The 144,179-nt window shown below is 43.1% G+C and overlaps 3 protein-coding genes and 1 non-coding gene across 10 annotated transcripts in view; 2 read left to right on the top strand and 2 right to left on the bottom strand.

Annotated features, from left to right (window-relative positions):
* The window catches only part of Clic5 (chloride intracellular channel 5), a 184,691-nt gene extending 144,493 nt beyond the window's left edge, over window positions 1–40,198 (bottom strand). Inside the window, exon 1 of the mRNA XM_004653044.2 lies at window positions 39,550–40,198. Coding sequence (XP_004653101.2) covers window positions 39,550–40,095 — 546 coding nt within the window. The 5' untranslated portion in view covers window positions 40,096–40,198. The remainder of the gene's footprint in view (window positions 1–39,549) is intronic.
* A 28,477-nt stretch (window positions 40,199–68,675) lies between these two features.
* On the top strand, window positions 68,676–86,907 carry Enpp4 (ectonucleotide pyrophosphatase/phosphodiesterase 4). Of its 7 annotated transcripts, none has more exons than XM_045157650.1 (5): window positions 68,726–68,756; window positions 75,030–75,142; window positions 75,309–76,166; window positions 77,118–77,288; window positions 79,712–83,091. In XM_045157650.1, the coding sequence occupies exons 2-5, from the start codon at window positions 75,127–75,129 to the stop codon at window positions 80,074–80,076; spliced, it is 1,410 nt and encodes a 469-aa protein (XP_045013585.1). In that variant the 5' UTR covers window positions 68,726–68,756; window positions 75,030–75,126; the 3' UTR covers window positions 80,077–83,091. The 7 variants fall into 7 exon arrangements, with proteins under 7 accessions (XP_045013586.1, XP_045013587.1, XP_045013585.1 ...); XM_004653043.2 differs by lacking the exons at window positions 68,726–68,756; window positions 75,030–75,142 and adding exons at window positions 72,003–72,057; window positions 86,576–86,907 and having other exon boundaries at window positions 79,712–80,087; XM_045157651.1 differs by lacking the exon at window positions 75,030–75,142 and having other exon boundaries at window positions 68,676–68,756.
* Window positions 86,908–92,192: 5,285 nt separating this feature from the next.
* Window positions 92,193–101,806, bottom strand: Enpp5 (ectonucleotide pyrophosphatase/phosphodiesterase family member 5). Its single transcript, XM_004653042.3, has 4 exons — window positions 101,686–101,806; window positions 98,090–98,953; window positions 96,153–96,329; window positions 92,193–93,500 (listed from the first exon to the last, which is right to left on the bottom strand). The coding sequence occupies exons 2-4, from the start codon at window positions 98,916–98,918 to the stop codon at window positions 93,076–93,078; spliced, it is 1,431 nt and encodes a 476-aa protein (XP_004653099.2). The 5' UTR covers window positions 98,919–98,953; window positions 101,686–101,806; the 3' UTR covers window positions 92,193–93,075.
* A 22,688-nt stretch (window positions 101,807–124,494) lies between these two features.
* On the top strand, window positions 124,495–124,601 carry LOC123463144. Its single transcript, XR_006638752.1, has one exon. It is a non-coding gene; the product is annotated as a U6 spliceosomal RNA (small nuclear RNA).
* The last annotated feature ends 19,578 nt before the right edge of the window (window positions 124,602–144,179 follow it).

Here is a 144,179-nt window from a genome sequence, read left to right as displayed (position 1 = left end):
TTTCTTTTCAGCAAGGAAGATGCCTAAATTGGAAGCAGTAAGCCAAATGACACTCTATTTGACACTAAAATTCAAGGCAATTTTATCTTTGTTTAGGAAATGGGAGCTGGAGAGATGGTTCTGAGGTTAAGAGCATTTCCTGCATAAGGATGAGGGCTGGGGAGAATAGTTCCATCCTCTGGAGCCACATGAGCAGCTGGGTGCGGCCACTCCTGTGCGTAGCCCAGTCCTGTAGGGGCATGGAGAATCCTTGAAGCTTGAGGGACAAAAAAAAAAAAAAAAAAAAAAGCAATCTTTCTGATCAGCAAGAGCCTCTGGCTCAAGTGAGAGGGGGCATTCCATGTTCCCCTCTGGCCAGCCACTGCCCGTGAGGTTATCATGTCACAGGCCAGAGCACAGGACACTACATGGACATTTATACTTGCATGCACCACACACACACACACACACACACACACACACAAATGCCATGCTGAGGAAATTACATAGTCTTTACTCACAAGTGGGCCTGAGATCCAACCCTGTACTCACATAGAAATCTCAGGCGTGGTCGCACACACCTGTGATCACAGCACTAGGAAGGCAGAGATGGGCAGATCCCTCTACCTCACTGGCTAGCTTATCTAGCCAAATCAGTGAGATATAGTTTCAATGCAAGATCCTGTCTCAGAAAAAAAAAAAAAAAAAAAAAGGTGGATAGCGGGCTGGAGAGATGTCTTAGCAGTTAAGGCTTTTGCCTGCAAAGCAAAAGGATCTTGGTTGGATTCTCCAAGACCCACATAAGCCAGATGCACAAGGGGTGCATGCATCTGGAGTTTGTTTGCAGTGGCTGGAGGCCCTGGAGCGCCTATTCCCTCTCTCTCCTCTCTGCCTCTTTCTCTCAGATAATATATGTATATAAACATATACATATATGTATGTATATATATTTATATTTATATAAATATATATAAATAATATAAATATAAATAAATAAATATATATATTTATATATATATTTAAAAAAGGAAGCCGGGTGTGGTGGTGCACTCCTTTAATCCCAGCACTCGGGAGGCAGAGGTAGGAAGATTGCCATGAGTTCGAGGCCACCCTGAGACTCCATAGTGAATTCCAGGTCATAGGTCAGCCTGGGCTGTAGTAAGATCCTACCTTGAAAAACCAAAAAAAAAAAAAAAAAAAGGTATTTCTAAGTGGTTAAAGGCACTTCCTTGCAAAGCCTGATGCCCGGGTTCATTTCCCCAAATGCACAAAGTGGCACATATGTCGAGGTTGTTCACAGTAGCCGGCTGGCCCACTACTATTCTCTGTCTTTCCCAAATAAACAAAAAATATTTGAAAAGTAAAACATAGCGTTCTACAAGGAAGATAAATAACAAACACCTGTAAGATACCTGTGAAAATAAACACCAGCTCAAAGCCAGAGCTCTTCCCCACCTATATATGATTTATACAGTGCTTGCTTTTTCTTGAACTATTTATCTTTTAAAAAAACACCAGCTCAAAGCCAGAGCTCTTCCCCACCTATATATGATTTATACAGTGCTTGCTTTTTCTTGAACTATTTATCTTTTAAAACACTCAAATTTATACTGTACTATCATTTGGGTTTTCTTTTTTAGCATGATAGCAACTATCTTATTCTTGTTGCCTATGAAATATTCATGAAAATATTTACCATGCCCCAGTCGCTGGAAGCAGCAGAGAAGGAATGCAGAGTTCAAGGGCCACTGTGTGAGGATGGGTATAGTCACCGCAGGGTGTGGGAGTCAGGGTAGGAAACCGGCACTGCAGAAAGGTCACCAGAATCGCCCTACATCTACCTAAAATGCAGCTTCTTATGCTAGGGGCCGGGACCCCATATGAAGTTGCATAACTGAATGTTGGGATTTTTTAAAATTATTTATTTATTTATTTGAGAGCGACAGACACAGAGAGAAAGACAGATAGAGGGAGAGAGAGAGAATGGGTGCACCAGGGCTTCCAGCCTCTGCAAACGAACTCCAGACGCGTGCGCCCCCTTGTGCATCTGGCTAACATGGGACCTGAGGAACCGAGCCTCGAACCGGGGTCCTTAGGCTTCACAGGCAAGCGCTTAACCGCTAAGCCATCTCTCCAGCCCGAATGTTGGGATTTTTAAAAAGTTGGCAACAGTAATAAGAGATTTCCAAACATTCAAGAACCAACATTAATTCAAAATCATACGCGTGAGGCTGGAGAGATTGTTCAGTGGTTAAGGTGCTTGCCTCCAAAGCCTGACGACCCAGGCTTGACTCCCCAGTACCCACAGAAAGCCAGATGAACAAAGTGATGCATGCGTCTTGAGTTTATTGACAGTGGCTAGAGGCCCTGGTGTGTCCATTCTCTCCTCCCCTCTACTTCTTGCTCTCTCTCTCTCCTCTTTCTCTCTCTCTCTCCCAGTCTCCCTCTGCTTGCAAATAAATAAAGTCGCATTTAAAGAAATCAAATGCATAATGAAACTGAGGTGTTGTTGGAAGCACTTACCCATACTCCATGTCAGCATTTCACTGTGGTCTTGGTTCCCAACATACGATTTGCTCCCTTTGCATGGTGCATTCCATCATGCCTCATAATTCCAACTGCCTCTGTCTGAAACTCGTGTTTGACTTGGTTTGAGATGTGAGACTACCGTATGCTACACATTGCATTGTTTATACTACACACACTTCTCTGCCCTTATAGAGATACGTCTAAATGGCAGGGGACAAAGACACAATCGCCTCCTGCTGTCACTCCTCAGCAGAGAAGTGCCAAGCTAGTATACGCCTTTAAGTTATAAGATGCTTAAATGCTTGATTTTTAAAATTGCTGTTTGAATTGCTGACTTGAGTTTCATTCAATTAAGTAAGATTTAGCTTGAGATTAGGATAGGATTCCCAAAAATTTCAGAAATAGCCTTAAACATACTCCTGCTACTTTATAATATGGATTTATGAGAAATGACATTTTCAGAATTAAAGACTATTACATCAAAATAACAATCAACTGGGAAACATTATAGATGCCCTACATCGTGCAGTGTCAAATTTTCAGCACAGATGTAATTCTGCACTGAACACCAAGAAGCAGTACAGGAGCTGGAAAGATGGCTCAGGGGTTAAGGCAATTGCCTGCAAAGCCTGACAACCTGAGTTTGATTCCCCATTACCACATAAAGCCAAATGCACAAAGAGGTGCATGCATCTGAAACATGCAGTGGCAGGAAGCCCTGGTGTGAGCATTCTCAATCTCTCTCTCTCTCTCCCTGAAAATAAATAAACATCTTTTTTTTTAGCAACCCATCATTTGCTTTAGACTCTAATAAATGCCAAACTTTTATGTATACCAAATAATTTTTCATGATTTATTATCAATGTGTTTTATTTGTATAGCTATTTTTATATATTTTATTTACTTATTTATTTGCAAGCAGAAGGGGGGAGAGAGAGAGAAAGAGGGAGAGAGAGAGAGAGAGAGAGAGAGAGAGAGAGAGAGAGAGAGAGAGAAGGAGAGAGAATGGGCATATCAGGGCCTTTACCCACTGTAAATGGATTCCAGATGCATGGGCCACTTTGTGAGTACTGAGGTATCAAACCTGGGATGAAAGGCATTGCAATCAAGTGCCTTAATTGCTAAGCCATCTCACTAGCTCCTGTATAGCTGTTTTATATGCATTCAAGATTGCATAAAAACCTGCCAGATGGACAAAGGGCTGTAAGACGAATGATTAATACTCCCTCATCTGAGCCATCCTCTGCTGAGACTGACACACATCAAAAGTAAAGAAGCAGGGCTAGAGTGATGACTCAGTGGTTAAGGTGCTTGCCTGTGAAGCCTAAGGACCCAGGTTCAATCCTCCAGTACTCAAGTAGTTCACATACACAAGGTGGCTCATGTGTCTGGAGTTTGTTTGCAGTGGCTAGTGGCAAAGGTGCACCCATTCTCTCTAGCTCTACCTGCCTCTTTCTCTCTCTCTCAAATAAATATGTTGACAAAAATAGTAGATTAGACTTCCAGAGATGATTTGTGCCACTTGCTCAGAGTACTAATTCCCTTATCTATTATATGTAACTTTTCTTTGAGGAGGATTTAGTGCCTTTTTCTGTGCAGGGAGACTGTGGTGGTTTGATCCAGGTGTCCCTCATAAACTCAGGTGTTCTGAATGTTAGGTTCCCAGCTGATGGAGATTTGGGAATTAGCACCTCCTGGAGGCAATGTATTGTTGGGGAGGTCTTATGGGTGTTATAGTCGGTTTCCCCTTACCAGTGTACCAGTGTTTGGCACATTCTCCTGTTGCTGTTGCCCACCTGATGTTGGTCAGGAGGTGATGTCCACCCTCATATCATGCCATTTGCTTTCCCCTGCCATCATGGAGCTTCCCCTTGAGGCTGTAAGCCAACATGAACTTTTTTCCCCCTACACGATGCTCTTGGTTGGGTGATTTCTGCCAGCAATGCAAACCTGACTGCAACATCTTCAAGGTTCCTGCCTCCTCCTCTCATAGCCTATATGGCCATCTCCCCACCTCATTGAAAAGAGCTTTCCAGCTTGACAAGCTCATGGTGACCCCTGGGTGGACACAGGAGAAGCAAAACTGAGTCAAGTTAGTTTCCCCAAAACAGTCAGGGTGTTGGCTACCAGAGCATAGAAAGGAAGGCAGCCAGAAGCATCCTTAGTATTTGACCAAAACTTCCTGCTCTGCAGTGGAATGCTTCCCTTAACCTATGTAGCCTATTATTCACTGTGGCCCTTCAAGAAACCCCAACACTCATTTGTAATTTATTCTTTTTTATGAGAGAGGGTACAAGAGAGAGAGGGAGGGAGGGAGATAATTGGCACTCCAGGGCTTCTAGCCACTGCAATAGAATTCCAGATGCATGTGCCACCTGTGTGCGTGCATCACCTTGTGTGTCTGGCAGTTTCTGAGGAGTCGAAATGGGTCCTTAGGCGTCACAGGAAAATACCTTAACTGCTATGCAATGTGTCTAGCCCTGAAACTCAGTCTTAACTTCCACCTGGGTCTACACACCATGCTGACTTTGATAAAGGCCATTTGATACACACTCCGTTTAGAGTGGCCCTTCTGTTCATAGCAGGCATTTTCTCATGTGAAAGCTTATGAGGTCATAACCCAACACACCAAAGATGTTTGCCCCTGTAAGACGTATACAGAGTGCAGGGTCCTTCCTATTTACCAGAGGAAGTGTGGAGGTCAGTGTGGTTCAACCCTCATTCATCTGATTGTTTCATAACCATGATAGAAGCCATCTGTGTTTATTTATCTAGTGAGTATAGGAAGAAGTTTAGAACCAACCCTCTGGCCAAACCCAAAAAGTACTGTGACACTCATGAAACTCAAAATCCAAGACTTCGAGATTGTACTGGTCCGTTCCGTGGTCCAGAAAGGGACTTATCGTAGTGTTAACATGGTCATTTGTTTTCACAAACTTTGCGATCACAAGATGGTTGAGAAGTACCTGCACTTTCAGTGGCTGAGACATCTCCCCAGCCCTCATCAGCAGTCTTAACCAATAGTGGACTGTCAGGCGAGAGGTACCCTAACTGTCATAGGAGCAAACAATTACTTTCTAATTGGATTGAGGCCCAGTCCATGGGGAGGAATTTATGCTTCATACTAACATCCCAACCAAAAGCCCATCACTAGGAAAGTCATTGGCACCTGGCCGGGAGGGAACAACTGCTATCGCTGCTTGACTAAATGGATATGTTGTGCCCATCCCATTGCCCTCTAAATATTTATGTCTATGCCCATTGGTGCTGCTCTCACCAACAGTCAGAGAAGCTTCTTTTGCAGATAGTGGTTACTACTGGGGAGACTCAAAACTCATCAGTGTGCTGAGGATAAGTGAGTGTTGAATCCTCGGCGCTAAATAAGACGTCTCTATCACACCCTCCAAGGCTCACGGAACATTGCACAAGAGGGGGCAGAAAGAATGTGAGAGCCAGAGGATACTGAGGAGCGCTTTGAACCACCGTCTTCTGGACCTTCAATGGCAGTTACAATTACGATCTCAGAGTGAAAGCCATGACCTGCACTAAACCTGCATAATATTGGGTTCATCAACCTTTCACCAGGGGTGACGGAAGAGCACAAAAAAAAAAAAAGCCGACATCAGAACAGAAGATGGAGGCTGGAGAAATGGCTCAGCATTTAAGGTGCTTCCCTGAAAAGCCTAACGATCCCGGTTTGACTCCCCAGGACCCATATAAAGCCAGATGCATGGGGTGGCACATGCATCAAGTTCCTTTGCAGTTCCTGGCATGCCTATCCTCTCTGTCTCTCTTCTGTCTCTCTCTACTTGCAAATAAATAAATAAGTTTTTTTTTTTTAATAAGTAGAAGATGGACTATGGAAAAATGAAGGCTTCAGTGGGAAGGAGAAGAGGGACGTGAGGCAAAAGAAAGAAATGAGGAGAAATTGCATTGTGATTAAAATATACTATGTGCCTATGGTGGTTTGAATGAAGTGTCTCCCATAGGCTCATGTGCTTTGGAAATTTGTTGCCCAGCGGCAACTTTGGAAGCTGGAGCCTTTTCCAGGAGGCAGAGCCTTACTAGAGGAGGGGTGTCACTGGGGACATTCCTTGAGGGGTTTTTAGTTCAGCCTACTGACTCTTTGCTCAGCTCACTCTCTCTCCTGCTCCCTGCTGACCTGTGACTGCCCTGGGGTGTGCCAGCTTCCTGTTCCTGCCAGGATGGCACTGCCCTCCCAAGTGTAAATGGAAATAAACCTTCTCCTCCCATAAGCTGCTTCCGGTTGGATGTTTCCCAGCAATGAGAAGGTAACGACAACAGTACATGAATGAAAACTGTCAACACAAAGGTTAAAAATCAGAGAGGAAAATAACATGTATTATAGGTGGGCATGGTGGGAGCACCCAGGAGGCAGAGGTAGGAGGATCTCTGTGAGTTCGAGGCCAGCCTGAGCCTACATAGTGAATTCCAGGTCAGCCTGGGCTAGAGTGAGACCCTTTCCCAAAAAAAAAAAAAAAAACCTGCTGGGTGTGGTGGCACACACCTTTAATCCCAGCACTTGGGAGGCAGAGGTAAAAGGATCACCATGAGTTCGAGGCCACCCTGAGACTACATAGTAAATTCCAAGTCAGCCTGAGCTAAAGGGAGACCATACCTTGAAAAACAAACAGAAAGGAAAACCAAAAATACTATTAAAAAGGAGGGGTGGCTAGAGATATGGCTTAGCAGTTAAGACACTTGCCTGCAAGGCCAAAGGCACAAATTCAATTCCCCAGGACCCACGTAAGCCAGATGCACAAGGTGGCTCAGACTCATGAGTCTGGAGTTTGTTTGTGGTGGCTAGAGGCCTGAGCACACTCATTCTCTGTCTCTCACAAATAAATAAAAATTTAAAAAAACTGAAAAAAAAACTAAATTTTATAGATAACATATGCTTCATAAAATGTTGCTACTTCTCAGGAAATATGTTGGGGCCCAGTATTGACTGCATCCTCCCAGTTTCACAAGCTCTGTGCCTGCTGCCCCCCGCCCCCAGCCCAGAATCTTGCCTGCAGTGATGAGCCTTCCATTCCAAATCTCATCAGGCTTCGGCCTGTTTCCCCCACTCCCACCCTGTGCCTTCATTTCTCAGATCTCTGCTCAATCCTTGCTCTGTTCCTCTGGTCCAGCACCTAACACCAAGCCCTTGGTAAGAGCTGTGAACTTCCTCCTGGCATAGGAGTAGAGTTCAGGCAAGTCAGGGGGACTGTACCAAGCAGATTTGCCAATGAGATATTGACAACTGGACCAGGTGCCCCCTTGTCTCCAGCATGAAGAATTTGGCCCTGAGGTGTTGGGTCATTCAAGTATGCCCTGGTGGTCCAGCCCTTGGGGCCAGGTGGGAAGATGGACTCTTTTTGGTAGGCAAGCAATGCTAATGGTCATACTCCAACTAATTTGAGAATTCAAATTTGAGAATTTGAAAACCAGAGTGGTCAGAGGCGAGAGGAAAACACAAAGGGGTTCTCTGTTCCGAAGTACTTTCCTAAAGGCATCCTGGCTTGAATTGCCTCGGGAATTTCCAGGACAAAATAGACTCAAAAAAGATAAGAGGCTGATTCCACTAATGCTGTTTTGCTTGGCAAATGAATATTGAGAAGAGCTGCTTAGGGAGCGCTCCATGGGAACTTGTTCAGGGTGGAATGTTAGACTTCCTTAGTCACAGGAATCCTTTCTCCAGCCTGGGATGGTGAGTGCCTTTCATCCTTTAGTAAATATTTTAATCTATGTCCAAACATATAACATCTCCCAGGCACTTGCGATAACAGAAGAATGAGCGATAAAGAGACACGTATTTCAAATGGTCAAAAGTACCCCTGGAGGTAAAGCTGACCCACGCTTCTGTGAAAACCTTAGTCCCTCCTTGCTCCTTCTCTCTGCCCTTTCCTTTGGCTGTCTTCTATTTTGTCCTTTCTAGCAAGCAGGGGGAGTAGGAGATATTTGATGAAAGTCCCCAACAACTGACATGTCTAGATGGCTCAGTGGTTAAGGCATTTGTCTACAAAGCCTAAGGATACAAGTTCGATTCCCTGGTACCTATGTAAAGCCAGGTGGTTCTTGTGTCTGAAGTTCATTTGCAGTGGCTGGAGGCCGTGGCACACACTCTCTTTCTGAATGCCTCTTTCTCACTCTCAGTCTGTCTCTCTTTCAAATGAATAAACACTCAAAGCAGAAGAAGAAGGAGAAGGAGAAGGAGAAGAAACAGAATAACCTAAATAAAAGTATGGACTGGGCCGGAGAGATGGCTTAGCCTCTAAGACACTTGCTTGTAAAACCCAAGGCCTCAGGTTCAACTCCCCAGTACGCATGTAACCAGATGCACAAGGTGGTACATATGTCTGGAGTTCATTTGCCATGGGCTAGAGGCACTGGCATGCCCATTCTATCTACCTGCCACTTTCTCTCTCTCTAAAATAAATAATGTTAATTTAATTTAAGAAATTGTAAAGTATGGGCCTTGCAGATTAACACACCCTCGGAAGAGTCCCAGTCTCTACACTGTCTTCAGATCTAGGCAACAGCCACAGCTGTGGGATCCACCCTGTAAGGCTCTGAGGAATTTATTTATTTATTTTTAAATATTTTGTGTATTTTTATTTATTTATGTGAGAGTGACAGAGAGAGAAAGAGGCAGATAGAGAGCGGGGAAGAATGGGCGCGCCAGGGTCTCCAGCCACTGCAAACAAACTCCAGACACGTGCGCCCCCTTGTGCATCTGGCTAACGTGGGTCCTGGGGAACTGAGCCTTGAACTAGGGTCCTTAGGCTTCACAGGCAAGTGCTTAACCGCTAAGCCATCTCTCCAGCCCAACTCAGGAATTTATTTTAACAAGTGACAAAACATCGGGTCACTTCAAACCCTGTCAGCTGCAAAGCACCGATTGAATATAAACTAAAATTTTGACTTCTTGTCTTAAGTATCAACAGACTGTGCTAACAGCCTTAAGCAGAAAGTTGGAGACCTGAATTGTATTATGTGGCCTGTTAGAGATGATGCTTCCAGAATGGGAAATACTGAGTTGAAGAAGATTCAAGGTTTGTTGAATGTTCTTTGCTCCTTTTGTAGGTTAATGTACACTGTGAGTCTAAGAAGAGACAAAGTAGATAATGTTTTCCAAATTTCTTTAGCCTTAGTATTCTCCCCCCTTGCTCTGTTGCCCCCCCCCCCCGATCAAATATGACCTATGCTCTACTCTAGCATAGATTTTCAAAATTAATCACTGAGCCAAGCACATGGGAGAACCCATCATATCTGTTGCTCATACATATCCTGAGTGGCCCGGCATTTTAGGGCCATCTGGGTGGCTTCCTCGGGCTGCCCATTAGAGAGCCATTAGTCTCTCTCCACCCTCTCCATGCCCCTATGGGCCCCTGCAGGCTTTTGGCGCCACATCACTATGCAAGTTACCAAAGTCAGGCTTCTCAACTGATGGTTATTCTTCCTACAGTTGTGGGCACCACTGCGTGGTGGCACTCTGGGCTTCTGTTCCGGTGATGCCCTCTGCTCTGATTCTGGCTATCTGGTTCAACTGGATTTTCCAACATAAATAAATTTTTAAAAAGTGTGGAGGCCTTTTAAAAGAAATGGAAACCCAGACAATATACCACTTGTCCAAACACAAACACAAACTTGGTCTCTCAAGATGGTCCTCCACGTCATTTCCTGACCACTACTAATAGGAGACCATGCCCATTAATTGCTGAAACTGAATCATCCCATGTTAGTACAGAGTTACTAACAGATGCCAAGCCAATTTGCTACTCTATAAACTGTAGAAATTAAAGCACTAATAGATGCCCTGGCCTTCCAAATGCACGGATATTATTCCAATGCTAAAGAAAAGTTGTCATCCTGGAAGCAGGTGTTTTCTCTAGAAGCAGACTTTGAGGTTTACAACAGATTGTTCAATTTGTGCATGATGTGTGCAGCATATACCTATCTCTAAGTATCCTGAGGAGAACAGAAAAAAGTAAGAAATAAGAAAAGACTAACAGCTCCACAAAGTTACTTAGTGTGTGTAAGTTTGTATCTCTTCCCTAAGACATCTTCAAGGTAAAAGGGCAGAATTTCTGAATGTGAAAAATACCAGGCACAACAAAAAATATATTTTGTGGGCTGGAGAGATGGCTCAGAGGTCTAGGCACTTGCCTGCAAACCCTCATGACCTGGGTTCAATTCCCCAGTATCCATGTAAAGGCAGATGCACAAAGTGATGCATACATCTGAAGTTCACTTTTAGCAGCTAGAGACCCTGGCACATCCATATTCTCTCTCTCTCTCTCCTTGCAAATAAATAAAGAAATATTTTTTAAAATTTTGTTTTGGGGTCTGAGGATTTAGCTCAGTTGGTAGAGTATTTGCCTATCACTGCATAAACTAGGTATGGTGGCACACATCTGTATTCACAGCCCTTAGTAGATGGAGGTAGGGAAAATCACATGTTCAAAGTCATTCTCAGTTACATAGGGAATTTGAGGTCAGCCCAAAGTACCTGAGACCCTGCTTCAAAAAAGGGGAGCTGGAGAGATTGCTGAGTTGTTAAGGCACTTGCTGGCAAAGCCCAACACCTGGGTTCAATTCCCTGGTGCCCATGTAAAGCCAGATGCACAAAGTAGTGCATGTGTCTAGAGTTAATTTGCAATGGCTAGAGGCCCCAGGCATGCCCAGTTTTTTGCTCTCTTCTTGTAAGTAAATGAACTATTATTTTTTTTAATCTCTAGGCTGGAGAGATGACTTAGTAGTTAAGACATTTACCTTTTGAAGCCAAAGGATCCAGGTTTGATTCCTTAGGACCCATGTAACCCAGATGCAGAAGGGGGCACTTGCATCTGGAATTTGTTTACAGTGGTTGAGAGCCCTGGCGTGTCCATTCTCTCTCTCTCTCCCTCCCTCCCTATCCCTTTCTATATCTTTCTCAAATAAATAAAATAGAAATAAAAAGTTCTGTCTTGGGCTGGAGCGTTTGTTTAGTGGTTAAGGCACTTGCCTACTAAGCCTTAGAACCGAAGTTCAATTCCCTAGTTCCCACATAAGCCAGACGCACTAGATGGTGCACACATCTGGAGTTCGTTTGCAGTGGCTAGAGACCATGGCACACCCATTCTCTCTCACTCTCTCTTTCTATCTTCAATTTTTCTCTCTTGCTCTCTAATAAATAAATAAAATATCTTAAAAAGTAGTTATCTATCCCTTTCTCTAACACTTAACTGAACTAGCTTGTCTTGAACCATCACCCATGCACACCACACACATATACACATACAAAGAATGTGAAAGGAAGGGCACATATTATCCCCATGTCACAGATCACAGGAATCATGGCACAACACTTCCATTAGCTGTGCTTGGCTTTGGCTCAGCCTGGACGTTCTGTGCACTGAGCTCACTGACTTGAGGAACCAGTGAGGTGAAGGAACCTTGTGATGTGGGCGGGGCGGTGCTCAGCCCCATTGGCTCAGCCTGTGCTCATGATGTGCTTAGCACACATTGGCAATACCTGCTGCATTCTAGTGCCAGGGCTTATGCAGCGCCAGTACATCAAGCTAACATTTCCACGTAGACTTTGAACACTACTAGGCTAAAATTTTCTCTGAAAAAAATTCTTTTTTTTTAAAGACAGAAATTCTTGTGGCTAGATAAATGGAAAATGCTTTCTATCACACCCTCTCTTTGAGATTTTGGCTGATTAAAGTTGTTGAATTGTTCTAAAGTCAAGAGCCCTGTTTAAACACTTCAAATGCACCAGCTACCAAACGGTTTAGGACCCTTTGCTCATGTATGTTGAAGGAGAAATGACCGTCTCCAGATTCCTCCGAGGTCCTGCTGAAGTAAAAGTAGAAAAGAATGAGAATGAGCCGGGCGTGGTGGCGCACGCCTTTAATCCCAGCACTCGGGAGGCAGAGGTGGTAGGTTCGCCAGGAGTTTGAGGCCACCCTGAGACTACATAGAGAATTCCAGGTCAGCCTGAGCTAAAGTGACACCCTACCTTGAAAAAAACATAGAAGAAGACTGAGAATGAGTTGCACAACAGTGAAGAAAACGTGACTGGGTCAGCAACCCTGGAGAGAATGGACACACTTCTGGAATGGAGAAGGTGGCTGGGAACATGTTGAGTGGTGACGTAGGACAGAAAACATTGTAAACCCAGAGCAAGTCACACTGGGACTATGGAGGAGAAGGGGTGGGGTTTTTCTTCCCCCCTGAAAAAACTATAGCCTGGAATTGGCCATCCCACAACAGGCAAGAGCTCAGTTGGACAGAGTCACTGGAAGACCATCTTAGAACCACCATGCCAAGCAGCAGCCAGTGCCACTTCTCCGTTCTGTGTAGACCACTGGCATTTACTCCAACACTCTAAATAGAAGCCTGATTCCTCAGAAAGCCCCAGAGTTTGGAAGAACTTAGCCTTTTCTTTCTTTCTTTTTTTCTTTCTTTCTTTCTTTCTTTCTTTCTTTCTTTCTTTCTTTCTTTCTTTCTTCTCTCTCTCTCTTTCTTTCTTTCTTTCTTTCTTCTCTCTCTTTCTTTCTTCTCTCTCTCTCTCTCTTTCTTTCTTTCTTTCTTTCTTTTCCTGTTTGTGTGTGCATGGTGTATGTGCATGTTGATATGTACGAGGGCAGAGCCATGTATGTCACAGTGCACATGTGGAGGCCAGAGGATGACCTCTCCTTCCACTTTGTGGTAGGCAGGGTTCACCAGGCCAGATGGCCTGCAAGTGTCCAGGAGTCTCTTGTCTGACTTCCCTCCTTGCCTTAGGCACGCTGGGACCACCGGAGCTCACACGACAGTGGTGTCTGGCTTGACATGGATCCTGCACATCTGAACTCAGGTGCTCATATTTTCACAGCAAGTGCTTTTATCCACTGATCCGTCCTCCCAGCCCAGAGCCCAGGCTTTGGTGTGGCATAGCGGTCCGTCCATTCCCCTACCTCTCCTTCTCTCCTTGTAATGTGGCGTAGGAAGTCACGGAGAAGGAACACACATAGAACAAGATCAGAATTATTAAAATGGAGACAAATGATAAATCGAATAGAAAAATAGTACAATACAAGGAAGTCTCTGAGACCATGGACGGAGATGACCAAAGAGCTAAGATCAAAGATATAAGGCTAAATATAAAACGTGAAAGACAGAGGTGAAATACAGAGTCAGCATGGAAGTAATAGGAAGAATAGAGTGGGCAGGAGGTAGGCGAAGCCTGACATGAAACACATGTGTTAGATCCCAGACCAACTGTGTCCCTAAACCTAAACCTGGAGCAAGAAAGACAGGGAGAATGAAGGGGACATCAGAAGGGAAGGGAGCCCCACATTCTCAAGTCTCATTGAAGTTTCATCAGCTGAGAATCAAGAATGTCAGCACAGGGCTGGAGGGATGGCTTAGTGGTTAAGGCAATTGCCTGCAAAGCCAAAGGACCCAGGTTCAATTCACCAGGACCCATGTAAGCCAGATGCACAAGGTGGCACATGCTTCTGGAGTTCATTTGCAGTGGCTGAAGGCCCTGGCACACCCATTCTCTCTCTTTCCACCTCTTTCTCTCTCTCAAGTAAATAAAATAAAATAAATTTTAAAAAAGTTTAAAAGAATACCAGCACAATTCACACAATTCAATATCTGGAGATTTCAACTAGGAATATTTGAGGAGCAATGCACCATGTTTGCAGCTGAGACCTATATAACTTTCAAGTGCGCCCTTTCTGCTTTCCCAGCTATTTTCTGGTAATCTTACAGACAAAGACTGTAAGCTTTTGTTTATAAAACGTCCTCACTTTCCCTGTAACCCTACGAACCGGGAGTTTTATTTTATCAGCTGTAATCTCATCCAATCACTCAAGGACTGCCTGATGATCTCATTTGCCAAAAAAGAAAAGGTTCCTTAGCAACCTTTGCAGATGTAACTTTAGAAGCCACTAGGGTCATAACATGTGGCTATGGTAAAGACGCTTAAGCCAAGTCTCTTGAGAAGACCCTGCCCACACTTACGTGTGCCGAAGCCTTTTCCTGGGCATCTCGCTTTCTACTAACTCCTTCGCTTACATATCTATGGAGACTTTCTTCCTAATAAACTCCAGCTTGGCGTCATACTGGCTCATACAAGTGAAGTCTCCCGGATTCACCAGAGTAGAGGTCTCTATACAGAACTCAGGCTTCTGCAGACAGCAGAGTGGGGCTGAAACTCCATGCAGCACCCTACTGCTGCTGGTAAGATGCCCTCCTAGTAGGCAGAAAGACAACCAGAAAAATGCAGCCTCCCCCACCATCCACAAACTGACTGAGGCCCTAATGACCCCACTGCGAACACCAATGGCCCACTGAGGAGGGCCCTCGGGGAAAAGGGGAATGTAAGAGGCTGTAAGACCTATGCAAATATTTTTTTAAAAAACGAATAAAAAATTTAAGAGTGCAATACAATAAAAATGCTACAAAGAAAATGGGAAAATAGGGCTGGAGAGATGACTAAGTGAATAAGGCACTTGCTGAATGAGCATGAGGGCCTGCTTTTGCACCCCCAGAACCCACACAAGATGCCAGGAGTGGCCGCTCTGGAGGTGAAGATGTGCCTTAAGGCACATTGCCTAGTTTGATTAGCCACATCAGTGAGGTCTTGGTTAAGTGAGAGAAGAGAGAAGCAGATTTATTAAGTCAGATGGAAATTGAAAGCAATTGAAGATGATAAGATGATCACCCAATATTGACCTCTGGCCTACACACACACACACACACACACACACACACACAAACACACATACATTACACACCTGCACACAAGTGTGTCCACATGCCTCATTCAACAAGCAAATAGAAATACAAGAAATGGAGGCTGGAGAGATGGTTTAGCGGTTAAGGTTAACTTGCCTGCCCTGCTGAACGACCCTGGCACAAACTCCCTCCCCCTGCCCCGCTGCTTGCAAATAAATGAATAAATAAATATTTTGTATGTGGGTACTGGGGAATTGAACCTGGGTTGTTAGGCTTGGCAGGCAAGTTCCTTAACCACTGATCCATCTCTCCAGCCCAATTAAAAAAAAAAAACAGGAGAAAAAAAGAGCAATTAGCAATTAGCAGTGCTCCGTGGATGTTGAGGACGTAACACTGGAGGAGACACAGTGAACAAAGGCAGGAATGGAGACAGGCTGGCCCAGGGGCAAGCCTGTGGGCGGAATCGTGATGCAGTACTAAGCAGAGAACAGCCTCACTGCCTCTCCATAAGGTAAGGGGTTCCCCAAAGATTCTGTCCGAGCTCTGCTGTAATCTGGGAAGTAGCCTTCTCTCCCGCCCAGGAAATCCACCCAGCCCCGTGACATGGTGAAAGTGCCAGGCCACGCGACCTGTGCTCCTTCTCCCGGCCAGCTATTTTCTCTTGCTTCTCTTGGAGCTGGGATTTTATACTGTGTCTATTTTTAGCAGTTACGCTCATTGGGTTCTGGGGCCAATAGTGTCCAGAGGCTGAGAAGAACTTTACCCTGGGAGAGGCCGTCCACTCTCTGACTTGGCTCTCAAGAGTATGATTTACAACCTCTGAGAACCAGATACCACTTCACTCAGTGACAGATCAGGTCACCTTGCCGTGTGCTTCGCAATAGCAGGAGGCCCTGGTACACCCAGTCTCTCTCTCTCTCTCTCTCTCTCTCTCCATGTAAGTAAATAAAATAAACACAAGAGTGTAGTTGTCATTTATTGAATGTGTCCTACATGTTACATGTATAAAAATGCTGCATCTATTCTGTTGGAATCCTCATACTCACCTTAAAAGAAGACAGTCATCAAATAGAAGACTATCATCAATTTTAAATGGTATAACTTAAGTATGATGTTCCTTACAAATGCCACCCAAAATGCAGGTTGAGCCTGCACCAGAAATGCATAAAGCTTCAACATAATAAAAGAACTTTTGTCATATTAAGGGCACAGGGATCACAGACCATGCCAATGGGATCAAGGCAATTCAAGCATACTCATTGCTACCGGACTGGACATCCAAAAGAGTAGGTGAAGATGTCAAGTTGAAGTTCAAGTGATTTTTGCTCTAATTTTGTCATTCTATAGTGGCTGCCCGAGACTTTCAGCTACTGCACTTATTTAAACTCCAGCACCAAATATCTACAACCTACTTGATTCTGCTGCAGGTGTGGTGTACATGTCTAATTGCTTGCCAATGATAGCCTTTTCTCCTTAGCCAGCAGATCAGAGCTTCACAGAACGGGCCAGGCCTTACATTGTTTTTCATTGCTTTTCTACCTCTCACACTGTGGGCACATGGAGTACAGAGTGCAGGCTCAATCAAGATTTATTGACCTGCTGATGTGAGATGTATAAAAGGGCACCTTGCAAAGAATAGGAAATTGACCAGACACTCCTGTAGTGTGTACAGCTATAAAACTTTTATTGTGGAATAAGAATTCATTGTACTCACAAGAGAATTGCTTGACTTCATTTTTATTTGTCCTGAGGATTTGTAACAATGCCTCCCGTCATTTGGAATAAACTTCCCTGCTTCACTTAGCAAGGGTGATTTTCTGTTTGCTGTTTATCAAGGCTTGTTTTTCAGTACTGGGCATTGAACTTCAGACCTGGCATATGCTAGACAAATGCTGTCCCACTGAACTACAATTCCAACCCTGTTTTTATATTTATTTACTTATTTTTGGTTTTTTCAGGTAGGGTTTCCCTCTGAGCCAGACTGACCTAGAATTGACTATGTAGTCTCCGGCTGTCCTCAAACTCACAGTGATCCTCCTACCTCTGCCTCCAGAGTGCTGAGATTAAAGACATGTGCCACCACACCTGGACCTTGTTTTATGTTTTGAGACATGATATCGCTAAGCTGCCCAGGGTGGCCTTGAATTTGCAATCCTCTTGCCTCTGTCTCCCAAGTAGGTGAGATGACAGGCTTGTGCTTCCACCTCTAGCTAGCTATTCATCATAACTACTTATTATCATTAAGGACCTAATATGTTGCTTAAACTGAAAAGAAGGAGGGTGAAAGCAGAACACTTTTCTTTCTTTTTCTTTTTTTTAGAGAGAGAGAATTGGTTGCCAGGGTCTCAGCCACTGCAATCAAACTCCAGATGATTGCGCCATCTAGTGGGCATGTATGACCTTGCGCCTGCCTCACCCTTGTGCATCTGGCTAACGTGGGATCTGGAGAGTCCTTAAGCTTTGCAGGCAAACTCCTTAACTGCTAAGCCATCTCTCCAGCCTGTGGGATCCTTTCATTTATGTCTGCATTTGGCCCTGGATACTGGAAGAGCAACATCTTCAACTCTCAGCTTCTGCATCTTTGCCTCAGAGAGGGATTCTGAAAGTCACTGGGAATTACAAAGGTTTTTTTAAAATTTTATTTTATTTTTTATCTTTTCACAATTTTTATTAACATTTTCCATGATTATAAAAAATATTCCATAGTAATACCCCACGCCCCGCACTTTCCCCTTTGAAATTCCATTCTCCATCATATTACCTCCCCATCTCAATCATTGTAATTACATATATACAATACCAACCTATTAAGTACCCTCCTCCCTTCCTTTCTCTTCCCTTTATATCTCCTTTTTAACTTATTGGCCTCTGATACTAATTATTTTCCTTCTCACGCAGAAGCCCAATCATCTGTAGCTAGGATCCACATATGAGGGAGAACATGTGGCGCTTGGCTTTCTGGGCCTGGGTTACTTCACTTAGTATAATCCTTTCCAGTCTATCCATTTTTCTGCAAATTTCATAACTTCATTTTTCTCTACTGCTGAGTAGAACTGCATTGTATAAGTGTGCCACATCTTCATTATCCACTCATCAGTTGAGGGACATCTAGGCTGGTTCCATTTTCCAGCTATTATAAATTGAGCAGCAATAAACATGGTTGAGCACGTACTTCTAAGGAAATGAGATGAATCCTTTGTATATATGCCTAGGAGTGCTATAGCTGGGTCATATGGTAGATCAATCTCTAGCTGTTTTAGGAACTTCCACATCCCCACCAACATTTATGATCCTTTGTTTTCATGATGGTAGCCAATCTGACAGGAGTGAGATAGAATCTCAATGTAGTTTTAATCTGCATTTCCCTGATGACTAGTGACATAGAACATTTTTAGATGTTTATATGCCATTCGTATTTCTTCCTTTGAGAATGCTCTATTTAGCTCCATAGCCCATATTTTGATTGGCTTGTTTGATTCCTTATTATTTAACTTTGTATATCCTAGCTATTAATCCTCTATCAGATATATAGCTGGCGAAGATTTTTTCCCATTCTGTAGGTTGCCTCTTTGCTTTTTTCACTGTGTCCTTTGCAGTGCTAGCTAAATCTTTGTTTTTTAATTACAGAGCTTTTGCCTAACACAGTTGTTATATAAAACGAGTGGATTCATGCAAACTTATACCACAGACACTGCTCAGCAAGGTGAACAGGTGAACAATTTTGACCGGGGGTTGGTTTATTTTGTGGACATGAGTACTCTTCTCACTAAATCCAGTCCACCCCACCTCTTCTTTTAGACAAGAACAAAGACCCGGGGGTGGGGGTGCGGGCTGTGATCACATATCTGACAGGTTTTCATGCCAGAACTGAACTTGGATTTTGGATTTGGTCACACACGGCAGCACTGTCCTGTGAACCATTCCACAATGACAGAGGGGCCCTGTCTGTACTTCCCGCAGGTCCTTAGCCACATTTGAAATATGGCTCATGAGACGCCAACCGAATCTTTATGTTGCTCCATTTGAATTGACTGACAGTGAGATAGTTACACAGGCTTTCATGGACATTGGTTTGAATAATCACATTCTAGAAGAACAAAACCAGTTTCTAGGGTTGTTACTGTAAATATTAAAAGGCGTCCCTCTACATTCTTTCCTTTCTTGTTGCCACAGAAGAATAGAATTAAAGAAAAAATATTTCTGCAGCCACAGGCCAATGAACAAGTAGGCACTCTGTGGCCAGTTACTTCTTACCATCTTATATATTTACCTTGTAGGTGCGATCAGTGAAACCTCAGAACATTACTTGTTTCCTAAACAATGCATTCTCTTTTTTGTTTCTGCTGTTGTCATGTGACTGTTGCCTGCCAAGCCCCGGTATGTGCTATTGACCTAAAGGCTTACTCAAGGAAGGGAGCAAGCTCTGCTGACAAAGGGTGAAAATGAGGCATGGCTTCCAGAGCTCTGCATTTTGTCCTTAACAAGAACGCACATATCACTTGGTTTCAAGTCAAAAGCACATGCTGCATTCACAGGGCAGTCTCACATTTTTTTAAATTATTTATTTATTTATTTATTTGAGAGCGACAGACACATAGAGAAAGACAGATAGAGGGAGAGAGAATGGGCGCGCCAGGGCTTCCAGCCTCTGCAAACGAACTCCAGACGCGTGCGCCCCCTTGTGCATCTCGCTAACATGGGACCTGGGGAACCGAGCCTCGAACCGGGGTCCTTAGGCTTCACAGGCAAGTGCTTAACCGCTACGCCATCTCTCTAGCCCCAGTCTCACATTTTTGAAGACGTGTCTTCCATGTAGGAGCAGAGCTGCCTGCCAGTTAGCGTGTTTCCTCCTGGACACATTATAGTCCAAACACAAGTGATTCTGGGGTGGGTGATGGGAATAAAGCTTGGCAATGGGATCCTATTTTGGCATAAATGAAGTCTATTTTTCTAAGGTCCGTCCATAGGAATTCATGAAAGCACCACCCGCAGAAAGGTTCAAGGTCACTCTCACAGGACTAGGTTACAAGAGTGGAGTTGGCACCCCTCACTCTCTTGCTTCCTTGTTCACACACAAGCCACTTCTGCACACAGCCAGCGCCCTTTCCACTCTGCCCTGTTGTGATGCAGCCAGATGCTGCACCATGCTGTTTGGTCCCCTTTCCATCACCAGAGTTGTGAGCCCAATTACCATGCTTTTTTTTATACACTACTCCATCCTGAGTGCTTTGTTATAGCCAATGGACTAAGACAACAGACTTCACCAAACTAAAAAAAAAGTTCTGGGCTAGAGGGATGGCTTAGTAGTTAAGGCGTTTGCCTACAAAGCCAAAGGACCCAGGTTCAATTCCCTAGAGCCCATGTTAGCCAGATGCACAAGGGGGCACACACGTCGGGAGTTCGTTTGCAGTGGCTGGAGGCCCTGATGCACCCATTCTCTCTCTCTCTCTCTCTTTCTCTGTCAAATAAATAAAAATAAAATGTTAAAAAAGTTAGTTCTTATTTTTAGAATATTTTATTTATTTTCAGGGAAAAGAAGAGAGACAGAGAGAGGGGGAAAGAGAGAGAGACAGAGGGAGAATGGGCCTTCCAGGGCCCTTGTCACTGCAAACAAGCTCCAGGCGCAGGGGTCACTTAGTGCATCTGGCTTTACATGGATGCTGGGAAATCAAACCTTGGCTGTAAGGCTTTACAAGCAAGTGTCTTTAACCACTTAGCTATCTCTCCAGACCCAAATGTCAGTTCATCACATGGTTATGGATAATGAAAATCAAGCCACATATTTGTAACTATTTGAAAAACATTTATCTGTGAGGGATATGTCTTGGAAAGTCTAAAGGACTTTTAAAGTTTATAGCTAAGAAGATAAGATACCAATGTGGTGTTGATGGGCAAAATATTTGAAGGGCTGCTTCACCCAGGAAGAATCATGGCAGAGCATCTGCAAGTGCATTGAGCAACACCAGTCACTAGAAAAAGGACCACTAAAGCCTCTCTGATGCCCTTGTACATTCACCAGTGTGCCCACGGTTTGAAAGAACGATTATGCCAAATGCCAAAAGGAAGCCAATGGAAGCCTCATAAAATTGTGGCAGTCACTTTGAAACAATCGGCAAGGATTTTCAATGTAAAGGTTAAGCACTCACTGCCCATGTAACCCAACAATTCCACTCCTAAGTGTTTACTCAAGAAAAATGAAAACATGACCAACACAAAGAGCTTACAATGTCGGTAGCAGCCTCAGTATAAACAGCCAAAGGCCGGAGAATCTTTCAGGCGCCCATTAAGTGCTGACCAAACAAGCAAACTGTAGTATATTCACAGAGCGCAATACTATGTTGCAATAGAAATGAACCAACTGCAGGTACGTGTGCCAACGCGGATGAACTCAAAGGTATTAGGACACACTACAGAAGGTAAAGAGGTTAGGCTAGTTTATATGATACATGTATTTTTTCTTTAATTTTACAGTGATGGAGATCAAATCAGAGGTTTGTACTTGCTGAGAAAGTGCTCTACCAATGAACTATATCCCAGCCCCAGTTATATGAGTGTGGGTGTGGTGGTTCTTGGGGAGGATCAAATATAAGAATCACTTTACTTACCATTGAGCCACACCTCCAGCCCTATATAATATGTATTTATTTATTTGAGAGAGAGAGAGAGGCAGATATAGAGAATGGGGCATGCCAGGGCCTCTAGCCACTGCAAACGAACTCCAGACACATGCCAATTTGTGCATCTGGCTTTATGAGGGTACTGGGAAATTGAGCCTGAGTCCTTAGACTTTTCAGGAAAATGCCTTAACCACTAAGCAATCTCTCCAGTCCCCCCACCCTTTTTAAAAATTATTTATTTATTTATTTGAGAGTGACAGACAGAGAGAAAGACAGATAGAGGGAGAGAGAGAGAATGGGCGAGCCAGGGCTTCCAGCCTCTGCAAGCGAACTCCAGACGCGTGCGCCCCCTTGTGCATCTGGCTAACGTGGGACCTGCGAAACCGAGCCTCGAACCGGCGTCCTTAGGCTTCACAGGCAAGCGCTTAACCGCTAAGCCATCTCTCCAGCCCCCCCACCCTTTTTTGAGAGAGGGTCTTTCACTATAGCCGGCACTCACTGATTCAAGCTGACAAGGTTGCCCACAAGCCCCACAAACCAGCAAGCCTTGCAGATTCTTCTGTCTCTTCCTCCCCAGATCTGGCATTACAGGTGTGTGCCACCAGACCTGGTGTTTGACACAAGTGTTGGGGATCAAAACTTGGGATCTCATGCCTGCACAGCAAGCATGTTACACACTGAGGAGCCATCTCCTTAGCCCCCTACCCATGTAATATTTAAGATTACAAAACTGCACGGATAGAATGAAGCTTGGCGGCTTTCAAGAAGGAGGAGGTGTCTTGGAGGGGACTTTCTGAGGTGATGGAGATGTCCCATATCAATACTCTGGCAGTACACACCTGTCGAAGCTCATTGAGTTAAACATTTCAACAGTGAATTTTGTAAAAATATTTTTTATTTGTTTATTTGCAAGGGAGAGAAAGGAAGAGACACAGAGAGAGAACTGGTATGCCAGGACCTCTAGCCACTGTAAACAAAATCCAGATGCATGTGCCACTTTACGTATCTGCCTTTATGTGGATACTGGGGAATCAAACCCAGGTTGTTAGGCTTTGCAGGCAAGTTCCTTAAATGCTAAGCCATCTCTCCAGCCCTTAAACAATGAATTTTAATGTATATAAATTGTATCTCAATAAATTTGGTGCCCCCAAATCCAGGCGCAAAATAGGGTATAAAGCATAATACTAAATAAAAGGAAAATCCTAGTGCCAGGGATGGGGTACCTCCCAGTGAGTTATTGGCCAGGGAGGCTCTGAACCTTGCCCAATACAAGGTATTGCCACAGCTCTTGGTTGCCCACCAAAACCACATAGTAAGACTTTATTGTTGAAGACTGGTGTCTTGTGCTTTGCTTGCAGAGCACTGAGAAATCAAGCTCACCCTGAGCTGGAAGCCTTCTGTCTGCTGGCCAGCTGTCATAATGCTGGAAAGTGCTATTCAGGCTACCTGGGGGAGAAAAATCATTACCAGTCTTAATCAGTTGTGGAGCCTGTGAATTACATGGTCAGCCAGTCAGGTAAGATGTGGAATGGCTACTATGGAAGGAACCAATTGCTCTCTGATTGTATTTGAGTTTTACCCAAGGAAGGAATTCATGTCTGGTACTGAAAACTTGCTCAAAAGCCTGTGGAGGGAAGGTTCCTAAAGCCTAGGGGGTAAGCTACTACTGATGTGTAGTTAAGAGGACATGTTGTGTCCATCACATTCCCTTCTAAATATTCAGCTTTATGCTCATACATCAGTGATGCTCTCACAGAGAAGATTCTTTGTGCACATGGTGGTGACTGCTGGGGAGACTCAAAAGTGCTGAGAATAAGTAACTGTTGAGTGTTGTGCACTAGGCGAGACATCTCTGTCACACACTCCAAGGGTCAAGGAACACTCAGATGAGAGGAAGGAAGTAATGGTGGAGGATGAGGAGGAACGCTTTGGCTTGCTCTCTTCCGGATGTGAAGTGTGACTGCTGCATTCATAAGCTTACAGCAGCTGTCATTCAAGAGCTACATAATATTGGGTTTGTCAGCATGTCATCATGGATGAGGGAGGAGGGTAAATGCTATGAGAAGAGAAGTGAGGACTGGAGAGATGGCTCAGCAGTTAAGGTGCTTGCCAGTAATGCCTAATGACCCAAGTTCGAACACCCAGTACCCAGTTGCACAAAGTGATGCATGCATCTGGAGTTCATTTGGAGTGGCTAGAGGCCTCTCTCTTTCCTTGCAAATAGATAAAATATTTTTAGAAATAGAAGTGAGACTACTTGGAATGGGAGGGAGTGGGAAAGGGGAACAAAAGAAGGTAATAGGAGAAAAAAAATCAAAAAGAGAGAGAATAAATTAAAAGCAGCCCCTATCACAAGCCAAGTGCCCCATAGTATGCAACCACAGATGCAAGCAAACCTGATTCCTTCCCTCAGGGACCTCACAGCCCCAACAGTTACCCTTCAGAAAACAGCCTGGAAAATGACCCTCCATCTTCAATTCTGATACTGAACACACCTGCTCTATAGTCTGGCTGGCAGCCACATCCCAGGTGGTTATTTTTCTCTCTCCCAGGGTTGACACTGCGCACTCACTCCTGGTCACTGTGTTTAGTTTGGCGCCTATGTCTGTTGACAGAACAGTGTTTCTTAAATCATACTGATGCTGAGACACAAAGGCAGGCATGGGAATAAGGATGTGTTGAATTAGTTATGGAGACTCTGTTTCCATGGGTAGATCCTTGCAAAGTTTAACCCCAACAGCTGCGCAAAGCCTCGAGTCCTCAAACCCCCGAATCCCTTCAGAGCTCAACCAATCAAAATTGTGTTCAGAATATTGGCTCTCTGCCCAATTTCAGGAGGTATCAAGAACATACCAGATAGTCTTGGGGATAGCTGAGTACTAAGGAGATGAAGGTACAAACTGTCCAGTGAATTCTCACAGAATTCTCACACATCGCATTGGCAGCAGGGTGGGGGGAATATGTATCCTGATGCTTGCTGGCCATTGCCCTGACCCAAGCTTGATCAACTCACTTTTTCCTGCAGGAGTACAGTAAGTGGAAGAATGGCCCTCCAGAATATTTGTCTGTCTGGCACTTGGAAATGTCACCATAGTTGGAGAAAGTGTGGGTGTGGGTGTAGGCACACCCCTACATACACTGAGATGAAACCATCTAGGACAAGGGTGGATTTGTCAACCCAACGACAAATCTGTATAAGGAAAGAGAAGAGTGAACAGATTCAAAACATGAGGGTGTGGGGGGGGAGACAGAGATTGGAGTAATGTGGTTGCAAGCCAAAGACGGGTCCACAGGAGATGAGGAAAGGCAAAGAATGCTTCCTCGGAGGGTTTGAGCCCGGCCAATATGCTAACTTCATGGCGCAGACCTCTTTGGCTGAGAGAGAATAAATGTCCACTGCTTTAGCTCGTCCGCACTGCCCTCCTGCAATGGCTACAGGCTCTGGCCACAAGGCTTCCTCCTCCCCATTGCCCAAAGATCCTTGGGAACAACTTATCCCCTCCCTCCCTCCTTCCTTCCAGAATTTAAGCATGCCATGGGCCAGGTACAGGAGGGTGGGTATAAAAGAGAGACCCTCCTACAAGAGCCCACCACTGAAGAAACACAAAGTCATAAACAAGAAATCATGAGACTGTTATGGGCCCATCCACCCTATCCAATCCATATGTTGAGATCTCTGTGTCCCACATCTCAGGATATCACCACATTTGGAGATGGAGTCTTTGAAGAGGAAGTTTAGTGAAAACGGTTTATTACGGTTGCCTTCATCCAAAATATCTGGTTTTCTTCTAAAAGGAAATTTGGACACAGACATGCACAGGGGTTTGATTCTGTGAAGACAGGAAGCAAGATAAACATTTACAAGCCAAGTGGAGAATTGTCTCGTAGGAAATTTACCCTGTTGACACGTTGACCCTGGACTTCTAACCTGCAGAATTGTGAGAGAACACACTTGTACTGCTGAAGGCAACCCAAGTTTCAGACTTGGTCATGGAGACCATAGAGCCAAGGAGTTCAGTGAGGTAAAAGCAAAGGGACACAGCAAGACACCCACTCAGGAGAGTCTTTCCTCAAGACATGACTTCTGAACAGACAGGCCATCCTTGGCAGGAAGTTCTTGCAAAGGAAGCAGCTTCACAAAGCCCCAGCATCAAGTAAAATAAGTGGAGGGGGCCTGGGTTCCCGGTCCCCTGGGCCCCTGGTACCCCTGCAGCTGCTGTGAGGCGGCTGGGACCATGTATATGTGTGGCAAGGAAGAGAACACGGGTGAGGAAAGATACATTAGTAAACAAGTAGAAAGAGCCGGCTGTTTCTAATGGGAAATGGGTTACCTCCACCTAATCTTCTCCGGCCCACAAGTTATTATAGGGGAAGTGGTAACATGAATACTGCTCTCATGGCTAGCCTGAAAACCAGTTCTAGGGAAATGATGACAGACACTGTGGTCTTTCAAACCTCTTCCAAACACAGATCCAGAGTCTGCAGAGAAAGCAACCCTAAATCAGAACTCTATCTTGCCCACCAAGGAGCATCGTGGAACACAGAGCAGAAAGACTATAAGAGGCTGAAGGTGGGAGGGTGAGTGAGCCTGAGACACCACGTTTCCCCGTCCCTGCAGAGGTTGACTGAGGGAGGCCCCTTGGTCCCCATAATGAATACCAATAACCATACTGAATAATTGGGGTGGGGAAAAGGGGATCTATGTGTACAACCTTGTTATAAAATCAAAATCAAGAAAATTTTAAAAAGAAAAGAAAGGGCTGGAGAGATGGCTTAGCGGTTAAGCGCTTGCCTGTGAAGCCTAAGGACCCCGGTTCGAGGCTCGGTTCCCCAGGTCCCACATTAGCCAGATGCACAAGGGGGGCGCACGCGTCTGGAGTTCGTTTGCAGAGGCTGGAAGCCCTGGTGTGCCCATTCTCTCTCTCTCCCTCTATCTGTCTTTCCCTCTGTGTCTGTCGCTCTCAAATAAATAAATAAAAATTTAAAAAAAAAAAAGAAAAAGAAAAATAAGAGATGTGCAGAAGTGTAGTGGAGGGGATGTTTTTAAGATAGAGTCAGGGAGAGGAGAATGGTTGGTGAGGATATCTGGGCTCACAGCTGAAGGATCAAGAGGACCTCCTCATGCCTTTGATCCCCCCAAGCTTCTGCCTGGGGATAGTGGCAGGGGACAGAAAGCACATATGGTACGTTCTCATGGCTGAGTTGGGACGAGTTTTGAGTCAGAGAGGCCAGCTGAATGGCTATGGTCAAGACGCCAGAGGCCAGTGGTGGTCAAGATGAAGACAACATTTTAGGAGGTGAAATTTTAGAAACCAAAACCTAACGTCTCTTAAAGGTTCATTTATACGATTATGGATAGCATCTACCAAGGTAGCAGGATTAGCTGCAGATGCATTAACATTTGTTGGAATTTCCAAGAAGAAAAACAGCTAAAAGGTTCCTCAGTACCCTCTTTATATAACAGCCATTTATATCTTGATCAGAAAAGCTGTGACTATCAAGCAAGAGGCCCTCAACAAGAGTGGGGCCGTCGATGCTTCCTCATGCAAGGCGGGCGGGGAGGTCATTAGACCTTCACCTGAGATCCCAGCCACTTCCTCTCTCCTAAGCTTCCCTTGCAGCTGTATGCAATTCTGCCTCAGCTGCACAAGGGCTGGGGAGAAGGTCGTGTATGGCGTGTGGGTGGAGTTACTGAGCAGATAGGGAACTCCACCTACGGGGAGGATATATCCACGCTGAGATAAGACTTTCTGACGATCCAGCTGTTTGGGGGTTACCCATACTCTCATAAGTAAGGCCACTAATTTCATTGCTTAGTCAAGCTAGACCTGGGTACAATTGTTAATTTGATCTGTCATTGGTGCCCTATGTGGGGTGATCACATCTCTCCAGGAAGAGTTCACTCAGCACTTGGAAATAATAAGGACGCTAGTGGGGGAGGGGAGGAATTGCTGCAGTTGTCTGGCTAAATGGATCTATTATGCCACCAAACTGCTCTCCAAATACTTATGTTTATGCCCTTATATTAATGCTACTATCACTTTTGGTTAGAGAAGCTTCTCTTTGCATGTGGTGGTGATCACTGGGGAGACGCATAACTCACCAAAGGGGTGAGACGAAGTAAGGATGGTATATTCAGCACAAAGCGTGACATCTTTTGCATACCCTCCAATGGTCGGGGACCATTTCAGAAGAAGTGGTGGAAAGAATGTAAGAGCAAAGGAAAGGGAGGAATACTTTAAATGCTGTCTTCCAGATACAAAATAGCCTTGAGGACTGAAGGGATGGCTTAGCAGTTAAGTCACTTGCTTGCAAAGCCAAAGGACCCAGATTTGATTCCCCAGGACCCACATAAGCCAGATGCACAAGGTATCATATGCTTCTAGAGTTGGTTTGCAGTGCCTGGATACCCTGATATGCTCTCCCCTCTTAAATAAATAAGCAAAATGTTTTATGAAATAGTCTTAGTATTCATGACTTCATAGTGGCTGAAGCTACCTACAGAAGACCTGCAAAATAGGAGGGAAAAATGATGACATCAAAACAGGAAATAAACTAATGGTAAAGAAGAAGGGATTCATTCAGTGGAGAGGGTGTGTGGAAAGGGGAAAGGGAAGGTGGTGGGGGGGGGATCATGACCATGGTATATTGTTTATGTTTAAGGAAGTTGTCAATAAAAAGTTTTTTTTTTTAATTAAACAAAAAAACCCAAAGAACAGAAAAAAAAGATGCTAGGATAGGAGTATTATTCCAGAGTATTTTATCATTTTCATTATGAGAGCTGGCATCGACCCCACATGCTGGTTTAGGTAAAATTTCTATTTCATTCTTTTGAGAGGACTTCCCAAGGTGCTGAGAAAGCTTAGAGCAGGCAGATGACTGTACAAGAAAGGAGTTTAGGGGCTACAGGGATAGCTTAGCAGTTAAGGTGCCTGCCTGAAAAGCCAAAGGACCCAGGTTTGGTTCCCCAGAACCCACGTAAGCCAGATGCATGAGGTAGTGCATGTGTCTGGTGTTTGTTTACAGTGGCTAGAGGCCCTGGCATGCCCATTCTCTCTCTCTTTCCCTCTTTTTTTTTTATCATTCTCTTTACCTCAAATAAATAAATAGATAATAAAATATTTTTTTAAAAAGGCAGGAGTTTGGTCATGTATACAGCATGGCCATCCAAGGTAGGAGTACCCAGGTGAGGAAAGAGGAACATGTCCCAGTAACAGTCAACATTGCTGAGAGTTCTAGACTCTTCTGAAGTCATCTGCCACAGGACATCTTGCATGGAGTCTTGGAATGTTCCTGAACTTTTCTGAAGCATATTGAAAGTCATCCAGTCTCTCAAGCCAGGCTGCCAATAGAAAGGAAAAAGTCCTGAGTTGAAAACCCAGAGTCCCAGCTTGCTGCTGATGGCAGACAGATCTGGGCAAGTTGTTTGAGATCCCTGGTTTGCAATGCTCTTGTCACAGTTCTGCCTTTCAGTGACTTCCTTCTTAGATTAGTGTCATTGAGTTGCAAAGCAAACCAGCCAGTGCACATGGGCACCTCCAAAATAGTTTGGAAGGAAATTGGATCTCACTGGAGTTGCAGCGCTGTAATTAAGAGGAAGTGACCAGAATGGAAATCTTGTTCACACCTGCTCATTGCTTCACCACTACATGCTTCATTGGTTCTGTGAAAGGACGAGTGGGTTCAGGAGACAGGTTTAGACTTGCATCTTCTTTTTTTTAAGATTTATTTTTATTTATTTATTACAGACAGAGGGAGAGAGAGAGAGAGAGAGAGAGAGAGCATGCTGGGGCCTCTAGCCACTGCAAACAAATTCCAGATACATGTGCCATCATGTGCATCTGGCTTACGTGGGACCTGAAGAATAAAACCCATGTCCTTAGGCTTCGCAGGCATGTGCCTTAACTGCTAAGCCATCTCTCCAGCCCAAGAGCTGAATATTCTTACAAACATTTCCAAAGACATATCTGAAACATCCTAATTACTAGCGTTAGAGCAGACTGTTTGCAGATCATGGGAGAGGAAGACCTTTCAGGTCCTAGTCCCACGCAGCTGTGAGTGATCCAGCCAGGGTATTACATATGCAATATATGCAATCAAACACACTTTTCCTGCTTTTTTGTTTTTTTTTTTGAAGTAGGGTCTTGATCTGTAGCCCGGGCTGACCTGGAATTCACTACATAGTCCTACATAGTCTCAGGGTGGCCTCAAACTCATGGCGATCCACCTATCTCTGCTGAGTGCCAGGATAAAGGGCAAGTGCCACCATGCCTGGCCAAACACATTTTTTTTCTATTTTACCAAAATAGCAGCAGCTGATACTCTATGCTGAATCCATATATTTCCTCTCACTGTGACAAAATGTACAGTGATAACCAACAGATAGAAATAATCTATAAATTAGCATTATACTGCCTAGCTTTTTCTACAAAATTTTGTCTGTGTAAAGCCACATATTTAAATACTTGGACATATCCAGATGATCAGTTTAAAAAAATAAGTCTTGTGCTGAAAAGATGGTTCAGTGGTTAAGGCACTTGACTGCAAAGCCTAATGACCTGGGTTCAATTCCCCTGTACCCATGTAAACCCAGATGCACAAAGTGGCACGTGTATCTAGAGTTTGTTTACAATGGCTAGAGGCCCTGGTGCACCCATTCTCTCTCTGCTTTCAAAAACAAAAAAGAATAAATAAAAATATATTTCAAAAGACTTATTTTTAATATTTATTTATTTTCAAGGACACACACACACACAGAGACAGACAGACAGACAGAATGGGTATACCAGCTCCTCCAGCTGCTACCAAGGAACTTCACCATTTTGTGCATCTGGCTTTATGTGGGTATTAGGGAACTAAACTTGGGTCATTAGGCTTTGCAGCCAAGTGCCTTAACCACTAAGGCATTCCTCCAGCCCACAATAACAGTCTCGATCACATATAGGCCTTATAACCAAGTCCTGAATCTTGAAAATTCAGCTCAGTTCATGCCTTGATCCTGCTTTTGTGATGGGTTGTTGCTTTTATCTTTCAACTTCAGCATTACTTTGTTCATAGATCCTCAAAAGAACCCATTGCTCTTGATTAACTTCAGGAGAAAAAATCCACATTCCTGGGCTGGAGAGATGGCTTAGCGGTTAAGCGCTTGCCTGTGAAGCCTAAGGACCCCGGTTCGAGGCTCGGTTCCCCAGGTCCCACGTTAGCCAGATGCATAAGGGGACGCACGTGTCTGGAGTTCATTTGCAGTGGCTGGAAGCCCTGGCTCGCCCATTCTCTCTCTCTCCCTCTATCTGTCTTTCTCTCTGTCTGCCACTCTCAAATAAATTAAAAAAAAATCCACGTTCCTAAGAGCAAAGTATTGTTCCTAGTTCTTCAATTTCATCACCTGCTGTGGACCTCTGTGGACCTCAGTCCACCCAGGCACGTGGATGCAGTCGTGTGCATGTGTGTATTTGACATGTCTCTGCTTACTCAGGGGACACTGCCTGGACCCTGCCAGCCACACCCACAGCTAGAGATAATAACTGTTGCCAGTCTCCAAGAATGGTATCGTGGAAGGTTGCAGATGTGTGCACTCTGATAAAGAGCTGGGCTGGGCCCTTTGGAATCAAGGGCTGAAAGAGATTGCATTTCAGGAATGAGGAAGCCTGGGCCCTAGGACATCTCATACCAAATTATTGATAACCTTGTGATAAAATTCCCTGCCCAGTGTTCTCTCCTCAATATGACCTTGCTCAAAATAGAACAGGCCAACTGGGACAGGAGAGATGGCTAAGCAGTTAAGGCACTTGCCTGCAAAGCCTGACAACCCAGGTTCAATTTCCCAGAACACACATAAAACTGTATGCACAAAGTGGCGCATGCATCTAGAGCTCATTTGCAGCAGCTTGAGGCCCTGGCACACCCATTCTCTCTCTCTCTTCTCTCTCTCTCTCTCTCTCTGCTTGCAAATAATTTTTTTTAATTTTTTTTTGCTTATTTTTGTTTATTTATTTGAGAGCGACACAGAGAGAGAATGGGCGCGCCAGGACCACCAGCTACTACAAACAAACTCCAGATGCGTGTGCCCCTTTGTGCATCTGGTTAACATGGGTCCTGGGGAAACGAGCCACAAACCGGGGTCCTTAGGCTTCATAGGTAAGCAAGTGCTTAACCGCTAAGCCACCTCTCCAGCCCGCAAATAATATGTTTAAAAGAATAAACCAACTGATATTTACTGAGTGTTTATTACAATAAACATTGTGCTTAAAATTAAAAAATATATACATATAGGGCTAGAGAGATGGCTTGGCCATTAAGGTACTTGCCTACGAAGATTAACAATCTGTTTGATTCCCAGTACACACATAAATCCAGATACAAAAAGTGGTGCCTGCATCTGGAATTCGTTTAGAGAGGCTGTAGTCTGTGGCTCGCCCATTCTCTCTGTCTGCTTCTCTTCTATCTCTCTCTGATTGCAAATAAATAAGATAAAATAATGAAAAAAATTAAAACCAATTATTTTAGGGCTAGAGAGATGGCTTAACAGTTAAGGTGCTTGCTTGCAAAGCCAAAGGACCAGGTCCAATTCCCCAAGACCTACATAAGCCAGATAGATAAGGTGATGCATGCATGTAGAGTTTGTTTGCAGCAACTGAAGGCCCTGGTGTGCCCCATTCTCCATCTGCCTCTCTCTCTCTCTCTCTCTCTCTCTCTCTCTCTCTCTCTCTCTCTCTCTCTCTCCCTCTCTCTGTCTCAAATAAATAATTTAAAAAATAATTATTTTGTAGGTTCCTATGTATTGATACTGTATGTCAAACATGATATTAAGCCATTTCCATGCATATACTTATGCATTTGTTGATACGAACCAGTAAGGGATGTGTCATTATAATATCAAGTTATCAGTGATGAAATGGAGACTAAGAGAAACAAATAATAATAATAATAATTTACTAAGCCAGGTTACAAGCCCTACTTTAAAATATGAACTTGCTTTTCCATGATTAATCCCAGGTGACGTGTGTGACTAATGGTGTCTGCTTGTACTGCCTTTCTTTGCAGTAACTGATATCAGATTTCATGTTTTTCTTGGCATTAAACAAAATGCATGAATGCATTTATGTTCCTCCATGTCCATCCTTTGCCTCCCCCTGCACACATGTGTAGACATGATTAGGAAAAGTCTCTTCTCTCAATCACACACACCCTGAGCCAGAGCCCAAGGCTAACCTAGAAATCCCATTCCCGTTCCCTCAATCTTACTAAAGGCCCCAGAGTCAACCGAGGCTCTTTCCTTTCTTTCTTTCTTTCTTTCTTTCTTTCTTTCTTTCTTTCTTTCTTTCTTTCTTTCTTTTTTTTATTTGTATTTGAAAGTGACAGAGAGAGGAAGAGGCAGAGAGAGAGAGGAGAGTGGGTGCGCCAGGGCCTCCAGCCTCTGCAAACGAACTTCAGACGCGTATACCCCCTTGTGCATCTAGCTAATGTGGGTCCTGGGGAATCGAGCCTCAAACCGGGGTCCTCAGGCTTCACAGGCAAGCACTTAACCACTAAGCCATCTCTCCAGCACGAGGCTCTTTCCTTTCTTTGCACTCCACATGAAATCCATCCATAAATCTCTTGGGCTATTTTGTCCAAAGAGTCTCTCTACCCTCGCCCATCTCCTGTGGCTAGTCCATCCTCATCTCTTGACCATAAGTGTCCATTGCCTCCAAATGATGTGCCCTGTTTCTGCTTCTACCCTTTCGTGCCTACAGTCTGATAGCAAACAGACAGCCTGAATTTTGGAAGTGTCCGAAGACTTCGTGGATCCCTCAGAGACCTGCATCACCACCTCATTTCCCATTGTCTCTTTTTTTTTATTTTAATTATTTATTTATTTATTTGAGAGCGACAGACACAGAGAGAAAGACACATAGAGGGAGAGAGAGAGAATGGGCGCGCCAGGGCTTCCAGCCTCTGCAAACGAACTCCAGACGCGTGCGCCCCTTTGTGCATCTGGCTAACGTGGGACCTGGGGAACCGAGCCTCGAACCAGGGTCCTTAGGCTTCACAGGCAAGCGCTTAACCGCTAAGCCATCTCTCCAGCCCTCCCATTGTCTCTTACTCGCCTTCTCCACAGCCTGCCACACTGCTTTCTCACGCCCCTTACAGGAGGGTGATGATGACCCCAAATGTTCTACTTCCAAGAAACTGCTTATGGCTTAACATGGCAAATAACGAACTTGTGGATTTGACTAAACTAGGGATCTTAAAGTGAGAAGCCTTCTAAATTGTCCTAGAGGGTCCAACCTAAACACATTGTGATCCATTCAGGAGAGGGAGAGGAGGAGGAGTGAGGGTGGAAAGAGGGAGAAGAGATGAGGTGTCACCTTGTCTCCTTCTAGGAGCCAGCAATGAGAAGGAGACAGATGTATCCTGGAGTCCAGCAGCACAGTCCTGGGATGACTTGATTTTAGCACCGTGACCCCTGCTTGCTCTAACCTCCAGAGCTGTAAGACAATATCTGTCTTGTTGGAAGCCACTAGGCTTTTGATCATTTGTTATAGCAGCAATAATAAAGACAGATACAGGGCTGGAGAGATGGCTTGCCTGCAAAGCCTAATGACCCAGGTTCGATTCCCCAGTACTTACATAGGCCAGATGCACAAAGTGGCACATGCATCTGTAGTTAATTTGCAGTGGCTGGAGGTCCTGGTGTACCCATTCTCTCTCTGCTTGTAAATATAAAATTAATTTTAAAAAATTTAAATGACATCAAAATAAAAGAGAGACTGATTGAGAAGGGAAAAAAAAAGTATGATGGAGAGTGGAGTTTCAAAGGGGAAGGTGGGGGGGAGGCAGGGAATTACCATGGGATATTGTCTATAATTATGGAAGTTGTCAATAAAAAGTAAATTTGAAAAATATTTTGAACATTAAAAACACAGATACACTCATGTTCTGTTTAATGTTTCTTTCTAGTTCTGTCACCACTGGCCACATTTTATATTTATGTAATTATTTGTCTAGCATGTGGTAAACCCAGTGCCAGCTACACTATCTATAGGTTGAAGGGAGAAATGAATAATATAGTTCAACTGCGGACTTGACTTGTTCACACTCTGAAATGGTTGTGCCGCAATAAAATGTGGCTAGAACATGTCGCTATGTACCTGCGTGACGTATTCACTGACATGCCTAGAACAGGTGGGTGTGCACACAGGGAATACAGTTTGGATTCAGCCTAGGCGGCCAGCATGGAGAGAGAAGGAAACCTCGGGTTGCCCAAAATATAAATAAATAAATAAATAAAATCCCAATTCTGCCAGTGAGATGGCGAGCCTGGTGAAAGGAGAACCAGCAGGTCATGCTCCCCTCCCCCTCATTCCTGGAGAAGAGGTGGACTTCCTGAACTGGTTTATATACACAACGGGGTGGCAAAAACTTGGCAACAGTAGCCAGGCATGGTGGCGCACGCCTTTAATCCCGGCACTCTGGAGGCAGAGGTAGGAGGATCACCATGAGTTCAAGGCCACGCTGAGACTCCACAGTGAATTCCAGGTCAACCTGAGCTAGACTGAGACACTACCTCGAAAAACCAAAACAAACAACAACAACAACAAAAAAAAAGACATTGGCAATAGTAACAGGTTTCTGAAGTAGAAACAACCCCAAACAAAGTCAATTTAAAAAAAATATTTTATTTTCATTTATTTATTTGAGAGAGGGAAAGAGGCAGAGTGCAAGAGTGAGAGAGAGAGAGAGAGAATGGGCATGCCAGGGCTTCCTGCCATAGATGGCAAACAAACTCTAGATGTATGCACCACCTTGTGCATTTGGCTTACATGGGTAGTGGGAAATCAAACTTTGGTCCTTTGGCTTTGCAGGCAAGCACCTTAATTGCTATGCCATCTCTCTAGTCCAAAGTCATTTTTTTTTTAAATTTATTGATTATTTGAGACAGAAAGGAGGGGGGAGAGAGAGAACAAATGGGCATAACAGGGCCTCTAGACACTGCAAACGCACTCCAAATGCATGTGCCACCATGTGCATCTGGCTTACATGGGACCTGGAGAATCGAACCTGGGTCCTTAGGCTTCACAAGCAAGCACCTTAACCGCTAAGCCATCTCTCCAGGCCCCAAATCAAATTCTTAATGAATTCAAAGTGTTTAGTGCCACCGATGTTGCTCCTCATGAGTTCACTGCAGCTTTGGTTCTGAACATGGGACATGCATGCTTTTCACTGCCTGCACCATCACAGCAAGCAATGCCAAGGAACGCTGCCCGAAACCTCCGCTCAGATTCCACTGTCGTTTGCTGTGAGATGCAGTGGTGTTTATTCTATGCACAGTGTTGTCTACTCTTGAAGAAACGTAATGCTTTAGTCACCAAACACAAAAGCTTCTAATAATTTCTACTGTATTCCTCATCATGTAGGTATCAAAGTGTTGATGTTAGAAGTTGCTAACTTGAGTTTCATTTAAAAAGAATCAGTAACTGAAGTTTGGCTTGAGATTAGGAATAGAATGTCCCATAATTTCTAAACTGGCCCTAACCCTCTACCTACCATTTTGTACTATGTACTTGGACTGTGGATTACGTACGGTACATTACGAGACTACGAAGCAGCATTCTCAGCACTGACACTCAGGAAATCAAGCTATCAGTCAACTCTGCAAAACGTTGAAGAGGGTCTGTGTCCTTCAGTGTCAACTATTTAGCCATTTTAGTATTTTATGTGAAAAAAAAAACAAGCACACGCATTCAATTGGTATGTAAACTTTCTCTTGTTTTTAATAAATGGTAAAAAATTATACAGAGACTAAAAAAATTATTCTGGGCTGGAAAGATGGATTAACAGTTAAGGTGCTTGCCCACAAGGCCTAAGGACCCAGGTTCCATTCCCCAGTGCCCACATAAGCCACATGCAGAAGACAGGTGGCATATGCATGTGGAGTTCGCTTGCAGAGGCTGGAGGCCCTGGTGTGCCCATTCTCTCTGTCTGCCTCTTCCCCCCTCTCTCTCTCCCTGTGTCTGAAATAAATAAATAAAATATTTAAGAAAAAAATATTCTAACATAATTTTTTATTATCTATTATCAGTAAATTTTAGATAGATAGATAGATAGATAGATAGATAGATAGATAGATAGATAATTTTATGTACTTATATGCCCAGGGTCACAATGAAAATTTCTCAGGCAAACAGGCATCCTTAAGATGGAAAGGTTTGCGATCCCTGATATGTGTGACCCTGCCATTCAGTGGAGAGTTACATTTGGGATGGGGCAGGCTGAACGGTTAGAAAGCAGAGATGGTAACTGTCGCTCTTCCTATAGAATGCTGGGGAATTTTCTTTTCTTAAAATATCTTATTTATTTATTTAAGAGAGAAAAAGAGAAATAGGCAGGCAGAATGGTGTGTGGGAGGTGCAGCCACTGCAAACAAACTCCACACACTTGTACCACCTTGTACATCTGGCTTACGTGGGTCCTGGGGAATCAAATCTGGGTCTTTAGGCTTTGCAGCCAAGCACCTTAACCAGTAGGCCATCTCTCCACCCCTCTGAATATGCTTTCAAAGAGTCCACACGAATGAGCTGAGGTTAATGGATATTCTAGGGCTTCTACTGAGATGCAACATTAGCTGTTAATTAAGTTTAATATTAGCCCTGGGGAATGTTAAGTGATTAAGGAATACCACATCACCATTGAGCAGTGTCTGTCTACCTATTGCTGGTGCCAACAGAACATGTCAGTATTCCTTGCTCCTGTCACTTCTGCACGGCTCCAACAGCAGTGACAGCTTAATTTCTGCAGAGATTAGCATTTACCGAAAATTTACAAACCATACCTTTGGAGGGCCAATGATGACAATGATGGTAATGACCTACTTCACCTTGTTACCTGAACTTGAATGGATACTTCTGACCTGAGAAGAAATACATCTGGTTTTCACCTCTTTAAAAAAAAATGGTGGGCACACCTTTAATCCCAGCACTGAGGAGGCAGAGGTAGGAGGATCACTGTGAGTTTGAAGCCACCCTGAGACTACAGAGTGAATTCCAGGTCAGCCTGGGCTAAAGCGAGACTCTAGGTGTGTGTATATATATGTATATATACATATATATGGTTAAACACACACACACACACACACACACATATGGTTAAACGTACTTATTGCAAAGCTTGTCAGCCCTGGTTCAATTCCTCAGTACCCACATGAAGTCAGACACATAACGTGGTGCATGAAACTGGAATTGTTTGTAGCAGCAAGAAACTCTGGTATGCCTGTACAATTCCCTCTCCCACAAAAAGAAACCAATATTTTTTTAAAAGAGAAATATATATGAACCAGGTATGGTGGCACATCCTTTTAATCCTAGTACTCAACAGGCAGAGGCAGGAGAATCACCATGAGTTCAAGGCCAGCCTAAAAATACATAGTGATTTCCAGGTGAGCCTGAGCTAGCTAGAGCAAGACTCTACCTGGGGAAAAAAAATGAAAATAAATATATTGTAAGCCATAAAGGAGAGAAATGAGTGTATGGAATGCGTGTTTGGAAGACTCATCTGCTACAGTAATTGGAAAAGAGTCTCATGTAGTCCAGGTTGAGAAGGATGTTGAACTTTTGATCCTCCTGCCTCCACCTCCTCAGTGTGGAATTAACAGGTGGGCATCACCACAGCGGGAGTTATGTGGTGCTAGGGTGAAACAGCACTCTGCCAGGTGAGCTATGACCCCTAGAGATGCTAGCTAGAAACAATGGTGTTCAATATTTGTGTCATTATCTTAAGGGGTTCATGTAAAGATGAGTATCATGAGTATTTAGGGGATTGATAGAGAAAGGGAATCTCTGCTGTCTTGATTAATGTCCTTAGCTCTGGATCATCTCACATTTTGAGGATATTCATGTCATAATCTTTATGACATGATTATCTAAGACAAACATTGCCAGAGTCCTTTGGCATCTTCATACTACTGACATCAATTTTGCTTCATCAGAATTTTAGTGAGGTTGGTGCTGATGGAGCAGATTTGGTGACAAAGGTGGCATTTGCTGAAATATCTGTGACCTTAGAAACACAAGGAGGATACTCCTATCCCTGACCGTAGGTCCAACTTTCTCTTACAAGCTTCAGTTTCGCTTTTACAAAACACGTTGAAGAAAAAAAAAAAAAAAGATCAAACAGGAAAAGGCAGTTCACGTCTGTCACAAGGGAAAGGACTTGAGCAGTACTTTCTGCTCAATCATTGAAGTCTTAATAGATAAGGAGGCCAGGAATGAGGCCTCTGTTTCTTTGAATTGTACCCTGTGGGACTCCTGCAATAAAAGGATACCAGGGAATCCTTTCTGGGCATTAAAGTATACTAAAATTGCATACGTTTTAGGATTGTGTAACTTTGTAACTTTATCACAAGTATATGCTTGTAAGTTATACTCAATTATACTTCAAAGAAGTAAAATGAGAAAGGCAAAAAATAATCCTTCAAAAAGTGCTTTGTTTGAGGTTTATCGAAGTCAATGATGACCCACACACTTTAACTGGACTTCCCAATGCTTGTCATTTTGAATAGACCTAAAGACATCTAAAAGGACTGATTTAACCAGCCCTGTTCTTGAGTAGGTGTGAGAACTGAAGGAATATGACACAATGCATCACCCCGGGTCCTCAGAACAAAATCAAACGCCAAGTATGTCACATGCTCCTGTAAGTGTGCCTTGCCAGAGGCAGCCCTTACCTTCACAAACAGGAAAATCTCTGGGCTGGTGACAGCTGTTCTGTCTTCTTCCAAGCCATTGGCATCCGGGTGGCAGGTGGGGAAGTCCTGGCTGCGGGGAAAGGTCTTGCTGTGTTGGATGGCGAAGCTCACAGGGGAGAGGGGCGCTTCCCTTAATGTGCTTTCATTCTCCTGCAGATGCTCAGACCATGGCTCCCATGCCTGGATGGGGGAGTATAATTCTTCCACTGCGATGCCCCTGTCCTCCTGGGACTCATCTGGCTGAGGGTCCTGGCCTTCAGGATACATGTCATCTGGCAGAAGGTAGCCTCCTGACTCTGGCTCTGGAGAGGTTGAGCTGGTTTCCTCACGTCTCGAGGCATAGACAGATAGAGAATCATACTCGTGGTTTTCCAGCCCATTGGCATACAGATAATTCTCTGGCCCTGCGCCTTCACAGACTTCATCATAGAAAGGGCCGTCACTCTCTTCCAGCTGCTCTGGACCCTGACTCGTCTTGTCTTTGCAGATTGTGTCATAGATGTTGCTGTAGTCTTCGTCGCTCATGATGATGGATCCGGTAAGTCCTCGAGCAGGCGTTGCTGAGTAGATCTGAAATGAGGAAAGCCCTGGGGATGCTGTTGCTGCCTTGCAGAGGAGTCAATGGGCTTTTGCAATGCAGCCACTAGCAACAGCTATCAATGACAGGTCTCTAACAATCATTTACCGGAGACTTTTAATAAGCAAACCACAAGTCCAATGGACAGAAGATAAAGTTTACCCACTGGGTTAACTCCTTCACTCCTAAAGATAGTCTCGACTACACGCTGGGGTTTCCCCTTACTTTCAGCAACTCTTAAGGTAAACCAGATGAGAAGAGTCATGCCAAAACACACTGACGTTCTGAACACTGGGCCTTTGGCATTCAGGGAGCTTCCAACCCCCTCCATACTGACCCCATTCAATTAACCCCTGCAGCTCCGTGGAGGACTGGCGCTCAATGCTAACCTGTCCAGGTACAGCCAAAGCTATGTTTTGCTAATTGATAAATGAATTACACGTGTCCCAGTGAAGTAACTTGTTCCATTTACAGCTCTTATCTGGAAACCCCAGTGGGTGACTACATGGCAGAAGGAAAAGAAGGTAAGTGCTCTCTGGTCTGCGGGCACATCACTACAGAGGGTGCCAAGTGACACTCAATGATTTGGACTTTGACTTTTATTGTTCCCTCTTAAATTGCGTATGACCATCCCAGTCAACACTCACTCACTAAGTCCTCTCATGTACGTGATGCTGAACCGAATGCTAAACAAAATAAGATCCATTTCTCTGTGTCTTTAAGAGGATTTTAAATATTGTTGGAGTACCAGGAAGAGAAACTAAAACCCCAACAGATACAGAAAAACACTATGCAAGGTTTTTCATGTAATTGGCCCTACCTTGGAATAAGCAGTATATACAGTATGTTTGAGGGCATACCCAGTGGATGTCATCAACAGAGAATTCTGGTATTTTTTTTTTTTTTTTAATTTCAGGCCAGTGCTCTATTCTGCTAATGCTGGTTTCATGTTACTCTACCATATACATTTTTGTGTGTGTTGGTATTAACTTATTTATTTGACAGAGAAAAAAGGGAGAGAGAAAGAATGGGTGCACCAGGGCCCCCAGCCACTGCAAACGAACTTCAGACACATGCGCCCCCTTCTGCATCTGGCTAATGTGGGTCCTGGAGAATTGAACCTCGGTCCTTTGGCTTTGCAACCAAGCGCCTTAACCGCTAAGCCATCCCTCCAGCCCAGTGTTAGCGTTTTGAATTGAGAATTCTGATGGGCTGTAAAGGGGCTTGAATGCCTAGAATCCTTGTAAAAACTCAGAGGCGTCGTCGTTCTGGTTGTTTCCAAGCTTTCGGTGGGTATCTGCTGTGGTTTGAACGTGGTGCAGTGTCCCCCGCAGGCTCATGTGTTTGAACACTGGGCGCTCCTCTGGAGGTGCTGCTGGGGAAGGCTGTGGAACCTTGAGGAGGCGGGGCCTTCCTAGAAGTCCATTGCTGGGAGTGGGCCTTGGAGGTTTCAGAGAACTGATCCACTTCCTTTTCATTCTCGCTGCTTCCTGACTGTGAGTGGAATACGCCAGCTACCTCTGCTCCTTCCCATCCACGGTGGTGGACGTATCTCCTGGAACTGTCATGCATTTTTAGTCACGGCAATGAGAAAAGTAACTAATTCAGCACCAAATAGCAAAACCCCTGTTATACTCATTAGGTTCTTATATTGCACCCAGGAGTGAACTTAGCTTTGAGGACAGGTAAGGAATGGATTAAGGAGAGACTCCAGAGACCCGTTTTAAAGGTTATTAACACTAACCTTTTAGCCTATTGAAATGATTTCATGGGTGTAAATATCTCACACGTGATTTTAGGTTCCATAGTCAGGCATTTATAACTGAATAGCCCCAACTCAAATTTTCTTCGTAACTCTAGAGTGAAAGATAACCTAACAAATCCTTCATTGGTCATTTTATTTCTTATTTAAAAAAAAAAAAAAAAAAGAGTCAAATAAAACCCAGAAAGGGAAAGTGCATGGTCCAAGTTCCCACAGTATGCTAATGGCAGGGCTGATGCCAGCTGTGGTTCTTAAGCCTCCAGCTGGGTGATCTCTCTACTGTTCCCGAAGCGTGTTCTAACTATTCTTCCATGGTCACATCCTCTCTACCCTTCTTCCATATAGTAAGATAATGTTTTGCCTTCTTTAAAAAAATTTATCTATCTATTTAGTTGAGAGAGAGAGAGAATGAGTGCACCAAGGCCTCCTGCCTCTACAAATAAACTGCAGACACATGTGTCATTTTATGCATCTAGCTTTTCCATGAGTACTGGAGAATCAATCCCAGGTCATCAGGTGTTGCAATCAAGCAACTTTAACCACGGAACCATCTCCCCAGTCCTGCTTTTGTCTTCTGCAAAAACAATTTTCAACTCTTTTATAGTGACACTGCTTCTTTAACTTGTAAATGTATGTGCAGCATGCATTTATTTTTGTCACAGCAGTGATCAGGTATCTGGCAAATAGCAGTTTATTGGAGGAAAGGTTATTTTGGCTCATGGTTTGAGGGGATACAATCCATCATGGTGGAGAAGACACAGAGACAAGAGTGAGAGGTCCTGGTCGCTTTGAGTCCACAGTCAGGAAGCAAAGACAGATGGATGCTGGTGCTTGGCTGGCATTTCCTCCTACCCCTTCTACTCAGTCTGGGATCTCAGGCCATGGAGAAGGCCATCCGCATTCAGGATGAGGCTTCCCTTCTAGATACACTTCTCTGGAAACACTCACAGACACACCCAGAAAGGTGTCCTCTAGACGATTCCAAATCCAGACTAAAAGGCAAAGATAATCAACCATCACAACATATTACTGGGTTCCCCCAATGCCCCAGTGAGGCAGAATACATCTGGTTAAGATCAAAGCCAAGGTCATATAGATAGTGTTGTCGCACCTGATGATTTGCAGTTATTTCAAATGCCAGGTTATAACTTGCAATGAAGCTGTCTGTTGAAGAGCAAGCTAGGTCATGCCACTCCCTGTCCCCACTTGGAATGGGTCCCCACATTTCCCAATAAAAACCCAAGTCCTTACAATAGCCCACAGGTACTGTGTAAACTATACCCCTCCCTCAGACCTATTGTTTGCTCTTTCTGGCCCCACTCTCCGACATCATCCTGGAACATTCCAGAATGCTTTCATATTGGGACATTTATATTGCCTGCTCTCTAGCTGGGATACACTTCCTCTGGATATTTGCATGGTCAATTCCTCTAACTCCTGCACATTTTTCTTAGGTGTGCTCTTTTCAAAGAGGCTACTCTGATCATAATGACCACATGACAACTTGTCCTAACTACCTCCATCCTCCTCATTACAAAAATCCATTCTCTGACCTTTTCTGCCCTTTTTCTCTTTCTTCTTATTTTTTATGAGTGAAAGCTAGTAGATCGAGAGAGAGAGAGAGAGTGGCAGGGCCTTTAGCCACTCTAATCAAACTCCAGGTGCGTGTGCCACCTCATGCACATGTGCCCCCTTGCACATCTGGCTTACGTGGGTTCTGGGGAGTCTAACCTGGATCTTTAGGCTTTTCAGGGGTGAGCACCTTAACAACTAAGCCATCACTACAGCCCTTCTGCCCTTTCTAAAAATTATAATACCTATCACCTTCCAATAAAATATATACTTTACTTATTTAGCATGTCTGAAGCTATTCTCTATCTTCTCCCAATAGACTATAAATACTATTTGAGCACAAACCTCTGTCAACTTGTCCTTCAATACTCCCAGCACTCAGAACAATGCCTGCTTCACATTATATGCTCCATAGGTTATCCATGAAATGAACTTATGTGACTAATACCATTACCCTCCACTGGGCTGAGGATGAGACCCGAGTCTACTTTGCCCATCACTATATATCTAAGACCCAGTAGATGTGTAGCACATGCCAGCTACTTACTAAATGTTTGTTGTCTAAATCAAATGGAAGAGATGTGTACAGAATTCACGTTCTTTCACTCATGGCCCAGTTTCCTTTCTCCACTATCTTAGCAAAGTGTTATCTCCTTACTATACGATGCTATATTATAAACTCCAACAGGGACGATCTCGGGGGCCAGTGTCTATGAGACACTTTGCATGTAAAATGTATCCCATGGGCTTTACGTGTGTTTGAGGACTTCCCCCCAGTTGGTAGTGCTGTTTTGGGAGATGGGGCTTCATTTGAGTAAGTAGATCTCTGAGATGACAAATGTTCCAGGCTAGTTTTTGTTTCCTCCTCCTCAGAAATGTAGCAAGCTATGCCACTAGCTTCCACAGTCATAGGCAGACTCCCCACTGCTGCCACGATCACCACCGTGAACTGAGAACTAAAACAAGGGCCCTTCTGAGGAAATTCCTGCTGGGTACTTGGTTTGCAGCAGCTAGAAAAGTAATGGTAGCATCATTTTTTATTTATTTTTTAATTTTTATTCATTTATTTGAGAGTGACAAGCAGACAGAGAGAAAGAGGCAGAGAGAGAGAGAATGGGCGTGCCAGAGCCTCCAGCCACTGCAAATAAACTCCAGATACATGTGCCACCTTGTACATCAGGCGTATGTAGGTCCTGGGGAATCTATCTTTGAACCGGGGTCCTTAGGCTTCACAGGCAAGTGCTTAATCACTAAGCCATCTCTCCAGCCCCAATAGCGTCACATTTATGTACTCCACGTATTTTAGACTCAACTTAATTCATGCAAGATGTAGGCAATAAAATAGAACTGGGACACTCTAAGTTCAGAAAACATCACTTTAGAAACAGAGCCAAATTGACTTATATCTCCACAATTCCTTCAAAACAACATAGCTTCCACATCGGAACCAAATGAAGACCCTAGGTTTGGTAGCAACTGGGTGCTTTCCCTTTCTATTTCAAGTAACTTTATTTTATTTTATTTTATTTTATTTATTTATTTATTTGGGAGAGAGAATGGGTGTACCAGGGCCTCTAACCACTGCAAACAAACTCTGGATGCATGTGCCACCTTGTGCATCTGGCTTACATGGGAACTGAGGAATCAAACTTAGGTCCTTAGGCTTTGCAGGCAAACGCTTTAACTCTGTAGCCCTCAAGTACCTTTTCTTGCTTCAAATTACTAACCAATTATTTGTGTCTGTTCGTCCTATCTCAGTACTAGGGACTCATCAAACTTGTTTTATTTTAATAATCTTTATGGTATATTTCTTTGTAATTTCATTGATTTCTGCTCCAATTTTTATTAGTTATCTTCTCTTTTTGGCTGCACTCTACTGGCATTTAAACAAATGTTTGTATGTAGTGTGGGTGGTGGTGGTGGTAGTGATGGCGATGCTCTCTCTCTCAATTTCTCTCTCTCTGTGTGTGTGTGTGTGTGTGGTGTATGCATGTGTATGTGCTGATATACCACCTTGCCTGACTGTTCTTACTGGTTATGGAGGTTCTTACTGATTCTAGAGCTTGCTGTTTGAGAGTCCCAATGATTCTCCAGTCTCCACTGCCCACAGGACTGGGGTTACAGATGTGCATCCCCACATCTGGCTATTTACATGGGTTCTAGAGACTCGAACTTGGTATGCTCATGCAAGAAGCATACTTAACCACTTAGTCATCCCTCCAGCTGCCTGTTTTTCTTTTTCTTTGCTGGGTGTGGTGGCAATGCCTTTATAAGAGAGAGAGAGAGAGGAAAGAGAAAGAGTGCAGGGCCTCGGCCACTGCAATTGAACTCCTGACATTTGCACCATCTACTGGGCATGTGTGACCTTGCACTTGCCCCACCTTTGTGTGTCTGGCTTACATGGGATCTGGAGAGCTGAACATGGGTCCTTAGGCTTTGCAGGCAAGCACCTTAATGCTAAGCCATTTCTCCAGCCCTGCTTTTTTTTTTAATACCATGTAATTGTGAAAGGCATTTAAATCATTGATGTTTGTCTTTCTTCTTCTTTTTTAATTTTTTAATTTTTGGTTTTTGGAGGTAGGGTCTTGCTCTAGCCTAGGCTGACCTGGAATTCACTATGTAGATTCAGGGTGCCCTCAAACACATGAACTCACGGTGATCCTCCTACCTTTGCCTCCCGAGTGCTGGGATTAAAGGCCTGCACCACCACACCTGGCTCCTTCTTTTCTAACATATACATTTAAGACCATGAATTTTGTGCCATGGAGAGAACTCAATCAGTAAAGTGCTCACCTTGTAGTCTAATCTCCAGTCTCCACAGAAGATTCCAGATGTGGCAGCATGCAATTGTAATCCTAGTAGTGGGGAGGGAGAGACAGGAGAATCATTGGAACTTGCTGGCCAGCCAATCTAGCCTACTTGGAGAAATCTGGGCCAGACCCTGTCTCAAAAAGAGATGGACACCTTTTCTAAAGGAAGACACCTAAGGCTTTCCTCCAGCCTTGACATTCAACTTCACACCTGTGCACATGGGCCTGTCCACAGACATGTATCCACACACATACAAACATGCAGATTCACACCAAACACCTGAACACAAATACATGCAAAACAAGACTGTGAACTTTGGGTACCCCAACAACTACGGGCCAAAGGGATAGCTGTATGTGTGACTTCTAATTCACAGCAATCCTTCTACCTTCTGCCTCCTGAGTGCTGAGGTTAAAGGTGTGCACCGCCACACCCAGTGGGGTACCATCATTCTTTTGGTTAGTGTTTATGCATATGTTTCTGTGTTTGTACTTTCAACTTTCACATTTCCTTGAAAATAAGCCTTAGACACTTGTATTTTCCAGTAGGCAAACTGGGTCATTGGAGTGGAGATTAAGGCGACACTCGTAATGAGTAAAGCACTTGTTGTGCAATTCTTGGTGACCTGAGTTTAGAACCCCAGAACCCAAGGAAAGCTAGCTGTGTGGGAATATGTGTAATTCCAGTGTACCCATGGCAAGATGGGGGAGAGGGGTGAGAGGCAGGATCCCCTTCACGGGGCACTGGGCTGCCCCTTCCGTCCCTGGGGGATACCGGGCACAAGCATCTAAACTCTCCTAATATCGGTTTCTTTATTTGTAAAAATGGGATATCTGCCTCAAAACGTTGAATGAAGGAGTAAATAAAAACTACCTGTAACACCTTGATGCCTGGCAGATTACATCAGTGTGTTCTTGGTTAGTGTCTCACACAAAGGCCACATCCGTTTGACAATAATAAAGAGGTTCTGGAGGGGGGGAAATTATGTACCAGGCACCCTAACTAATTACAATATATTAGCATATTCTTAGAATAGCATTCTACTCCACGTTGCATTGATTATTCTGCATATGAGAAATTACTTTCCTCAGTAGCCTGATCCTTACAACTAATCATCATAATTACATTTGCATAATGCATGAATGTCAACTTTTAAAGGACATTTATTGGCAGCACATTTTAATTAAAAAAATCAAAAAAACTTTTAGAGTGGAGAGATGACTCAACGGTTAAGCTACTTGCCTGCCAAGCCTAATGACCAGGGTTCAATATACCCCAGTACCCATGTAAAGCCAGAGGCAAAAAGTGGCACATTCATCTGGAGTTCGTTTGCAGTGGCTAGAGGCCCTGGTTCAACCATATTCATTCTCTCTCTCCTGTGCCCTCTCTTCCTTTGCGAATAACTAATATTTTTAAAATTATTTGTTTATTTATTTGAGAGTGACAGACACAGAGAGAAAGACAGATGATAGAGGGAGAGAGAGAGAATGAGTGCGCCAGGGCTTCCAGCCTCTGCAAACGAAATCCAGATGCGTGTGCCCCCTAGTGCATCTGGCTAACGTGGGACCTGGGGAACCGAGCCTCGAACCAGAGTCCTTAGGCTTCACAGGCAAGCGCTTAACCGCTAAGCCATCTCTCCAGCCCGCGAATAACTAATTTTTTAAAAACACTTTATTTAAAAGTTTACATAATCTAGCCGGGCGTGGTGGTGCATGCCTTTAATCCCAGCACTCGGGAAGCAGAGGTAGGAGGATTGCCATGAGTTAGAGGCCACCCTGAGACTCCATAGTGAATTCCAGGTCAGCCTGAGCTAGAGTGAGACCCTACCGCGAAAAACCAAAAAAAAAAAAAAAATTAAAATTAAAAAAAATAAAAGTTTACATAAACTCCCACCAATTTCCTCACCTCCCATATCCCCCCTGCACTTAACCTCTCTGCGTTCCTATTATTCCCTTATCTATTTTTTTAAAAAAATATTTTATTTATTTGAGAGAGAGAAAGAGACAGATAGAGAGAGAATGGGTACACCAGGGCCTCTAGCCACTGCAAACAAACTACAAATGCATGGCCCATCTTGTGCATCTGGCTTTAAAGTGCGAACTGGGGAATTCAACCTGGGTTCTTTGGCTTTGCCTGCAAGTGCCTTAGTGCTAAGCTATCTCTCCAGCCCCTCCCTCATATATATATATTTTTTAATTTTGTTTATTTATTTCAGAGCGACAGACACAGAGAGAAAGACAGATAGAGGGAGAGAGAGAGAATGGGCGCGCCAGGGCTTCCAGCCACTGCAAACGAACTCCAGATGCATGCGCCCCCTTGTGCATCTGGCTAACGTGGGACCTGGGGAACTGAGCCTCGAACCGGGGTCCTTAGGCTTCACAGGCAAGTGCTTAACTGCTAAGCCATCTCTCCAGCCCGCCTCCTTCATATATTTTAATGACAGACAACACATACGTGTACAGCGACTAATGTAGTAGTCAGGTGATATGAAAGCTACCAAGGGCTCACCCTGTTCTAATGGTGTTTGGGGCCCAGGTCTTCTCATAGATGACACTAAACCTCGACTATCGAGGTCTGCTGCAACCATTTAAAAACATGTTTAGGATTTATACTTCAGGGCTGGAGAGATTGCTTTATGGCTAAGGTGCTTGCCTGTGAAGCCTAAGGACCCAGGTTCAGTTCCCCAGAACCCACAAAAGTCAGATGGGCATGATGTCACAGGCATATGGAATTTGTTTGCAGTGACTAGAGGTCCTGGTGGTGCCCATTCTCTCCCTCTGTTAAATAAATAAATAAAATTTATATTTCATAAAAATGGGTCTATAGGGTCAGGGAAAATACCAGATGCCTGTCATTGAATCAAAATGATAAATAATGCCATAAAAATCAATGTGTAAATGTTTTATGATTTTATTTTATGTACTTATTAGCGAGAGAGAGAAAGAGGCAGAGAAAAAGACTGAGCATGCCAGGGCCTCCAGCCACTGCAAACAAACTCCAGACATTTGCACCACTTTGTGCATCTGGCTTACATGGGTACTGGGAAATTGAACCTGGGTCCTTAGGTTTTGCAGGCAATGTCTTAACCATTAAGCCATCTCTCCAAAGGGAAAACGTTGATTTATGCAAGAAAAGGCCAAATCCACAATCACTCAGGACTGCAAACCTCTGGGTGGCTCTGCTTTCATGTTCCACCAGGGGGCACCATTGTCCACTGCATCCAAAACTGCCTTCCTTAGCTCCTGAAACTAGGGGAATGTCCCCTTACAGGCTTGTTGGCCTCATGGCTGTATTTATTTATTCATTTCTTTATTATTTATTCATTTCTCAGTGACTATGCTTTGACAATAGGCCTGTGGCTGTGGCAGAGGGATCTTGCTCACATCTTCTTGTAAATGACTACAATTTGAAAACAGAGGACAAGGCTGGAGAGATGGCTTAGCAGTTAAGGCATTTGCCTGTGATGCCTAAGGACCCAGGTGTGAGTCTCCAGTAACCACGAAAGCAGATGAACAAGGTGGTGCATGTGTCTGGAGTTCGTCTGTAGTGACTGGAGGCTTTGGCGCACACATTCTCTATCTATCTTTCTATCTCTCTCATAAATAAAATAAAATATTTAAAGAAAACAGAGAACACTGGCTGTAGATAAGAGTGTTGAATGTGTGGATTCTTGTAGCTATCAGTGGAAATTTAAAATGCTACAAACATTAGAGGCAATTTGGGTGTTGGTAAGATAGGGTCTTGCTTTGAAGCTAAGGCTATCCCCCAAATTGTTATCCTCCTTCCTCAGCTTCCCACATACTGGGATTACAAGTATGCACCACCATGCTCAGATTTTATTAAAAATAAAAAAGAAAACCAACATATATTTATGCTATGAGCTAGCAATTCCAACCCTAGGAATGTACCAAACAAACAGTAAGAGATATGATCACAAAACACTGCCACAAGAATATTCACGACATCTTTATTCATAATAATCCCAAACTGGAAATACCCCGATGCCACTGGTAAATGGATAAATGAGTTGCAGCATTTCTGTATCAAGAGATACTATTGCCTCTACATCTTAGGGTACCTGGTCATGTTCTTTCATGAGCTCATGACCATGGATAAATATATCCCTTGCATTAAAAGGGAAATAGCCAAACACAAAAGAATACTTACATGTAACTATGTTTTTAAATTTCTTTTATTTATTTGAAAGAAAGAGGCAGACCAAAAATAAAAAAAAGAGTGAGTATGGGTGTTGCAGTCCGGTTTGCATTGCTGGTAGAAATCACCCAACAAAGAGCAGCTTCTGGGAAAAAGAGATTTATTTTGGCTTACAGGCTTGAGGGGAAGCTTCACGATGGCAGGGGAAAACGATGGCATGAGCAGAGGGTGGACATCACCCCCTGGCCGACATAGATGGACCACAGCAACAGGAGGGTGTGCCAAACACTGGCAAGGGGAAACTGGCTATAAAGCCCATAAGCCGGCCCCCAACAATACACTCCCTCCAGGAGGCGTTAATTCCCAAATCTTCATCAGCTGGGAACCTAGCATTCAGAACATCTAAGTTTATGGGGGACACCTGAATCAAACCACCACATTCCGCCCCTGGCCCACATAAACTGATAATTATACATGATGTAAAATGCAATGCATTCATCTCATTTTAAAAGTCCCCATAGTTTTTATCAATCCCAATGATGTTCATACATCCCCATAGGCCAAGATCTTTTAACTGAGCCATAATACCAATATATAACCTCAAAAAACCCATAATGGCACAGATTAATATTCACACTGCAAAAGATGGCATTGGGCATAGCAAAGAAACATTCAACCAATACAAGATTTAACAACCAGGGCAAATATCAAACTGTAGCTTCAAGTCCAGAAACTCTAGCAAGTGACAAATCTTCAAGTCCGATAATTCTAACCAGCAACAAGTCTCTGGCATTCCAATTCCGCTCCTCCAGCTAGGCTACTCACAGTCCTGGGAAACTTCATCAGGCCGGCAGCTCCTCGGCAGCCATCTCATGGTCCCGGCATCTCCACTGGGTCTCCACTGCAAGCCACGGTTCATCTTCATGGCCCCATGGGGTCTCTATGCAGGCAACCAGCAAACCCGCTTCACACTGCCCATGGCCATTTCCAAAACACAAGACCGTGTTGCAAAAACAATGACCCTCTTTCCAGCATTTCTTATACTCCACAATACCAGGTATGGTGCCAATTTGTTAATCCAGGGGGGATTAAAGCAGACTTTGAAGAACAGGACTCCTTGAGCACTCAGGCCCCTTCAAAAGAGTCTACATTCTTCTTGTTGCCCCAGCACAGGTCAGCTAGCCCAGTCTCACAGGTTATAATCTCTCAGTTGCAGCTGAATGGGCAACAGTTCACGCAAAGATTTTTCTTTCTGTGCCATATCTCTTTGCACACACCAGTTCATTTATATGCAAAGTAACCCTGCACAACTTCTCAGGACACGGGCATAAGAGCCAGCTTCTCACACAAACTTCTAGCCCAGTCCAGGCAAAGCTTTTTCTCACCCTCATAAGCCAAACCTCATAGCCCATAGGTCTTACTGCATTCAGGTCTTGCAGCTCAGACCACAATAGTCCATCAAGCTGTACTTACAGCACTGCAAGGCATCTCTTAGGCCAAGATTTCAACTTCTTCCACATTCCTCTTGAAAATCAGCTCCAAAAGGCCGAAGCCACATAGTCAGGTGTCTAGCAGCAATCCCACTCCTCGGTACCACTTTACTGTTGCAGTCCGGTTCGCATTGCTGGTAGAAATCACTCAACCAAGAGTAGCTTCTGGGAAAAAGAGATTTATTTTGGCTTACAGGCTTGAGGGGAAGCTTCACGATGGCAGGGGAAAATGATGGCATGAGCAGAGGGTGGATATCACCCCCTGGCCAACATAAGATGGACCACAGCAACAGAAGGGTGTGCCAAACACTGGCAAGGGGAAACTGGCTATAAAGCCCATAAGCTGGCCCCCAGCAATACACTGCCTGCAGAAGCCATTAATTCTCAAATCTCCATCAGCTGGGAACCTAGTATTCAGAACACCTAAGTTTGTGGGGACACCTGAATCAAACCACCACAGATAGACAAAGAATTTCATCCAAAAGTGAAATGAAACGGTACATGGATGGGGATATAGGTAAAACAAATGGAGCCAACGTTTACTGTAGAAGGTGCTGTACAGGAAGGAGGGTTTATATTGACTTTCAAATTGAAAGGACTTAGAATTATCACGGAAACAGGTCTGTGAGGAATTTTCTAGATTGGGTAAACTGAGCTGGAAGAACAGCCTTAAATGTGGGCAGCACCACTGCATGAGCTGGGGTCCTGGTCTGAACAAAAGGGAGAAAGCAGGCTGGAGGGATGGCTTTGTGGGTAAGGTGTTTGCCTGCAAAGCCAAAGAGCCTCAGTTTGATTCCCCAGGACCCACATAAGCCAGCTGTACAAGGTGGTGCACACATCGGGAATTTGTTTGCAGTAGCTGGAGGCCCTGGCATGCCCATTCTCTGTCTCTCTCTCTCTCTCTCTCTCAAATAAATAAATAAAAATAATGTTAAGACAAGGAGAAAGTGAAATGTGGAGCTGCATTCATGGCTCTCTGCTTCCTTACTATGTCCTGAATGTCCCCAGCTACCTCAAGTTCCTGTTGCCATGCCTTTATCACTATGACGGACAGCATCATCAAAGTTTAAGTGAAAATAAACACTTCCTTCCTTCCTTAAGTTGCTTCTTTAAAAAAAGTATTAAAAATGTTCATATATCAATATATTGCAAATTAGTCCCATTGCCATCAGGCTATACTCCTTGTTCACCTTTCCCCCACTCCAGTTCCTCTCAGGGACCCCCTCAGTGACATCAGCAGTGATCCCTGTGAGCTCATGAATTGGCCAGTCAGTTCCTGTGGGGAGGACAATGCCTCACAGAACATCTCCCCCCCATGTGCCTCTTACACTCTTTCCCCGCCCTCTTCTGCAGTGTTTCCTGAGCCTGGGAGGGTGCGTCGTGCCTCCTTGAGCACTGAGCTCTCTCACCAGCCTCTGATGTTGTGCTTCAGTTGAGTTTCGTCTCTGCACTGCTGACCACCAACTCTCTGGAGGAGGTTCTCGGACCAGCAAGGCCGGCAGCACTCCGGTTACCCACCAGAACTAAAAGCTAAAACCTTATTACTAAAGGCACAACAGGCTGTGGTCACAGGACATGGAGAAATCATGGTGGAATGGAAAAGGAAGCCAGTTCCATACGGGCTACCTCTCATAGCACCAGCAAGAGCTTTGTGAGCTGCTGGAGGACACTCATCACCAACATGAGCAAGCAGCAGACCCTGCAAGCTACAGAAAGCAACCTGCCAGGCAAGGCGGGCAATAGTGGCACACAGGCTACGGGAGGAATCAGCTGTTCTCTGGTTGGGTATGAGGCCCTCTCCCCGTGGGAGAAAATTCACACCTGATACTGAGAGCCAGGTGGGAAGCCTATAGTTTGGAAAGTCCTAAAACCCAAAAGGGAAGCGTCTGCTGTTCTTGATTAAATTGCTTCTTGTGAGGTGTTTGGTCACAACAATGAGAAGTAACTGGTCCATGGGACTTTTTCTGGCATTTCTGTGTTCTTCAAATTATTCATAATAAAGCATTGTAAAGGAACCCCAAAGGCAATGAGGAGATATTTCTGCTGGGTCCTGACCCCATCTTGGTGAAGATGGCTTTGGTGCACAGTTGAAGTCTATCACCTGTGCAGAAAGAAGAACAGACTCATGTGCTCACGTGCTGAAAGTGATTGCAGTGGACGCCTTGGGAACAGTGCTCCACGCTGGGCTGCTGCCACTCTCTACACTTCCTGAAAACATGGATCAACATGGACTGAGGCTGCCAGGGATGCCTGGAGTGGCTAAGAGGGCAAGGAGATGCCCAGAGATGCAAATTTACCCACTCCCGGCCTATGATTCACAAGGCCCCCAATAAAACACCTTGATGGTTAAGGTTTAACCCACGTCCACATAGTTTACTTAGAAATGTTTGAAATTCTCTCTGTAAAATTGAACTCTAGCAGGCTTTGGTACCAGTTAACCCAGGATTCCTCTGACCAGAGGAGTTGGATTAGACAGGATTCCTCTGTCTAACGTGAAATGATAATCTTGGCCTGGAGAGATGACTCAGCAGTTAAGGCACCTATCTGAAATGGTAACCTTTATTGTTAATTGCATTCAAGTGAAAAAATAAAATAAAACAACCCACAGATGCGTTCATCATTGTGTTAATTAGGGCTGGACCATCTTATTAGAGCCACCTGGAGCTTTTAAGACCCCATCCATGTAGCCTACCCTAGGACAATTGGCTCAACATGAAGGAATAGGCAGGAGGCACATCTGGGCATCTGTACCTTTAAAATTGCCTCTGGTTGAAGTCGATGAGATGGCTAAGTGCTTGCCATGTCAGGGTGAGTGCCTGAGTCAGGAAAAGTAAGCAGCCACAGAAGGCTTCTGTACTCACATGGTAATCCCAGTGATGGGAAGGGAGAGGGGAAACGAGAGTATTTCCAAGAAGCTCACAGATCATCTAGCCTGGAGTTCACCTCTCAGAACTAAAGTGGAAGGGGCTGGGGAGATGGCTTCATGGATAAAGGTGCTTGCTCCCAAAGTCTGGCATCCCAGGTTCAATTCCCCAGTGCCCACTTAAAGCCAGATGCACAAGGTACCATATGTATCTAGAGTTCTTTTGTAGTGGCAGGAGGCCCTGGCGTGCTCATGCTTTTTCTCCTTCCTTGCAAATAAGTAATTAATTTAAAAATCAGGGATGGAGAGATGGCTTAGCAGTTAAGCGCTTGCCTGTGAAGCCTAAGGACCCTGGTTCAAGGCTTGATTCCCCAGGACCCTCAGCCAGATGCACAAGGGGTTGCATGCATCTGGAGATTGTTTGCAGTGGCTGGAGGCCCTGGCATGCCCATTCTCTCTGTCTGTCTGTCTCTTTCTCTGTCACTCTCAAATAATAAATATAAACAAAAAATTTAAAAAATAATAAAGTGGCCTGGTGTGGTGGCACACACCTTTAATCCCAGCACATGGGAGGCAGAGGCAGGAGGATTATCATGAGTTTGAGTCCATCCTGAAACTATAGAGTGAGTTCCAAGTCAGCCTGGGCTAGTTTGAGACCCTACCTCACAAAAAACAAAATAATAATAATAAAGTGGAAAACAAGGACAACATTGGGTAGTTATCCTCCGACCCCTACATATGTGCTGTGGCACACATGGGACCTCACCCACACACATGAACACACATGCACACATCATAAACCATATGGTCTACATATACCTACACCAAAAAAAAAACCCTCCTGGTGATTTTAATATTTAGCATATGAGCAAATTTTCAAGTTCTAGAAGTTAAAAAAAACTTAAACAAAATATAGCTTTACTTTACAAATACTGCTAAGGGCTGGAGGGATTGCTTAGTGGTTAAGGTGCTTGCCTACAAAGCCACAGGATCCAGGTTTGATTCCTCAGGACCCACCTAAGCCAGGTACACAAGGTGGCATATGTATCTGGAGTTCATTTGCATTGGCTGGAGGCCCTGGCATGCCCATTCTCTCTGTTTCTGTTTCTGTCTTTCTCTCAAATAAATAAATAATAAAATAAAAATGCTGTTTAAGGCAGAGTTTCTTTTAATTATAGTTCTAAAATATATTTATGAAAGTGTGGCCAGTCAGTTAATTCACATTAAAATGGAAAACTTTAGTTTTTGAATCCCAGGAATAATAAGACTTATTGACAGAAATTACTGTAATCCTATAGAATCTTATTCATACTGGAATGAAAGTGCTACCAGGAAACATAACTGCTATTACTTCCCAATTTCTGATGTGTGTATGTCCAGCCAGCATAGCCAGCTTACCTTACAGTAGACAGGCTAACTATGTGCTTAGGGTAGGTGCCAAGTTCTTTTTTTTTTTTAATTTTTATTTATTTATTTATTTATTTATTTATTTGAGAGCGACAGACACAGAGAGAAAGACAGATAGAGGGAGAGAGAGAGAGAATGGGCGCGCCAGGGCTTCCAGCCTCTGCAAACGAACTCCAGACGCGTGTGCCCCCTTGTGCATCTGGCTAACATGAGACCTGGGGAACCCAGCCTCGAACCGGGGTCCTTAGGCTTCACAGGCAAGCGCTTAACCGCTAAGCCATATCTCCAGCCCCCAAGTTCTTTTTATTAAGCTTCACAATTTGGCAGGGAAGTGCTTAGTCAGTAAAGCTCTCACTATGCAAAAAAAAAAAAAAAAAAAAAAAATTAGGACCTGAGTTCAGATCCCCATCACCCACATAAATGCTGGGTGGGCATGGCTGCCTATCTGAACCCCACAGGAGGCAGAAACAAATGGGTCACATGGCAAGTGGGTTAGCTAGCCTAGCTGAACGAGTGGGAAGACCCCCATCCCAGCAAATAAGCTGGAAAGAGATCAAGGAAGACATCAGACCTCCATATACATGCACTCCTGCACAGACCCATGCACCCACACACATGTGAATACGTGTACACACACACACACACACACACACGCACGCAGGCACGCCACATGCATACACACAGCTTCATGTGTGATACTTGAGAAGCAGCGTCGAGGGGGCCCCTGTGGTGTCTTCCCAATTACTCGGGCTGTGGGAGGTGGGAAGAGTCATGAGCTTTGCAAGCGTTGTCACCGAAGGTCTTAGCAGGCAGGTCAGGAACTGCAAGGTGCTGTGTGATGTCCACGCCCCTCCTTCTGGGAGTCAGCGCCCAGACAATTAGGAAGTCAAAGTACCCAAAGGCCCGGAGGGAGCCTGTGCCTGGCCCGGGGGGTTGTACGCCGAGGGGGGGGGTGAGGGGGGGTTGGAAACACTACACTAATTGTCCTCTTGTTTGCCCATCCGGGCACAGTGCCAGCGCAGAGCCGGCCAGCTCTGAGAAGCTCCCAGAACCTAATGGCCTGGTTTTGGGTGCCAGCAACTGGCTGCTCTCCTTACCCTGCTACTGTAGGGGTCAAGTAGAGGTGACGGTAAAGAACGTTTAAAAAAATGGATAGGAAAAGTCACAAACTTACTGGGCAAGTTCCACCCACCCCAGGTTTGAGGTTTTTTTAGAATTTTTTTTTTCTCTTACTAGAGAAAGAGGCAGAAAAGGCGGTTAAAGGTCAGGCTAGTCACAAGCAAAACACAAAACTCAGGAAGATCATTTATCCCACTGCAAGTATAGACTCTCTCCTGTGAGTAGCTTTGCCCAAATACCAAAAACATTCGTAACAAGGAAGATGGGCAAAGTCTTATCAACCCATCTCCAGGGCTACGACAGTACAAGCCAGTCTGTTGTAGTTGGTGACAGAGACCTCCCAGAAATCGACCTCCAAAAAGCAGGACTTTCTAGAAAAGAAAAATGCAGTGTTTTTCTCAATCCACTATATGGCTATTGGTTTCCTCATGCACTGGTATGGAAAGAAACTGAATGTATGTAAAAGTAAACAGGCTTTTCAGAAATACACATAAGTGAAAATTTGTCATGAGCAGTATTTCTCGGTGGACAGATTGTAGTAAAATTTTATTTTCTTTTTTTGTGCATTTCTAGACTGTCTGACTTGTATAAGTATACAAAGTTTTTGCATGTCTTTAAGAGTCAGGAGAAAAAACATGAATAATGGGTTGGCTATGTGGATTCATTGGCCTTTGGGCTGGAATTCACTGTGTGCTCTCTCTGGAGAGAAGGAAGAGGAAATTATGTAACCACACATTTCCTTATTAATGTGACTGGCAGAACAGGGATGGATTTGAGAATAACTTGCCCACAGAGTCTTTTACAAGAGTAGAAGTTGATGGGGACTGGAAATACGGCTCAGCAGTCAACAGCACTTGCTTGCAAAGCCTGATGGCCGGGGGTTTGACTCCCCAGTACCCACATAAAGCCTGATGTACAAAGTAGCACAAATGTCTGCAAGTTTGTTTGCAGTGGCAGGAGGCCCTAGCATTCCCATTCTCTCTCTCTCCTTCTCTTCATCTCTCTCTCTCTCTTAAATAAGTTAATAAAATATCGTTAAAAGTAGAAGTTGAGATTTATATCTCTAGAAAAATATTCAGTGCTCTCCTGTGATTAAATGCAGCAGGGCATAAAAAGAGGATCGAGGGGGAGGGGAGCTGGCTCAGTCAGATACTTGAGTTCAGGTTACCTGCACTCACGTTTAAAAAAAAAAAAAAGTTGGAGTAGAGGGTGGGGTGATGGAAATAAATGATCCCTGGAGCCTGCTGAGTGGCTAATATAGCTGAGTCGGTGAGCTCCAGGTTCAGTCAGAGACCTTGTCTCAGAAGAATAAGGTAGAGGGCTAGAGAGATGGCTCAACAGTTAAGGCACTTGCCTGCGAAGTCTAAGGACCTTTTGTCCATTCCCCAGGACCCACATGAAGCCAGATGCCCAAGGTGGTGTATGTGTCTGGAGGTCATTTGTAGTGACAAGGGGCTCTGGCATGCCCATTCTCTCCCTTACACTCTCTCTTAAATAAAGAAATAAAATAAGAAAAAGTAAGGTGGAGAGCAATAGAAGATGACACTCAATGTCAAGGTCAACTTCTGGCTTCCACACGCATGGACACATAAATGCCCCCACACATATAAACATGCGCCACACTCAAGGACAGTGACAAAAATGAATAGGAACATAAATAATTGAAAGAGGGCTCAGTCCTGTCTTTTAGTTTTTAAATTATCCAAGAAAGGGGCTGGAGGTGTAGCTTGGTGGTAAAGCACCTGACTGGGATGTACAAAGACCTGTGTTCAATTCCTTAGCATTACAATACCCTCCACCAAAATCTATTACACATTGATGTATAGGAAATGCAAATGATATGAAAGAATATTATCTTTGTACCCATCCATCTCTTGCATCAGGATAGACATTCTTTTTTTTTGTTTTTGTTTTTCAAGGCAGGTTCTTGCTGTAGGCCAGGCTAATCTGGAAACTCACTATGTAGTCTCAGGGTGGCCTCGAACTCATGGCGATCCTCCTATCTCTGCCTCCCAAGTGCTGGGATTAAAGGCGTGCGCCACCATACCCAGCTTAGGCATTCATTCTTACTCACCACCCTGGAGGAAAGCAAAGTTGTTGATGAATTATGTTATCTGACTTGATCCTCCATACAGTTGCTGTGGACCAATGACTGCAGGGTGCCTCCTACTCTTCCAGGTCTTCCCAGCACTCAGAAAGAAATATCTAGGTAGAAAGAATATCTAGGTAGGGATAGAGCCTAGTAATGATGCAAAATATCAATAGTAACGTTCCTCCATGAAGAAAGGCAGATACCCAAACACCATGAAGATATCCGCCTGACTTGTCAAACTTCTATCCTTTGACTTGCTCAAGTATTTCCTCACTGCAGCATGTTGGAGGTAGTGCCACACAGCGTTTTGAACATACAGAAATGTTCCTGTTTTGACAAAGGAACTAACAGAAACTTGATAGGGTTGACTAATTTGTCTATAGTCACACAACTTGTTCTGGCAGAACTTGTGATTAAGACCTTTGAACACCCTGAGGAGCTGGATGGGGCGATCTTTTCTTCAGTGTTGTAGTTTCTGGAAGGTTACCCCTGCTCTGTTGAATAACAGCCCCTACTCATGCTCATGGAAGCAGCCCCAATTAAACTCAGTGGGTCACACAAGAAAAGACATCAGGGGCTGGAAAGATTGCTCAGTGGTTAAAGGTGCTTGCTTGCAAAGCCTGATGGTCTGACGGCTTGGGTTTAGTTCCCCCATACACACATAAAGCCAGATGCACAAAAAAGGCACATGCACCTGGAGTTCATTTCCAGTGGTTATAGATCCTGACATGCCCATACTCTCTCTTTTTCTCTTTCTGCCTGCCTCTTTCTCTCTGTCTCAAATAAATAAAAATATTTCTTAAAATAGTATAGACAGGGGCTGGAGAGATGGTTCAGCAGTAAAAGCACTTGTCTGCAAAGCCTAAGGACCCAGGTTTGATTCCCCAGTGCTCACATAAAGCAAGATGCACAAAGTGGCACACGTGTAAAGAATTTGTTTACAGTGGCTGGAGGTCCTGGTGTACCACTAAGCCATCAATCCAGCCCCGGAAGGCTTTTGAGATGTAACATCTACCCAGTGAATAAGGGGAGTAAGAACCAGGAAGTTTCACATACAAGGCCATTCAATCGTGGGATGAGGGCCAAACTTCTGAAACAGAAATGAGCATTACAGGCCTGTGTGTCCTGGGCAATGTGTGTGAGGAGATACATCTGGAAGGAAATACTTGGAGCAGATGACACTGGCCACTGTGAGCCACCATAGGTAGCAGAGAGTCAGTCTGAAAGAGACAAGAGACCACGTGTGAGAACAGACCAGCTGAACCACGAGCGGCGATTTCTAAGTGCAAAGCTCTGCCTGGTGGCCTGGTGAAGACCAGCCAATGAGGAGGAGGAGAAGCCGGAGGTGGAGGGAGAAGAGACTGGCTCAGGAAGTGGGGGAGTTAGTTGAGAAGCGAGTTGTGGAGCAACATGGCAAGCGGGTGATGTCAGGAGGCAGGCTGTGGTGCTAGGAAGCTAGGACGTCCTTAGCACGGAAGTTGCCCATCTGGGGGATATGGGTGGCTTCTGATGGCAGCCCTGACGCTAGGCAGGAGAGTCCTGTCAGCAAGTGGTTACATGACATGACATTGGCCAGAAGGCCTGGGGAACAGGCTAGCAAAGGAAGGTCACATCCATAAACAAATAAATAGTGGACCAGCCCCCTCCAAGTAGGGGGTGTTCTTTCTGACAAATACTTTGCTCCGTTGCATTCTTTGCTCGCTAGTCTGCTCCTGGGATGGTCTGAAGAACGTTAGAATGCAGCCTGCGCCTGGGCAACAAGTAGGATGGGTTGCTCTGTGGTGACCTTCAGCCCTTTAAAATGTTCCCTCCCATCCATCTGTCCATTCACCCATCCATACATCTTCCATCTATCTATCTATCTATCTATCTATCTATCTATCTATCAATCAATCTATCTATCTACCTGCCTACCTATCATGCACCTATCATCTGTCTGTCTGTCTGTCTGTCTATCTATCTATCTATCTATCTATCTATCATCAGCATCATCAATATCAACTATCTATCTTGGGTGTTTGGATCCAACCCAAGACTTCGTGCATACTAGGCAAGTATGAGGGCATCTTGTTTGTAGACTTTCATCTTTAGAAAGCAAAAACACAACTATAGTACTGCCAACCAATTTTGTACTCCTTCTAATAAAACAACATCACCAGAAGCAATATTCTGCTTATCTCTTAAAAAAAAAAAAAAAAAAACAAGTTCAATGGAACAAGTATATCTTTTTTTTTAAATTTTTTTCTTTTTCTTCTTTTTATTTATTTATTAGAGTCAGAGGGAGAGAGTGAGAATAGGCGCACCAGGGCTTCTAGCCACTGCAAATGAACTCCAGATGCATGTGCCCTCTTGTGCATCTGGCTAATGTGGGTCCTGGGGAATTGAACCTGGGTCATTTGGCTTTTCAGGCAAACGCCTTAACTGCTAAGCCATCCCTCCAGCCCATATATCTTTTTTTCTTATTTTATAATAAAGGTTCCAAGAATTTAGAGTGTCTGTACCTGGAACAAAGGTGATTTTCTATGTTTCTAACAAAACCACTTAAGGCACTTAAATAGGGCAGAATGCATCTGTGACAGGTAAAATTACTGGAGGCCATGGCAAAGAAGGGACAGTTTTCTTTGGGGATGGAAGATAGCCTAAAACAGACCAAAGTAGTTCAAAGCCATAAGTGAAATTACCTGGGAATTTGGGCCATGATTATAAAAAGCCATGCTGTATGTCTCATTTGCTAAAACATAGGAGTAGTGATGTCAGAACCAATCTTTGTCAAAATCTTAGAATTTAACCATTACCAAATCATAGAATCTAACCATTACCAGGTCTAGAAGCAGCTGCAGGAACGAGGTAGGTTGAGATGCATTGTGTTATTAGTTTGTGCCTTGTTAAATTAAATAAATCCAGTTTCAAGCCTCAAGGCTGACCAATAAATTGGAGAATCTGGGCATCTTAAACTAACAGGCTGTCAGAACTCGAAGGCATGATAGAAGTAATTTAGTTCAACCCTAAGTCCATCATGGCTGAATTTGGATGCTAGCTCTTGCTAACTCACTAGCTGGGCAATCTTGGACTTCATTTCCTTGTGTGTACAAGAGGCTCTGTTACAATACCAGGCTCTTAGCGACACTGTTAACTAATGAAGTCAAGCAACTCAATTACACAGCATGGTCTTTGACCATGGAGTCAGTGGCTGTTGTCATTATGATGGCAAAATGTTCCCTAATGTCACAGCAGTCAGAGTGAAGCAAATTCTACAGACCTCAGCTCTGAAACCACCATACCACCTCGGACCTTGTTAAAACCCAAATGAAACCTTTAGGTGAAGTACTTTGCAGAGAGAAGAATGAACAATAAGTTCAAAATTCAATTATTATCCTGGTCTGGCCTCCTACCTTGGAGAATATAGCACCTTACCTCAGTCATATCACCTCTGTCACACACATCTTTTTAAATTATTTATTTATTTATTTATTTTGAGAGAAAGTGGTGAGAGAGAGAGAATGGGCACACCAGGACCTCTAGCCACTGCGAATGAACTCCAGATGCATGTGCCACTTTGTGCATCTGGCTTACTGGTGAATGAAACCTTGGTCCTTAGACTTTGCAGGCAAGTGTCTTAACTGCTAGGCCATCCCTCCAGCCCACATATATATCATTTTATTTTTATTTGTTTAATTACTTGGCTGAAGTTGGTTCTCTGCATTGTACCAGCTTCCACATTTCATATGAGAGCACTTTCAGAGGTCTGGGATTCCCCATGGTGTCCTTCAGCTGCTCCCTACAGCAGAAACCAGCAAGACACAAGATCACTAGTCAGCCTCTCCCTCCACGGTTCCTGAAAAGACTTGATCATGAGCCACCAATGGCTTATGAAAAACAGAAGTTCTCAGACTTCACATGAGATTTCTGCTTGCAAATCTTTAGGTGGGGGCTTTAGGATATTTTGAACAGAAGTCACAAGCTGTTCTGTATTTCAACAAGTTGGGAAAATAATTAAACATGTTAAGTAGCATCTTTTAATTCATTGGAACTTAATTAAAACTTGCATACATCTCAAAGTGAGATGCTCATTTTAGCAATGGCCAAGGGAGGACTTTTTAGGTCAAAATTCCTTTAATCATATTGTTAAGAGTATTAAATTATCTATATTTTTAAAAATATTTTAATTATTTATTTATTGGAGAGAGAGGGAAACCACCACAGAAGTTATTTCAGTGTTGGCTTTGAAGCTAGTCAGTGGATCTAGGTACCACCCCTGTTCACCCAATCTAGACTGCTGACCTCCAGAATCAGAGTTAAGTAATTTGTGTTGCTTCTCCCACTAACTGTGTGGTAATTTATTGTGGCAGTCATAGGAAATTACTATGCCATTTAACCATCTATAAGATTAATTCCAGAGCAGGGTGTAGTGGCGCATGCCTTTAATCCTAGCACTTGGGAGGCAAAGGTAGGAGGATCGCTGTGAGTTTGAGGCCACCCTGAGACTACAGAGTGAACTTCAGGTCAGCCTGAGCTACAGTGAAACCCTACCATGAACAAAGGAAAAATTTAAAAACAAAAAAAGAATTCAATACCAGCTAGGTCCATCTCTTGACTCCTGCAAATGAATGTAGTAACCTCTTGCTCTTTGGGGACTCTCTGAGAGTATATGCCTCACTTGATGGCCTTTGATGAATACAAGGCTTTTTAATTTTTATTTATTTGAGGGCTGCTTAGTGGTTAAGGTGCTTGCCTGCCAGGCCTAAGGACTCATGTTCAACTCTCCAGGTCCAATGTAAGCCAGACACAGTGACACAGTGTGTAATGTTGTACATACACACAAGGTGGCACACATGTCTGGCATTTGATTGCAGTGGCTGAGGCCCTGGTACACCAATTCTCTCTCTCTCTCTCGCTCTCACACACACACATATATAGAAAAGGCAGTCTGTAGGGCTTGCCTCAAAACTTTTTATTTATTTGAGAGAGATAAATAGAGAAAGAGAGAGCATGGGCACACCAGGGCATCCAGCCACTGCAGACCAACTCCAGACGCATGCACCGCTTAATACATCTGGCCTACTTTGGTATTGGGGAATCAAATCTGGGTCCCTAGGCTTTGCAGGCAAGCACCTTAACCACTAAGCCATCTCTCCAGCCCAGCATGAGGTTTTAGTTCCCTCATTTGCCTTTCAGGTAGAAGTGATAGGAATTTAATTCTGACCAACTTAATCATAAAGAAAATTTAGTGAGTCATGTCTGTTGTGATTGATCTTCAGGGAACCATGGATCTAAGAGTTCAATGTCCTCAGGTGTTGGGCCAGTCTCTTCCTCCTGTGCCTGATTTCTACTGCCTTGGTTTCAATCTCCAGTAGTCTTTCCTCTTACAGTGACAATGATGAGCACAGGCGACTACAGGATTATATTCTACTAATTTGGCAGTTGTGCTGAAACACTGCCTTTCCTAACTGTTTCGACAGAAGTTTCAGGATTGCATTGTTTTGGTCTGGCACGTATTCCCATCGCTGAACAATTTCTTGCTGTTGGCGGACAGGGACTGGCTCCAGTGATGATTAACTCACTGTAATTTGATTGCTATTCCCTGATATTACATTTTAAAAATCCCATGTCCCGGAAAGTCCTCAGTTTAGGGCTAAACAGCCGAACAGCAGAACAGCTTGGGAATCCACACTGGGAATGACAGAAGTTAACTATGTCTTCCACCCATTCTACTGCCACAGACTCAGAATGGAAGTGAGTGGTCTTCTGTTAGAACCACCAAAATAGTTGTAAGAAGGCTGGTCAGACAGACGTGGAAGGGTGGCACTCTCCTAGTCAACTTTCTCCAGGAGTAACCCCCTGAGAGCAAGAATTGAGTCTTATTTTCCTTCCTTTAGGGGTTGGAAATGAGTACATACCTCTCCTCAGAAAAATATCTCAAAACCATTTGTATTGTTTCTTGCAGTTTATTAAATATCTGGAAAAATACACAAAATGAAGACTGTCATAGTGAGTTATACAAGATCTTTTTTTTTCATAGTTTTCAATTGTAGTGGAATCTCATTCTTATCTGATTGAAGCTATTCAAATGTAACATCAATTAAAATGGGATAGGTGGGGAATTTTCAAAAAATGAACTTTTTACCAAAATAAAATAAAATAAACTTTCAAATCCCTAAAGCGCTCATAAGGTCCTCTTCCCTCTTAAATCGAAAATAAAGCCTGTGTTATATTTTCTTTACATTAACTCCTAATATTTGTTAGAAACTGAACCTTAACATAGTCTCTCTTGGATCTGAAATTCCATGCATAAGTAAGTTTCTGTTTTGTGGTTGCTTAATTACAACTGAGCAGTCAGCAGGAACTGTTTTGTTTTGGCTAGGATGTGGCTTTTTCTCTGAAACCTTTTTCCTGTAACTTCTGACCTAACTCCTGCCAACAATGAGTTAGGTATCACAGTTAGAAGTTTCAAAAAGGAAACCATCACATAAAAAGCTATGTGCTTAATGTTGAAAATAGAATATGATTTTAAAAAGAATTTTTTGAGTCAATGAATCAATGCTAAATGTTAAGTTTGGTTCACAGGAGGAAAATGACTCTTCTGCTGTTGTCCCTGGAGGTAAAGACTTTAGTCGAGTTAGGACTTGTGTGAGTCCAGGCACATCATTCCTTTGTGAATAATGAGTTTAGACTAGCAATTCATTTCTGTCTCTAATAAATCAGTTCAAGGGGTCTACTTTATAAATTTCTCTCTTCAAAAGCTGAGAGTAAAAAAAAAAAAAAAAAACAAAAAAAACTTGTGTATGGATTTTTTTCTTTTGTCTACCTAAATAAAAGAATGTCTGTGCCTAACCAAAAAAAAAAAATCCTATTTGAAATAAAAAATTTGTTATAGGAACATTCTCTTTTATCATTAAATGCCTCCAATGAAAAGAGAATGAACATTGTGGTGGACTTCCAAGCATCCATTTCATCCCATTCCCACTGAGGGAAAAAAAAAAAAAGTAGTTTGGGTTAAACCATTTCTGTCCACTGTTTAGCATAAAGAATAATTATTATACTTTTTTTTTTTTTTTTTTTTTTTTGCTGACTTAGAGTTGGACTTGTAACACTAATTTTTCCAGTCAAAGTGAATGAAGGAGATGGGGCTGGAGGTACCTGGATAGTTCGTTACTCAAGTCACCCAGTGTCTATGACAAATGCATCATATAGTTCCTGTAGCTGCTGGCAGCAAATTTACCACTGAAGGAACCAGATGCCAGTTCTGCTATCGGCCAAGTGGAAAGTTAGAAAGAACCTGGTACAGGACTGACATTGCTAATTGCTACTTCAACCTTTAGTATGCCGTTCATCTGAATTGTTTGTTTCACAAGATAATTGATATCCCTCTTTTTAAAATCTATGTGCTACAAGATTTAAGTTACGGTTGAAAAAGTAAATATAATGTGGCAACAAAAGTCTGGCACCAATCTGTCCTGGTGTGTCACTCTGGCCCTCTGTTCTTGACCACTCTACCTTAAAGGTTGGGGGAACACACTACATGAGGCACTGATCTTACCCAGCCAAACAAGCAATAGAAGTGAGAAAGATATTCTTTCTCTCTTGAGAGTCGACCAACGGCTATCTTTATGACATATGTCAGTTGTGTGATAATTTTGCCCACCTTTAAAAGTAATCATGTCCCTCGTAAGCGAACAAGCAGAATAATCATAGCTCCCAAATGCCATAAAATTTTTCTGCCAAATGGCATATGACATAAACTCAGCCGCAACTCTGCCTTTTTTATTTATTTATTTTTTGGACCACCATCATCCTGATGGCCAAAGCCATAGGTAAATACTGTGCTTCACTTGCTTTACCTCATTTATTTCCCAAGAACTCTAAGAGCTTGGGACTAAGGACCTGTGTGCAGATAAGGAAATGGGAGTTCAATCAGGTTAAGGCTCGGATAGGGAGTGGCAGAGTGAGCATCCAAATTCGGACATGGCAGATTCTAGGGTTGAACAAGATAACCTTGGCCATAATTACCATCAGTTCTAACAGCCCGTGGATTCAAGAAGCCCAGATTCTCCAATGCACAGGCTAGCCTTGAGGCTTAACACTGGAATTAACAAGACACAAACTAATAACAGAATACATTCAAATGGTCTCTTTAGCTACTTCCAGACTCTTGTTAAATATAACAATGACTGAGTACTTCAGGTAGTTCTGGTATGACAATGTAGCTATAAAATGAAAAGAAACAAACAAACAAACAAACAACAACAGCAAATGTTAAACCCAAATGTTAAACACAGATCTGGAAATTTCTTTCTGCTAGTAAGTTTAAAGTTACATTATTCAACTGTTTGACTAGTTATCCTCTTAAAGATAGGAATACAATTTCACATGCATATATTTCCAAAGAAATTTCCATTTTTTTAACTCTGTGAAAAGACAAAATTACAACAGATTTGCACATCCTAATTCACTTTTATTTGGAACTGCAGGATCTAATAATGCCTTACTCTAGAACCAGAATGAATGTCTGGATGAGATGACCAAAGGAAGGTGATTTTATCAATATGAAATAGGGCTGAGAAGATGGCTCATCAGTTAAAAGGATTCCACAGTGCCTACACAAAGCCAGATGCACAAAGTCTGGAGTTCGTTTGCAGTTGCAAGGTGGCCTGATGGGACGCACACATTTATTTTTCTCGTTCATTCATTCACTTTCTCAGGGGAAAATAAATAAATAAATTAATTAATTAGAAAAATACGAAAGGGCTCAGTAACGCAGAAACTGGCTCTAAACAGTAAATGGGGCTGTTTCAAAGTGTCCTTCCTTACACAGGCGAAAGCAGAAGGGACTTCCTCATCATAACAAACTGGCACTCACATCTAGGATCAGGGCGTGGTGGGAGACAGGAACAAACCCTTTTTCTCCTTGGTCCAATTCGATTCCACCTGTCTCCAAATGGTACGTGAATCTAACCAATCGGAACGGGGGTGACATTCAACACTGGCGGCGCCATCCAATCCTGGTCGACGTCTCAAACTCCGGCTGCCCGAGCGCAGTCGCGCGGGGCGGCGGGGGGGTCGGGGGGGGGGGATTCCGGCGGCCGCGCACGCTCAGAGCGCTCGGGGGCGCTGTGCGCAGGGCGCCGAGCTGCGGCGGTTAACCGCAGTGGGGTCGCTGGCCACTGCGCAGGCGCGGCAGGAAGCGCGGTGCCGGGGCGCTCCGGGTCCGTGGGACGCTCGCACGTACGGTTCCCACCCCCCCCCCCCTCCCTCACCACCACCACTCCGGAGCGCGGGGTTCCGCGAGCGCCGGGTTCCGCGCACTGAGCAGAGGCGGCGGGAAGGGCCGTGTCCGTCGTGTGAGTTGACCCGTCGTTCTTTCCTTGCTCATCGGGTGAGGGGAAGCGGAAGGAGAGGAGAGCGTCGGGCAGGTGGGGTCAAGGTGAAGGGGTTGGGGGCGTTGTCGGGACCCGGCTGGAGCCTTGGGCGGGAGCGGGGTGCGGCGCCCCGGGGGGTGGAAGGGCGAGTGGGCGTGGACGCGCGTCTCTCCCCGGCGGTACCCGGCACCTTGCCTTGCACATCTTGCTTCTATAAAGCATCGCTCGGGGCAGACCGGGTCCTGCGCTGCTGTCAGGGACGCTTCCTTGACTTGTCCCGCAGCACCGCAGGCTCAGCGAAGTGAAGGGCCCCGTCCCAAGACAATGCAGCTCGAGTCAGGAAAAGTCGGCTTTGTGTAGGATCCGACTCTCGGAAGGGATTTTTGCTTAGCCATCCCGGGCGCATCTGGTGGACCTCAGACTGTACCCGTGCCAAGTAATGATGGACGACGGACATCAGAGTTAGGGTTTGCTCCTCTTCTCATTTTCCACGCTGCCTGTTTTAAAAAGAAACTAAACCCAGGCTGGAGGGATGGCTTAGCGGTTAAGGCGCTTGCCTGTGAAGAAGCCTACGGATCCAGGTTCGATTCTCCACATCCCACGTAAGCCAGATGCACATGATGGTGCATGCACCTGGAGTTCCTTTGCAGTGGCAGGAGGCCCTGGCGCACCCATTTTCTCTCTCTCCCTCTCTCTTTCTTTCATAAGTAACTTTTTAAAAAGAAAGAAAAGAAACTTAAAACTTTTGTTCCCCTCTCATTTACATTTTTATTTATTTGAGAGAGAGAAGAGAGAGAATGGGCATGCCAGAGCCTTAAGCCACTGCTAACGAACTCCAGATGCATGTTCCACCCTGTGCATCTGGCTTATGTGAGTCCTGGGAAATCGAACCTGAGTCCTTTTGGCTTTGCAGGCAAAACCCTTAACCCCTAAGTCATCTTCCCATGCCCTCTCCGTGCTTTTAAAATCTCTGTATAGTATAATTTGGAAGACATTTTGATGAATACACAAGGACTATTAAAGAGGAACCTTTTATTGTTTAGAAAGACAAATACAACTGATTTGAAGATGTTAGAAAATCTCTTCCTCTTCCTCCGTCCATACCACCACCACCACCTCCAGGGTCTCACTTTAACCTAGGGAGAACCGTAATTCACTGTGTAGCCCCAGCCTGCTTCAAACCATGGCAGTCCTCTTACCCGTGCCTCCTAGGTGCTGGGATTAAATAGGTGTGTGCTAGCACACCTAGAAATACCTCTTTTTTAAAATAGTTTTATTTTGGTATCAAATGCCCTAGGAAATCGGAGGATCATAGGCTCTTTATGACTTAGAAAGTTTTTCAGGGAGTTGTCATTTTTTTCCCTCAGATTATGAAATAATTGATAACAATCTAAAGCTAACTGCCTCAGTTATCTGTGTACACAGTAGTGCAATTTGAGAGCTTCCGGGAAGTCTCCCAGTGTCAGACCAGAGGGCATGTCGATGGAGACAGGTGTCTTTCACTACATCCTTTCCCAACTCCACATAGTCCAGAAATGTCAGACAGTGGAATGACATGCATTCCAGCTAGGCATGAACTGAATTCCAACCCAGCGAGGGTCAGAAATGTTTTGGCTCCTGAATTTTAGACTACATCATACTTCCAGTTGCTGTTAAGCTTTTTGGAGGCAGCCCAGATGTGCCTGCTGTTATATCCCTTTAACTTTTTCTTTTTTCTTTTTTTGGTATGAAATTACAGAATTTTTCTCCAATATTTTATAATTTCATTCGTTGAAAATTTGGAATTTTGTTCCTTAAAAACTGCCTGAGGATGATTTACCTAGATAACTTAGCACTCGCTGTTAAGAGGGAGGCAGAGTGTAAGCGTGGATCCAGGCGTTCCTACCTAATAGTGTGGAGGTTATCGCCAGGCTTGTTAACTGCCTATCACTATGCTTGTACACTTGTGAAGGACGTGAGATTAGGAAAAGCACAGTAAAGCAGCATGTTCCTTTCTGACCTCAACTAATCAGTGGGTTTCAGCTTCATCGTATGTAAAAAGAGATTGGGATACATTATTCACAATTTAAAAATTTCACAATTATACTCTGCCTGGCATGGAGGAATTTTTATAAGATCTTGAGAATGGATGAAAAGGAGCTGATTTTCAGGGTTTCTTCTGTAACCTTCATGAGGCTCCATTTTACATGCAGGAGACTGTAGCTAGTCTCGCTGAGACTACTGTGATACCCCATTTGGCGTTCTTCTAAGGGCTTAGGTTTAGAAACAATACTTAGGGTATATGACTCTCCAGCACAGAGTCTCTCCCAAGTCTCAGTGTTACAAAACAAAGGTAATTCAGGATTAAAGCCCATCTTTATTTTTTCTAAGATGGCATATTGACTTATTTTTATTTATGTCTTTTTTTTTTTAAGAGCAATAGATAAAGGGAGAGAGAGAGAGAGAGAACCAGGGCCTCAGCCACTGCCATCAAACTCCAGACACTTGCAGCACCTAGGGGGCATGTGTGACCTTGTGCTTGCCTCACCTTTGTGCGTCTGGCTAACGTGGGATCTAGAGAGTCGAACATGGGTCCTTAGGCTTCACAGGCAAGCACCTTAACTGCTAAGCCATCTCTCTAGCCCTTTTTATGTCTGTTTTGAAGATTGTATGTAACTTTTTGATCTATTGTACATGCCACATATGTATATTTTTAAGTTATGGACTTAATTATATTAGATATCTGTTGAAGGTTTTATTATTATTAGTTTGGTTTTTCAAGGTAGTTTCTCACTGTGTAGTCTCAGGGTGAGCTCAAGCTCACAGCAATCCTCCTACATCTGCCTCCTAAGTGCTGGGATTAAAGGTTGTGTGCTACCATGCCTTGCTTTGAATGATTTATTTTATTTTTATTTATTTCTTTGAGAATGGGTGGCCTCCAGCTACTGCAAGTAAATTCTAGACACATGTGCCACCTTGTGCATCTGGCTTATATGGGTCCTGGGGAATTGAACCTGAGTCCTTTGGTTTTGCAGGCAAGTGTCTTAATTGCTAAGCCCTCTCTCCTGCCCTGAAGGATTTTTTTTTTTAATGAACCAAAAGTTTATCTGAGTAAGATTTCATGTGGAAACACAGACTATTAGCTGAAGAGCCACTGTATGTGACCATAATGAATGATTATCTTTTTTAATATTATTACTTACAGAGAGAGAGAATATGAATGGATGAGAATGTTCATGCCAGGGCCTCTTACCACCACAAATGAAATTCAGGCACATGCATCACTTTGTGCATCTGGCTTTAGGTGGGTACAAGAATCAAACCTGAGTCAGTGGGCTTGTTGCAAACAAGCATATTTAACCTCTGAGCCATTTCTTCAACCCTGATTATCTTGCAGTTGTAATGCAGCTCAGACAGATTCTGACACTGGAGTACAGTGAGTGGAAACTTAAGGTTGACAGTTACTTCTTTGACTGTTTCACAGTAAATTGAAAGCAGGTTGAACCTGGAAGCTGTTGAAGGGCCTTGAATGCTGAGGTGCTCAGAGGTTCTGCATAGGAACATGGTTCCTTTGAACAGCTAAGGGGGGTGTCATGAACAGAGCTATTTCCAGCCGAACTAAGTTGGCACAAAGTGGGAAGGTGAAGTAAGAGATGGAAGTGCTTCAGATAAGCGCCCAGTGTTTTCAGGTGGGCAGCAGAGGAGGGAATGTGTGGGCAGCAGCTACAAGTGTATGTTCTTGGTGTGAACCCCAGACTTGCTGAGTCAGTCTTCTAAGTGGAGACAGTGGACAGCCGTGTTTACCGGGTCCTGTCATTGGCAGTGTTGGGGGATAGAATGTGGTTGGTCAGGCCAGCAACTGAGGTGTGCTCGGGCTCTCTCTGTGCCACAGAATTGTGTGGCTGCATTGACGATCAGGGAACTGAGGAAGAGGAAAGGCCAGCATGAGTGCATCTATTCTGATGGGCATCAGGCTGGACTTGGTAGTGCCATCAAACACTCATGCTGTGGGTAGGACTGCCTGGGCATTGAGAATGGCTTCTCAGAGAAACAGGCAGGGCGGTGAGCCAGTGCGTTTTTAAAGAACAGATTCGGATGTATCTTCTCCCTTAAAGGATACCATGTTGCCTCCTGGTTGTTTTTAATCTACTCTACTCCTGGAGACAATGGCTTGGCTATGAGGAAGTAGGTGTGCTTGGAGAAATATCAGTCCGTCTATTCAACCTACACCCTGAAGACCTGCATGACTGACGGCTGTAAAGAAGCTTAGGGCAGGCAGAGCACATATAACTGTTGTCTGATTGAACCAAGTTAAGACTGTCTCTGAGGGAGGAGTTAATTGTACAGAAACACCATGTCAGGGGACACCACACACTGAACAAAAGGGGAAATGGCACTGTCTAGATTGTTTTAAGGCTTTATTATGGACGGCCAGTTTTGCTTCATTTCAGCCATTTTCCCAGGCTTACTCAGATACCCCACATAGAAAGGTTTTTGTTTGTTTGTTTGTTTACTGTTTATGCGTGTGCATGCAGAAGTGCACGTGCCGTGCGCCTGCCTGTGGAGGTCAGAGGAGATCATCGAGGGTCCTCTGTTGCTCGTCCAGTTTGTTTCCTTTGGAGATGACATCCAGGGAACTTGGAGTAGTTACCAGGCAGTCAGGGTGAGCATGGAGCCCCAACTGTCTCTGCCTTCGTTGGCATTGGGGCTACAGGCATGCGTGGCCATGTGGCTCTTCCTGTGAGTGCTGGGATCAGACTCAGGTCCTCCTGCTTGCACAGCAAGCTCTCTGACTGATCCAGTTCCCCAGCCCCAGACCGCCGATGGTTGACTATGATACTGGCTGTGTTAAGGGGAGTCTGCCTCCTACTGCTCATTAGGATTTTTACTCTGAGCTTTGGAGTAGTGGTTTGGTTTTCTCATTCTGTACTATGTTTGGTTCCTTGGATGGCACCAAAAGTGATTGTCCCACACACCACACTCATATATGTGCCTCTCTCCAGCTAGGGATTTTTCAGACCTGAGATCCTCATAATGCAATTCTCTGTCTTTGGACTTAGGAATTTTAAGTTAGTATTTATCAGAGCGTCACAGCTTTAGTCAGAAAGTATTTGAATGGCTCCCAGAACATAGGTTATCCAGGTGGTACTTTTGAAAGAAAGGAGTCCCTGCCTTCAAATAATAGCAGCCTAGTTGGAAGAAAGACGAATACACATGAAATGACTTATGAGCATAGTAATCATATTCATTTGTTCAAGAAGCTACCCCAGTGGCCATACTAGAAAGAGTCCTGTTACTTCAAAATAATGAGCTCACCCTTGCAACTGCAACATTCTCTGAAAGCTACTCCTAAAACACCCATCCATCCATCAGAACCTCTCCCCCAGCAACCCTTGACTACTTTCAGCCTAGAAACCACAGCTCGAATTTTAGTCCCTCTTTAGTCAATGTCTTCAACTTGTTCATCATCCTTCCGCTGCTGGCAGACCCACAAGCCCATATACAATCTGCACCTGTTTTGTTCATGTCTGTGCCAGGACATCTGGATTGCTGCAGAAAGGTGTACCACTTATGAAAATCCATCACACCAGCCCCTAACATTACAGGCTTACTATCCTGTTTCTTCATCCTCTCTCTCATTCTCCACTTAGATCATGGCCGACATTCTTTGTTTCTCAAAACTTGCTCAAACCTGCATCCGTTCCATCCCAGTCTCCAACCCTGTTCCCTCACCTAGTGTTCATCCACTCCTCCTCTCTATTGCAGTACTTCCACGGGCATCCTGCTCATCTGCAGCCACATGCACTCTCCCTAAACCATGTACCTTATCTTCTTATGCCAAAGCAAGTAGAGACTGAAAGCAGGGATAGTTAGTAGGTGAAAGTGTTTTTTGTAATCAATGGGTTATTTTAAAAGAGCCACATTAGGAATACTTCTAACCCTTACCCACTGGGAAAAATAGCCTTTGACAGTAAAATGGAACTTTTAAGAGTACTGTGGTGATAAGATTGGATTTTTTTCTGAAGCTACTATGGCATCCAAGTCCCTGTTAGCATCAGCTATTGGTTAGTCCACTTCATGTGAAATTTGGGACAGGTACAGATTAAATTGAGTCTCTTGCTATGCTAATAGGGTAATTTTTTTTTTTTTTACAAATATTTATGTGGGCTAAGAACTAAGTAACTTAGAAAAATAGACTCTGGAAGCTGGGAATTATTTGTATGGTGAACAAAAGAATCATTTTTGTTTCTTCATCTGTTCCTCTTACTCCTTTAGAATAAGTTCTGATGAACAAGACTGCTAAACAGGACTATGTAAGGGAGCAAAAGAATGGTCCATTCCCTTTCAGAGCATAAAAGATGGGGCAGAACATATGTTCATAGGAACAAGTAAGGGGAAATTTTCTGTATTTCAACTTGAATTGTATTGTTATCTTTAAGTTGGTCCAGGTCACTGGTAAAAATCTTACAATATTCTCTTCTTGTTGGCTGGTCTGCTGACACTTAATCCAGATCAAATAGCATGATTGCTTACAATTGTGTTTTTCTATTTCAGAAATCCTCATTGCTGTGTTCAAGATTTTCATTATGAAGTTATTAGTAATACTGTTATTTTCTGGACTTGTCACTGGTTGTCAAAGTAACTCCTCCTATAGTTTGCCACCTCAGTTATTGCTGGTGTCTTTTGATGGCTTTAGAGCTGACTATTTGAAGAGCTATGACTTTCCTCATCTCCAGAATTTTATCAAAGAAGGTGTCTTGGTAGAACATGTTAAAAACGTTTTTATCACAAAAACATTTCCAAACCACTACAGCATTGTGACAGGCTTATTTGAGGAAAGCCACGGTATCGTGGCCAACTCCATGTATGACAAAGGCACAAAGAAACATTTCTCCGAATTTAATGATAAGGATCCGTTTTGGTGGAATGAGGCAGAGCCGATTTGGGTGACCAACCAACTTCAGGAAAATAGGTCTAGTGCTGCTGCAATGTGGCCTGGTACTGATGTGCCCATCCACAATACCACACCTTCCTATTTCATGAATTACAGTCACTCAGTATCATTTGAGGACAGACTAAATAACATTACCACCTGGCTCAGCAGTTCCAACCCACCAGTCACCTTTGCAACACTCTATTGGGAAGAACCAGATGCAAGTGGCCACAAATACGGACCTGAAGATAAAGAAAACATGTATAGGGTACTGAAAGAAGTAGATGACCTTATTGGTGACCTTGTACAAAAACTCAAGATTTTAGGATTGTGGGAAAACCTTAACGTCATTATTACAAGTGACCATGGGATGACCCAGTGTTCTAAAGAGAGACTGATACATTTGGACTCCTGTATCAATGACTCAAGCTACAGTGTTATAGACCTGACTCCCGTTGCTGCAGTTCTCCCTAAAATCAGTAAGTAGATGTTTAGTTGGAGGGGAATATTGTTATTTGAATAGGGCAACTGATGGAAAGGGAGGGTTGTGTCAAAGAATGAAGCTCTGGATTTTTATGGTTCACAACTGTTGTAGTCAGCTCCTCAGTGCTGGGGTGAACTTCCAAACCAGACACAGCTTATGGGAGGAAGGGATTTATTTCAGCGTACAGATCCGGGGGAAGTTCCATGATGGCTCAAGAAGCTGGTCCCCTTACACCAATCCAAACACAGAGAGAGAAAAAATACCACCCAGCACTACACTCAAGCAAGCAACCAGCAACAGACTACAGGGACCTGGGAGAACTCCCTCTGCTTACCTTAGGCTGGATTTCAAATCTGCCCCCAGTGATTCCACAGGGCTCGAACCAAGGATCTGACCCCAGTGACACCTCCTCCAGTCATGTGGTTGGAAATCCAAATTTTAACAAAACTCCCTGAGGCTACTGGGGACATAACATTCAAACTACCACAATGACCAATATTTAATTTTCAGAGTAGTAGTATATATTTTCTTCCACTAATTTATAACTTTTGAGCAACTGTCTTATGTGTTAAATTAATCTACTTTTTGATATATTTTGTTATTATTCATACTAAAGGATATTTTTTATCCTTAAAGACAGCTAGATTTTACTATAAGGTATATTTTCTTCTACTGATCATCGAATTATCAATCTATAGTTTGTTTACTTAGAAGTTCAATGTGAAAACTATTTCCTTCCCATAGGAGTTCACTAGAAGTAAAAGCTACATGTGCATTCTTGAGAAGTTTGTGTGTCCCCCTGTCTTACACTCACATAATTAATTATTCTGTTTAAGAATTAAAAGTGTTTTAATAGATAACAGAATTTATCTGTGTTTATTATAGCTAGATGTTTTTTTCTTGTAAGTTCACCATGACTTTTCTCTTTGACATTTCACTCTTGCAGATACAACAGAGGTTTATAATAAACTGAAAACCTGTAGTCCTCACATGAATGTTTATCTTAAAGAAAACATTCCTAACAGATTTTATTACCAGCATAATGATCGAATTCAGCCTATCATTTTGGTTGCTGACGAAGGCTGGACAATTGTACTAAACAAATCGTCATTAAAATGTAAGTATTTAGGGTATTTTCGTTGAATCCAATGGCTAGATCTACACTGTGACCTTGCCTGTTAACTAGGTACTTTGATTTCCATTATATCCAAGGATACATTACACACTGTGACCTTGTCTGTTAACTAGGGACTTTGATATAGATAGGTTCATACTGCGTTATTAGTTTCCAAGTTTTCATTTGATAGCAGTTTACAGTAGCTACAATATCACTGTTAGATTAGGAAGTTGGGTGACCTTAATGGTGAAAGTGTACTTCTACTTTTTTTTTCTTTTCAACCAAAACTGCAGTTACTATCAGTAATATTCAAGATTAGTTCTCTTGAGTTTTAGAAAATAAAAGGCAAGTAAGGAAACAAAGTTAAAGGAGAGATTATTAAGTAATTGAAATTCCTTTTCCTTATATGTTTTTAAAAGTTTGAGTAACCCTGAGGCATTCCGTCATAGTGAAATCATTTCCTTGAATGCTGTGGTGATTTGGAACACCGGGCAAGAATCGAAAGTAAACAAAATAACCCACCAAGTTAACAAAAGAGATGAATCCACATCTCTCTTCAAACAGAAAATCTATAGGAGTGAGATAGAGGTCTTGCCTCTTAGGAAGCATATTTTCTACAGTTTGTTTAAATACTTCTGTAAAAATCTGATTTTGTAGTTCATAGTAGGGGTCGGCACACTTCCTGTAAAGGGCAAGGTAAGAAATATCATAGAGTTTGTGGACCAGCCGGTCTGCTTCTGCTACTTAAGTCAGCTCGGCTTTGATCCTATGAGAGCAGTTATAGACAGTAGGTTAGAAAGTGCAGGGGTGTGCTCTGGCAAAATGTGGTTTACAGAACTAGGTAGAGGGCCATTCAGGCTGCATGCTTTAGTTGGCCTGTGCCAGGGGTGTGGCAATGTAGAGCCATTAGGCAAAAAGATAGACTTAGTCAATGAGAGGGTATGTTGTTATTTTATGTAATCATTTTTGTAAACTTGGAAAAGAGAGCAACAACTGTCCATATACCCTCAATACAGAAATATAGACAAGTACTGGGCCAGAGAGATGGCTTAATGGTTAAGGCACTTGCCTGCAAAGCCAAAGGACCCACGTTCAGTTCCCCATGTAAGCCAGATGCATAAGGTGGTGCATGCATCTAGAGTTTGTTTGCAGTGTCTGGAAGCCCTGGCATGTCCATTCTTTCCCTCCTTCCTCCCTTTCTTTCTGTATCTGCCTGTTTCTCTCTAATAAATTTTAAAAACACAGTTAAAAAAAATATATATATATATATGGCTGGAGAGATGGCTTAGCAAGGCACTTGCCTGGACTGCCTAGGAACTCATGTTTGAATCTCCAGGTCCCATGTAGCTAGATGCACAGCGACACAAGCATGCAGTGTTGCGCATGCACACAAGGGGGAGCATGTGTCTGGAGTTCATTCACACCGGCCAAGGCCCTGGGGCGCCCATGGATTTTCTCTCTCTCTGCCTCTTTCTCTCTCAAAAATAAATTTAAAAAGGGATATAGACAAACATTACTTGTGGGAGTTTTCCCACTTAATGATATTTTCTCTTATGCATATATATGAAATTTAACATTAAACATACACACATCCTTCTTTCTATACTATTGATCAACTTTGATTACAAAATTGTTGAAGCTAAAACTTGAGAATCTGGTATTGCATTTACATCAGAGGTCTTTAAACATTTTTTGAGCCAAACTCTTACTGCAATTGTAAATTGGAGTCATCTATTTATAGTTTATATTAAATGCAGGCATGCTTCTGTAGAATTCTCATTTATCTAAGCCTCTTGATGTTGAGGTATTTATTGACAGTTATGCAGTCATAGTACATTTTGCCATCCTATTTCATTTTTTAATGTTTTCCTTCCTTCCTTCCTTCCTTCCTTCCTTCCTTCCTTCCTTCCTTCCTTCCTTCCTTCCTCCCTCCCTCCCTCCCTCCCTCCCTCCCTCCCTCCCTCCTTCCTTCCTTCCTTCCTTCCTTTTTACTTGAGACAAGGTCTCACTTCAGCCCAGGTTGACCTGGAACTCACTATGTAGCTCAGGCTAGCCTAAAACTGACAGTATATTCCTTCTACTTCTGCCTCCCAAGTGCTGTTTCTAAGGGTGTGCTCTACCACGCCTGGCCATAGTGAGTTTTTTCTACCAGTGCTGGAGATTGTCATGAACCCTAGAAGAGGGGAAACAACTAAAAGGCCATGAGATTGAGCAGTGTTACTGAAGTCTGAGGCTGTAGTGCCTTGGGAAAAGGGGTGTGCATGTGACATAAGGGATACGATTGAGTTAAAGCACAAAATCAACCAACCAGGTTCTGAGTGGGTGGGCACTAGGCTGACAAGAAGCTAGTGCAGTTATATTAGAAACACGTTATGTGTAATAAAAGCACTGGTCTTACTTAACCTGATTTTGTTCTTTCTCAGTAGGTGACCATGGTTATGACAATTCCTTGCCTAGTATGCATCCGTTTCTAGCTGCTCACGGCCCTGCATTTCACAGAGGCTACAAGCACAGCACCATTAACATTGTGGATATTTACCCAATGATGTGCCACATTCTGGGATTAAAACCACATCCCAATAATGGGACCTTTGGCCATACTAAGTGCTTGTTAGTGGACCAGTGGTGCATTAATCTCCCAGAAGCCATTGGAATTGTTATCGGAGCACTGCTGCTATTAACTGCTCTCACGGGCCTCATAATAACCATGCAGAACAGACTCTCTGCACCCCGTCCATTTTCCAGACTTCAGCTGCAGGAAGATGACGACGACCCTTTGCTTGAGTAATCTGCTGGGAGGTAGGGGTCATATTCAGAGTGTTTTGGCTGGAGTATCTGCTGGGGGTTATTCAGAGTGTCTTTTGTTTGATTTCAAAACTAAGGATCCATCCAAGGAGTGGTTTTGTAACTGTGAAAAGTATCCTTCAACAGACAAAAACCAAGCATGTTAAAAGTCTTTTGTTTCTCCTTTGTTTTGTTTTGGTATATTAGCTAATATAAATAACCCTGTTAGGAGTAGAGCTGGCAGGAAATAAGTTATAACTATCTGTTTCTTTCACTAGAAATAGTTTTTTTGAGAAAAATACTCCATCTGCTCCCTATTTTTTTCAGTGGGGATGATACATTAATAAAAATGCACCAAAGTTTATTAGGCATGTTTTTCTAACAAATTTATATATTTGTACATGAAATAAAAAGAAATCTTTAAGTAATTTGTGAATTTTGTGCATCAGATAAAAGGTTTATTTTTATATTTACCTTTGATTAGTTTGTATCTCAAGCAAACTGTTGAGGTGGGAAACCCTGTGATGTTGATAACATTGATTAGCCAGATAGAAAAAGCATAGCTTATAAAGGAACCATGTTAAATCAAGCTGTTCCAAGAACATAAAAAATGACCATGTGACACACAGCCTGAGTTATCACTCTTGGGTCTATGTTAAGGCCCTTAATCTACTGAAGTATCAAAAGTTGTATGTCTTAAGCAGGACACTGTGGCACATACCAGAATCATAGCCCTTGGGGGCTGGGGTAGGAGATTGTGAGTTTGAGGCTTGCTCGGGCTACATAGAAAGACCATGTCTCAAAACAACACAAAGGATTACAGCTAGATTGTATATTTTAGAGATTATTGTTATTAAGAAATTGAGAAGAGAGTAAAATGTTCTTTCCTTATTTGTATTTAATGCCTTTGTGTAAGTTGTATGTTTGCAAGCGTGGACATGCAAATGTCATGTGACTTATGGAAAAGCAGGTCAGAGGCACTGGGCTGTGGTCAGGCTTCTGATCTTTCTTCAGACACAGCTCTCAGGAGAGGTTCTTTTGTGCACTTACTTTGACTTAGTACCATAGTTAAAATATCATTAATTTTTTTTAGCATTTTTAACTTTTACATATTTATTGGAAGTGGTCAAATGCTGTAGGAAAACTTACGACTGAATGCCAATCTCACTAGGTCAGAAAGAGGACAGAATCTTCTGTTTGCCTCCTGGACTCTACACTTCTACACAGTAGACTTAGTAAGAAACTTAGTACAGTTTAATATCTTCTGATCTTTGCACCAGCTACATATTAAGTGGCAGAAAATCCTTAGTCTTGCCACTTCCAATGTTCTACTATCTGGATCACAGAAATACCTCCTGTATTCATATCCGTTAGCATACTCATCCAGAACCAGTGGTGTGCCATGAAGAATTGTTACCATACCTTTGCTAAGTGGGACCATAGAATCATCTAAATTAATATGAAGAAACTTAGATTGGCAGCTTAATGATGCCCATTTGGGGAAAGCCCCAAGACACCTAATTAACAGTTACAGAGTAGTCTTTTAAAGTTGTTATAATGTACAACCAACTGGTGGACAGGAACCATACAGGCCAGTTAGGTGTTGATGGTGATAGTAACCATACCATTGTCAGTCACCACACGTGGAATTCATTGTGTTGGGCCACTGCTCACTTCTGAGTTTGATACTTGGTTTCTCTTATATTCATCTTTCAGAGGCATTTCTACACACAGCAGAAATGCAGATAGTTGGTCATAAATTGGCCACAGAATAGGACCGATGTTGTTTGATCATACATTTTCTGATTTGTTGAGACATTAAACATTTATACTAACTGGTTGATGTAAATAAAACAATGGAAACGTCCTTGTCTACTTTAATTTTCACTTAAAAATCACAAAGGAATATTTATTTCTTTTAAGCAATGGACATTTTTGAAATGCCTAACTGCAGAGTATTTAATACAAGTTGAGTAGAGCTTGGACCGTACAGTGGTGTGAGTTTAGTGATGGCATTAATCCGATTGGTTGTCATGCATGCTGTCAACCCATGAGGAGAATTTATAAAGGATGGAATAGGAAAGGATGTCCTGGAAGTGTCTTAACCCTTTCAACAGGACATTTACCCCTTTTGTCTTTTCAGTCCATTCTCAAATGTTAGAATTAGGTGACTTTTAAAGTGTTTGTTCATGAGACAAGAAGAATATTTAATCAAAGTGAAGTTTATTTATCACCATATTAAACTTTGTGTTAATTTATTTGTACCTTCAAATAAATTTATTACTGCTAAGATCAGTGACTCCCATAGTACTATGAGGAAACTGTTCAAAGCTAGCCCTTTTTGTAAGGGTTTTGAGTGCACCTTGTTAAATGACTAATATGCTGCTCTGATTTGATTTAGTAGAAGTGTTTGGCTTCAGGAAATGTTTTAGCTACTGATATTATATGTTTCTGTGAGGTTGTTGAGTTGATTCAGAATAAAAGAAGAGATACTTGTGCTGCTATTTTTAATGCCTGTGTTCTTGTAGACAGCCATAGAATAAAGATATTGCCAATGTCCTGTAGGCTTGGTAGTATTTTACTATTATGCTTTCTTTAAGATTTCACAGATCAGTTCTTGAATGTTGAAGGATTAAAACTGCTGTGCCTTGTTCATGTGGGTCTCCCTCTCTTGCTATCTTGTAAGCTTTAAGGGTTATTGAATTTAATTCCTTTTATCTAGAGGACTGTTTTGTTCTTAAGATATAATGTTATAAATGAAGGACAAATATTACATGTCATTTCTTAAAACAACATAGATAAAATAAGTGTGCTATAAGGAAATGTGTATGTAGTGCCTTAAGTTAAAGTACAGTATATTTTAACTATGTATATATTGTTTGAATTCATAGCTAATGACTTTGCTCATGATTAAAAATGTATGTAAATGTACCAAAGCATTTTTATTGTAATTGTTAACTATAAAATGTAATTGTCAATGGCTTTTTGTCACCTTGCAAAATATACATGATATGAAAGATGGTATTGTCATGACCAGTAATTATTGAAAAGCTTCATAGATATTACAGATTTTTCTTTTTCCTTTATTTCAAAGTAGTGTCTCACTTGAGTTCAGGCCAATGTGGAACTCATGTAGCCCAGGCTGGCCTCAAATTCATGGTGATACTTGTACCCTAGCCTCCCAGTGCTGGGATTGTATGTGGTATGATCCATCACATACAGGATTTTTTTTAATTTAAAAATAATTAAAGGTGTAATGCTTAATCCTATTTCATCAACCAATCTCTCTCTCTTTCTTTCTATACACACACACACACATAAAATGTAAGAGGACATTGGAAAGAAAGTAAAGTAAATTATCAGAACTTCCAGAACTAAAATTCACTGGTTTACAATAATAGGAAATCTCATAATCTGATTACAAAACAATGGGACAGGATTATAGTATTTAATTTGCAGTCTCTCTCTCTCTCTCTCTTTCTCTGTGTGTGTGTCTGTGTGTGTGTGTAGAAAAAGATTGGTATTGAAACTGCTCCTGACTCATACTCAAAATTGGGGGCCACATGCTAGACTGCTGTCAGGCATTCTGCCTTTCAACATAGCTTTTTTTTTTTTTTTATCATTTTGACTTCTGAAGTCTGATTCTACCCTTTGTACATTGTGCCTAGTGAATTTTCCCCTGACAGCTAGCTCCATGGTGATGACACACAATCACACACATCTCCAGTTCTGACCTCCTTGTGTGAAGAGTCTAAAATGCAGTCATTCAATTGATATTCATATATGTGTGTGCATATGTAGAGATGTGTGTGTGTGTGTGTGTGTGTGTGTGTGTGTGTGTGTATACACAAATATAATAGAGAAAGAGGCAAAGAGGGTAATGGAGGGAGAGAGAGAGTGGGCATCCCCTTGTGCATCTGGCTTATGTGGGTACTGGGCATTCGAACCTGGTCCTTTGGCTTTGCAGGCAAATGCCTTAACTGTTAAGCCATCTCTCCAGTCCCCTTTTTATGTATTTAAGAGAGAAAGAGGCAGGAAGAGACTTGACATGCTTTTTGTATCTACCATGCTTTGCATAAAGACACATGGTGGAAAGGGCTAATAGAAACTTAAGGAATCTAGAGTTCCCCATTAAATGCACATAAGTAGTTTGTAAAGAGGTTCATATAGGTCAAACACAGTACACATTGTTTGAATTTTCCATTGAAGAAAATGGTTTTTTTCTTTTACTCAAAATTTCCATGAAGGTTCGCCTCACACCTCTTGACTCTTAAGAGGACGTGTAGGAATTTTATTTTCATAACAGTAGACTGTTGAATCAAAGTCCTCCTGCTGAGAAATGGAAAATCTAGAAAAGTAGAAGACTGTTGCCTAAGTACCGAAGAACTTCAAAGAAAGTAAAGATTCACCGGGCTTGGTAGCACATGCCCTTAATCCCAGTGCTCAGGAGGCAGAGGTAGGAGAATCACTGTGAGTTCAAGGGAAGCCTGAGACTACAGAGTGTGTTCCAGGTCCACCAGGGCTACAGTAAGACCCTACTTCAAAAAAATTTTTTCTAATGGGGGTTGGAGAGATTGCTTAGTGGTTAAAGCGCTTGCCTGCAAAACCTAACATCCTGGGTTCAATTCCCCTATCCCAGCATCAAGCCAGACCCATAAAATGACACATGCATCTGAAATTGGTTTGCAGGGGCCTAGAGGCCCTGGTGTTCCCATTCTCTGTGTCTCTCTTCTGTCTCTCTGCTTATAAATAAAGATTGTGTGTGTGCGCACACGCACGCATACACATGCATACATGTGCACATGTTTTAAAGTGACGCAAGAGGCAAAGACTGAAAAGGCAGAAACTCATGTAGGTGAGAACCTGATAGCATCTGTGAATTCTGGAAGCAGCAGCTGAAGAAAGAGCTTAACCTAAGTGGGGAGGGGGCAGAAGAGAGAGCACAGATGTTTAAGAATATTTGTTTTTAATTCTAAGAACCCCCTTGTTGCAGTCTGGTTCGCATTGCTGGTAGAAATCACCCAACCAAGAGCAGCTTGTGGGTAAAGAGGTTTATTTTGGCTTATAGGCTTGAGGAGAAGCTCCATGATGGCAGGGGGAAACGATGGCATGAGCAGAGGGTGGACATCATCCCTTCCCCAACATAAGGTGGACAATAGCAACAGGAGAGTGTGCCAAACACTGACTTGGGAAAACCGGCTATAACGCCCATAAGCCCACCTCCAACAATTCAACACCTCCAGGACGTGTTAATTCCCAAATCTCCATCAGCTGGGAACCTTGCATTCAGAACTCCTAAGTTTATGGGAGACACCTGAATCAAACCACCACACTCCTTTATAATCATTGACCCAATTAAATTTGGAAATATAAATAAAAGGATAATTTCCTAGGAAATTACTGGAGAAATTTTCCCTAGAGAAAGAAAAATAAAACAGAACCAATTTCTTTTTTACCTGCTTTTAATTATTTTTTTTTTCAAGTGAACGTTCTTGTGCATATACAGCAGGATGTTATGGGATAAATACAGATGTTAAAATGGTTTCCATAGTGAAGCAAACAAATCTATCATCTCATGGTTTCCCGTGCATAAAAAGATCTGTGGTTATAAGAATCCAGTCTAAGATAATACCTTTCAGTGCCTCTGTCAGTGTTTTATCTGCCTCATACAACTAAAGTTGTAGAAAAAGAAAAACCAGGGTTCTTAGGTTTATATAACATGGATTTCAAATCTGATAGAGATAATACAAAAACCCTACAGACTGATCTTGAATGACAGCAAAATAGACAATCCAACCACATCAGTAATTGAATGTAAATAGAACAGACATTTGAATGAAAAGTCAGATGAACAAACTGGATGACTGTAAGAGAATACAGAGTTACACATTGAAAGCAAAAGGACATGAAATGATAAGAAAACTAACAAGGAAGTTGGTGTGACCCTGCAGCAATATGCAGACAGTTCTCAAGCCTTTCAAGACAGCATTTCATTATGCAAAAAAGAACGAATATAGCAGAAAGAAACATTTTTTTTTAATGTTCATACCTTAAAAGTCCTTAAAAACACACAAATCAAAACAGGATGGAGGGCTGGAGAGATGGCTCCGAGTTAGAAGGCATTTGCTTGAAAAGCCTAATGGTCCTAGTTCTGTTCCCCAGAACCCAAGAAAAGCCAGGTCGACAGTGATGCATGCATCTGGAGAGAGTTTGCAGTGGCGGGAGGCCCTGGCCACACCCATTCTCTCTGTCTGTTTCTTCTACCTCTCTGTTTGCAAATAAATAAATAAACTATTATTTTTAAACCTGATGGGACTAAAACAAAGGGAATCCATAAGCATGATTGAGTAATTAACACTCCTCTAACTGGTATAATAACTAGACCAAAGAAAGACATCAGAAGGAAAGAGACTGGATGATATCAACCACTCTGTTTACCGAATGACAAAATGTTCACTTCAGTCGGGAGCCAACTTGCCAATTTTCTCTTCTTGTTTTTGCAGGATCTCATGCATACCAGACCCCTGAGCTTCATCTCCAGTCCCCAGATTTCATTTTACGGGCTCTACTTTTTGGTGACAGGTTTAAGAACTGTTTGTCTCACTCTAGGTTCTGAAGTTTGTGTTTCTCCATTTTAGCCTGTGGTCCATTCTGAGTTATAGTCTCTGGAAGGTGTGTGTCTGTGTACATACTCAGCTGCCTCAGCACCTCTGCGGAAAGGCTGCCCTGCCACTATTTGGTTGTTTTTGCCTTTGTCAAAAATCACTTGAGGGCTGGAGACATGGTTCAGTGGTTAAGGCATTTGCCTGCAAAGTCTGACAACCTGGATATGATTCCCCATTATCCTTGTAAAGCCAGATGCACAAAGTGGCACAGGTATCTGGAATTCCTTTGCAGTGGCTAGAAGTCCTGGCATGCCTAATCTCTCTCTGTTTGAAAGTTAATAAAAATCTTTTTTTAATCACTTGATACTATTTATATGGATGTCTTTCTGGTCTGGTGGTTTGATTCAGGTGTCCCCCATAAACTTAGGTGTTCTGAATGTTAGGTTCCCAGCTGATGGAAATTTGGGAATTAACACCTGGAGGCAGTGTATTGTTGGGGGTGGGCTTATGGGTATTATAATCAATGTCGCCTTGCCAGTGTTTGGCACACTCAGCTGTTGCTATGGTCCACCTTATGTGGGTCAGGGGTGATGTTCCCCCTCTGATCATGCTATTGTTTTTTCCTGCCATCGTGAAGCTTCCCCTTGAGCCTGTAAGCCAAAATAAACCTCTTTTTCCCACAAGCTATGCTTGGTTGGGTGATTTCTACCACCAATGCAAACCTGACTGCAATATCTGGTGTCCCCCCGCTCCTTTGGTTTTTGGAGGTAGGGTGTTGCTGTAGCCCAGGCTGATCTGGAATTCACTATGTAGTCTCAGGCTGGCCTTGAACTCATGGGAATCCTCCTACTTTTGCCTCCCAAGTGCTGGGATTAAAGGCATGCACCACCACACCTGACTCTATTTCTGGATTTTTACCGTTTCATTAATCTGTGTCCATCCCCCACCAATTCCACATCTATCACATCTGTGCAGTAGATTTTTTGTCAGGTGATATGATTCTTACCTACAACCCTTTTTCAGGCAGATTGACTAATCTAGAACCACTGCTCTTCTGCATAAATTTTAGAATAAGTTTGTCTATGTCTACCAAAAAAAAAAAAAAAAAGGCCTTGCAGAAAGTTTGGAGTAAGAACTGCAGTGAACCTATAGGTCAGTGTGAGGAGACTTGATATTTTTATTCTGTTGAGTCTTCTGATGTAAGAACACATGTCTCTTTTGAAAGTTTTATTTCATCAGTATGTGACAACTTTTTAGGGTAGAAATCCTGTACATGTTTTGGTGTGTACCTAAGCATTTCATTTTCTTTGGAATAATTATAAGTGGTATTCTATTTAAATTTTACTTTGCACGTTGGCATATAGAAATATGACTGGGGCTGGACAGATGGCTTAGCAGTTAAGCACTTGCCTGTGAAGCCTAAGGACCCCGGTTCGAGGCTCGATTCCCCAGGACCCACGTTAGCCAGATGCACAAGGGGGCACACGTGTCTGGAGTTCATTTGCAGTGGCTGGAGGCCCTGGTGCACCCATTCTCTCTCTCTATATATATATCTGCCTTTCTCTCTGTGTCTGTCGCTCTCAAATAATAATAAAATGATGAACAAAAAATTTAAGAAATATGACTGATCTTGTTATTTATCTTGTAAATTTGCTGAACTTTCTAGTTCTGTTTTTCAGCTATTTTTTTCATTCTTTGTGATTTTGTGTAACCATGACCATATTACCTCAATGTAAGGACCGTTTTATTTCTTCCTTCCAAATATTCAGGCGTGTTCCTTTCGTTTCCTTACTGTAGGGCCTCAAACTTCTCTTGCCATTCTCCTTAGCAGGAAGTTGCTGTGTTTATGTTTAGTGTACAGAGCTTGCTGTACTTTCATGGGCTGCAGTTTCCATGCCAGCTTTATTCACACAGCTTTTGTGGTGTTCGTTTGGTATGCTTATATTATGTGGCATCGCAAATATTATTTTTTTTTTCCTGATTACTGTTTGAGATAGGACAGAAGCATTTTCCCCAGGCCAACTTCCTAGCATACCTTGATGGGACAGTAGTGTCATGAAATCCCACCACCTTCCCCCCTCATTTATGATACTTTGGGTAGAGGAGGCGAGAGTTAGGCAACGAGGATAAAAGTTTGCCAGACCAAGCCACTTTCTGTTACTTAGTCCCATATGTAGCCATTGACTGTCCCTTCCATCCCAGTGATGAGGAGAAAAATCTTACGTTATTAAAAAAAATATTTTCTTTATTTATTTGAGAGAGAGAAAGAGGCAGAGGGAGAGCGAGACAGAGAATGGGCACTCCAGGGTCTGTAGCCACCGCAAATGACCTCCAGATGCATGTGCCACCCTGTGCACCTGGCTTATGTGGGTACTGAGGAATCAAACCAGGGTCCTTTGGCTTTGCAGGCAAACACCTTAACCACTAAGCCATCTCACCAGCCTGAGGAAAAAAAAAAAATCTTAAGCCTGTGGGGACATCAAGCCTAACCAAACCATCTGCAATAGCTAGATACCACTTACAGGTCCTTTTTACCACATCTCATTGGAAAACCGGCTCTGTCCTCGTGGCGGAAGAGGAGACCTATGCTTGCGGTTATTTATTTCCTACATGATGCCATCTGTTCAGTTATGTTCATTCCTCTAGCTGGTAAGATGGGCTTACCTGACACTGCCAGAGGCTCCTCGTCAACCCTGGGGAGGAATTCATTCACCTGCTTGAGCTGTCTTGCTAAGTAGGATTTTTGGAGTAGGGACCACCTGTCACCTTCTGTAGGAGTCTGGAGGAGACATATGACTCTTAGCCACTCTACTGCTCTCCTTTCCCTGGGGTCCCTGACTAGCTGGTCACCTTCTTATTTTCAGAGGCTCTCACCCCATTTCTAGAGCTTCAGTTGTACTTAGGTGGAAGAGCAAGAAAAATCAGGTCTTTTTGCTTTTTTCTTGTTGTGACCAGACGTAGTGAGGAACTGCCAAGGTTAGATTCAAGGAAGACCAAATTTCTGAGGCATGAATCCAACACTCAAGACCACCTTTTCCTGCAGCACTGGCCAACCCAGAAGAAGTCACGTGGCAGCCTCAGACGTGGTAGGACAGAGCCTGCTAAAGGGGAAAGCCCTGGTTAACCACCTCCTGCTTGCGGCCGGGATTCCAAGAGGCTACCTACTAGGAGGAACCTGCAGTCTCCCAACCAATTTGTGCTTGGCTTTGCATGTAAATGGAATCAGAAAGTTTGTGTCCTGCTTCTAGCCTGGCACTGACACCATGCAAATGACTTCTCAGTTGGGCACGGTGGTGCACACTTGTAGTCCCAGCTACTGGGGAGGCTGAGGCAGAATGATCACTTGAGTCGAAAGTTCTGGGCTGTAGTGTCTGCACTATGCTGATAGAATGCCTGCGCTACATTTGGCATCAATATGGTGACGTCTCAGAGTGAGGGACCACCAACTTGCCGAAGGAGAAGTGAGCCAGCCCAGGTAGAGAACAGAGCGGTTCAGATCACTTCTCAGCTTTGCAAGGGTCCTTGTGAAATCAGGTGGCTGAGGACCCCCTCAGATACCCCTCCCTGGCTTCATGGCCACCACCTTTGTCCCCATCAGTTAATAAACAGCTGGAAAAAATTTGACAATCACAAGAGCTAGTTTAGATTTTTCCAGACAGAATAGTTAATGGTCAGATAAAAAGACTAGTGTTAGGAGGTTAACTTGAGTCAAAAAGAATTGTTTTAAAGTCATGTTTTTTTTTTTAAGATTTATTTATTTATTTTTTTTTTTATTAGAGACAGACAGAGAGAATGGGCACTCCAGGGCCTCCAGCCATTGCACACGAATTCCAGACATGTACATCTGGCTTATGTGGGAGTTGGAGAATCAAACCTGGATCCTTCGGCTTCACAGGCATGTGCCTTAACTTCTAAGCCATCTGTCAAGCCCTCAGAAAGAATTTTGAAAAGTAATTGAAGTGGCAGGTAAATTGAAAAACATTCTGAATAAGTCTTGGGCTGGAGAGATGGCTCAGCAGTTAGGTGCTTACCTGCAAAGCCAGAGGACCCAGGTTCAACTTGCCAGGCCCCACATAAGTCATGTGCACAAAGTGACACATGCACCTGGAGTTTGCAGTGGTTGGAGGCCCTGGCATGACCATTCTGTTTCTCTGCATCTTTCTCTCACTTTCTCTCTTAAACAAATAAATATTTCTTTAGAAAGAAAAGTCAGTTACATAAAATGGGGAAGGAGAGCTATTATTACTCTGACATTTTCAAAAAAAGAAAGCTTAAGTAGCCTAAATTTTATTGTCACATGCTAGTTTATATGTTCCTTCAATGAAGCTTGACCAGGATGATGTTCAGGTTAAACAATAAAAGCTACTAAAGGATCGGAATGAAAAAGATCTTCCTAGAAAAGTTATTTCTTCCCCTAAAGCTAAACCGTCCTGCTTCTATTTTATAGGAAAATGGACATCTGCAAATAAACTATGCACATTTTCATATCAGAATTTCAGAGCTCTTATCAGTGTACAGATACACTTTCTTCTAAGGTAAGAGCACCTTTGGAAGTGAATTGAATGCAAGAACTGTGCAAGGTAGCAAATAGTCATACTCTTAAATAGACTCATTTCATCTTCAAGTCACTGAACTGATGCCTCAATCACACAGCTGAGCTCATACCCACAAAGCAAGCTGACACACGTGCTCCCAGATGCTGGGACGTCCAACTCAGAGTCCAGACTCAGGGGAGTTTGCTACTTGCCACCTAACTTCTCAGTTCCCTTTGGGATGTTGGCCATTCTGCTTGTTCTAGTCCATCCTTGTGTGGGGCAGGGATATAATCATTTAAATATGATTCACCCAATTTTGGTAAGTCCTTAAACTCAGTTATAGCTTCATGTCCCTTTCACTTTTCACATACATCCTGTCATTTCTTTCTGAAGTAATTATGTCATTTTACCCACTCACCAACTGGTAAATAAATATGCAAACAACTACAGTGTTCTTTTATGGGTTATGTATCTATTTTGCCATTTTTTTCCAAAGGAAATGAAATATTGCTCTTCTTCCCAATTTCTCAATGTTAAGCCATCTAAGGCTCAGCTGTATGTCGTTAGAGGAATGACCAGGTAGATGAAACCACTACTTGAATGAGGAGAAGGCTGTGAAGGTGGATTCATGTGAGCACCTGGCTGGTGAATATTCCATTGTTTCTTGAAATAGGGCTAAATCACCTGAGGTCCCCTGTATTTCAATACTTGTTACCACCAAGAGTTTTGTTTGTTTGTAATTTGTTTTTACCACTAGACGTCCTTTGCCATGGAGGACAAGAGTGAGCATCGCATGCCCAACTGATCCTCCTTAGTTTTGTTTTTCCAGGCGCCACACAGTTCTCAAGGTTGGATGAGCCTCCTTTTCCCTACTGTTTGCATGTCAGAATTCTGAATCTTCAGAAGTTCGAGTCAAAAAGATGCTTGTGGCCTGTTACTACACACTATGACAGACGACAGAAAACCAAAAGCAAACACTGTTTGATCTCACTTGATTTTTAATAAGATTCGTAGTGATTTCGTTTTCAAACAAGCAAATAATTACAGGCAAAGAAAACAGTGCAGATGGTGCCAGGGCTCTGCTCCAATAGCCTCTGCTAGACTACAGAGAAAAGAAGTCAATATTCATGGTCTCCTCATCAGTATGAGATCACAGGACTAGGATTCATTTTTTTAAAAAAGCAGTAACTAGTAACTAACTTTGCGATAGAATGAATCTGACAAGATTTGAATCTGTTTGGAAGGAAAAATGAATGAAAGCCTCTGGGAAGAAACATAAAAAGAAATGCCCACAGTTGCAACCTGATACTGGGAACGCATCTCTCTAAAATTCAGGGTACAAAGTTTGTCACATTTAATTTTCAACAGCCATCCCATTCTTCTCCCAACTTAAGGAGATAGATTTCTACATTATTCAGGAATTACTAGAAACTTCCTCCAGTTTGTACATGAAATATCAGTACTTGGTGGCATGGGTACAAAAGGCTGTCATTTTCAATGAAATGAGTAGACGTAACTGCCTCTAAAGTGCATTGCGAGGAAAAGTACCCACTAGGAGAGTAAAGTGCAATGTGTCGGGTACTCGAAATAGTGCAAAACTGTTAGATAGACACATTTATGTCAAGTCCAAATCGAGACTTTATACACCTCTGTAAAGTAGGGAGGACAGGAGAAGTAATCCCACATCCTTGATCCTCTACAGGTAGAATGTCTTGCTCTGTCTGTGTACATGTGGATGAGTGGCTGCTGTGCCTTAGCATGAGCTAGCTTGTACTGAAACCAGGGGCCTAGAATTTGAAATGTTTCCCATTGGCATAGCGATGCAATCTCCACTTCAATATGCAATTCCGTTTCAAAGAAGCTTTAAGCTTGTAATAATGGTTGGGCAATCTCAGTGTGCATGTAGTGTAGGGCAGGAACCTGACTGTGAATTAGATGTTTAATGAAAATTACAGAAAACACAATAACTATAATGCTGCCAAGAGCGAGCCCTATGAAGTAAGGATATGCCTCCTCGGGCTCATACTCTGGCGGGCCACTCCCGAGGAGGAGTGTGGTGCTCTGTGTATAAGGAATTGCTTTTGGAGTTGCTGAACTGAGCAGATCCTGGACATTGCTGAGTGATCCATTGTGTGGCATAGCGGTGATACTGAGGAGGTGGCAGAGCAGTGGGTACAGATCTGTGGAGTTCATGGCTTCTTTTGTGAAATTCTCTCTGAAGGCAGGACCGTGGGCTAAAAATATTGGATGCATTTCTGCTAATGCATTATCATAACCATGGTTGCCTACTGTAAAGAGAAAACGCATGAGTAAGTTAGCCAACCAGGTGGCATTCAAATGGAAATAAACTTGCATGGTCAAGCTCTGAACATAAGCATATATTTCATCTAATTTGACTGGGAAAAACAAAGTGATCTTTTACAGACTCAGCTGAAGTCAACCCACAATTCAATTTAAGAAATGAAAGGTCAGGCTGGAGACATGGCTTAGTGGTGGAGGCACTTGCCTGCAAAACCAAAGGACCCACGTTCAATTCCCCAGTACCCACATAAGCCCAATGCACACAGTGGTGCATGCATCTGGAGTTGGTTTACAGTGGCTAGAGGCCTTGGTGTGCCCATTTCCTCTCTCCCTCCCCCTCTCTCTCAAATAAGTAAATAACTATTTTTAAAAAAAGACATTAAAGGAAAAATGATCACAATTCTTTCTCATGTGTCAATACTAGCTTAAACTGCAGAGCAGGGAGGATACAACTCAGAGTGGAGCCAAGTTTGGGAAAAATTAGATTTTGTTCTTGATTTTAATTTTCTTTTTTCTTTGCTTTTTTTTTTTTTTTTGTGGCTGGCCAACTGATATCCAGAAGACACTTACTGGATATGTACTGTGTCTGGCTATTGTTCTATAAGTAATTACATTCAGTGTTAAACATTAAAACAAACTTAGTAGTGCCAGTAAAATGGAGGAAATAAAACATAAGGGAAAGCAAAGCATCATGAAAATCAAACCTGTAGTCTACTCCTAATAAAGAAAGGTCAGGGCTTATAGGTGGAGTGGAAAACTCTTCACTCTGTGGCTAACTCAGGTCAACATCCAACTAAGCACTGTGTGACTTAGTGTGGCTACAAATAAAGTTAGAACCTCAGAGGTCTTCTGACTTGTGTGCAGTCATGTGCTCTAACTGAAGGATGAAAACTGCATCACAAAAGCTACATGCTGCCTAGCCTGCTCTGGGGCTAAGACTTGGCAACAGCTACTGGGAACAAAGTGACCTAAGAAACGTAATAGGCTTTCATTTAAAGATGGCGAGGAGCTGGAGAGATGGCTCAGCAGTAAAGGCACTAATCTACAAAGCCTCACAACCCAAGTTCAATTCCTCAGTACCCATGTAAAGCCAGATGCACAAAGTGGCACATGCATCTGGAGTTCATTTCCAGTGGCTGGAGGCCCTGTCATACCCATTCTCTCTGTCTGCCTCTCTTTTCTCTCTCTCCCTCTCTCTCTGCACTTGAAAATAAATAAATAAAATATCAAAGATATTGAGGAAAATGACTGAAGACCAGTCCCCACAAGGAAATACACAATGGGAACATAAATGTGGGAAAAAAAACATACCTAAGTCAATTTCTCCCAAAGTTATATAACTGATGATTTGACTGGCAAATCTGTTTACAGAAGCCATTGTAAATGCCATGATTTCTTTGAGTTTATTAAAGTAAAAATAATGCTGGATTTATGCATCAGAGGCAAATATCACACAGATACTATGCTAATCTCTTCCATTGATAACAATATTGAGAAATAGGCTACTTGAGTTTATAGTTGACTTAATGGCTGTCATGTTCATTTCTATAAGTTGGGGTCTCAACTTAGTCATTAAGGCAATGATCATTTTCTTACATAACATATACTAGAAAGTAAGATTCAAAATGAAGCCATTATGACAAATACGACCTTTCTATGAACACAGCAGATATGTAATCATGTGAGCATAAAGGCAATGGTTCTCAAAATTCACTGTGACTCCTGGGGAGGGAGATGGGCTTGTCCTTACAGTTTCTAATTCCGCAGGTCTAGATTGGGCCCAATAATAGGTATTTCTAAAACATTTCCACGTGATTTGCAGACTATTGGACTAGGGGACACTCTTTGAGAACCATTACCTTTGGACTTTAAGATATAATTACCTTCATAATATGCTGGCTGAAAAGGATTCTCAGTGGCCAGAATTATTTGTTGAATAAAGGAGCATAATGGTATATAAATAGGGAGAATAACTGAGGTTTTCTATCAAAAACAATGACACTGATCTATTGTGTAATGATAGTTCACAAAACTCCAACCCTAGATTGCCTTTTGAAGTTTTATGTTTACTGTAAATAGCAGCAGTCCTTTTTTGAGCAGTCCCCCTGCCTGTGCAGTTAATAAAAAGAACACATAAAGGTGGAAATTATTCTCATGGTGAGCACATATCTTCACAGCTTTGGATTAAGTATCTGTTTACACATCATTTGTATATACAAGTTGTTAGGAACCAAGAAGCACATACCTGTACATAAGTGACAAATACCCTTATAAATGCACTGCCATGCACTGCTTTTAGTCAATAAACAGGAGAGCATAGGAACTCAATTCTAACTAATGGGATATATTAACACATTTCTTTTTTGATAGTGCTGAGGACCAAACCCAGGGCTTCACACATGCTAGGCCCGCATGCAAATCATTTAAGTTTTACTATCAGCCCTGTATATCATATGTACATATCAAGGACCAGCATATAAAAAGCACATCTAGATAGTTAGGTACTGATGCAATATGGTTCCTTCCACACTTAAAAGTAACAGAATCAAGACATCAGTAAGTAAACTGCTGGATAATCCACAGCCGCCAAGTTAGCAAAAACCGATGCAGAATGGGAAGAAATACTATAACATACTCACACAGAAACTCATCTGACTTATTCTGTAAAATATGCCACCCTTCATCAGCCACCGCGACGATGGGTTGGACTCGATTGTTGTATTTGTAATGCCACCGTTCGGGCATCTCCTCCTTTTTATACACAGTGAGATTGGGATGCGCATCTGCCAGTGCTTCATAGACGTCATCAAATTTACCTACAGAGAAGGGAGAGAGGTGCTCAGAGCAATACTCCATGTTGAATAAAAAGCCAACAGGCTGAAGCAAAGGAAATGTACCCAGATGTATTAGACTCCACCCCTGCAGAGAAAATCCAGAGGGACAAACAGAAATCATTTCTGTTATAAACTGTCTTACAGAATGAAGGGGGTTTAAATATATATATTTGTAAGCAGAAAGAGATAGAAGAGAGAATAAGAGAATGGGTGTGCCAGGGCCTCCAACTGCTGCAAACAAACTCCAGACACATGCGCCATCTTGTGTATCTGGCTTACATGGGTACTGGGGAATCAAACCCAGGTCATTAAGCTTTGCAGGCAAGTGTCTCAACTGCTGAGCCATCTCTCCAGCCCCAGGGATTATTTTTTAATAGATCCAATAACCTCTAATTTAAAGACAAATATGCATGGAGACATACACACATCTGTATTCATTAATGATACCACATAAAACCAAGGTATTGTGAAGAACCAGGTTAAATAGCTAGTAGTTACTACACATGGAGAGACAGAATCTTACATAAGAAAACATGTCAAGTGGAGGGTATGGCTTGGGGAAAGGACTATAGAAAAAGTGGAAAGCCACTGTCTAACTTTTGTACCATAAGTCCACTTGTTGGGATGTTGTCCCCACCTCTCACACCCCAACATGACACCACCATTCCAGATGTGTAAGGCAAAAAACTGTTGGATTAACCTAATTGTTGAAAACTTTGTGTAGGCATACATGTATACTTTCACTACTTCATATATGTCTCATAAATTCCTCTGTGAAGGATAGGATTCCATTAGTGAGCTAGTCCACCTGGGCAAAGTCTGTTTTCTCCTTGGATGCCTAAGACAAACCCTACAAGGTGGGCAGTGTACCTCAGTGGAGTGTGGCTGAGTCATGTGCTGCCATGGATTCTGTGACCTCAGCATTCTAAACCTTTAGCTGCATTTAAAATGATGCCAAGGCCAAAGCGACTTGTTTGATACGAAGATGCCAGCAGGGGCTTACAAAGTTTTATTAGAACCTCCTGACTTATAAATAAGTCAGACTCAGATTGGCATTGAGCTTTCTCCTTCCACAGACTCCAGTGTTTCCTGTTTGTTAAGCAGGTCCAGATTAAGGGTCTGTTTTAAGGGCTCTGAGCTTCCATGAAATCACTGTGCTTCTATTCAGTTGTGGTGTGTATCTTTAGCTCTGCTTTTCTGAAAGTGGAGGAATCAGTTGCCATATTCTGTGATTTCAAAATAGTTAAACATACAGAGAGCCTCAGTTCTAATATTCCAGGGGAAAAAAGAGAAAAAAAAAAAAGTCTGATTCTGAAAAAGTTTTGTTTTTCAGAGTCTGGAATAAATCTCAGCTTGATTCAGGTGTTCCCCATTAACTTAGGTGTTCTGACTGCTAGGTCTCCAGCTGGTGGCAATTTGAGAATCAGAGCCTCCTGGAGGCAGTGTGTTGTTGGGGGCGGGCTTATGGGCGTTAAGCCAGTGTTTAGCATACTCTCCTGCTCCTGTCGCCCACCTTCTTCTCATGCATTCATTTTCCCTTGCCATCCTGGAGCTTCCCCTTCAGTCTCTAAGCCAAAGTAAACCCTTTCCTCCCGTAAACTGCTTTCAGTTGGGTTCTTTGTGCAGCAGCGCGAAGCAGACTGAACAACATGACTTCATGTACCTTAAAGACAGAAACAGAAATCCCTGCTCCTTCACACACTGGGAAAATGCAGTCTTGTTCAACACCCAGTCAGACTTACCTTCTTTTGGCAAGATAGCTGCTACTGGTGAGTGGCCAATCAGGGTATAGTGGTCTTTATCCAGATACTTGTCAAGTTCTATGATCCTTTCCTTAGAACACTGGGTCATTCCATGATCACTTGTGATGATTAGGTTGATATTATTCCATAAATTTGCCCTTTTTAGCATTCTTATAAGGTATCCTAACTTGTGGTCAATATCTGAAATGACAGGTCCCATGAGTGGACTGTCAGGTCCTAGTTGGTGGCCCATGTCATCAGGGTCTTCCCAGTAGAGGAGACCAAGATTGATGGGCTCTTTTGATGTGAACCATTCAATAATCTTGGCAACTCTCTCTTCAAAGGAGACAGACTCATTGTAAGGCATGTAGTGAGTAGGGAAGCTGTTGTGTATCTTCACATCTGTTCCGGGCCACATGGCTGCACCACTGGTGTGTCCTGCCCTCTGATTTGTGATCCATATTGGTGTCGCTTCTTCCCAAAACTCAGGATCATAAATGTTCATGTGATCCAAGGAGAAAGATTTGTTCAGAATAGGATCAAACATGTCATTGGCTACAATCCCATGACTCTCTGCGAAGAGGCCAGTGACCAGAGTGTAATGGTTAGGGTAGGTCTTGGTAATAAAAATATTAGTGACCTGCTTCACATGAACACCATACTCCATGACATGATGAAAGTTAGGTGTTGGGACTTTATATAGGTAATCCCAACGAAATCCATCAAATGAAACAAGAAGTACTTTCTGCTGGCCTGACTGGAGAGAAAATGTCATTGGAAGACTTAGGGCAGCAAATATGCAAGACACCAGGAGAAGCTGTGGGAACATTTTCAAAGTCCTTAGTCAGTTCAGTGTAAGAGTGTCTGTAATAGAAACATAAATAGGTTAATGGCAGCAACTTTATTTTGTACACTTTCCCCGACACAGAGTGACAGGGTCTGGCTATCCCATTCCATCACATGTAGCCTGAAAGAATCATTTTGCAAAATTCCATCTTTTATTTTTTTATTTTTTTGATTTTTCGAGGTAGGGTCTCACTCTGGTCCAGGCTGACCTGGAATTAACTCTGTAGTCTCAGGGTGGCCTCGAACTCTCGGTGATCCTCCTACCTCTGCCTCCTGAGTGCTGGGATTAAAGGCGTGTGCCACCACGCCCGGCTCAAAATTCCATCTTTTAAAAAAATATGCTTTAAATATTTTTATTTATTTATTTACAAGCAGAGATAGAAGAGAGACAAACAGAGAGAATGGGCACTCCAGGGTCTCTAGCTACTGCAAACAGATGCATGTGCCATTTTGTGCATCTGGCTTTACAGGGGGACTGGAGAATGGAACTCAGGCTGTTAGGATTTGCAGGCAAGCACCTTAACCACTGAACCATTTCTCCACCCCTCAGGACTCCATTTTAAACTGGAAAAAAAGTTTTATTTGCTTTTTAAAAACCTCTTTTTCCAAGAATATATCCAATAATCCTCAAAGTAATTACTTTAAAGATTTATTTTTTTTATTTTGGGTTTTTCAAGGTAGGGTCTCGCTCTAGCCTGACTAGAAAAGGCTGACTGGAAATTCACTATGTAGTCTCAGGGTGGCCTTGACCTCACAGCAATTTTCCTGCCTCAGCCTCCTGAGCACTGGGATTAAAGGTATGTGCCACCATGTCGGGCGTATTTTAAGCAATTCTCTATATGAGCTTCCCAATAGTAGTTTAAAATATAATTTGCATGCAACCTTTCAGAAATATTTTCACAATTACCAGAACATTTTTTGTAGTAAAATGGCTGTGTCAAAACTTATTATAACTAGAAGAATTACAGGGGCCTGGGGATATGGATGAGCAGTTAAAGGTACTTGCTTTCTGATAGCCTGGAGTTTAACTCCCCAGTACTCACTTAAAGCCAGATGCACAAAGTAATGCACGTATCTAGAATTCCTCTTAGCATGCCAATTCATTCTCTCTCTCTCCCTGTTTGCAAATGAATAGATAAAAATATTTAAAAAAATAAAAATAGAACAATTACAAGGAAAGGGAGTATCACTAGAAAATCGAATAGTGATGCAAGACCACATTCATGACATACAGGCACAATCTACTCGCCAAGCCTGTGTTTGGCTCATCATGGCAAGAGAGATTACTAGAGGGAGTGAAGTACAGCAACTTGGTTTCTTGAAGGAAAATTCATGACTTTCAAATGTTTGTGAAATGTAATCTGTATTCATCTATGCTTCTGCACTCTGAATAAACAGATTCTAAACCAAGTATAGGGACATAATTCTGAGTTTGATTTTCATGTTCCTGGTGTTGCAGTCGCAAATCCTGGCAATATGCACAAGGAAAAGCATTTGCCAGGATTCAATTTCTCTGACTTAAGGTCATGTGATTTAAAATCTGCATATATCTGTAAAAAGTTTTTATTGTATTTAAGAGCCAAAGCAAGAGAGCATAAACTGTCATAAATTTCCTCCATTTTCATCAGGTTTGCATAGTAAGCAGTGATCTTTTCTCTCCCTTTTCTGTCCATCTTGCAGGAAGGTATTTATATATAAGACCAGTAAACTTGGATCTAGCCATGCTTTGTACACAGAAATCTGTTGAGTTCAGCTTTTGACATTTTCCCAACTTGAATAGACTGAATCCATTCTTATAACTTAAAAATAGATCCTGTCTTATCTTGCTGTGTTATGGAAAGAAGTAAATAAAAATGACTGACTGTGTTGTTTTCAGATACATAAGGCTTATGTGTTATTAGCTTGGGGTAATATTTTTTTCCTATTTTTTTTCACTTGTAGTTTCACCACAGCTAGAAATTTCTTAAGCTGAAGTCGTTTTATGTATTGACTTCAAGACAATGGTTCCTGGCGTAAATTTCATACTGCATCTTAAATGCCAATCTTTTTTTTTTCCTCCATTCTGGAAGCAACATTTTTAAAAAGTTGCAATGACGATTCCCATCCCCCACCACCACCCCGGGGCATTTTCTCTTACCTTCCTAACACAATCAACCTAGACTCAACCAAATATAACTTAATGCTAGGGAAGATTCAGTGACGCGGAACACCTGACTTTCATTTTAGAAGAGTATTAATTCAGGCATTGAAGATCTCAAAGGACGGCCGTTTTTCCCCGGGCAAACAAAAGCCTGCAAAGCCTAAATTGCTGTCTGAACCACTGGAATGCTATGCCAAGAGGAACCCACGTTATCACGTTGATGACATAAAGCACCCAAGGCAGGGGGGTTGGTGGGGATGAAGGCAACGACACATTTCCTTCTTTCCTGGAACGACCGCCGCCGAAGCCCGGGAAGCCAGTGGATCTGAGTCCCCCTCCCCACCCGGACCTTCCCTCACCACCCTGGCAATCTGCAGGGGAGGGTCACCAGTCCAAAGGGCAGGAGAGGGAAGAGGTTTGACAGGAAGCAGGTCTCGGTGGAGGGGAAAGGGATGCATCGCCCCGTCCTCTTCTGGACTCCCAGCCTAGTCACTGAATAGGGTCGCGGCCAAGAAAAGTGCTTGGCTGCTGTCCCCGGGCCTCCGGGCTTGGGCGCTGGGCTCCCCGGGGTGATGGCGTTGCAGCAGACCGCCCATCGCCCTGCACTCACCCTGGCGGCGATGGGGCCGTCGGCCTGGGCCCGGGGCAGGGGAGCCAGGAGGTCCCGGGGCCGCGGGTCTCAGCCACGGGTGCCGGCGGCTCACCTGCTGGCAGCCTCGGCGCCTGGCACCTGACCAGCGTCGCCCCGCCCCGCTCCTCTCCTCCACTCCCATTGGCTAACCTGGGACCGCGGTTGCCAGGCGAAAGCCAGGCTTGCTGGGATTCGCTGTGGCCCCTGTCAATCAGCGCGAGCGGGGATGAAAGGGCGGGGTGCTGAGTGGATTTTGGTAGATGGAGCAGGGCTCAAGAACAAGGCCCAAGGGGTGGGTGGCTTGCCGGTCCCTGAGGGCCTCCCTGCTCTGCCAGGTCCCCTCAATGTCCCTATCCTGGAAGGGCAGTGGTTTGGTGCACCAACACTCAATGTGACAAGCCACTTTCTCTTATTTGATCGTGTGGGTTGTCTAGTCTGGATGGCACCACACTATAAACGCTGCTCAAAGGAATACCGAGTATATCATGAGATGTTGACCTGTCCATTAATTCTTTGCGTCATTAAGATTCGGTGCCAAGTGTTTTGTCTCTGAGAGGCCTTAGGAATCCAGTCAGCTGTTTAGCCCAATGTGTGACTTCCAGGGGTTTTTGATTGTTTGTTTGGTGGTGTTTGCTTGGTTGTTTTGTTGGGGTTTTTTGTTTGTTTGTTTTTGCTTTGAGGGATCCATGCATTTACCTAGCAGGAGTACCCCAAAATGCTCCCATTAAATCAAGCCAGGCTGTGGGTAAGATGAATTTACTCGAAGAGTGACAAAGCTGTGCCAAAGGTGGCATCTCTGAGCAGACTCGGCTGCTAGCTTCCTTTCCAAATAAGATGTTTTGGTTATTTTTGTTTTTGTTTTGTTTTGGGGACAGGATATCACTCTAGTCCTGGTTGACCTGGGACTAGCTGCAATCGTCCTACCTCAGGCTCCAGAGTGTTAGGTCTAAAGGTGTGCCCCACCACACCTGGCTCTAAATAGGATTAAATAGAATTTATTTCTAATAGATTTCTTTTTTTTTTAAAGTATTTTTAATTACTTACTTATTTGAGAGCGACAGAGAAAGAGGCAGAGAGAGAGAGAGAGAGTGAGAGAGAGAGAGAGAGCCAGGGCCTCTAGCCACCACAAACGAACTCCAGATGCATGCGCCCCCTTGTGCATCTGGCTAATGTGGGTCCTGGGGAATTGAGCCTCGAACCAGGGTCCTTAGGCTTCACAGGCAAGCACTTAACCACTAAGCCATCTCTCCAGCCCTCTAATAAATTTCTTAATAGGATTTATTTCAGGAAGTCCTCCTTGTTTCTGGTTGGTTAGCAATTCTGTTTGGTCTTTTCCTGAATTGCAGCAAATTAATGTTGAAAATTTATTGTGAACAATGGTATTTTCAGGCTAGAAGGAGTGTAATATGCCAATGTAAACCTAGTGTCATTTACTGTAAATAACAGCAATGCCATCAAATCCCCATCCTAATGCTGACCTGGTTAGATGGAGTTATAATTCTATCTGAAATGGGCACTCACATCTGTTTGATAGTCTCAAATGAAGATTCAACATTTAAATTGGCTGGTCAGTGTGGGAGTCTATCAACCACAGAGGTCATGTTTGAGGTCATGGTCCCTGTCTGGCGTGGTGAAGCTCTAAAATCCATCCATGGCCACTACTGTTGCTATTGAATTCAATGAAGCAGACATTTTGGTCATAGTCTTTGGTCTGTTTCTAATGACTGGACAGACAAAACTCCAACCATGACTACCTGCTAAGTTGGACTGGACCATCCCTAAGGGCATCTGGGCACACTGCCATGGCTTTTATTTGTAGTGACTTGAGTTTATAGTTTTCAATATGTGGGATGGGCATTAAAAGGGAGGCTGTTTTCTATGTTTAGCCATAACCAAGACAATGTGATTGTACACGTTGTTCCAAATCCCCAAACTCTGTCCTTGAAATTGCTCAGAGTTGGAAGACTGTGGTCCAATCTCACTAAGCCCTTGTCTCCCCCACCTCCCAAAGAGGCCCATTTTGTGTTTTCTCAAAACAAAGAGAAGCAGGAGTAAGTGAAAACAGCTTTGTCTTTTATGTGGGTCATTGAATATTGTACTGTTCAGATCACCATCTGCCTCGCTCTGCAAACTTTTATGGGCACAATTATTTTCACCTGCTATCCTTGTGAAATAAACACAGTGTAGTTGTTAACCACAATTCAAAACACAAAAAATGACTCATAAGGGTCTCATAAAATGTTAGACACTCCTCTTAGATCCCCAAAGAATAGCATCTAGGGAATTAACTGGTAGACTGGAAATGTAACTTGTGTCACTGATGGGAGAAAAATCTTCCTTAAATAAGTCCTGAGGAATGATGGTAAATTTTCACTGATGGAATTCTTGCTTATGTGTCTGTACTTTGCCTATTGTCTCAATTCCTGACCAAATGCAATCACAAATCAGCAAGTGACAGCAGTTTAAGCTGCAACCCAGAACTGTCTATAAGTATTCTTTTATTTCACATCAAATTAGAAGAACCATAATTTAGTTAGCAATGTTGTTCTTAAAAAATGGAGTAAGAGGAATCAGCTTCCTTTGTTTCCTGGGTTTGGAGGTTGGAATGGGGTGGGCCATTTGCCTTTTGATGTCCCCAAAAGTTTTTAAGAGTGGGTTGAGTGCTGGATCATCTCTGTCCTTAGAGACTAGAAGAGCCTTGTGCTAAAACTAAGGAAGATCTGTTCTGTTATATTTAATTATGTAATTGCCACCACTACTGTCTTTGGTTCCCCTGTCTTAACCCCCTTCCCTGAATAACCTCTTTTTTCTAACTATCCTCTCTGCTATTTTCATGTTTTTGTTTTTCTCTCTTCCATCATCCATGACATGTTGATGGCCCCAGTATTATGCAGTTGTTGCAAAGGTAACCGCTCCTCTGAAGTCATGAATGTATGCATCATTTGGGGTCTACAACAGAAATTGGTACCAAGAGTGGGGTGTTGCTGTGTGATGAATCTGATCATGTGGATTTTGGTCTTTTGGAACTTTTGTGCTGGAGGAATGGCACAAAACTTGCTACTTGCTATTGAAGATGGCTTTCAGAGTGGCAAACCAAGTTTTTTCCACAGCAGTAAGCCAAGTTTTATGGACTATCCTTGTGAGAGTTTGAAAATGCTAAAGAAAGAAAGAATTGTATAGGGTTGGGGATTGCTTGTGAACTTTGAAAGGGGAAAAAGAACAGACAACAGAGAACTTTGTTGGAACTGGGATACTGGAAAACGGCTGGCTGTATTCTTCAGCCCAAGCCCTAAGAGTTGAATCAAGGTTGAATTTAAAAGTAATATGATGTACTTAGTGGAAGATATAGAACTTAGAGATATAAAATTGGAGAAATGCATACAAGTATAAGTTAATGGTACAGAGACTGGCTTGTCACTAAAGCTGCTATTGTTAAGGTTATTTCCAGCATTCAGAATGCCTCAACTACTTTACATTGAAACAATGGAAAGGGTGTCTGAGGTAGACAGACTGAATAGTAGAAAGGCAAACTCTTTTGAAAGGAGATGACTGAAAGGAGGGAACATGTTCTTCAAGGTCATGATTCATTTCATCCATGGATTGACAATGTGGTCATGTTCTGCACACCTGGTGTTGACATTGGAAGTGTGAAAAATGCACAGAGTGGGTCATGAAGTGCACAAGGATCCAGCTGCCTCTGCTGAGACATGACATGTAAGGCAGGCATGATGACCCTGATAGAACAATGAAGCCACTGGAAGAGGGACTGTAGTTTTGGTGGGGACCCAAAGATATTTTGTAAGGGCTACCATAGAGTGTTGATGGCTTGGGATGGAAGTTTCTCTGGATACTCAGCCCAACTAGAGGGGGGACCTGTAAACTCCAGAGACTTGTCATTCGTTATGGATATTGGACTTGAACTATAGATATTTGATGCTTGCCTAATGGCTATTGATTTTGCATTGGTCCATTCTCTCCTTGTTATGCCTTGTAGCAATGGAAAATTTTACTCTGTGCCTTTATATGTTGGAATTATGTAACTTGTTTTGGTTTTACTAAGCTTACAATTAAGAGGCAGTTTTGACTTGGCACTTTGTAACAGTCTTAAGTTGGTAAATACTATGGAACCTTTAAAGTTGTACTAAATACAATTTATATTGTGAGATGATTATTTGTCTATTGGGAGCCAGGGGAAGAATGTGGTTGCTTGAATCCATGTCCCCCAATAGATTCAGGTGTTACTAAAGTTGAATTTGAAGCTTCTGTCCCTAGAAGGCAGACTCAGTGGGGCCATGTCACTGGGGGCTGATCTGAATTCCAACCAAAGATATGCAGGGAGTTCTGCCTAGATCCTTGTTCTGGCTGTTTGATTGTGTCTCTGCTTGGAATTGTGAAAGAAGGACAGCCTGTTCTGCCATCGTGGTACTTCCCCTGGATATCTAAGCTTCAAATTAATCCCAATTCTTCCCATAAACTGTGTCTGGTTTGGATGTTCATCACAGCAACATGAGGTGTTCTATAACAGCAATAATATTTTTAAAAATTAAAAGATCTAGACTATACTAACATAGGCAAAAGGGGTTGTAATTAGCTACTTTTCATACTGCAGCAAAGTACTTAACAAAAGCACCTCAATTTTACTGAATTGGATAGTACTGAATTGAAGGAAGCATGTAGCAAGAGCATATGGTAGCTGGTCACATTGCATCCACAGTCAGGAAGTAGAGAGAGAGAGATGAATGCAGGTGCTCAGGTAGCTTTCTCCTTTTAAAAAAATATATATATTTTGTTTATTTAGCTAGAGAGAGAGAGAGAGATAAAGGAAGAGGCAAAGAGAAAGAGAGAATGGGCATGCAAGGGCCCCCAGCCACAGCAAATGAACTCCAGATACATGTGCCCCCTTGTGCATCTGGTTTATGTGGGTCCTGGGGAATTGAACCAGGGTCCTAGGCTTCACAGGAAAACACCTTACCTGCTAAGCCATCTCTCAACCCCACTTTCTCCTTTCTATTCAGTATAGAACTCCAGCCCATAGGATGGTTGCTAAGGACATTTAGGTTGGGTCTTTTCACCTCAATCAACCTAATCCATCAACTCCTTAACAGACATAGCCAGAGATTTTTTTTTTTTCTCCTAGGTGATTCTAGATCCAATCAAGATGACAATTGAGATGAATTAGCACAGAGATGCATGCCTTTGTTTTGATTTGATTTTCAGACAGGGATTTGCAGTATACTTTCATGCCTGCTTAGTTTCATCCATACCAGACGCTACCATGGAGACTTCTAATCAAAACACAAAATACCACGTGGCCTCTGCTACACAAAATGTGATGCCTGGTCAATGGGAGGGGTTTTGAATGGAAGTTCTTAGACAAAAAAATTAAAAGATTCTGTTCCAGATTCTGAGGCTGGTTGGTTGATTAGAATAGCTTGGATTATGAAGTGCTGGAAGGTTGCAGGTCTGAAATAAATTATCTTGTGCTATCTTTTAGCCATCTTAATAGCCATTCATTGTCTATATCTGTGCTTGAAAATTGTTTTTGGAATGTACAAACAGATCCTTAGGTCTCTGCAACCCCCAGGCTAAAACTGTCATCATGTGACACCCAGAGCCCACAGCAGAGGCTCCCCGACTGTCCTGTTAACTGTCTACCGGATGTTTCCAGCCAGGTATTTTTTAATTGTTTTTTTTTTTTTACATTCTTTCATTTAATCAATGGTAAAAAAATTATTAAATAGAAATAAAACCGCAACTTCACTCATATTTAACAGAAATATAGTTTCATTAAAAGTTCATGAACACTTAACAAAAATGGACTTTTAGGTAAGCAATTAAATGAATGAGGCTGTTTTAAGCTTTCATTGGTGATGCCATTTTACCCACAGAATAAAATTTTACTTAAATTAACAGTAGTAAAAATTAAATTTCAAACATGAAAACATGTAACAATAACAAAAAACTCCCAAACACTAGGCATTTCCACTAGCAAAAAGACTCACAAATCCTCAGCAATCAGATACTTTCTGAGGGTATCCAAACACAGGCGTCAGCAGTTGCATTCGGGGAGAGGTGTGGGGATACCTCAGTCCTGAGAGCAGCCAGCGCAGTGACCCAGCTACTCAAAACCCGGGCATATACTCTGCTGTCCAGGTTTCCTCCAACCATGTCCTTTGAAAGTGCTCTGAGGTCTGAAGAGAATGTTCTGCGATTAAAGGTGCCTGATTGTAAAGCCTTGTGGGTCCAGGTTTGATTCCCCAGTACCCATATGAAGCCAGACACCAAAAGTGGTGTGTGCACTTATAATCGTAGCAAGGGGCCCTGATGGACCCATACTTTCTTCTCCCTCCCAAAGAAATGAATAATTTTTTTAAAAAAGTGCCTTAGCCAGACACAGTGGTGCATGCCTTTCATCCCAGCACTCGCGGGGGCAGAGGTAGGAGGATCGCCATGAGTTCAAGGCCAGCCTGAGACTACATAGTGAATTCCAGGTTAGCCTGAGCTAAAGGGAGATCCTACCTCAAAAACACAAATAACAAAAAAAGTGCCTTAATGTATGATTTTCTTGTTCTGTTTGTGTGACAAAAGCTTTAAAAAACAAAACAAACTGTCATCATGTTGGAGCATGGTATTTGGAACAATTTGACTATTGCCAGGCATTGTTAGTTCCGGAATAAATTATTTTTTTATTCTCTGTGAGCTGAGAGCTGTGTTTTTGTACTGACAATTTTCTTTTGTTTAATTTGATTTATTTATTTCAAGGAGTGAGAAGGAAAGAGGTAGATAGAGAAAGGATGGGCCTGCCAGGTTCTCTAGCCACTGCAACAGAACTCCAGACACATGTGTCACCTTGTGCATCTGGCTTATGTGGATACTGGGGTGTTGATGGTGGGTCCTTTGCCTTTGCAGGCAAGTGCCTTAACTGCTGAGCCATCTTTCCAACCCTTCATTGACAGTTTTCTGTGAATTTCTTGTTGTTCCTAGATCACTATCCTATGTCAGTTTTTTTGTTAGCCCCATATGAAATGAAAAGCGTACAAACACTATGAATTCCTGCCCCCTCCCCCGCCAGTGGTTTTATCTGCTGGCAATTCTGGTGGGAGGCTCTCCTCTACACCAGCGTCTGGTGGCTGTATCTCTCTGGGCCCTGTCCCACCCAGGATGGTGTTCACCACTGATATGAGTGGATGGGAAGTGAGGGGAAAGAAAACAGGACAACATGTGCAGAACTGAAGTAAAATATCCTCTTGAGAGGTGCATTACTTCATGCACATCTTCTCTACCGGAAAAACAGCCCAAATAAAGTTAATTCAAGCTAATTCTCTCGTCTCAGGCCCTTCAGAACAGTTTGCTACTGAAGCCTTGGATTACCTATTAGCCAGGGCTCTCCAGAGGAACTACCAGCAGGATATGTAGATGTATAGGACAGTTATTATGGGGAATGGCTCATATGATTGTGGGTTATAGAGCCTGTAAGTCCCACACTATACTGACCCCAAGTGCAAAAACCGCCGGGCCAGCAGAGCCAAGGGTATAATTCCTTGTGTAAGGCAAAGACCCAATAACCAGTGTGGGTGTTGGAATAGGTGGGGTAGGGTGCTCTCGTATGTTTTAAGAGTTCAAAGGCTTAGGGACCCACAGATTCATTATCCACATGCAGGGCAAGATGGATACCAGAGCTCAAGAAGATGGGGGAGGGATAAAGATGTTCATGGTGGTACATGCATCTGGAGTTCATTTGCAGTGGTTGGAGGCTATCTCTGCTTTCAAATAAATAAAAATAATTTTTTTAAAAAATTTATAAAAGAATACAGGGGAGGAAAGTTGCCTTTCTCCTATTTTATTCTATTCAGGTTGACAACAGATTGGTAAGCCTAGCCCATTGCCACATTAAAATTAACACACATGAAGTCTTCCCAGAACTCTGACCTTGTACTTCGACATTTACATCTCTCTGTGTCACCTGTCTCTCTGTCTGTCTCTGTGTGTATCTTCCTCATGCTGCTGTGTGCTTTGCTGAAGGACAATCTTTTGCAGCTCCTATGATAAAGGATGTTTTATGACATTTAATTTCCTCTACAGGATCTTACCCATTATTGGGTGCTACATCTAGTGATGTGTTTTGTAGCCTAGAGCTGGCCATAGAGATTTTTATTTTTATAAATGATGTGAGATAAATCCTCTGACATTCCAGATAATGGGTAGGTGACCCTGCTGGAGAATGGTTTACACCGAAATGATGAATTCTCTTCCTTGATATAAAAACAGCCAGAGGTGGGGAAAACTCACAAAATAAGCAGGACTAGCCTTATCTCAGAATTATCTCTTTTATCCATTTGTTTATAATTTTCCCAAGCAATTTTGAAGTGCTGTTTGTTCTCTTTCTGATGCCCATCACAGCAGAGTGGCACAGGGAGGCAAGGCAAGCCAAGAGCAAAGCAGAAATGAGGTCTTTACATCGTCACGGTAGTCACTGGTTCGTAGAAAATAGAGAATACCCCATGGATATCAACTGACAAGGCATATATGAAGGAAATGTGGGTCTTTGGACTGAATCCAATATGGTGAATGTGGATTGCTTTGGTTCCTTCCCTACTAGGTTAGCTCTTGGATGAGCTTGGAGGGGCAAAAAGGGCAGGAGAGACAGGAGGTTGGTTTGATCACGAGGCAGCTGAGATGAAATATCTTCTTAGGATTTAAACTTCATGAGGAAAAAAAATTATGATGAGAGTTATATCACTCTGCTAAGGTGGAATGGTAGAGGAGAGAGAGAGAGAGTGACCCTGGAAAAATCTGAAGAAGAAAACAAAGTGGTCCTTTCTATGTGTTTCTGGGGAAATGGGGTGTGCTGAACCTGGGCCATGAAAGAGAGGTCACAGAGGCACTGGAGGAGAGAGTGGGAGATAAAGATGACCTCTGGGTTTTCAGGGGTTTTAAGAGGGAGGACATGTTCTACTCCCGCTTGTTACAAGGGTGGGTACTGGAGGGGAGGCAGAAAGGTGCATAGATGAGAAGTAAAGTTAAAATTCAAGGTTTCCTTGGCTTGGACAGTGGGGCCTCTTAAAATACCACATCTAGGGCTGGAGAGATGGCTTAGCAGTTAAGGCATTTGCCTGCAAAGCCTAAGGACACAGGTTTGATTCTCCAGGTCCCACGTAAGCCAGATGCACATGGTGGCACATGCATCTGGAGTTTGTTTGCAGTGGCTAGAGGCCCTGGCATGCCCATTCTCACTCTCACTGTCTCTCTCTCCCTCCCTGTCCCTCTCTCTGTCTCTAGTAAATAAATAAATAAAAATAAGAGCTTTAAAAAATGACCACATCTATATTATAATAGTATCTGTTCTTAAAAAACAAACAAACAAAAAAACTAGCACCACCGCATTACAGACCCACTAAAGGACCATGTGAACATACCTCAAATGACCTGGATGTGACCCATTAATGGCACTCCATTCCTATTTCCCCTCAGTGATACAACCCCAGGACCTGGAAGATGTCACTTTTTTCTATGGAAACTTGTCAAAATCTCACTGGCTGAAGCTGTTTGTTGACTTCAGGTTGATAGGAAGCTGAAACAAACACTTAAGCCATTCTCATTTATTTCTCATGACAGCCCAGTGAAGGGGTATTAGTATTAGTTCTCACTTTACACATGCAAGCAACTGTCCCAGGGACAGCTTGCTTATTTCATATAGCTAGGAGATGCCAGAGCTGAGACTTGCACCAGGAAAGCTTGACTCTGAACTATGAACTTGTGATCTCTTGCTTGTATCTAATGCATCCTATGGTGCTAGTAGAAAGAAGAAACATCATAAACCAACACAGTCATTTTTTAGTTGCCATAATGGCACTTCCTTTAATTCTATTTTAACTTAATTTATTAAATGAAATTAATTTAATTCAGCTGAAATCACCCATGGGGTTCTGTGGTGTTTTTGAATCAAATGTTCTCCATAAATTCATGTGTTGTAAATACTTTGTTCCTAGCTGGTGGCAGTTTTGGAGGTGGAGCCTTGCTGGAGGAGATGTGTTGTTGGTGGCAGGCTTAGGGGTGTTATAACTGAAAGGCCCAAGAATTCAGAAGCCCAGAAATACTATCACACTCCAAAGGGCGCTTAAGCGGGCCCCTGCATACTTCAAACTTCAGGCTTTACTCTCTGTTGGAAGCAAGTAAAGAATCCCTCTTCTCATTATATCAGAGCCCGCTCCTAATATAAAACTAGGTAAAAAGGGCATGAGATAGCCCTCAAGGATGGGAAATGAGTAATGAAGTGAACCACTTTTTTGGTTTCTGTAAATAGCCTGCACCATAAGCCTTAATAACCCACACTGTAAGCCTTAGTAGCCCGCACCATAAGCCGTAGCAGCCTGCCTCAGACCACCAAGGTCATAGGAGACTGATACCACACTCTGCTACTCCCACCCAAGGAATTGCACAAGTGCTAACCTCCAAGGTCATAGGAGACTGATACCACACTCTGCTACTCCCACCTAAGGACCTGCGCAAATGCTGACCACCAAGGTCATAAGAGACTGATTGGTCCACGAGGGGCTTGGACAAATTAAACTAATTGGCTTAGAAACTATGGAGTGGCACAAACTGACTGGCTCGCACCCCACGGGCTCCTGATGTTAAAAAAATGACTGGTCTAATGCACAGGCTTTGTTAGAAACCCTATAAAAACTGTCCCGTTCCTGCATTCGGGGCTCTGCAGTCCTCTACCCCTGTGCGGTGTACGACTGTGGGCCCCAGTGAGCTTGGAATAAAATCCTCTTGCAGTTTGCATCAAGACCGCTTCTTGTGAGTGATTTGGGGTGTCGCCATATCCGGGCAGAGCGTGGGGTCCTCGTTTTGGGGGTCTTACATAACCAGCTTCCCTGTGCCAGATTTCTTGGCTCCCTTTCCTGGTGTTGTTGTCCATCTGATGTTGGTCAAGAGGTGATGTGCAGCCTCTACTCTATTATCTCTTCCTTGCCATCATGACGATTCCCGTTGAGAATGTAAGCCAAATTAAAGAACTTTCCTCTACTTAGTTGATTTTGGACAGGTGTTTTAATCCAGAAATGAGAAAATAGCTATAACAAATCCCATTGGTACATGTATTTCACTCATAGTAAAAGACTAAAATACAAGAAAGCAAAATTCATAAGATCAATTCTGTTGTCAAGTGTGATGGCCAATTTTGGTTGTCAACATGATTGGACTGAAAAATGCTGTAGCAGACAGCTTCAGGTTCACTGAAATCAACTTCTAGACTCTGCATAGTTATGGAGGAAGGGATATTTATTGAAGTTTACAGATCCAGGGGAAGTTCTATAATGGCAGAAGGAGCTGGCTCTGCTTTCACAGGTCCAAACAGAAAGAGAGAAGCCACAAGTCCAAAAGCCAGAAGCCACACAGCACATTTCAGGAACTCCAGGTGGAAAAAGGCACGTTTCCTATCTTTAGATTGGAATTTCAAATCCACCACCACACCTTAGAAATGGACCCTAAGATCAGCCCAGTGACATCTCCAGCCAAGTGGCTGGGAATCCAAGAAGTTTAATAAACTCCTGAATCTATTGTGGGGCATTTCTTCAAAGTATCACATTCTGACCCTGGCCCCCAATATATTCAAAACCACCTCACATTGTAAATTGTATTCAGTCCAATTTCAAAAGCCCCCACAGTCTTTACCAACTTGAGATAGTTCCAAACTCCAAAATCTCATCTGAGATTTAAGATTATCTCTTAGCTATGAATCCTGTAAAAATCAAACATTTACATACTTTTAACATGTACTGGCACAGAGTAAATGTTTTCAACTGCTATAAGGCATAGCAAGGAGATAGTAGAAAAATGAAAACTCAACAAACATCAAAATTCTGCAGTTCAAGTCTGATACTATAACCATTCTCCAGATTTTCCAATTCCACCCTCCAGCTGGGTTAAGTAGCCATGGAAAACTAACACCACTAGCCAACAGTGCCCGTGCTAGCCCTTGCAGAGTCCAGGTATATCCAAAACATCTTCAGGTCTCCATGCAAACCATGGTCCATTTTCCAAAGGCTCTTCCAGCCTATTCATGAGGGTAATCATGCCCCGCCTATATGCTGCATCTCATCAGTGGCTCCTGAAACCATGTGCATTTAATGACCACTCCATACATTTTTCATGCTTCTGAAACCAATTCCAAGTGTGGAGCGCACAGCTATATTCTTAATTCAGGGGAAAAGTAAATCATGACCTTGAAAAGCAGGTTTTTTCTCTAGTCAATTCTTTCAGAAAGCGTTTGCATCTATCATAGACTTTCCTAGGGCATCATCTCCATTGTTTTAATGCAAAGCGACTGGGTGATCTTCCTTAAGATTGTTAGCGTGTTGATAGTAGCAGCTTCAGTAACCTAAAACCAGTCTCAGTGCCTGTGATTTTAACTAGCTTGAGGTTTTCCAACTTAAAATCTTAAATCTCTCAGTCCATTATCTTTAGCCAAGCACATCAGTCCATTACAAATTTAACCTTGATCAAATTCTCTGTGCCTGGGCAGCAGAACACAGCCAGCCTTTATGACAATATCCCAGTTCCAACAAAGTCCTGTGCAGTCTTTCCTTCTCCTTAGAAAGCTCACAAGTGAAACCTCCAAGCTCTTAAGCTGAGCCTCCAAATACAATTTTGATGCACTTGACATTCTCAAACTCTCACCAGAATAGTCCATTAAACTTGGCTTACCACTCCAGAAGGCATCTTCAGTTGCAAGTACCAAGTCCATGCCCATTCCTCCAGAACAAAGGTTCCAAATGACCAAAATCCACATGGTCAAATTCATCTCACCCCACCTCAGGTACCAATTTCTGTACTAGATAGCTTCAGGTTGGTTGAGAAGAACTTCCAGACCAGGAACACTTATGGAGGAAGAGATATTTATTGAACCTTACAGGTCCAAGGGAAGTTCCATAAGGGCAGAAGAAACTGGCCTGCCTTCATAGCAAGCAGATAGATAGAGAGAGAGAGAGGGAGAGAGGTAGAGAGAGGCCACAAGCCCAAAAGCCAAAACCCACACAGCACACTTCAGGAACTCCAGGTGGAATGAGGCACTTTGCATATCTTTAGATTGGAATTTCAAATCCACCACCATACCTTAGGGATGGAACCTAAGATCCACCCAGTGACACCTCCTCCAGCCAAGTGGCTGGAAATCCAAGAAGTTTAATAAACTCCTGAATCTACTGGGTAGTGGGGGGGGGAGTATTTATTCAAACCATCACAAATGCCTAGGGCATTACACCTGTTGGTATATTTATAAGGCTGTTTTCTGAAAGGATTAACTGAGGAGACCTGCTATGAATGTGAGTGGCCCCATCTCATGGACTGGGGTTTCATACTGAGAAGGGAAGTCGCAGAAAGACTTCTCCTTTATTCTCCTTTCCCTCTGCTGCTGCTAACTTTTCATTGTTGACATGAAACATTACTAGTCATAGCTCCAGTAACCTACATGGATGAATTGTTTACTTTCCTGTTGCCATGACAAAATGCCCAACAGTTTAAGGGAAAAGTGATTTATTTCTGCTTACAGGTCTAGGGAACAGCCGATAATAACAGGGAGGCACGGCAGCAGGAGCTGAGGTAGCTGTTCACATTCAGTCCACAGTGAGGAAGCAGAGAGCACCAAATGCTGTTGCTCAACCAGTTCTCTCCTTATATAGTCCAGGACCCCAGGCCCTGGAGTAGTGCTGACTAAAGTTAAGTTGGGTCTTCCCACCTTAATTAATGTAATCAAGATAAACCCTTAAATGCGTTCCCAAAGGCTGACCTAAAGTAGGCAATCTTTCACAGATGACAATATAAACCATCCCAAGGACAAATCTATTCTAGACATGTTCCTCTTGACTCTGCTTGCTTTGTCTTTGATATGCATATATAATATACATATATAATTTATTTAACTGCAAGCAGAGAGAGGGGGAGGGTGGGGAATGTGTATGGGCATGCCAGGACCTCTAGCCACTGCGAATGAGCTCCAGATGCATGTGCCACTTTATGCATCTAGCTTTCACGGGTACTGGATAATCAGACCCAAGGTTTTAGGCATTGCAGGAATGAGCCATAGTTACTGACCCACATCTCTCCAGCCCTGATATTGAGAGACAAGAAACAGAGAAAACAAGAAAGAGAGAAAATGGGTATTCCAGGTCCTTCAGCTGTTTCAGACACATGTGCCACTTTGTGCATCTGGCTTTATGTGAGTGCTGGGGAATTGAACCCCAGGTCACTAGGCTTTGCAGGCAAGCACCTTAGCTGCTGAGCCATCCCTCCAGCCCTGTCTTTGCTATTTTTAAGTAGCAAAGTTAGGAGTAACTTCCTGCAGGATGTTCCCACTTCCCTTTACCCTGCTTGCTCGCTGGTAGCTGCTCATTGCTTTTATAGTATGATTATTTTGGTCAATGTATCAGGTGGCAACACCTGGGTTTAATGAGTCTTTCATGCCCATTAAGACTTACTGAATGGAAGCCGGGCATGGTGGTGCACGCCTTTAATCCCAGCACTTGGGAGGCAGAGGTAGGAGGATCACCAAGAGTTCGAGGCCACCCTGAAACTACATAGTTAATTCCAGGTAAACCTGGACCAGAGTGAGATGCTACCTAAAAAGAAAAAAAAAAAAAAAAAAAAAAAAGACTTACTGATTGGACATGTAAGAGAATGTGAAGTTAAGGAGTGCTAAAAGAGCTCGAGTTACCTTGCTGAATCTTAAACTTTGGTGTCTTTTGAGGACAAGGACTAAGCTGACATCATAGTACCAATGCTGCCACATGAAGACTTCTTCTATGTTCTTAGCTCTTTCTGCTCCTTAGTATTTGAGATGAAACTGTCAGCAAGTTAAATTGTGTGTGTGTGTGTGTGTGTGTGTGTGTGTAAAAGGTTTGCCACATCTGGCAGCACATAGTGACAACAGCTTTCTACTAACTCATTTTATTTGCAGTGGAACTATTTGGAGAGTCTCCAGGATATGAGTTTGGCCTGGCTAACAGAGGAACCTTAGGAAAGAGCACCTTGTATCTGGATGGTGAGTGCACAAAGTTGATCTTGACTGAGTCTTGTGAAGAAGTATTGGGAAAAAAAAAATAAAAGAAACCAGTCCTAGGAAGCTCTAACAGCTGTTAGACTGATTCGTAGTTTGCCCTGTTGGCAGAAGGGAATCATAGCTAACTTGTTTTATGAGGGAGGGTCTCATTTTAGTCCAGGCTGACCTAGAATTAACTACCTAGTCCCAGGCTGCCTTTGAACTCACAGTGATCCTCCCACTTGTGGTCCTGAGTGCTGGGATTAAAAGTGTGCACTCCCATGCCCGGCATAGCAAACCTTTGAGTTATAAAATCACAAATATGTCCAGTTACTACGAACAATACTTATTTGCTTTTATTTGTTTATTCATTTAAGATGGAATGAGAACTAAAGTATGGGCATGCCAGGGCCTCTTGCCCCTGTAAACTTTAGGTCCATGCATTACTTCATGCATCAAGCTTTATATGGGGACTGGGGAATTGGACCTGAGGCTTTGCAAGCAAGTGCCTTTATTAAACTACTGAGCCGTATCAACCCCCTCCCAGGCCTGAAAAAAATTTTCTTTTGAAGCAAGCCCAACAGACTCGTCTTTTTGAGAGAGAGTGCACGAGTGTATGCTTGAGAGAGAGAAAATTGGTGTGCCGGGGCCTCCAGCCACCGCAACAAAACTCCAGACAAATGCGCCACATTGTGCCAATGTGCAACCTTGTGCTTGCCTCACCTTTGTGCATCTGGCTTACATAGGATCTGGAGAGTCAAACATGGGCCCTTAGGATTCATAGGCAAGTGCCTTAACCATCTCTCCAGTTTTATTTTTTTTTTTCTAACTGGTTTTTCTTCTTACTATTGTTTTCATCTTTTCCCTAGTCTTCTGTGTCTTTTCTTCCTATACAAAGTCCTGAAAAAGATCAGCATTTCTCTCTTTCTTTTGTTTGTTTGTTTTTCATTTTTGTCCCAAAACAGAAGAGTTTGAATCATTGCTATAAGTTTTAGACCAGCTTGGGACTACAGAGTGAGTTCTAAGTCAGTCTGGGCTATGAGCTTCTAAATGTTTAAAGAAAATAGGGAATTATTATCTTGGGTTAAATTTTTTAAAATATTTTTTTGTTTTATTTATTTATTTGAGAGTGACAGACAGAGAGAGAAAGAAGGAGAGAGAGAGAAAGAGAGAATGGGCGCGCCAGGACCTCCAGCCACTGCAAACGAACTCCAGACACGTGCGCCCCCTTGTGCATCTGGCTAACGTGGGTCCTGGGGAATCGAACCTCGAACTGGGGTCCTTAGGCTTCACAGGCAAGCACTTAACCACTAAGCCATCTCTCCAACCCTCATGGGTTAAATTTTGACCTAGCAATAGATGTCTCTTGTACTGCCCAAACAGGTCCATTTCATAGTATCCTGGAAGTTCTTTGCACAGGAAGCTCTTAAAAATCAGTCTTTGAAAGCATATTAATAAAGGTTCTACCATCTCTAGGCATCACTTCTAGTACCGCAGTTCATTTCATAAGAATACCTGATGGTGGGAGGGGAGGAGATTGTTACTTATTATCTCTTGTTTTTAGAAATAGTGAGTTCATTGACCTCAGTTTGTTTTATACTTTACTATCTAGAAGTGTGGATAAGTGAAGAGATGATTTTTCTGTTTATTGTCTGTGCTTGAACTATTTTAAGAAAGTAGGGGCAGGAGAGATGGCTCAAGGTTAAGGCACTTGCCTGCAAAGTCTAGTGACCAGGGTTCAATTCCCTAGTACCCATGTAAAACCAGTTGCACAAAGCGGTGCATGCATCTGGAGTTCATTTGTAGCAGATGGAGGGAGTGCTGTGCCTATTCCCTCTGTCTATCTGTCTGTCTCTTTTTCTCTCTCTCTCTCTGCTTGAAAATAAATAACTTTTAAAAATAAAATAAACAGTAGGACTGGAGAGGCATCTCAGTGGTTAAAGGTGCTTGCTTGCAAAGCCTGATGACCTGGGTTTGATTCCCAGTACCCATGCAAACCAGGTGTACAAAGTAATGCGTGTGTTTGGAGTTCATTTGCAGAGGCAAGAGGCCATGGCATTCCCATTCTCCTCACCCCTAATGCATGCTTGCAAGTAAATAAAATAAATAATGGACAACTAAATGTTGTATCTCAAATGAATGATAGAACTGGGTCCTTCACCTCCTCCTTATTGTTCCTAGATTTGCTTCCCTTAAGGGATGGCATAAATTCTTAATAGTTTCTTTGGTCTAAGAAAAGGAAGACCCCCCCACCAAAAAAATGAAGACCAATTCCAAGGGATGAGTTAAAACTCTATAACCTATCCATCTTCAAGGGGAGAGGCAATAGTGACCATAGATGAGTACAAGCCTCCAGTCCCTCACTGGATTCTTGTCCAGCTTCAAGCATGTCTTAGAAGGAGTATAGATGAAATTTCTGAGTGGAAAGCAGCTAAACAAACAAGCTTTGATATTATCTTATAAAATGTTGGGGGGAAAGATAAAGATTCTCTATACTCACTTGTGAGATAGCAAAAGTGCATGGGCCTACGCCACTGTAAATGAACTCCAGACACAGGTGCCACTTTGCACATCTGGCTGTAAATAGATATTGGGGGATTGAACCAGGGCCAGCAGGCTTTACTGGCAAACACCTAAACCTCTAAGCTCTCTTTTCAGCCCTACACTCACCTGTGAACAGGAGTCATTGGTGTTTTCAGTTTTTACTTTTAGATAAGGCCTCTCTGCTTAGTGTAAATATACCGATGGGCCCAGCTAAGAGTCAAACCCTAGTTCTGCACTATAAACTGTAAGAAGGCAATAGGATGAGTTAGCAGTTTGGGATGTCCTTTTATTAGTATTAAAGAACAGGCAAAGGTTTGTGGGAAACGTCTGAGCCTCCACCTCTGCCATCTATCTGAGACTATTCAAGTGCAGGCTCTTACTCTGAAGTGTCCTTAAGCAGAAAGAAGCCATAAAGCTTTATCATAATCATTCTCGAAAAAATAAGAGGGATGTCTTGAGTGTGCTGGAGATAATAGTCTCGAATGTGAATGAGAAATAGAAAAAAAAATAACATGAAGCAATGAGAGCAGAAGTTCCAGAAGGGAATGCTTGCATCTGATGTTGTCTCGCTCTTCCCCTTCCCATCCATCTTCCCTATCACCAGCAGCCCCAGGGCAGAACATACTTCAGTTGTAGGTGTCTTGTCTGCGAGTTATTTTTAATTAATTACCAAAGGGAGGGAGAATGGGTGTGCTAGGACTTCTAGCTCCTGCCAATGAACTCCAGATACATACTCCACTTTATGCATCTGGCTTTACATGGGTACTGGGGAACTGAACCTGGGTCATCAGGCTTTTCAGGCAAGTGACTTAAACACTCTTATCTACGAACTTTAAATCACACTGGACTAACCGTGCCAAAATCAATCAAGCTCTGTCTTGGAATTAAGAACTTGGAACTTAGACTTAGAACTGCATGAAACCACGAGTGACATCTGGGATAATTTTTATGTGGGACATAAGGGTTTAAGTAGGCCTGCTACTTCTAGTAATGTGGGAACTACCCTTAAGGAGTTAGACAATGGAATTTGTTTAAGTATAGTACTGCAATGCATGTTGTGGTCCAGGTATTTGTCAGTATTAATATATTCAATACCTTGTTTTGATTACCTCATTTAGAAATGAACCAAGCAAGGTATAAAAAAGTTCAGAAACATGCCCAAAGTCAGGCAGCTAGTGAATGACATTGTATGCATTAAAATGCAGGCATTCTGATGATAGAATCCAGGCTTTATGCCAAGTTCTCAATTTTTGGTACCACTCCTGTTTTGACTTGGCCAGTTCTTTTTCGTTCCCTTTATTTGTAGGGAGACAGAAAGAGACAGAGAAAGAGAATGGGCATGCCAAGGCCTCCAACCACTGCAAACGAACTCCAAATGCATGCACCACTTTGTGCATCTGGCTTACGTGGGTCCTGGGGAATTGAACCTGGGTCCTTTGGCTTTGCAGACAAGCACGTTAACTGCTAAGCCACCTCTCCAGCCCACCTGGTCCGTTCGTTGTGGTGGAACTGTCTTGGGCATTGTGGGCTGTGGTCAGTATCCCTGGCCTCTATGCACTGAGCGGCAGCAGCATCCATCCTCCAGCCGTAACAATCAAAAGTGTCTGTTGACATTGTTCAATGTCCTCTGGGGACAAAACCCTGGTTGAGCCCCAGAATTCATTTAGCTGCCTCTCCTCACTTTGGTGTCCCATTTTCTAGTAGACTTTGACACTCCCCTTGTCCTTGCCACACTCTTTGTCACTGTTTTGCATGTTTCCATCTCATTAAACACTGATAATGACAGACCCTGAGTTATTAGTGGATTCTAGGCAATAGCTAACTTTTACATATGTAGTATGGTTTGAGTTGGGCTTGAGTGTGTCCCCTAAAAGTTCATGGGTTGGAAAGTTGGTCCCCCTTGTAGCAGCATTAAGAAGTAGAGTGGCTGGAGAGATGGTTCAGCAGTTAAGGCGCATGTTTTCAACGCTAACAACCTGGGTTCAATTCCCCAGTACCTACATAAAGCCAAATGCACAAAGTGGTGAATGCGTCTGGAGTTCATTTCCAGTGGCTAGAGGCCTTGGTGTATTCATTCATTCATTCATTCATTCAATCTCTCTTCTTTCAAGTAAATAAAAATAAAATATTTATAAAAGGGAGTGATAGACCCATGCTCTAGCATCCTGTCCTACCTTGTGATATACATGCCACACCATGAGGCAATCTGCACCAAGTCCCTCACCAGAGCTGGGCTCATGCTTCTTGGATCTTAGCCTGTAAAATTGTGTAAAATTGTGAGCTGTATAAACCTACGTAATACCGAGTCTTAAATATTTCAATACAGTAGCAGAAAACAAGTTGCTACAACGTACTGGCTAGTTTCATTCTCACAAGAAACCCACGTGGTAGATGCTACTAGTTCCTGATTCTAAAGAGCCAGCTACAGCTCAATTTATAATAGCTGGGAAATGGAATCAGCCTAGATGTCCCTCAACAGATGAGTGGATAATGAAGATGTGGTACATTTATACAATGGAGTTCTACTCAGCGGTAAAGAAAAATGAAGTTATGAAATTTGCAGAAAAATGGATGGACCTGGAAAGTATTATACTAAGTCAGGTAACCCAGGCCCAGAAAGCCAAGTGCCACATGTTCTCTCTCATATGTGGATCCTAGCTACAGATGACTGGGCTTCTGCGTGAGAATGAAAATACTTAGTAGCAGAGGCCAGTAAGTTGAAAAGGAGACATAAAGGGTGGAGAAAGGAAGGGAGGAGGCTACTTAATAGGTTGATATTGTATATATGTAATCACAATGATTGTAATGGGGAGGTAATATGATGGAGAATGGAATTTCAAACGGGAAAGTGTGGGGGTGGGGAGGGAGGGAATTACCATGGGATATATTTTATAATCATGGAAGATGTTAATAAAAATTTAAAAAAAATAAAATAAAATAAAGAGCCAGCTACAGAACCAGGGGACCTGAAGCCAGGATTCACACGTGGGGCCTGTGGCTTTGCAGGGTGCCTGCTTTGAGCCATCTGCTGTCTAATGGTGTCAGTCTCTGGCTATGTCTTGCCTCCTCCATTTGTCTGCGCATTCCTTGAGAGCAGAGACCAGTGTGTCCTGAACACCCACTGCACAGAACCTGTAGCACAGCATTCACTCAGCTCAATGATATATATATATATATTAGCAAGTAAATGGATTTAAACTTAGTAGCTCCCACGGGGGAAGGTCATAAACACTACATATAATTTCCCAAAGTCAGGGAGGACTACTGCTCCACCTGCAGGAAACAGAGTGGTCTGGACCTCCCTGGACACCAGTGTCAGAATGTTCTGCATTTGGAAACTATGAAAATGGCATTAGGAAAATATTCAAATAGTATGGAATGTGTGTCTGCATCTTTGAAGCTCTCTCTTTGTCTCTTGTTTGTGTATGTGTTTGTTCATGTGCATTCACATGTTTCTCTTTGTTAAAGAGTCTCTTTAGGGCTGGAGAAATGGCTTAGCAGTTAAGCACTTGCCTGTGAAGCCTAAGGACCCTGGTTTGAGGCTTGATTCCCCAGGACCCACATTAGCCAGATGCACAAGGGGGCGCACGCGTCTGGAGTTCGTTTGCGGTGGCTGGAGGCCCTGGCACGCCCATTCTCTCTCTCTCTCTCTCTCTCTCTGTCTGTCTCTTTCTCTCTCTGTCTGTTGCTCTCAAATAAATAAATAAACCAAAAAAAAGTCTCTTTAGAAGGAGTTCATATGTCCCAAGAGAAAGGTTATCATCAAACACACTGCACATTCTTTTTTAAATTTTTAAAATTTATTTATTTTATGAGATAAAGAGTGGAAGAGAGGGAGGAAGAGAATTGGCACACCAGGGCTTCTAGCCACTGCAATCGAACTCTAGATGCATGTGCCACCTTGTGCTCATGAGTGAGATTGTGTGTCTGGCTTATGTGTGTTCTGGGGAATTGAATCTGGGTCCTTTGGCTTTGCAGCCAAGTGCTTGAACTGCTAAGCCATGTCTCCAGCCCTGCACATTCTTTCTTAACATGAGAAGCACACATGCCTTTAGAATTAAGTTATGTGATGCCCCAAGTTATTTTTTAAATATTACTTCTTCCCAAATGAGGTCTCACAAGAAGTAAATATTGCTTCATGGACTGCCACAGGGAGGTAATCTAATCTCCAGTTGTTTCGTTTGGAAGTACAATGTTACCTGAGGATGGAAAGGGCTGCAGGAAGGGTTTCCAGGTGTCCACATCCCTGTAGCTCCTGTCCTAGGAGCCTGCCTCCTTCCTCTTTGTCTGGCATGTGAGAAGGAACACTTTTCTGGGATTCCGTTGGCTCCAGGGGAGTCCATTAGGCAAAAAAAAAAAAAAAAAAAAAAGTGCATTTCTTGCTATGTGAGCTGGGAAAGATTTCATTGGCTTTCTCTTGCTCTTGTCACAGTGAGGCCATGAGGTTAAATAAGAAAGAAACATAGTACTTGGAGCAGTATAAGCACTCCAGACAATTGTGATAATTATTTTCTGTGAGACAAATGTAAACACATTGTAATTGTTCATGTAGGAAACTGCATTATCACTTGCACTTGTAATCTATGGCAAAGACCAAAAAGAATCCATTTTAATTAAGGATGTTAATATTAAAATTGAACAAGTAGCTGGTAATTTGACAAGTGCTTCCTTTATCCTAGGAAGAAGAAAGAAGTCAAATGATTTAGCATTCGTGTTCTCAGAGAATGCCTATTTTGCTAGGATAACGAGATCTGCAGAAAACAATTCTATAGTCTTGCAAGGGAGATATGATGAAAATGTAAATTTGTGAACTGGAAATTCTTTTATACTAATAATAGCAAGGGCTGTGAAGATAGCTCAGTTGGTAAAGTGTTTGCCTTAAAACTATGCAAACCTAGTTCAAGCCTCAGTATCTATGTAAAGATGTAAAGGTGGTATGCGCCTGTAATATGCCAGTGCTGGGTAGATGGAGATGGGGTTGTTGGCCAGCCACCTAGTCTAGCTGGTAAGAACCAAGTCAATGAGAAATCCTATCTTAAAACATGGTATTCTGGCTGGCATGGTGATGCATACCTTTAATCCGAGCATGTGGGAGGCTGAGGTAGGAGTATTGCTGTGAGTTCAAGGCCAGCCTGAGACTATATAGTAAATTCCTGGTCAGCTGGGCTATAGTGAGACCTTACCTCAAAAAACCAACACATATATTGTTCCCTTTGTCAACCCATATACTAAAATTGGAATAATACAAAGAAAATTAGCATGACACCCTCAAAAGGATGACACACAAATTCATGAAGGGTTTCATTTACTTTTTTTTTTTTTTTTTTTGGTGTTTTGAGTAGGGTCTCACTCTATTTCAGGCTGTCCTGGAATTCACTATGTAGTCTCAGGGTGGCCTCAAACTCATGGTGATCCTCCTACCTCTGCCTCCCAAGTGCTGTGATTAAAGTCATGAGCCACCATGCCTGACTGTATGCCATATTTTTTAAAAAAATATTTTATTTTCATTTATTTATTTGGAAGAGAGAAAATAGGCATTCCAGGGACTCCAGCTGCTGCAAATGAGCTCCAGATGCATGCACCCCCTTGTGCGCCTGGCTTACCTGGGTACTGCAGAATCTAGCCTGGGTCCTTTGGTTTTGCAGGCACGTGCCTTAACTGCTAAGACATCTCTCCAGCCCATCCATGTTTTTTTTTTTATTTTAAATAAAAATATATGGTATTCTGGAGGAACAATATCTGAAGCTGTTCTCTGGCGTCCACACATGTGTGCACACATGTGCCCATGCACATACCATACACACCCATAAAAATTTAATAGCAAGCATTGAGTCATTTGCCTTTCACTATCTGCTACCCTCTGTATCATCTTATCAGGTTAAAAAGTGTATTGTTTCCATTAAGATGTAACTAATGCTATATTCAAAATCATTTAGACAGTGGGATTTTTTTTCAAGTCTTATTTAAACATCAGTCAAGGGTAGATGGTAGCGAATTGATTTATGTCAAAGCATCACATGTCACCCAGAAACAGCTGTGTTCCTTCTTCCTATTCAGGCATGGTGACTTCTGCTCCTAAGGCTGTCCCTTGTCCACTACAGCTCCAGTTAGCCTGTCTTCTGCCCCTGTAGGGAGAGTAATGACCTCCCAAAAGGTTCCACGTCCTAATCCCAGGATCCTGTGACTGTTACTACATGTGCTACTTTATAAGAAGACTTTGAGATCCAGAGATTACCCTGAATTATGCAGGTGCATTCACATGTAATCATAAGTGTCCTTATAAGGCTTGATTCCAGGCAAGAAGCCAGTCTAGCCACAGGCTAGCCACAGGGACAGAATCCAGAAGTGACATAGATACCAACAAAGCAGTACTTATGGCCACCGGAAGTGAGGGAATGACAAGGAAGGAATCTCCCCCTAGCTTCCCAAATGGAGCAGACCCTCCTGGGCTTTCGGCCCAATGGTGATGACTTTGGAGTTGTGCTCTAGACCTGTGGAGAGAATAATTTTCTGTTGTTCTAAGCCACAGTTTATGATCTTCTGTTATAAAAGCCATGGGTAATTAATACAGGGACTAGAAGGGACCTTTCCTCTCATGCTCCCTTATTCTTTAATTCATGTGTGTGTTTATGAATGCATGTATGCACATATACATGTGCATGTGAAGGTCAGAGGTTAACCTCAGGTGTTACCTCTCAGGAGCAGTGTCTAGTTTTTCTTTTTTTTTTTTTAATTATTTATTTATTTATTTATTTATTTGAGAGCGACAGACACAGAGAGAAAGACAGATAGAGGGAGAGAGAGAGAATGGGCGCGCCAGGGCTTCCAGCCTCTGCAAACGAACTCCAGACGCGTGCGCCCCCTTGTGCATCTGGCTAACGTGGGACCTGGGGAACCAAGCCTCGAACCGGGGTCTTAGGCTTCACAGGCAAGCGCTTAACCGCTAAGCCATCTCTCCAGCCCTAGTTTTTCTTTATTAGACAGGCCTGGAACTCACCAATGAGCCTAGCCCAACATTACATAGATGCTGGGGATTATGAACTCATGTTTGCATGGTCAGCACTTTACCCACTGAGAAACCCCCACAGTCATTTTATTGAGAAGGAAATAGAGACAATGGGCACACCAGGGCCTCTAGCCACTGCAAATGAACTCCAGGTATTCCAGATGCATGCACCACCTTATGCATCTGGCTTTATGTGGGTCCTGGGGAATTGAACCCTGGTCCTTTCACTTTGCAAGCTTATATCTCTCCAGCCCACATATCTGTTTCCTTTTAAGAGAGGCTTTCCCTAGAAGACCTACTAGAGCTTCTCCTGAGGTCCCATTAACTATGTTCTATCTCAAGAATGCCTAGCATATAAATATCATCAATTTTAGCCTATTTAAAACCCTATAGCAGAGCTAAAAATGCACAGCAATAAGTAGCATTAAACAAAGCATCTACCAGGTTCTGTCATGGTAGGGAAGGGGGAAATGATGGATCTAAAGCACTTTGCACTGGTAAAATGCCACGGTCAAGGCCTTGCTACCTGAAGAATTCACTTCCTCAAGTACACAATTTCTCCAGTATGCAAGGGCTAGGCTCTCTTTCTTACCACACAAGTCAGTAGATCCCATGTTCTATAGCAAAGCAGATAGAGACATTGCCAAGGGATGAGGACTCACCTCTCCATGGCTTGGCTTCCTGAGTAAGTACACAAGCAAGGGGCATCTCCCTGTGGAGGTGAGGTGAGCTTCCATGGCAATACTCAGGCACAGCATTCTGTATTCCAGCTCTTGGATCCAAGATGCTGTCCACTCTTAACAGAGGTGAATCTTCAGTCTCTACCCCTCTGTGGCTGGCTTTCTGTCATTCCAAATTGCTGAAGCTAAGTATGTGCTTGTAGGCTCAGCTACCGTATCAGTGTGTGTGGGGGTGGGGAGGATGGGAGGCATTTTGATGTGGAAAGTTCACTTGAACCCTCAAATTCAGGTACAGGCTGGGCCACAAAGCAAGACCATGTATCCAAAAATGAAATGAAAAATCCAGCTTTCTGATTCATGGGTAGTCATGTCTTTCCTTCACCCATTGATCTGGGGAAAGAGGGCATCTTTCTTGTCTTCAGGATGTATTATTTATTTGCATCTGTATGACTGACTAAACTGGCTGAAAACTTCCAAAGCTTCTGTTAAGAGATAGAAGTCTGGACTTATATCATACAAATACAGCCAGTAGCCCCATCCCTGAAATAGTATACCTCCTTTAAAAAGATATTTATTTGTATTTATTTATGAGAGAGAGAGAGAGAGAGAAAATGGGTGGGCCAGGGACTCTAGCCATTGCAAAATAACTCTAGATGCATGTGATACCATGTGCATCTGGCTTATATGGGACCTGGATAATCAAACCTGGGTCCTTAGGCTTTGCAGGCATGTGTCTTAACTGTTAAGCCACCTCTCCAGCCCTATCTCCCTTTATTGTTTCATTAGTTTAAAAAAGAAAAAAACATGGATGGTTTGAGGTTTGGCTTGCAGAGCATTATAAAACCCAGGGGCTTTCCACCTGAACATGTCTTTTTAGCTGTTCACCAGTAAGACCACATTTAGAAAGAACCACCAGGTAATGTGGCTTTTTCGCCCCAAAATAATTTACTTCATCTGACCCACATGGGGACTTGATGGTGTTTGAAATCAATTACTTATGGGATTGTGCCTCTTCTATGGGGCTATTAATTGGGTTGGTTATTGACTCTGTTGACTTGTTCATTTAGTGGCTTTCTCTGGCATAGCTGATGTTTTCCAGAGAGCAAGTGCTATCACATTCCAGGCTCTTAATGGAAACTGACGATATATCATCGGGTTGGAAGCCTCCGGGACTCTAAGCAGAAGATAGATAAGGTTTTCAGTTTGTGTGCAGCTCACTTCCAGAATGGTCCAGGGGCTCTGTGCCTGTGTGAACAGCTCACATCCCTCCAGGAAAGTATGTATCACTTTAGTCCCAACTTACACATTTTGTAGCCAGAATTCTTTAACTGTGTCCCTGGGGCATTCAGGTCTTTTATCACACTGGGTGTCATGAAGGGATTGGAAGATGCTGCCAAGTAAAATGCTAGCTCACAGTAAGGAAATAGCTCCATGAAGGTCACAAGGTGCGGAAAAGAGTATCTGAGAAGATGAAATCAACTTGGTCAGGTAGATAGAACCAGTTCTAGCAGGGATAATGCTGTACCCAATTCTCCTTTTTTTTTTAAAAAAAAGTTTTTATTTGTTTATGAGAGAAAGAGACAGGGAAGGGGGAGGGAGGGAGGGAGGAAGAGAATGGGCACACCAGAGCCTCCAGCCACTGCAAATGAACTCCAGACGCATATGCCACCTTGTACATCTGGCTTACATGGGTCCTGGGGAATCGAACCTGGGTCCTTTGGCCTCACAAAAAAAGCGCCTTAACCACTAAGCCATCTCTCCAGTCCCCCAACTCTCTTCTTTGAGGACTTTTGCTTTCCTGAGATGTCCTCCAACCTCCTAGAAGCCTATTTAAACATGTGTTTTACACTTGTCTGAAAGAGGTTCACTTGTGCTTAAATGTGTCTTTTGCAATCTTTATGATCTCCCTACGGAGATGTCTAACTGCTATGGTTGGTCTGTGTAGAGATCAGTTCTCTTATTCTGAAGTGAAGATGAGCCAATGAGAGACCCTGAATAATTAAAATTTTCTGTATCAGTATTAAAATGAGGCAGGTGAAACCAACATTAAAGAGGAAAGTGGGGGGAGGGAGGGTATTACCATGGGATATTTTTTATAATCATGTAAGTTGTTAATAAAAATTTGAAATAAAAAAAGTAAAAAAAAATAATTTATTTGCAAGCAGAGAAAGGCAGAAGAGAGGCAGACAGAGAGAATGAGCACTCAAGGCCCTCCAGCCACTGCAAAAGGAATCCAGATGCATACACCACTTTGTGCATCTGGCTTTACATGGCTAGTAGGGAATCAAACTTAGGTCGTTAGGCTTTGCAGGCAAGTGCCTTAACTGCAGAGCCTTCTCTCCAGCCATGAAACTAATGTTTCTCAAATCCATGGAGCTCAGGGTTAGGGAGGTGAATCAGTTGGCAAAGCATGGCTGTGCAAGTGTGACAACCGGGGCCTGGAGCCTCCGCAGCCACACAAATGCCAGTTGTATCCTGTGGCTGTCTGCAATGCACGCCCATGCAGGAACAGGAGATGGGGTACCTGGGGCAAGCTGGTTATTGAGACTAGCTGAATTCATGGGCTCTTGCTTCAGCTAGGGCAAGCTAGTTGGCTAAACCAACTGAATAAGTGGGCTCAGGGTTCAAGTGAGAGACTGTTCCTTAGTAAAAGAGTAGAGTGATCTCAAGGAAGATACTCAGTGATATCCTATGACTTCTACATGCACACATACGTGTGCTCACAGGCATACATACATACACACACACTTCCAGACACACATGGCAGAGAAGATTTTTAAATGCATGTAGTGGGATGGAGAGTTGGCTTAGTGGTTAAGGCAATTGCCTGCAAAGCCTAAGGACCCATGTTCGACTCTCCAGATCCCATTTAAGCCAGACACACAGAGTTGAGGCAAAGGCAAGTTCACACATGCCCACTAGGTGGTGCAAGCATCTGGAGTTGGATTGCAGGGGCTAAGGCTCTGGTGTGCCAATTCTCTCTCTGTCTCTGTCACTCTCTCTAAAATAAAAAAAAAAAATTAAGAATGCATGTAGTACATTCATAATCACACAGTGAACACGGATAAGCACCCAGAGGACCCTCAGAATGGGGCCAGAGGGAGTATAACCTGATGGGAAAAATAACCAACATATAAAATGTTCATACAGTAAAGTTCTCAATTAAAAATGCATGCAGATCAGTATATAGACTATCTATAATTTTGACATAGAGCATTTCAAGTGCTCCATAGCCACAGGTGATTGTGACCCTTGCAATTCTATGTTCAGTCTCTACGCTGCCACATGTTTCTTAGCAATTCTTAGAGCAGCACTTATAGCTGGCTATGGTGTCACTGGCCTTCCAGGCAACCCTATCAATCAGAGGTTTGGTTATAGATGAGTCCTCACTGGGGTCCTCACTTTTTAGGAGTTATGCAGGAATCTACTTTGCATATTCCTATATGATGTGTACTGATATACTTCTTATGATACCCAAATATCAGCCTTGGGAAGTTTTAGGAAGATGCAGAATGTGGGGAATGTCCGAAAATAAATGTATGCTTGTGAGCAAAGTTTATTGTCTATCCCATCAAGACTCTGGAAACCCAGGGTTGACAGCGTGTGGCTGCACCATCAGCTTTTGCTCCTCCCTCCCTTTCTTCTCATCTTTGTTAGTCTTCCTCTTCTTAGAGCCCATGCTTTCCCTCATCTGACAGCTTCTTTTGAATTTTTAAAAATTAATTATTTATTTATTTTACAGAGAAAGAGGGAGAGAGAGAGAGAGAGAGAAAGAATGGGTGTGCTAGGGCCTCCAGCCACTGCAAATGAACTCCAGACGTGTGCACCCCCTTGTGCATCTGGCTAATGTGGGTCCTGGGGAATTGAACCTGGGTCCTTTGGCTTTGCAGGCAAATGCCTTAACTGCTAAGCCATCTCTCCAGCCTTTTGACAGCTTCTTTGATATTACAGAGGTGCCTTGAATATCTTGAGTTATCACTGTCTTCAATTAAATAGCCTTCAAGTTAAAGTCATTAACAAAAAGCTCATGTAGCCCTGTGCTGCCTCACGGTCACAGACCACTGCTAGTACTGTGGACACTGAATCCTGGTTGAAGGAAGGGGGAAGTTCTTATTAAAATGAAAGCTTTCTATTGACTACAATTTGTGAACACTCACAGCTGCAAGGGAGGCTGGGACAATTCTTCCTTTGCTTTTTAGCCTCTAAGGTGGTGACTGGGGGAGGAAAGAGACTCTGTTAATAATTTGGTGAGTGTTGTAGATAGCTTCATGTTGCTGGGATGAACATCCAAACCAGGCACAGTTTATGGGGGAATGACTCTGTTTCAAGCTCACAGATCCAGGGGGAATTTCCATCAATAGTGGGAGTAGCTGCTTCCATGCATCCAGGCAGAGAGAGAGACAACCAAATAGCGCATGGAAACCAATAGCAAAAAACACTAACACAAAAGGATGGCAAACAGCAGGCAGATTTCACATCTCTGTGAATACCTTTGGGCTGAGATTCAGGTCTGCTTCCAAACACACCTTTGGGCTAGACCGCAGGTCCACCCCCAGTGATACCTCCTTTAGCCAGCAGCTGGAGACCCAAGTTTAATAAATCACCTGAGACTATGGGGGGAACGCACATTCACACTACCACAGTGAGCTTTGTGAGGACAGCTGCTACAGAGAATTTAACAGCTGATATATATTGAGGGCTCATTGGACGTAGGGCACCCTAAGCATTTCACAGATGCTATTTCATTTGAGTCTCACAACAGTTCTTAATATATGTTCTATAAACTCTTGGTCTTGCTCTAGCCAAGGTTGACCTGGAATTCACTATGTAGACTCAGGCTAGCATGGAACTCACAACAATCCTCCTACCGCTGCCTCCCAAGTGCTCGGATTAAAGGTGTGTTCCACCAAGCCTGGCTTGAGACCTTCTTTCATAGCTGAAAACAAATGGATCTTAAAGAAGCCAATCAACTTACACAGGAATTGCCTTGTGATCTTGCTGACCACCACCGCCAAACTGCTTTCTTTACTGCAATGTGGCACCTCTTCCACATACTTTAAGTATGTTTTGAAATGCTCCTTTGATATTTTACTCCATAAAGCCAGAATGAGTAAAATGGATCCTAGGGTAACTGGGTTTTTTGTTTTTGTTTTCGTTTTTGCTTTCTGTCTTGAGCAATTGAAAATAGCTATAGCTATTTTTCAGAGAGGAAGAGCATTCTTTGTTAGACATTATGTAAGTTCCGTCTTGGGTGGGTTTAGTAGGTGGTACCTGCCCATCACTCAGGTGATTGATGAAAGCTAGTAGGTGTCTAGAGTGCAAGAGAAATTCCATAGAATTAGGTTGACATCTAAGAGGCTGATGATCACAACGAAGCTGACATTCCTTTTCTAAAGTTCATTTTCTTATGAAATAGCATGGTAGTTTTTCCAGCAATGCAGAAGACATGTAGAGATGACCTATGGGTCCAAGCTTGTTTCTGCTCACCAACATTGTGGTGGGTAACTCCTAAGGTGGTCTTTCTTTTTTCAATTAATTTATTTTTTGAGTGAGAGAGAGAATTGGCACACTAGGGCCTCTGCCACCGATATCGAACTCCAGACACTTCCGCCACCTAGTGGACATGTGTGACCTTGCACTTGCCTCACCTTTGTGGGTCTGGAGAGTTGAACAAGGGTCCCTGGGCTTCTCAGGCAAGCAACTTAGCCACTAAGCCATCTCTCCAGCCCCTTCTTTCATGAAGGCTGCTTCATGACTCAACATCCTTGTGTAATCCACTTCCCTTGAATGGGCTGAACTGAAAGATTTGCTTCTGATAAATAATATAACAACAAAGGGAATTGGATGTCATTTCCATGACTAAATGAGTCAGTGATAGTCATTATCTTCTTAACAGTCTTCCACAATTTATCTGTTTTGGGGGGGATTCCCATGTTTTAGAGATAACCATGTTGGGGAGACTTGTGTGGCAGTGAATGGAGTGAACTCCCCAGCCAATAGGCAGCAGTCCTTCAGCGAGTGAGCCCTTCAGTCCAATCACCCTTTTGGTACAGAATTCTGCTAACAACCCGAGTGAGCATGGAGGTGATTTCCATGGCAATGTTCAGTTGAGCCACCCCCAGCCCTGGTCAACAGCTAGGTCACAGTTTAGAGAGATCCTGAGGTAGAGAGCCCAGCTAGGCTGGATTCCCATCCTGCAGATAAGGAAGTGATACATGTCCATCATTCAATCACTAGGGGTGTGGTTTATTAAATGGCAATACATAACAAGTACCAGGCATTATGCTGGTGGGTGGGACCAGGTTTTGGGGCAGTGGGCTGGCATATGTGCCTATGAGCTCAAAGGTCAAGTGCGGACAGACTGTCTTTGATGAAGCACACTGGCTTATGTTTGGAACAGTTAAAACCAGAGCCACCGGCACTCAGAGCATTTGACTCACAGAGGAATGAGAATTCCCTGAGAGAGACACAAGCATATTTACAACAGACACTGAGCAGAAGTGGCTCTTGTGTGAACTAGGCTGAGGGGTACTGGAAACCAGCACCTGAGCCTCAGGAGGTACAGAAAGAAAACCAACCCTCAGAAGACCCACACAAGCAAGACTTTTGGCAGTGTTGAAAAAAAGAGCAAGTAAGCATCAGGGGAAATGTTAAGGAGAGCTGGAGATTTTCCTCTCCCTGAATGTACAGAGAAATGAATGATCTTATTAAATAAACAAACAAACAAAATTCAAATTGGTGACTAGTCACTCAGTAATCCTGTGATTTCTTTTCTCCTTTCCTGATTACTTTTTTTAAAATTTTTTTGTTCATTTTTTATTTATTTGAGAGCAACAGGCAGAACAAGAAAGGCAGGTAGAGGGAGAGAGAAAGAGAGAGCAAGAGAGAGAGAAAATGGGTGCCCCAGGGCCTCCAGCCACTGCAAATGAACTCCAGACATGTGCGCCCCCTTGTGCATCTGGCTAACGTGGGTCCTGGGGAATCGAACCACGGTCCTTTGGCTTTGCAGGCAAACGCCTTAACTGTGAAGCCATCCCTCCAGCCCCAGGATAGGATTATTTTTATATAATTTTTTTATTGACAACTTCTACAACTGTAGACAATTACCCATGGTAATGCCCTCCCTCCCCCTGTGCTTTCTCCTTTGAAATTCCACTCTCCCTCATATCCCCTCATCCTCTCAACCAGTCTCTCTTTTTTATTTTAACATCATCATCATTTCCTCCTATTATGATGGTCTTGGGTAGATAGTGTCAGGCATTATGAAGTTATGTTGTAAGGAGTCCTACCCTTCCTTTGGCTCTTACATTCTTTTTGCTTACCTCTTCTTCAATGGACTCTGAGCTTTAGAAGATGTGATAGAGATATTTCCGTGCTGAGAACTCCTCTGTCACTTCTCAGCACCATGGAGCCTTCTGAGTCATCCCAAGGTCACTGCCATCTGAAAAGAGAAGGTTGTCTAACCAAAAGTGAGAGTAGCATTAATATATGGATATGAACATTAAGAAAAGTGCTTACTGGGCTGTTTGGTGAGTGTAGTATATACTTTTAGCCAGACAGCAGCAGATGGTAGACCCCTAGGGCTCATGACTACCCCTGCTGTAGGTTTTCAGTATCAGAGATGTATTCCCTCCCATGGAGTGGGCCTCCAGTCCAATTAGAGAGCAGCTGGTTTCCCCCATAAGAGACATGCCATTATTGCACCTGTTGGCTCATTTGGCCTGGCTGGCCAAATTTAAGGCTTGCAGTGTCAACTCTTGGTAATCTCCGCTGGTGATTTCTCTCTCTCCTTTTGAATTGCATGCAGCATGGCTTTTTCTAGCCTTCCGTTAGCTGGTCTACATGGAGGATGTTTTCAGCTCAGCTCCAGCAGGATTTTTCAGTGACCTTGCAGCCTAAGTATGTGGAGTCTTCAGAAATAGGATCTTACCATCTATTCCTGGTAGGAAACCAAGTTCCATAGCAATGGCCTGTAATGTTTTGGGGGTCTCAGTGACCTCCCTGGCCAGTGGAGCACAGTTAGGTCTATGAAACTTTCTTTTTATTTTATTTTTACTTATGAGAGAGAGAGAGGGAGGGAGGGAGAGGATGGGCATGCCAGGACCTCTAGCCACTGCAAACACCAGATTCATGTGCCATCATGTGCATCTGGCTTATATGGGTACTGGGGAATTGAATCTGGGTCCTTAGGCTTTGCAGGCAAGTGCCTTAGCCACTAAACCATCTTTCCAGTCCTCAGTCTAAAATGCTTTTTAATCATTAAGTGCCTACAAAAAGTAAGTCTGGGCTAGAGGTATGGCTTAATGGTTAAGCACTTGCCTATGAAGCCTAAGGACCCCGGTTCAAGTCTTGATTCCCCAGGACCCACATAACTCAGATGCACATGGTGGCATATGCATCTGGAGTTTGTCTGCAGTGACTGGAGGCCCTGGTGCACCCATTCTCTCTCTCTTTCTCTCTGACTCTTTTTATCTTTGTCTATCACTCTCAAATAATAAATAAAAATAAACAACAACAAAAAAGTAAGTCCAGTATAGAAATGTGGGCTATATTTTTAATAAAGAAGTCTTACCTTTGCAATGACTATTATAATGTTTGCCACATAGTAAATATGCAATAATTGTTTGTTGAAAGAATGAATTTTTGTCCCATTTCTGATACTTTGAGGTTGAGAAAGTTGTGAGAACAGGCCAGGTACCTGGGCATCGCGTGTGTTTGTGTGTGCCTGTGTGGTGGGGGGGGGGGAGGTACATAGAAGGCCAGATCACAATCTTGGGTGTCTGTCCATAGGCACCTCCTACATTTTTTGAGACATAGTCTCTCACTAGCCTGGAAATTGTCAAGTAGGCTAGCCCAGCTAGCCCTGAGGCTCCTCCTATCTCTTCCTCCTCAGTCCTGGGACTACAAGTCCATGCCACCATACCTGGGTGTTTTTTTTAAATATTTTTAGTTTTATTTATTTATTTGACAGAGAGGAAGAGGAAGAGGGAGAGAGAGAATGGTCACACCAGGGCTCTACCCATTGCAAATGAACTCTAGATGCATGCGCCCCCTTGCGCATCTGCCTTACGTGGGTCCTGGGGAATCAAACCTGGATTCTTTGGCTTTGCAGGCACATACCTTAACTGCTAAGCCATCCCTCCAGCCCCCTTCCCCCACTTTTTAATGTAGGTTCTGGGGATTGAACTCAGGTCCTTATGTGTACCAAGGGAAGTCTTTATTGACTGAGCTATCTCCTCATCACACCCCTGTTTTGAACATTTTTTCCACCTAGTAATCCAGAACTCAAAACGCTGGGCCCTGACCAGGTCAGATGGGCTGCTGTCTGAGCCTAGGAGACCAGGCCCCTGTCCTTTCCATGTTTCTTTCAGCCTACCAATGCATGGATCAATGCCAGTGCCCACCGTCTGATTCTAGAGGCAAAGCCTGGCACAGAGCATTAATGAGGACCCAAGCTCTCCCTAACTAAGTGCTCCTTCAAGGGAGGGTCTGCCTACCATTCCAGGCAAAGAAACAACAGTGAACAGGAACAAGACGGTTTTCTTCTGGCTGTCACTGGGCTGGTGACAGCTACAGTGTGAGGTTGGGACACATTTACAGGATGAACGTATGTGCCTGAGCCTTTCCTGCCCTTCTGGATGTTTTACATATTACCACTGCCAAGCCAGTTGTGTCGCGGGAAGTGTCCTGTGGACACTAAGTGAATTCAAGCAATGTAACGCTTGTGAAGACAGTGCTATAAATCATGAGGTTCAGTGAAATCATCTGGACTATCTGCCACCGTGACCACTGCATCTGTCATCTCCCAGAGAAAACCCCCACTCCTGCTGGTGTGGCAAGGGATGCGGTGCTTTAAATGATGGACTCTAGTCCTGGATCACCCAAACTCGAAGTCCAGCATTTGAGTGATTGATTTAACTTTTGTCACTGTGGTCTTCCTCACCTGCAAGATGTAGGGATATTAATAAGAACACATTTTATGGGCTAGAGGGATGGCTTAGAGGTTAAGACGTTTGCCTGCAAAGCCAAAGGACCCAGGTTCGATTCCTTAGGACCCACATTAGCCAGATGCCCAAGGGGCACACATGTCTGGAGTTCATCTGCAGTGGCTGGAGGCTCTGGCATGCCCATTCTATCTCTCTCTCTCTCTCTCTCTTTTTCTCTCCCTCTTTCTCTGTCAAATAAAGAAAAATAAAATACTTAAAAAATAATAAAAAGAATCCACTTTATGATCATGAGATTTAAATGGGGAAATTTCACATGTCAGCACTGAGCACAAGTTATTCAATAAATGTTAGCTATTAGTCATCATTAAACAGAGATAGATGCTAAATATTATTTTTTTTCCTTTATTTTATCAACACAGGGTGTATTGCTTTGACTCAGGTGTTACCCATAAACTCAGGTGTTTTGAATGCTAGGTTCCCAGCTGATGGAGATTTGGGAATTAACGCCTCCTGGAGGGAGTGCATTGTTGGGTGGCTTATGGGTGTTATAGCCAGTGTCCCCTTGCCAGTGTTTGGTACACTCTGCTGTTGTTATTGTCCACCTGATGTTGGCAAGGAGGTGATGTCCACCCTCTGCTCATGCCATCATTTTCCCCTGCCATCATGGAGCTTCCCCTTGAGCCCCTAAGTCAAAATAAACCCTTTCCCCACAAGCAGCTCTTGGTCGGGTGTTTCTGCCAGCAATGCAAACCTGACCTCAACACATTGTTTTGGACACTATTGCAAGGTTGGGATGTTCTAGCTTAGTAAAGGCCCAAATGAGGCATATCTAATGGATAGGGCTTGTAATAAAACAACAAATTAGACAGCATACTTCTATAGGCTCAGGGAGATCATTGCTCCCAGAATATACTGGGTGGAAAGACTTTACAGAAAGTAACAGACTGTTAGACAAACGTGTTTCCAGTATGGTTACCACACGTGGGAAGCGGAGAAAGGGCTTCTATCTCCGTTTGCTTCTTGCGCCTCTGGCTTTACCCAGGTGACACGTGCGTGACTCAAGTCTGACTTCAACATACCCAAAGGAGAGCTTAACTGCACATCCTGTTTTAGGAGCGTTGTAGTTCTGCACAGGTGAGAGGATGCAAATGACTGTGAGGGAGAGTATTCACCTCAAGGGCTGGAGAGACGGCTCGGCGGTTAAGGTGCTGTCCTACAAAATCTAGTGACCGCAGTTGGAGTCGACAGTACCCACATAAAGCCAGATGCACAAAGTGGCACAAAGATGCACAAAGTAGCAACTAGAGTTTGTTTGCAGTGGCTGGAGGCCCTGGGAAGCCCATTTCTTCTGTCTCTATATGTCTATCTTTCTTTGCTTGCAAATAAATAATTTTTTTTCAAAAAGAATGCTCACTTCAAGAGGCCTCTGTTGGTCTCAGAGGCAAGGGCATCTTGGGGCGAAAAAAAATAGCTACAAAAGTCATTCATATTTCAGGTTGTATGGTCAATTAGGCTCATATTTGCTTTCATCCTCTTAAAAATCTGATGGCAGGGTGGGCTGGAGAGATGGCTTAGCAGTTAAGATTCCTGCCTGCGAAGCCTAAGGACCCATGTTCGACTTTCCAGGTTCCCCATAAGCCAGACACAAGGTGATGCAAGTGCATAAGGCTACACATATTCACTAGGAGGCACTGGAGTTTGATTACAGTGGCTGGAGGCCCTGATGTGCCAATTCTTTCTCTCACTCTCACCATCTCACATTAAAAAAAAAAGAGGCCGGTGTGCTAGGCTTGCCACCCCTCCATGGGCTGGAGAGATGGCTTAGAAGCTTGCCTAAAAAGCCAAAAGACCGGGCTGGAGAGATGGCTTAGCGGTTAAGTGCTTGCCTGTGAAGCCTAAGGACCCCGGTTCGAGGCTTGGTTCCCCAGGTCCCACGTTAGCCAGATGCACAAGGGGGCACACGCGTCTGGAGTTCGTTTGCAGAGGCTGGAAGCCCTGGCGCGCCCATTTTCTCTCTCTTCCTCTATCTGTCTTTCTCTCTGTGTCTGTTGCTCTCAAATAAATAAATAAATAGATTTAAAAAAATTTTTTTTTTAAAAAAAGCCAAAAGACCCTTGTTAAATTCCCCAGGACCCACACAAGCCAGATGCATAGGGTGGTGCGTGTGTCTGGCGTTCATTTACAGTAGCTGAAGGCCCTGGTACGACCATTGTCTCTCTCTCCCTCTGTACCTATCTATCTCTATCTCTCTCTCCTTCTATCTCTCTCAAATAATTTAAATATTTTTTTAAAAATCTGATGGGAGGGCTGGAGAGATGGCTTAGTCTGCAAAGCCTAAAGACCCGAGTTCAATGCCCCATTGCTCATGTAAATCCAAATTCACAAAATGGCACATGCATCTGGAGTTCGTTTGCAGTAGCAGGAGACCCTGGCATGCCCATTCTCTCTGTGGCTGTCTCTCTTTCTCTCTGCTTACGAGCAAATAAATAAATATTAAGAATATGTTTAAAAATATTATGGGATTAAAGAAGAAAATATTACAAACCCACGATGATAAAGAGAATAGAGGGAAAATGGCAAGGGTGTTTCAGAAGCTGGAAAAACCACAAAGGTGCGGGTACTAACTTCACCAGTTAGGGAAAGTTGAGATCTAAGCAGGTGGCCAAGGAAAGGGATAAACTTCTGTTATTTGAGGTACAAGGGATGCAAGCTTTGTCCAAGATGGTTGTTTAAAGGACTTAGAAAAAAGCCATCAGAGTTCCAGATTAGGTTCTCTGGTTCCTTCCCATCTGGGAAAATGACCAGTGGTCAGGCCCCCAGGCACAGACTGAGCTAGGGACATGTGGGTCACAGGGTTCTTGACTCCAGCTGCACACAGGTGGTGTGGATGAGACGGCATCATCCCATGGTGACCTGAACTGCTGCCTTTTCTGTGAACTCTTGCATAATGCTTTTAGGTGGGAGACTGTGCGACTCTTTGGGGGTCAACTGATTAGCCAAAGAGAAAAGCTGTAAAGACACAGCTTGAAGTCTCACCATGGTATTGCATTAAAAGATCAGCCTTTGAGGCAGTTCATGGTCAGCCTCTCTCCCAACTTCATATCAATCCAGTCACCTTTTTCATCGCTTCATCTAATATGCAAACAAATAGCAAAGGATCACTACTTGTTTGAGAAAGTCTTCTTCAGAGGCCCAGCCCTCAACGCTATTGGTGTTTGGGGCTGAGTTGCCTTTGTGTGGGGACTGTACAGAGCATTTTAAGATATTGACTGGCTTCCCTGATCTCTGTCTACCAGATGCCAATAGCATAAGTCCCCAACTGTGACAATTAAGGTGACATATATTGCCTTCTGAATAAACTCTCCTCCTGTGCGTTTTTTAAAAGCATTTCATTAATTTGACAGAGATGATGATATGGCAGTTCCAATGTGCAGCCACTGCACGAGAGTGGCCCTTGTCACAAGCAAGCACATGGGGCATCAAAGGAACTTTTTTTTCAAATTTAAATATTTTATTCATTTATTTAAGAGAGAGAGAGACAAAGACAGATGGGGGGAATAGGCATGCTATTGCAAACAAATTTCAGACACATGCACCACCTTGTGGGTTTGGCTTTTGCGTGGCTCCTGGGGAATTGAGCCTGGGTCCTTTGGCTTTGCCAGTAAATGCTTTAACTGCTAAGCCATCTCTCCAGCTCCGTGTCTTGCTTTCAACTGGAGTCTTGTTTTATTAATTATGGACCTTGAGGGGCTCCAAAGAATTTTGAGTCTCTGCTCCCCTGTGGGATTGTGGTGATAGGTGTTTGTGACCATGTATCCAGAGATTTGAGCTCAGGCCCCCTCAGGCCTTCATATGGTCCAGAAAGTGCATTTAATTGCTGAGCCATCTCTCTAGTCTGTTCTAGTATTATTTTCTTAATTAATTAATTAATTTCATAGAGAGAGAGAGAGGACAGAAAGAACGAGAGTCCAGGGCCTCTTGCCACTGCAAATGAACTCCAAAGACATGCGCCACTTTGTGTATCTGGCTATATGTGGGTACTAGGGAATCGAACCCAGGGTCAGGCTTTTCAAGCAAGTGTCTTTAAATGCTGAGCCATCTCCTGAGCCTCTGCTCTAGTATTCCAGATTGACAGGGTTTTTTTTGTTGTTGTTGTACTTGAAATATGTCATTTTATTACTTCCTCACTCTGCAGGCTTTTCTTGATATTGAGAATACCCATCAATATGACATAGCATGTTTTTCTTGCATATTTTAGATCTTCCTCTGTCACATGCCTTTGACAGTTTGACTGCAATATGCTGAGGTGGAGATCTCTTCTGGTCATGTCTGTTTGGGGTTCTACAAGCCTCCCCTATGTATGTATCCGTTGCTTTCTCATCGCTTGCAAGTATGTATTTGAACCGATTTATGTAAGGAAAGGGATTTTATTTGATTTACAGTTTCCAGAAGTCTTAGAGTAGGAAAGGCGTGCAGGCTGGAGTGGGAAACCTCTGTCACTTCTCACCAGAGTCACGAGGCAGAGAACCTCCTATGGGACTCAGGTTTAGCCAGGAACTCACTTCTTCTGGCCAAGCTCTGCTTCCCGAACCTTCCACTACCTTTCTAAATAGCGTTGCCTGATGAGAATTAATAAACACACGAGTCTATGGGGGGGGGGGTAGTTTACATTCCAACCACGTAGCACAGATGCACATATCTTTCCCAAGATTAAGACAGTATTCTGATTTTTTTCATTAGTAGCTTTTCTATGTCATATTTGTTTAATAGTGTTTAAATTTTCTTTTCATTAATGTTTTTATGTTTGGCTAGAATATTTTTTAATATTTTATTCAATTTCACTTATTTATTTAAGAGTGACAGACAGAGAGAGAAAGAGGCAGAGAGAGAGAGAGAGAGAGAAAGGGCACGCCAGGGCTTCCAGCCACTGCAAACAACCTCCAGACACATTGAGGGACATTGATAGTTCACTCAGGTGCGGAGCAGACAGCAGTGGGTGTGGGGAACTCACTGTGGTTCTTCTACAGTGGGTATGCTGCTCCATGTCCATTGGCAAGGCTTCCTCAGACACATTAATGCTAGTTAGCCATACTGTTGGAAACATCTCTGGCCTGGCAGCCCTAGCAAAGACTGGGAGCCTAAAACACTTATTTGTAGGTAGTGGTGCTAACTAAAAACTGCTGTATAGGGGGCTGGAGAGATGGCTTAGTGGTTAAGCGCTTGCCTGTGAAGCCTAAGGACCCTGGTTCAAGGCTCGGTTCCCCAGGACCCACATTAGCCAGATGCACAAGAGGGCGCGTGCATCTGGAGTTCATTCGCAGTGGCTGGAGGCCCTGGAGTGCCCATTCTTTCTCTCTCTCTCATCTGCCTCTTTCTCTCTCTGTCTGTCGCTCTCAAATAAATAAATAAAAATGAACAAAAAAAATTTTTTTAAACTGCTGTATAGGGAGCTGTGGGGTAGAATTCACACCCAATCCTGATAGCTGTGTGCCCTCAGATAAGGCGTAGGGCAGTGTTGCCCCAGGACTCAGGTAGGTGACTGATGTCATTCCTTTCTGAATGTCCTCCTCGCTGACAGTGTGCCTTGGGGATGGGACAATAGCTAGAGCCACAGTTTATTGCTCAAAGCTCCCTCAGCTTGCTCATGCCTGTGGGGGCATGGCAAAGGCAGGAACTTCAATGGTTCCCTCCCAATCCTGGCTTCGAGAATGGTGCCAGGGACTGGGTCATGGGGAGCTGTGTGGGCACCTGCTGTCAGCCTTGGCATTGGCTGGAGTCTTCACGTGCCTGGTGTTCTCTTTAGTTTCTCCACTGCATTCGTTCACCACTGCCTTTGCCAGAGCAGCTGGCCTGTAAGCTTCCAGGACATTCTCCTTTCTCCATCACCCTTCTCCCATGGGCACGCTGGATTACAGATGTTTGCACGTAGCTTTACCTAGCTCCCAGGGATCTTAACTCGGGTTCTCAGGCTTGCAAAGCAAGTTTTTTATCGACTGAGGCCTCTCCCCAGCTCCATTCTCAAACTCAGTTGTTGACTGAGAATGGAAAATAATGGAAAAATAACCAGGGAACGGTATGTAGGAAATTTCAACATAAGGTATTTCACCTATTTGATTCTGGGTTTTTATTTCTAACCTATACCAAAAATGCTGTTTACACACACATACCACTAATTACAGACAGAATTTCCTGTTAGAGACACGAATGGCTCCTATATCCACATCCATAACATTTCCTCAGATTCTTTCTGCCCCATTGGCTGAGGATTGAAGTCAGGTCCTTGTGTGTACGAGGCAAGCGTTCTCCTTCTGAGCTGTATCTACATCACACCCAGATGATTTTTGAAAAGAGTACGTGAGAGACTGGAGAGATTTCCCAGTGGCTGAAGCACTTGCCTGCAAAGCCTAAGAACCTAGGTTTGATTCCAAATGCACAAAGTGGCCCATGTTCCTGGAGTTTGTTAGCAGTGGCGAGAAGCCCTGGTGTGTCTATTCTCTCAAACACAACTCTCTCTCTGTGTATCTGCCTCTTTCTCTGTGTGTATGTCAAATAAGTAAATTATATTTTTTTAAAAAAGAGTAGGTAAATGAGTTTGATAGAAAACTTTTTGCTTGAAATTTCCTCTTTCTCAGATTGCATACATTTCAGAAGAGAGTCTTCCAAGTGTTCAGTCACATTTTGCATGGTGGCTTTTGGCAGGACACTTTGTGCCGGCAGCTAAATGACTGCTTTTCTGACTGACTTGTCTTTTATCACCTGCTTTGTCCTCCTTTTGCCTGTGTCTTCTAAATATTCAAGAAGGGGCAGGAAAAAATCTACACTTTTATGGAACCATGACAGAGTATTGCATATTGACATTGAATACTTTTTTTAAAAAAGGTTTTTCCAGGTAGTGTCTTGCTTTAGGCCAGGCTTACCTGGAATTCACTATGTAGTCGCAGGCTAGCCTCGAACTCACGGCGATCCTCCTTCCTCTGCCTTCTGAGTGCTGGGATTAAAGGCGTGTGCCACCACGCCAAGGTGAAATCAATACTGAGAATTCATGGGATCCTCAAGACTCAAGTGGGCAAGAGGGTCAGCCAAGCCCCCTCACCTGTGACTCTTATACTCTTAGCTCTCTGGAAAAGAAACAATTCCGTTTGTGTTAGAATTCATCAGAGGAATGCAATTATTTAATCCCTGTGCCAGAAACCCTTTTTAGGCTTGACATGAATCCAATACCCTGAAGCTTACTTAATCCAGTCGTGTCAAGGCCT

This window comes from Jaculus jaculus, chromosome 8 (assembly GCF_020740685.1).
Source record: "Jaculus jaculus isolate mJacJac1 chromosome 8, mJacJac1.mat.Y.cur, whole genome shotgun sequence".
NCBI lineage: Eukaryota > Metazoa > Chordata > Mammalia > Rodentia > Dipodidae > Jaculus > Jaculus jaculus.
Note: the sequence above shows the minus strand (reverse complement) of the source record. Positions and strands in the feature narration are given on the sequence as shown.

Excerpts from the sequence above, each read along its gene's own strand:
- Enpp4 (XM_004653043.2), top strand. The coding sequence starts at position 72,015 with ATGAAATTCAGGCACATGCATCACTTTGTGCATCTGGCTTTAG. Across the intron at positions 72,058-75,308 it reads CTTTGTGCATCTGGCTTTAG|AAATCCTCATTGCTGTGTTC; the intron begins GTGGGTACAAGA and ends TTTCTATTTCAG. Across the intron at positions 76,167-77,117 it reads TGCAGTTCTCCCTAAAATCA|ATACAACAGAGGTTTATAAT; the intron begins GTAAGTAGATGT and ends TCACTCTTGCAG.
- Enpp5 (XM_004653042.3), bottom strand. The coding sequence starts at position 98,918 with ATGTTCCCACAGCTTCTCCTGGTGTCTTGCATATTTGCTGCCCTAAGT. Across the intron at positions 96,330-98,089 it reads AGCTATCTTGCCAAAAGAAG|GTAAATTTGATGACGTCTAT; the intron begins GTAAGTCTGACT and ends CCTTCTCTGTAG. Across the intron at positions 93,501-96,152 it reads TAAGTCAGATGAGTTTCTGT|TAGGCAACCATGGTTATGAT; the intron begins GTGAGTATGTTA and ends TTCTCTTTACAG.